The sequence below is a fragment of the Homo sapiens genome, chromosome 3 (assembly GCF_000001405.40).
Source record: "Homo sapiens chromosome 3, GRCh38.p14 Primary Assembly".
NCBI classification, from domain to species: domain Eukaryota; kingdom Metazoa; phylum Chordata; class Mammalia; order Primates; family Hominidae; genus Homo; species Homo sapiens.
Genome location: NC_000003.12, coordinates 150,514,381 through 150,636,971, shown reverse-complemented (window position 1 = coordinate 150,636,971; position 122,591 = coordinate 150,514,381). Strand labels below are relative to the sequence as shown.

The 122,591-nt window shown below is 38.8% G+C and overlaps 3 protein-coding genes, 1 long non-coding RNA gene and 1 pseudogene across 11 annotated transcripts, besides 17 other annotated features; 3 read left to right on the top strand and 2 right to left on the bottom strand.

Annotated features, from left to right (window-relative positions):
• Nucleotides 1,556-1,850: a silencer, noted in NCBI's record as "tiled region #4372; K562 Repressive DNase matched - State 5:Enh". NCBI's record gives its function as "represses a minimal TATA promoter and a strong SV40 promoter by Sharpr-MPRA in K562 cells {active_cell/tissue: K562}" and the evidence as "EXISTENCE:reporter gene assay evidence [ECO:0000049][PMID:27701403]".
• Nucleotides 6,536-33,651, bottom strand: SELENOT (selenoprotein T). Its single transcript, NM_016275.5, has 6 exons — nucleotides 33,473-33,651; nucleotides 14,477-14,587; nucleotides 13,803-13,929; nucleotides 12,073-12,160; nucleotides 9,809-9,962; nucleotides 6,536-9,313 (listed from the first exon to the last, which is right to left on the bottom strand). Exons 1-5 carry the CDS (start codon nucleotides 33,607-33,609, stop codon nucleotides 9,838-9,840), a joined length of 588 nt encoding a protein of 195 aa, NP_057359.2. The 5' UTR covers nucleotides 33,610-33,651; the 3' UTR covers nucleotides 6,536-9,313; nucleotides 9,809-9,837.
• SAP30P1 (SAP30 pseudogene 1) lies at nucleotides 24,893-25,914 on the top strand (annotated as a pseudogene).
• Nucleotides 32,767-33,540: an enhancer, noted in NCBI's record as "H3K27ac hESC enhancer chr3:150321219-150321992 (GRCh37/hg19 assembly coordinates)". NCBI's record gives its function as "activates a minimal SCP1, AML or CMV promoter by ChIP-STARR-seq in primed H9 embryonic stem cells {active_cell/tissue: H9 hESC(primed)}" and the evidence as "EXISTENCE:reporter gene assay evidence [ECO:0000049][PMID:30033119]".
• Nucleotides 32,767-33,662: a biological region, named in NCBI's record as "H3K27ac hESC enhancer GRCh37_chr3:150321219-150321992".
• Nucleotides 33,193-33,492: an enhancer, noted in NCBI's record as "active region_20693". NCBI's record gives its function as "activates an Ori minimal core promoter by ATAC-STARR-seq in GM12878 lymphoblastoid cells {active_cell/tissue: GM12878}" and the evidence as "EXISTENCE:reporter gene assay evidence [ECO:0000049][PMID:35858748]".
• Nucleotides 33,513-33,662: an enhancer, noted in NCBI's record as "active region_20692". NCBI's record gives its function as "activates an Ori minimal core promoter by ATAC-STARR-seq in GM12878 lymphoblastoid cells {active_cell/tissue: GM12878}" and the evidence as "EXISTENCE:reporter gene assay evidence [ECO:0000049][PMID:35858748]".
• Nucleotides 33,783-33,862: an enhancer, noted in NCBI's record as "active region_20691". NCBI's record gives its function as "activates an Ori minimal core promoter by ATAC-STARR-seq in GM12878 lymphoblastoid cells {active_cell/tissue: GM12878}" and the evidence as "EXISTENCE:reporter gene assay evidence [ECO:0000049][PMID:35858748]".
• On the top strand, nucleotides 33,789-72,595 carry LOC124900547 (uncharacterized). The gene is made up of 2 exons (XR_007096128.1): nucleotides 33,789-34,028; nucleotides 69,866-72,595. It is a non-coding gene; the product is annotated as an uncharacterized LOC124900547 (long non-coding RNA).
• Nucleotides 36,871-37,080: an enhancer, noted in NCBI's record as "active region_20690". NCBI's record gives its function as "activates an Ori minimal core promoter by ATAC-STARR-seq in GM12878 lymphoblastoid cells {active_cell/tissue: GM12878}" and the evidence as "EXISTENCE:reporter gene assay evidence [ECO:0000049][PMID:35858748]".
• Nucleotides 37,241-37,440: an enhancer, noted in NCBI's record as "active region_20689". NCBI's record gives its function as "activates an Ori minimal core promoter by ATAC-STARR-seq in GM12878 lymphoblastoid cells {active_cell/tissue: GM12878}" and the evidence as "EXISTENCE:reporter gene assay evidence [ECO:0000049][PMID:35858748]".
• Nucleotides 37,631-37,720: an enhancer, noted in NCBI's record as "active region_20688". NCBI's record gives its function as "activates an Ori minimal core promoter by ATAC-STARR-seq in GM12878 lymphoblastoid cells {active_cell/tissue: GM12878}" and the evidence as "EXISTENCE:reporter gene assay evidence [ECO:0000049][PMID:35858748]".
• EIF2A (eukaryotic translation initiation factor 2A) lies at nucleotides 50,956-90,185 on the bottom strand. 8 transcript variants are annotated; one of them, NM_032025.5, is made up of 14 exons: nucleotides 90,142-90,185; nucleotides 84,547-84,616; nucleotides 78,510-78,584; nucleotides 74,312-74,430; nucleotides 73,358-73,457; nucleotides 72,591-72,673; nucleotides 69,206-69,279; nucleotides 68,926-69,070; nucleotides 68,680-68,796; nucleotides 64,443-65,014; nucleotides 61,210-61,323; nucleotides 55,226-55,354; nucleotides 53,707-53,772; nucleotides 50,956-53,126 (listed from the first exon to the last, which is right to left on the bottom strand). In NM_032025.5, the coding sequence occupies exons 1-14, from the start codon at nucleotides 90,167-90,169 to the stop codon at nucleotides 53,061-53,063; spliced, it is 1,758 nt and encodes a 585-aa protein (NP_114414.2). In that variant the 5' UTR covers nucleotides 90,170-90,185; the 3' UTR covers nucleotides 50,956-53,060. The 8 variants fall into 8 exon arrangements, with proteins under 8 accessions (NP_114414.2, NP_001305975.1, NP_001305974.1 ...); NM_001319046.2 differs by lacking the exon at nucleotides 69,206-69,279 and having other exon boundaries at nucleotides 68,926-68,959; nucleotides 69,043-69,070; NM_001319045.2 differs by having other exon boundaries at nucleotides 74,312-74,415.
• Nucleotides 89,690-90,889: an enhancer, noted in NCBI's record as "CDK7 strongly-dependent group 2 enhancer chr3:150263870-150265069 (GRCh37/hg19 assembly coordinates)". NCBI's record gives its function as "activates an origin of replication core promoter dependent on BRD2, BRD4, P300/CBP, MED14 and CDK7 cofactors, with strong dependence on CDK7, by STARR-seq in HCT116 cells {active_cell/tissue: HCT116}" and the evidence as "EXISTENCE:reporter gene assay evidence [ECO:0000049][PMID:35650434]".
• Nucleotides 89,690-90,965: a biological region, named in NCBI's record as "CDK7 strongly-dependent group 2 enhancer GRCh37_chr3:150263870-150265069".
• Nucleotides 89,878-90,417: an enhancer, noted in NCBI's record as "active region_20687". NCBI's record gives its function as "activates an Ori minimal core promoter by ATAC-STARR-seq in GM12878 lymphoblastoid cells {active_cell/tissue: GM12878}" and the evidence as "EXISTENCE:reporter gene assay evidence [ECO:0000049][PMID:35858748]".
• Nucleotides 90,335-90,965: an enhancer, noted in NCBI's record as "NANOG-H3K27ac-H3K4me1 hESC enhancer chr3:150263794-150264424 (GRCh37/hg19 assembly coordinates)". NCBI's record gives its function as "activates a minimal SCP1, AML or CMV promoter by ChIP-STARR-seq in naive H9 embryonic stem cells {active_cell/tissue: H9 hESC(naive)}" and the evidence as "EXISTENCE:reporter gene assay evidence [ECO:0000049][PMID:30033119]".
• SERP1 (stress associated endoplasmic reticulum protein 1) lies at nucleotides 90,476-94,974 on the top strand. Its single transcript, NM_014445.4, has 3 exons — nucleotides 90,476-90,920; nucleotides 91,194-91,269; nucleotides 92,474-94,974. The coding sequence occupies exons 1-3, from the start codon at nucleotides 90,837-90,839 to the stop codon at nucleotides 92,512-92,514; spliced, it is 201 nt and encodes a 66-aa protein (NP_055260.1). The 5' UTR covers nucleotides 90,476-90,836; the 3' UTR covers nucleotides 92,515-94,974.
• Nucleotides 102,284-102,403: a silencer, noted in NCBI's record as "fragment chr3:150252356-150252475 (GRCh37/hg19 assembly coordinates)". NCBI's record gives its function as "represses an EF-1alpha promoter that drives an FKBP-Casp9 reporter gene in an ReSE screen in K562 erythroleukemia cells {active_cell/tissue: K562}" and the evidence as "EXISTENCE:reporter gene assay evidence [ECO:0000049][PMID:32094911]".
• Nucleotides 115,874-116,374: an enhancer, noted in NCBI's record as "H3K4me1 hESC enhancer chr3:150238385-150238885 (GRCh37/hg19 assembly coordinates)". NCBI's record gives its function as "activates a minimal SCP1, AML or CMV promoter by ChIP-STARR-seq in primed H9 embryonic stem cells {active_cell/tissue: H9 hESC(primed)}" and the evidence as "EXISTENCE:reporter gene assay evidence [ECO:0000049][PMID:30033119]".
• Nucleotides 116,375-116,875: an enhancer, noted in NCBI's record as "H3K4me1 hESC enhancer chr3:150237884-150238384 (GRCh37/hg19 assembly coordinates)". NCBI's record gives its function as "activates a minimal SCP1, AML or CMV promoter by ChIP-STARR-seq in primed H9 embryonic stem cells {active_cell/tissue: H9 hESC(primed)}" and the evidence as "EXISTENCE:reporter gene assay evidence [ECO:0000049][PMID:30033119]".
• Nucleotides 121,851-122,007: a silencer, noted in NCBI's record as "fragment chr3:150232752-150232908 (GRCh37/hg19 assembly coordinates)". NCBI's record gives its function as "represses an EF-1alpha promoter that drives an FKBP-Casp9 reporter gene in an ReSE screen in K562 erythroleukemia cells {active_cell/tissue: K562}" and the evidence as "EXISTENCE:reporter gene assay evidence [ECO:0000049][PMID:32094911]".

Below are 122,591 nucleotides of genomic sequence, written 5' to 3'. Positions count from 1 at the left end.
CCTAGAGATCAAAGTCAGGATTGACTGGTCCACAAAACACAAGGATACTTCTCAGAAAAACAAGAAAGAATAATCACATTAAACCACTAGGCTCTTTAATTGCAATGAATCTTATATTCTCAGGGCAGGAAAAAGGCTCCTTAGCCAATGAGCAGAAAATAGACGACAAAAAAATGTAAATGTTACCCAAAGTTTAAAAGCTAAATTGGGAAGATGAGACTAGATTTAAGAAGGATAATTCTAATGGAGTATAGGTTTCAGCATGACAAAAGAAAACTCAGAGGATAGAAGGGGAATGTAACCACAAAAGTTGACATTAATTTTTAAATTGAATATATTACTTATAAATTATTAATCCAAGGCCAAAGATGTCTGGAGTGCGATGCTGAAAGTGCCCACAATGCTTTTGTTAGAACCTCTACCTCTTCATCCTCCTCTCCGCCCACCATAGCCTCAGTGCAGACAGATTCACCCCTAAAAGCCAGATCTGATCTGATGGCTCATCAACTCAGAAACTCTCCTTGGCTATCATCTATAGAAAGTAGTCCAATTCCTCACCTCAGCTGTCAATGCCCGCAGGCTGTTTCCCAGCACATCTCCCTCCACCCGCACCAATATATACTACGGTCCAGCCCCCTTCCCTATAGGAATTATCACAGAAACCCTGTGCTTCTGCTTTCTCATCCCTGAAGTGCTGCTCCTCCTGTGCACTGTCCCCATTTATGGAAAATTATATACTCAAGCATCTAGAACCAATGCTCCCTTCTGCTCCTATAGGCCTCATGAGGCTTCTTATCGTTTTGCTGTAAGATTTTTATGATTCTCTCCTCTGCTATACCATATGCACTTTGAATGCAGGAATTGTGCCACACATCTTCACAACTGTTACCCCCCACGGTACCTAGCACATAGCAATCCCTCCAGAAATGCTCTCAAGAAGCTAAATGGAAACAATATTCTGGAGAAGTTGGAAAATTAAATAGGATTGACTTTCAAACTGTAAATTTGCTTGGTCCTCAGTAAAGATTCCAAAGCTGTTTCCCACCCCTCAGTCAGCCTAAGTGAAGGTGAAAGCTCGGAGGATTAACACAAGTTATTTTCACTGTTGGAAGACATTTCTGAAATCTACTGATCTGGAATGTTAATCACCTCTTACCATCCAACTCATTAACACAAATGCTTTGAAAGAAAATAAATAAACTACACTAAAACCAGTCTTTTTTTTTTTTTTTTTGGTCACATTTCAAAGCTGCCTCTCACCACAGTTCACATTCTCACACAAGTTCAAAGAAAACAGGAAGTGCCCTAGAAACACTGAGAACCCTCTTTCTTTGTGTCCTCTGGGGTAGTCCACTAGCCACTTAAAGCCCCAAAAGTAGTTCTTTGGCTTTTTTCTCTAATCAAAAGAAGAAAAGAGCTAATAAGAGATATTTCCCTTTGTTGGTTTGTTATCCTTGACAATCTTTCCCACTAAAACGTTTGTTACCTTGAATTTAGCCTTTTATTTCATTATTGGAATGAAAAGCTTCCTCTGTTTGTTTTAAGCATAAATATGGAAAAACTACTCACAGAGGCAAGGAAGACTGCTTGAAATGACACTAAGCCTCCTTAACAGCTTTCAGCCTTTCAGAGTGGCTAGGAAACAAGCACTGCCCTCTCCCCGTCTGGGGACCGATTAGGATAAGACTCTTCCACCCCAGGCCCCAGCTAGCGGTGGTGGTTAAGAACAGGACCATTACAGGACCCAAAGAGGCCACTCTGCATGAGCCTGGAGAGTAAAACCCCGGTTGAGAACAACTGCCTTAACCATATTCATTCAGTCAGTCAACGTATGGAACCACAATTTTAGCCTTCCTCAAGACTGTTTTCAGCATGTTTCTCATTACTTTGTACGGTATTTAACTGCTTTTCTGGTACCGTAACTTTGTGTATTATTTTAAAACTCATTATCTTCATTTTCCATATAATCTTCCCACATGCATTTTCTGGATACAAAGCTCCGGAAACACATCTTCTTCTGTTACTGCAATAATCCTTTTTTTTTTTTTTTTGAGACGGAGTCTTGCCCTGTCGCCCAGGCTGGAGTGCAATGGCACGATCTCGGCTCACTGCAAGCTCTGCCTCCTGGGTTCATGCCATTCTCCTGCCTCAGCCTCCTGAGTAGCTGGGACTACAGGCGCCTGCCACCACGTCCGGCTAATTTTTTGTATTTTTGGTAGAGACGGGGTTTCACCGTGTTAGCCAGGATGGTCTCGATCTCCTGACCTCATGATCCGCCTGCCTCGGCCTCCCAAAGTGCTGGGATTACAGGCGTGAGCCACTGTGCCTGGCTTATGTTACTGCAATAATCCTTAAGCAGAAGGCTGTACTACACATTATCTAGAAAACTTATACAAATTTGAAGAAGATGACTCTATAATGATCACCTTATTTCTTAAGATGCTGTCCACACATACACACACACATTCCTCCACGCATTCCTCCAAACCCATGGGGAATAAGATGCCGGGGTTACACGCAGCCTCAGGAGAAACAAATTTCCCGAGCATCCATTTTGCTTAAAGATTTAGGGAGTTAAGAACAATAAAACAACATTTTTATATTAAACCCAGCAATGAACAATTTGAAATAAAATGATTTTTGGCATGAATTTTAAAATGAGACATCAACAAAATTGTGTTTTGCAATGGGCCACATTAGGCCATGGTCCCAGGCAGGCCAGTGCTTCAGCAAAGTTGAGATCTAGTTGAACACAGCATTTCACCAAATTAAAATGGCAAGAGCGTTGAGAGAACATGTGATCCAAACTGCACCTGAGAAGCAGGTGTGCTGTTTTTTTTTTTTTTTTTTTTGAGATGGAGTCTTGCTCTGTCGCCCAGGCTGGAGTGCAGTGGCACGATCTTGGCTCACTGCAACCTCTGCCTCCTGGTTCAAGCGATTCTCCTGCCTCAGCCTCAGCTGGGACTACAAGGCATGCGCTCCCACGCCTGGCTAATTTTTGTATTTTTAGTAGAGATGGGGTTTCACCTTGTTGGCCAGGCTGGTCTCGAACTCCTGACCTCAGGTGATCCACCCACCTCAGCCTCCCAAAGTGCTGGGATTACAGACGTGAGCCACTGAGCCCGGCCAGGTGTGCTGTTTTTAAACTTACCTTACACGTGAGGTAGCCATCTTGCCTGGGACACATAGCTAGTAATCTCTGTGTGTTTTCAATTCTCATCATGTAATCAGTGAATAGGATGAGTCGTCTGAAGAACTGCAATTTATAAACCTGCTTTCGGGGAAGGATCTTTCCAAGTGGGGAAATAGATCCAGTCAATCTGAAACCTGAATTTCATTATATTAGGATAAGAAATTATTATGTAAACTTGCCTTCCTCTGATGTATCTTGCACACACATACACCTGCCTTTTTTAGTTTATTTGAAAAATTTCAGCCCATCTTAGCTAAAGCGTAAATGTGAAGTGAAATTGAGATTAAATTTGTAAAATTGCCTTGTTACTGTCTTCTCTCTTCCCACCTAATTTCTGACAAAGTCCTCTGCTGTTATTCTGCTTTCCCCAAGCCCCGCCAAGGGTGTAGGGTTTGTTTGGTTTTGTTTCGTTGCCATAAGCTATATAACCAGGGCAAGACATTTAACCTCTCTTGGCCTTTTTTTTAATTTGAAAATTCAAGTACTGAAGTAGATCTCAACACCAAATTTCTATACATCTGTATAAAACACAATTTTACTGGAAGAATCACATTTATGAGTCACCTGTTGCTTATATACACTATGTATTTTAATATATTAAAAAATAATTTTATTCCTAGATTTTATGAGCTGTTAAAAGACAAAATTCAGCAGCATTTTCTAATACTATTTTTTAAAACGTTTAGGGAAAAATGTCAATGGCACACTTTCTTTCAAACAGATCTGCTCTTAGCAACTCCAGAGTAACAAAGGAGCTGTAATGGTTTTTTTCCTCTTGTAAGAGTTGTTAGTACACAAAACAGATGAGTATGGCCAGTGGCCCAAGGGAGTGTTGGTAGCAACCTCCCGAGGCCTTAATATTTTTGTTTCTTAACCAAGCAATCAAGTGCTGGCTCCATCCATTCTAGACAACTCTCAAACAGGTTAAATAGCTACCTGATCTGAGCAGTACTTGATCTGAGCAGCCTATAACCACAAAGCAATAGGCTTGTCTTAAACAATTATAACCCTGAATGAGGAGGAGGTTGGGTGGAAGGGGTCAATAAAGGAAAAAGGGATTAACAGATGACAAAATGATCAGGGAGTAGATATCAAGTGAGAAAGTTCCAAGATAGGAAATGTGACACACAAGTTGGACCAGAGTACTTTTCTGGGACTTTAATCCATGCTCTCCTTCTTCCTTTCCCCTCCTCATCATCCCCCCTTCTCACCCCCTACCCCAACTCTCTTCCCTAATTATAATTTCTCTCAAGGAGAAAATGAGGCCGATTTAGAGGAGAGTTCTGATTCTCTCATTTGAATCCCTGAAGCCAATTCTACATTGGACTTTCTCAGTTACATGAACTAATTAATCCTTCTGGGGGGGTTGGTGGGGATAAAATAGTAGATTGGGTTTCCCTGGCAATTTAAACAGTTCTATTATGGTTAATTACTCTAATAAAGCTAAATATGTAAATTTTTCTCTACTCAGAATTACAAGAATTTACATAGATTTTTGCTTAATGTGAAAATCAAAATCAGTTGTCACTGTAAATTAAGGATAATGTAGGTATGCTATTGCCTGGTTTGCTCTGAGAAAATCTGGCAATTCAAACCAGTTATTTTATATTATACTCAAAGATTTAATACTTCCTTCTAAAAGAAATTCATGCAAAAGGTTGTAAAGTGATAACAAGAAAGGATGTGTTGCATTGATAAGACTGGGACAATTAAGTCAGTGTTTTCTTAGAAACATAATCTCCCTCTCATATCATTCTTTTTATCTCCTGAGCTCCCATTTTGCTGAATTTGTGTTAAGTCATTCTACACGTGACGCATCTAGGATGCATCTAGGATGAATCTTCTGCATTCTGCTCTGTGGTATGGTGCTACTCAGTGTAGACCAGCGGTCCCCAACCTTTTCTGGCACCAGGGACTGCTTTTGTGGAAGACAAATTTTCCATAAACGGACAGGGGGTTGGGGGGATGGTTTTGGGATGAAACTCAGATCATCAGGTATTAGGTTCCACCTCAGATCATCAGGTATTAGGATTCTCATAAGGAGCGCACAACCTAGATCCCTCGCAGGCACTGTTCACAATAGGATTCTGGCTCCTATGAGAATCTAATGCACTGGTCTGACAGGAGGCAAAGCTCAGGAGGTAATGCTTGCTTGCCTGACACTCACCTGCTGGTGTGCGGCTGGTTTTCTAAGAGGCCACAGACCACCACCAGTCCATGGCCCAAGGACTGGGGACTCCTGGTATACACCACAGACTAACAGTATTAGAATTATTTTGAAGCTTGTTTGAAATGCAAATTACCTGGTACCATTTCAGATCAACTAAATCAGAACCATTAGGAGTGGGATCCAGAAATTTGTCCCAGTGATTTTTAAGCACATTAAAATTTTAAAACCACTACTGTTTGTCTGCATGCTTTTTTATTTTGCTCATGCTTAACATTGGCAAAAGAAAACATTCTGTTAGTCTTATAGAATGGATGACTTTACAGCTTTCTACTGTATCTGAAACCAGTTTATATTTTTCTTCAAGATACAGTTTGGAGCTGGGTTTTTTTTTTTTTTTTTTTTTTTTGAGGCAGGGTCTTGCCCTGTCACCTGCAGTGGTGCAATCTTGACTCACTGCAGCCTCAACCTCCTGGGCTCAAGCGATCCTGCTGTCTCAGCATCCCAAGTAGCTGGGCCTACAGGTGCATGCTACCATGCCTGGCTAATTTTTTTTTTGTAGAGATGGAGTTTCACCTTGTTGCCTAGGCTGGTCTTGAATTCCTCGGCTCAAGCAATCCACCCATCTTGGTCTCCCAGCCATGAGCCACTGCACCTGGGCTGTGGATCTATTTGTTTCTATTTGCTTTTCTGAAGCCTAGGGGAAAAGGAGCCAGCTGAATTAAAAAAAAAAAATCTGATATTTGCTCTTTCTTCTGAGATTGTTAAATTGTCTATACCAGTCAATAGAGGAAAAACATTCATTTTGTTTCTCTCCAGATTTAAGGATGTTAGTGTGAATGTTTCAGGAATTCTGCAGGTTGGGGGTAAAGACAGACAGTGATGTAAACTGTTCCACTTTGCTCCACTCCAGCACAGAATACATCACAGAGCTATTGACAGTTCAGCAGCACTGAAGCACAAGTAGACCGTAAGGCTTGAGAAGTAGCATAAGGTCCAAGAGTATGGTAAGACTTGAGTGCCAGACTGATAGTGAGTCATAAACACTGGTCGGGTTAAGAAGCCATTAAAAAGTAATGATAATAACTTTTATAATGCAAAATTTTGTGAGTATAGTTACCATATAAAGTGCTCTAATGTAGATTTAATTCCACAAAGTAGGAGTTCCTTTCAAATCAGCTTAATCAAAGTTTATTTTCACAATGCTACAGAGGTAAGTCCCCAAACTTTACAATCCTCATTTGTTTCTCTCAAAAAGATCTCTTTTTTTAAAAAAAAGGCTTTAGAATACCACACCATGTTTAAAATCCTGTAAGCTATTTTTGAAATCTAAATTAAATTCTGACAATGATAAAATGTTTGCCAGCCAATCAAAGTCCCAAACTAATTAACATTCAAAGTAAAAAAGAATCATCATTGGGATCTCATTATATTTTGATAGCTGTAAAGGCTGATTGACTCCTGTCATTAATAGTGTTAGTGTCATAAGCAAATAATATCACTTATATTCTAGAAAAGGAAATAAGCATATTTGTCTTGCACATCTTATACACTGAGGTATAAAACCATGTTTTACCAACTTTTTTTATTAATGTACCAAATAATTTCTTCCACAATGGCAACTGTGGTAAAAACCCCCATAGCATTAGCCAACCTGCTGGCATGTTCTATGGTCTTCTAATTAATATAGTGCACAGACATTTATAAACTACACAGCCACAGTAATTTACAAGTAACTAATAAATATTGAAATGCTGGGAATATAACAAAACTACATTCTAAATAGTTTACTTTCCCTTTTTCCTTATATTATTACTTTTATATTCATTCTTCCCACTCATTTTTTTCACTAGACTCTATTAAATTCAAGATTTAAATATGGCTAAGCGTAAGACAAAAGAGATGAGCGTCAACAACACAGCTGAATTTTATCAGTGTCTAAGCCACTTAAAGCTATTCTCCAAAAGATAAGTTATTCAACCCAAGGCAAACAGAGAAAGTTGGAATTGAATCCTAGGTTCTTTATATTTTTAACTGTCAGGTCCACAGGAACATCCAAGGCTCAAGTTTTGAATGTCTACATGTCATGAAGTTAACTATGGCACTAGTGGAATGTCGATTACTGAAGATGAACCCCTAGACACATTCAGCAAGACATTCAACTTGCAGAAGGCAGGGAATTTGGAGTGGTACACAATCAGATAACAAGGTTTCAAGCTCTAGTCAAAGACAAGATGATATTATACCTAAATAACAATTTCTAAGGAACTTGAATAACAATCTCTAAGGACTCTTGTCACTATATGAAGAACTTAAGTTTATGACTCCACACTCTTAATTAAAAGGACAGCCACTTAATCAATTTTCTGCAGTGAATTATTAGACTAACTTCCTAGCATCTGGAGATTACAGTATGTTCCACCTTGAAGCTATCACAATCAAGACCATTACCTGACATGCATTCAACAAATATTCGATGACAAACAAAGTATAAGGTTAATTGTTACAGAAAGTTAGGTCTTCTAACACCTAAGTGTTAAGTGGACTCAATGTTGAACCTTTTTGAGTGCCAACATGACACTCAAAGGAAATGCTCATGGAACATTTCAGATTTCAGATTTGGGATGCCCAACTGGTAAGTATAATGCAAATATTCCAAACTTTGAAAAAAATTATGAAATCTGAAATACTTCTTGTCCCAAGCATTTTTGGAAAAGGGATACTCAACCTGTACCTTATAACTTTTCCTAAATCACTTTTGGCTCTACCACTTCTATTCCTATATGGAAGCTGAAGTATGTTATTACTGCTGTTACATGACTACTCTTCTACATTCTGGTTCTATTTCTGCTAAATTATTCTTACAGTTTTTATCAACTTAAGTTTTTTAAAAAACTGCCTTTTTAGAACTCTGAAACAGTATTTAAAAATTAAATTTAAAAAATTTTAAGTTTTGTTCATCATATACAATAAAATTCTGATATATGATGTTAGACAAATTATTAGTCAGGTAATTTCTGTTCACCTAGTATCAATGCTATAAAGAGGTTCAAGTGAACTTTCTTTAGTGAGATGAGTTTCAATGATCCTAAAGATGGTAAATGAACGATTATTTGTGTATCTAAAGTGTGTACTCTTAAGAAATTATCCATAAATCAAAAACAAAAATTTAAGCAATTGTTAAATATAATGTTAACAGGTACACTGAGCAATAAATTGAAACTTTTAAATTTAACTCATATCTGCTTAGTTTTTTATTTAGTTAAGTATAAAGGCCCAGTTAATTAATCAATTCATTAGATTGGTCAAGGCATGACACTTTAACTACACAATAGGATTTAAAAAGCAGTTGGTTTTTTTAGTAGTTCTCTGGTAATCACACGCACATACACACATACACAAAAATTTATAGAGTACTCTGAATATAGGATTTCCCCCATAATCTTGCATCTGCTATATTTTGTAAACTGTATAAACTGGACATGGCCAAATTAGAGATGTCTGATAAACTCTTATAAAGTATTTGGGAACTTCAACTGGATTCCCAAAGGATCAATTTTAAACTATAAAAAACAAATATTCATATAAAAGCACAACAGATTTAACAGACATCTTTGGAAAAAAAATCAAATTGTAACTCAATTTTCTACTTTTTCAAATATGACTAAGAAAAAAAGTTACAAGTAGTAATGTTTACCTTAAAAAAAAAACACACACACACATTAACTGGGTGATTTTGTGGGAGGTGGGGAAAGCTATACAGTATTATTGCACTCCATGAATGTGCAGAATTCCAAAATATGCCAGCACTGAAACACTATCTTGCATTGAGGTTTTCCAAGAGGTACAACGAGCCTGCCAAGAAAGCATCTGGTCTGTACTAACAGCTTGCTGTCTTCAGTACAGGCCTTCATAATGTCAGTCACGCTGCTCTTGCAATGATCCCTTAATGCCTGAAAGATATACAGAAAAAAGAATATTTTATTGCAAAAATCACTCATAAAAACTCTTTAGAAAGTGAATTCATTGATCACAAAGAAAAAGTTAACTAATACCTCTCTGTGTTCACACATTTGCCTATAAATTTTTTATCTTGAGTATGTTCAAAGAATTTGCATACTCCCAGGAACTAATTACTTGAAGGTAAGGACAGGAAGTATACACACCTCTAGCATAATATATCAACTCTGGCCATTAGGAATTTAGAGTAAAGAAAATAAGGTTACAGACCCAATCATTAAGCCTTGAAGATAAAATTACTAACAACCTGACTTTATTTTGGCAGGGCCGAACTCTCTTCATACACTTCAACATTTTAATGAAGAATACATCCCTCTGTTTAATCTTAAATTGGAAACTCAAGTGATAATATATGTAATATTTACTAACTTGCTGAGTCATAAGAATCAACAGAAACCTATACATTAGCTATATTTTAAACAACTTACAAAAGAGTTTTCAGTGCTGATAGGTGGTGCTATGATCGATGGTGTGGGATTGAATCCATATGCACATTGAGCTTCATTTCATTGTCAAGAATTTGAACAAGTTGTTGCATGGATGGAAGGTGACCAGATTCCAGCTTAGACCACACAGGTACATCTATAAAAATAAATGGCACCGCCCCCCAAAAAATTAAAGATGATTTTATAATATGCATTCATCCCACTAATATTTATCATCTATGTACACAACTGGGATACAAAAGTAGGCAAAAAAGTACACTGCTTGCTCTCAGGGACTTTACATTCCAGTAGGGGAAATGTCAAAAGAACTACACAAATGGCTACAAAATTACAATTGTGTACTTAGAACTAAAACTAAAAGGCACTACTGTACTAGGAGGGACATATACACAAGGCTCTCCCTGTCTAGTCAGAGAAATAGTATCATTTAAATTGAGATCTAAAAGATAAAGAAAAATTACCAAGACAGAGTGGGGATTCATGAGAGTAGAAAACCTTTGAGGGAGAGAACAGAAATGTAAAGACCAGAAAGTAGCTTGGCACTGAAAATAAGAGAAAATCAGCATAGCTGAGGGAAATATAGAAGAGGAGTGATATAAGGGAGGATGGGAAGGTGGAAAGGATTAGACTGGGGTCAATAAACTGTAAAGGGACAGAAAGTAAACATTTTGGGCTAGGGAAGATACATAGTCTCTGCCACAGCTATTCAACTCTTGTAGCCTAAATGCAGCTGTAACAATACACAAGCAAATGGACATGGTTGTGTTCTAATAAAGCTTTACTTACAAAACAAGCAGCAGAGGATATGGTCCATAGGACCACAGCTTGCTAACCACTGAAATAGATCATGCAGAGCCTTTTGGCCAGATTAAATGTTCTGGTCTTTATCTTGAGAACAAAGTCAAGTCATTTAATGAATTGGGAACACTCAAGCAGCAAGATAAAATTTGCATTAAAAAAGTTATTGTTTAGGCTGGGCGAGGTGGCTCACGCCTGTAATTCCAGCACTTTGGGAGGCGGAGGTGGAGGCGGGCGGATCACAGGGTCAGGAGATCAAGACCATCCTGGCTAACAGGGTGAAACTCTGTCTCTACTAAAAATACAAAAAATTAGCCAGGCGTGGTGGCAGGCGCCTGTAGTCCCAGCTACGCAGGAGGCTGAGGCAGGAGAATGGCGTGAACCTGGGAGGCAGAGCTTGCAGTGAATCGAGATCGCGCCACGGCACTCCAGCCTGGGCGACACAGCGAGACTCCGTCTCAAAAAAAAAAAAAAAAAGTTATTGTTTAGAACAGATATTGGTCAATTTTTCTGTAAGAAGGCAGATGGTAAATATTTTACACTTTATGGACCAAGAGATAAAAATCAAGAACATTATGTAGGTACTTATATAATATAAAGATAAATTTCTACAAATTTTTCACTGATGCAAAGCAAAACTTTAGTTATAAGCACAGAAGTTGGAATTTCATATAGTTTCCATGTGTCATAAAACATTAGTTTTTTTTTTAACCAAAAAGTGTAAAAAACATTATTAGCTCATAGGCCGTATTTGCCAACCCTTGGTTTAGAGAATGCAGAAGAGGGTAACAAGTTAATTGTGTCCTGGACTAGGGTGGTGGCAGTTAAGATGAACAGAAGGTAGATTTTTGAAATTTAGGAGGTGGAACTGAGAAGACTTGGTAATCCATAAAATAGGGGGACTAGGGAAGACGGTGATATTATCATAGGTTTCTGGCATGGGCAACTGAGTAGACAAATGATGGTATCACTAAATAAATGAGAAATGTCAAAGGAGGAGCAAAAGAGTTTACAGACATTATAGGAAGGAGAAGTAAGCAAGAGTTTATTTTAGAGTAGGTTATGTTTAAGATTCTTCAGCATAGCATTTTAGGAGAGAGATCGAGAGATATACATTCAGGGATCATCATACAGATGTTATTTTAAAGCCATGGGAGTAGATAAAGTTCACAGAGACAATCTGATAAAAGAATAGGGCCAACTCCTCAAGGAATTCGAAGGTGTGAAGTTCAAGCAGAGATAAAGAGATTAAGTTGAGGGAGCAAATTAAAAAAAAAAAAGTTAAAATTTTCTAAATTCTTCTATCTCCTGAATTTTCAATTTCTTTCAAATAAACTTACTTTTATACAAACACTAAAGAAGTTTATCTTATTATAAAAGATAAAAGCTTGATACTCATTATAAATCATTTAAAATCAATCACAAAATGCAAACTATTCAGAACCTACCATTTAAAGTTATCTCAAATGCACCTGTTGACATACACTGGTTCTCAATCATGTTGCTCAAGAAGAAAACCATCATACATGCATAAACCTAAAAGAAAATATAATTAAGCACAACAGGCAAAGTCATGTTTGGTAAATGCTCTTTTTAATCTACTTTAAAAGTTCCCATAAAAACTATTACTGCTATTCCATATGTTCAGATAACATACATAGAGCAAAAGTAAACCAATATTAATTTGCAGCTCCATACATGCTGAAGCACTTATAGATGATATTCATAATGTACACAGAATTTGAGAGATTTCATAATAGCCTTAATAAGTTAAACAAAAGAATACAAGCATAAGAGTTCACTTTACCATTTTTATAATATATGAATTCATAAGAGACTTGTGATGCAAAATTAGTAACTCCATATAATATTCAATACAACCTGTATATGTTTCAAACAAATCATTTTAAGTCAAACTAAGAAAGAAGTAGGTTAGAAAGCATAGGCATATTAAAGTACATTCATTCACCTTTCAAAGGCAAATCTATACTCTCTCCCAAAAGCGGCTAAGTGTTTCTTGTTGGACAGAAAATTTTACTTTAACAAAATCACAGGACTAAAAGTAGGATGCAGTGAGAATGCCAATTCACAGCAAGCTGTTTCAGAAAAATAAATCAAATGTTCACAGCAGATGAGAAAGAGCTTTCCCTACTGCCCCACAGGAGCTAGGTGGGGTTTGTTTTTATAGGAATTACTCTACCATTTGGGAATGTTAAGTCTATTTTCATGGGAACAATATACAAGGAAATGTCATAAAACCTACAGGGTAGAGATATATTTCAATTAGAGATACCACTTGAAGATATTTATATTAAGAAGTCCTGCCTGTTACTGGAAAGAAATGGTTCCCAAAGAAAAAGAAGCACAGCTATGCAGGAGTCTGCTAAAGGTATTCAGCCTAGAATTAAAGGACAAGATCAGATAGAAGACTCCAAAAAGGAAGACTTCATAAAAGGAAGCCTAGAAAAATCTAATCCATGAGAAAAATAAAAATTAGACCCATTTTAGACAGGACAGTAAGCCCTCCAGAAACAATGATTAAAATCATTTTTAATATTAAAATATTTTACTTAAAAGTAAAATAAATTAAAATCAGAGTAATCTAGAAAGAATGTATGTGGCAATAAGACCCTACAAAAGGAAAAGAGAAACAGCACAAAGTTCTTAAGTATATTTACATTGTTTCTTTCAGGCAATTAGTCAAACAGATCCATAAACAGAAGAGGCAAAGGACAAATAATTTAAAAAGAGAGAGGAGTTTTGATAAGAACAAGTTAATGGGAATCCCCTTTTTAATGTGAATCAACCCACTAATATGACATTAATTGGTTTAAAAGGCCTGCATTATGTATATATTATGTTTTGCTGGATATGATTTGACCTAAGTAATATAATCAAAATCAGATAACAAATTATTTTGTGCCCAGGTTATACTAAATTAACACCTCCCTATCCCCCCAAAATAAAAAGATTAAGACCTAATCATTCTTAATATATCAATATGGAAATGAAGGTGAAGGGAGGCTAAGTGACTTCCCCAGAGATAAAACTGGTATAAATTAAAATAATACATGTTAACAGGTGAATCAATAACAAGTATTCAAAATAAGAAAATCTATTAGAATATTTCACTGACAACATAAAAACCTACAGTTACCAAAGCTATTAAGTTACATACCTTATTTTCTTGGCCCCACTGCCAGATGCTAGGAGCTTGCATGCCAAAGAAAGCAAAAGGATCCTTGCCAACAATTATTAAGCCTATTAATACTAGTTTGAAGACTGACAGGAAAGATGCTATGTGTCTATCAAAAGAAAAGAAAGAAAATCATCAGAAGCCACAATTTCCAATCTACTTTAAAATTTAGTAATTCAAGTGTATGTAAAGATTTTCTAGACACCAAATCTAAAAGTTACTTATAGAAAAAGCAATTAAAGTTTATTGTGCAGTGTTAAAACAAAAATGTTTAATATATTTAAAATCACCTGAAAAATTAACCTACAAATTTATACAGAATTGGTCTTTAAAAATACTATTATTTTATGAAATACAGAATTTAATACCACTTTCTATAAAAATTTAGGATTGTTATTCTATTTCCACAATTAAAAATACATATGAAAACACATCTTTAGAAGGGTTGCCATCTCTGAAACGACCCTCTTCCTTCTTACAGAAAAAGCCTTCTATATTGGGTCAAATAAACTTGTTATATATAAAACAGCATTCTCTGTATATTATTATAACCAACTAAGTAATTACAATAACTAAGGACAGCTAATTAAACCAATTCACAAACACTTATAAAGTCAAATACATTGTTTTCCTTTTAAGTTATTAAAATTTCTTACCTATATATTGGTTGAGGGAGGTAATTCTCTCCTTCAATGCGGATGTCTGGGTACCGCTGGCTAATAACCCGCATGTACTCCTCAAACACCCGCCTATAACCTCAGGAAACACTGCAGAAAAATAAGTGTTTCCATTAAGTCATTTAGCATACATCTAGATTTATTTTGTAGTTAGTTAAAGCCTAAAAATTATCAAGATTACAAATTTTTCTCAAAATCAGTCACAAATTCATAATAATTGAACCAGGATGACAAATACATTGAGTTTTTTAAATACATTTCACATATTTCAGTTACCACCCCCTCAAATCCTTCCATTAAGACATTAAACTTTATATATGCCAGTAATGCGGCCTGATTTTTTTGTTTAAAAAAAAAAAAGAACATTAAACTTTATAGATTTGGGTTACTGTTGGACAACAGCAAATACCTATTCACATTCAGCATACTTTGAGCTCTCACACAGATTTGGCCTTTTTGGGGGAGTATCAATTACTTGTATAAACAGTGAAATGAAAACAATTCTTATTCATCTGAACTACAGACTTTCAAATTTGGGACACAAGACTTCAAAAACAAAAAACAAACAAACAAAAAAAATCAAGGCATGAGAGAATGAAACTCTGGTTCTTATTCCCATTCTGCCCTTAACCAGGCAAACTTGTTTGCCCAAGCACAAGAAAAGGAACTTAGACTTAGAACCCTTCTAACTCTAAAATTTGATTCTACTTTGCCAAGGAAAACGAAGATTGGGAACATAATTTTCAATAATATGGACAGAAAATCCTTATAATTACTCTGGAGATTAAAGTCTCTAAAGTCTCTAAGCAACTCACTTTCAGATAGATGCTGCCCCAGCAAAAAAAAAAAAAAAAAAAAAAGGAAATATGCCACCAGAGTGCATATGAGATAAAAAAGAAGATGGTACATTTATATCAACAGAAGAACTTACAAATTCAGGTAATATTGTTAAACACTAAAGTTCACTAAATTCTAAGTTAAGGAACAGATAATATCATAAGGTACCACTTGGTACAGAGGAAGCAGGGTCAGTAATTAAGTTACAGTAAAATCTGAGGTGCCAGCTTTGTCAATCAAGGAAAAAAAAAATGATAACCACTACTACCAAGCCAAAGGAACAGCATGGAGTTTCTATCTGACACGGTAAAATGGTAAAAAATGTTAGTAGATCTCAATTTAAGAAAACCTGTGTTTTTTGGGGGGGGTGTGAGGGAACGGTAAGTGAGAAATTCACCAGTCTTTCTTTACAGTGAATATTTCCTTTACATTTAGAATGAATGTCCCTTACAAGTCTAAATATTTCGCAAAGAGATACAAATCTCTATACTTAAGTGAACTTATGAATCTCCAAATACTATCCTTAACATCCACCTAATGTTTTATTATTACCATTGTTGTACTTTTTATTCTTTCTCACTACATGCTGGGCTTTTCTGAGTTCAAATTACTAATTTAATATAATTTCAAATTTACAGAAAAGTTGTAATATTAGTATAAAGATCTTACATAAACACTTCATCTAGATTCATCACATATTAATATTCTGCCACAATTGCTTTCTCTGCAAAAAAATGTATTAATCTTTTCTTTATACCAAAAAAGCAAAGGCAAATATAAAAAAATGTTTAATATTGCTTTTGTTTTACAAAAATAATCTAGATAACCTATAAGCCTAACTACCTTAAAACCAAGAAATGCCACCTGATATCAATGCCCAAGTTTGCACTGGTGTTTACAATGGAGTTGATTATCTAAAATAATTGTATCTTTCTAACTTTTAATGCAGTAATTTGAGAACTAGAGACTTGGTTAGTCAAAACTTGTATTTTATAGATGAACGGGGGAAAAATGAAACCCAGAGAGATAACGTGACTTTTCCGAAGTTATGCATCCAATGTATTATTTCACTCACTCAAATATTTACTGAACGCCTATTTATTACATGGTAAGCACTGTAGCAGGCAGTGAGTATTTAGTGGTGAGTAACACAGATACGGTCCTGTCCTCACTGAGTGCCAGGGATGGGACCAGAACACAGTCTTTGTGATTTGGGGTCCTAGGCCCTTTCCACTAGACCCCAAATTTAACAATTAGATGATTCAAGAGCTATCCTTCATATGTCCAGGAAGTAAGTTCCCTTTGTCCACAATGCCACCATCGGGTACCTATACAATTGGCCTCCTGGGTTTTTCCATGATGAAGATATAGAGATTCTTCTGAGAAGACCAAGCTTATGAGCCCCAAGAAGTCCCTTAAGGGAAACCCTAAGAGACTCAACTAGAGATGTGCATATGCGCAGGCTGAACTAACAGTCAGATTCCCCCTATAGTTACCCACTTTTCTGGCTAATGTGTTTAGAAGCATAAATCTACTTGGTTCATCAGGCCCTAAATCTTCAGTTAAGTCTTAGACCTTTGTGTGAAACTCCAAATAGAATTTAGCTAATAATCTGATTCCAAAAAGGACTTTAAAACTGAACTTTCCTTACTTCTGAAAAATAAAGCAGTTTATAAGATAGCCACATCATACTTTTAGACAAGTTTACTTATGCATATTCCTCCTTATATTTGCTTCCAGACTTGTGAAAACCAAGGAACCCTTTTTCCTATATAATTGCTTTCCCTAAAATAATTTTTCTGTTGTGAAGCAGCAATCACTACTGCTAACAGATGTCTTCCAAAATGTAACATACCAAGGTGGACAAATGTTAAAGGTATACATGGTAAAGAGCTAGTAACCATCACCTCTACCATCTCACCCATTTCTTTCAAATTATTCCACTCTTTTTGGGTCAATGAGTTAAAACTGCCTCTCTCAGTACACCTCCAAATAAGTATATGAACACACTAAAAATGCTGCATCAGCTGCCTATCCTTCTGCTCCGGACTAAATGTCCTCAGGAATTAAACCTAACTCCTGAAAAGAAATCTTTCTTTTTTTTGAGACAGTCTCACTCTGTTGCCCAGGCTAGCGTGCAGTGGCGCGATCTCGGCTCACTGCAAACTCCGCCTCCCGCATTCAAGCGATTCACCTGCCTCAGTCTCCTGAATAGCTGGGATTACAGGCGCCCGCCGCCGTGCCCAGCTAATTTTTTTTTTTGTATTTTTAGTAGAGATGGGGTTTCACCATGTTGGCGAGGCTGGTCTCGAATTCCTGACCTCATGATCCACCCGCCTCGGCTTCCCAAAGTGCTGGGATTACAGGCGTGAGCCACCATGCCTAGCCAAAAAGAAATCTTTTTTTTTTTTTTTTTTGAGACGGAGTCTCGCTCTGTCGCCCAGGCTGGAGTGCAGTGGCGCGATCTCGGCTCACTGCAAGCTCCGCCTCCCGGGTTCACGCCATTCTCCTGCCTCAGCTTCCCCAGTAGCTGAGACTACAGGCGCCCACCACCACACCCGGCTAAGAAATCTTAAGTTTAAGTGCTATCACTTTGCAAATCCCTTTCTAGTAACACAGATATACCTTACTATACGGAATCAACTGTTGCAATTGCTTGATTTAAAATATTTTGGAAACAGTACTTTTCTAAAAGAAGATCTTGCTTACATATTAGATGATCTATGCAGAACAGAAAGGAAATTTCGAAAATACAGCAAAATCTCTTGTCCATGCTATTTCAAATTGGTTTTGTGCTTTTTAAAGTCTATCATAGGCTGGGCATCGTGGCTCACATCTGTAATCCCAGCACTTTGGGAGGCTGAGGCAGGAGGTTCACTTGATCCCAGGAGTTCAAGACCAGCCTAGGCAATACAGTGAGACTCCATCTCTACAAAAAAAAAGAAAAAATTAGCCAGGTATGGTACCACGTATCTGAAGTACCAGCTACTGGGGAGGCTGAGGTGGGAGGATCATTTGAGTCTAAGAAGTCAAGGCTACAGAGAGCCGAGATCACACTACTGCATTCCAGCCTGGATGACAGAGCAGTATGTGTTCAGTGTCCTAATTCATAGTGCCAACCATTCCACTTTCACCTTCTCTATTACATTTGCTGCTAATTGGAGTCAAATGCCTACTTATATCAAACCTAGGCCCATCATAAACCCCAATCTCTCGCATCCTCATTAAAAGACAACATGAACAAGATCTCAGATATTTATTGTTACAAAATAAATACTTGTTTGTGGTTTTCTATTTTCACAATCTCTCCAATTCACTCTCTCGTTTGATTCACAATAGCCATCCACGCATAGCATTGGGTCCCATTTACACAACGAGGCCTAATTCCTTGTCATAGCTGATGTTCCAGAAATACAAACCTGTAACAAGAAGATCCAAACAGAGTTCCTTCTCTAGAAATGAAGAACTGGGATTTTAAAAAGTGACTATCGGCCAGTGCAGTGCTGTAATCCTAGCACTTTGGGAGGCTGAGGCGGGTGGATCACCTGAGGTCAGGAGTTTGAGACCAGCCTGGCCAACATGGTGAAACTCTGTCTCTACTAAAAATATAAAAATTAGCAGGGCATGGTGGCGCGTGCCTGTAGTCCCAGCTACTTGGGAGGCTGAGGCATGAGAATCACTTCAACCCAGGAGGCGGGGGTTGCAGTGAGCCAATACCGCACCACTGCACTCCTGCACTCCAGCACTCCAGCCTGGGAGACAGTGAGACTGTCAAAAACCAAACCAAACCAAACCAAACAAAAACAGTTGCAAACACTTTGAATGAAGATAAAAAGCGTGCTCAGTTTTTTTTTGTTTTTTTTTAAGTTGCATAAACAACACTACACAAGTAGTAGCTTATCAGGTTAAGGAACTATATTATATGAGACCAGGTGATTTCTCTTACAGCTGCAGCACTCTTAGAGCATTACAGTGTCTACCAGTGTAGAAATACACACAAAATGAGCCTAACGTGGCTTCTAAGACGTGGAGGGTCCTGGCTTCTTTATTGGGTTTATTCAAATGTCACCTGAAATCAATCTACAACCAACAGGTAAAAGTACAAGATAAACAGGAAATAAGCAATCCTTCTGCCTCAGTCTCCTCAATAACTGGTACTATAGGCATGTGCCACCATGCCCAGCTATTTTTAAATTTTTTGTTGAGATGAGATCTCACTATGTTGCCCAGGGTGGTTTCAAACTCCTGGCCTCAAGTGATCCTCCCGCTTCGGCCTCCCAAAGTGCTAGGATTATAGGCATGAGTTACCATGCCTTTCCTCAATTTGTTAAAACAAAAATTTTTTTTTAGCATTTCCATCATTACTAAATAAGAGAAAAGATTTAAGACTAGTTATAAGAAACACAGGTTGGCAAGAGATGAGAAAAAAAGGAACACAGACTGAGAGAAACAAATGCACTCTGAATATAATTTTCCTTACATATCCAGCCTGCTTCTCTTAAAACAGTCCTCCAACTCAGCTGTTATTTGCTTTTTCTATTACAACTGGGCTTACCACCACATGCCCATAGCTGCCTTTCAACTATTATAATAATTGGTATGCTGCTTTCTACCTATCCTTCCTCCAATCAGTTCAGCTGCCTGAGTGTAGATTCCATCATAGTATTCACCTGTGTAAAACCATTTCTCACTTTGGCTGGGTGCAGTGGCTTACGCCTGTAATCCCAGCACTTTGGGAGGCCAAGGCAGGAGGTGTATTGCTTGAGCTCAGGAGTTTGAAACCAGCCTGAGTAACACGGTAAAACCTCGTCTCTACAAGAAATACAAAAATTAGCTGGGCATGGTGGCATGCACCTGTAGTCCCAGCTACTTGAAAGTAGACATTCAAATAGCACTTGATTAATATTGACACAGGCCCACTTTATTTAAATGACAATGAATTTCTGACTTTTTAATGACTGCCATTCTAACTGGTGTGAGATGGTATCTCATTGTGGTTTTGATTTGCATTTCTCTGATGGCCAGTGATGGTAAGCATTTTTTCATGTGTTTTTTGGCTACATAAATGTCTTCTTTTGAGAAGTGTCTGTTCATGTCCTTTGCCCACTTTTTGATGGGGTTGTTTGTTTTTTTCTTGTAAATTTGTTTGAGTTCATTGTAGATTCTGGATATTAGCCCTTTGTCAGATGAGTAGGTTGTGAAAATTTTCTCCCATTTTGTAGGTTGCCTGTTCACTCTGATGGTAGTTTCTTTTGCTGTGCAGAAGCTCTTTAGTTTAATTAGATCCCATTTGTCAATTTTGGCTTTTGTTGCCATTGCTTTTGGTGTTTTAGACATGAAGTCCTTGCCCATGCCTATGTCCTGAATGGTAATGCCTAGGTTTTCTTCTAGGGTTTTTATGGTTTTAGGTCTAATGTTTAAGTCTTTAATCCATCTTGAATTGATTTTTGTATAAGGTGTAAGGAAGGGATCCAGTTTCAGCTTTCTACATATGGCTAGCCAATTTTCCCAGCACCATTTATTAAATAGGGAATCCTTTCCCCATTGCTTGTTTTTCTCAGGTTTGTCAAAGATCAGATAGTTGTAGATATGCGGCATCATTTCTGAGGGCTCTGTTCTGTTCCATTGATCTATATCTCTGTTTTGGTACCAGTACCATGCTGTTTTGGTTACTGTAGCCTTGTAGTATAGTTTGAAGTCAGGCAGTGTGATGCCTCCAGCTTTGTTCTTTTGGCTTAGGATTGACTTGGTGATGCGGGCTCTTTTTTGGTTCCATATGAACTTTAAAGTAGTTTTTTCCAATTCTGTGAAGAAAGGCATTGGTAGCTTGATGGGGATGGCATTGAATCTGTAAATTACCTTGGGCAGTATGGCCATTTTCACGATATTTATTCTTCCTACCCATGAGCATGGAATGTTCTTCCATTTGTTTGTATCCTCTTTTATTTCCTTGAGCAGTGGTTTGTAGTTCTCCTTGAAGAGGTTCTTCACATCCCTTGTAAGTTGGATTCCTAGGTATTTTATTCTCTTTGAAGCAATTGTGAATGGGAGTTCACTCATGATTTGGCTCTCTGTTTGTCTGTTGTTGGTGTATAGGAAATCTGAAACAACAGGTGCTGGAGAGGATGTGGAGAAATAAGAACACTTTTACACTGTTGGTGGGACTGTAAACTAGTTCAACCATTGTGGAAGTCAGTGTGGCGATTCCTCAGGGATCTAGAACTAGAAATACCATTTGACCCAGCCATCCCATTACTGGGTATATACCCAAAGGACTATAAATCATGCTGCTATAAAGACACATGCACACGTATGTTTATTGCGGCATTATTCACAATAGCAAAGACTTGGAACCAACCCAAATGTCCAACAATGATAGACTGGAGTAAGAAAATGTGGCACATATACACCTTGGAATACTATGCAGCCATAAAAAATGATGCATTCATGTCCTTTGTAGGGACATGGATGAAATTGGAAACCATCATTCTCAGTAAACTATTGCAAGAACAAAAAACCAAACACCGCATATTCTCACTCATAGGTGGGAATTGAACAATGAGATCACATGGACACAGGAAGGGGAACATCACACTCTGGGGACCATTGTGGGGTGGGGGGAGGGGGGAGGGATAGCATTGGGAGATATACCTAATGCTAGATGACGAGTTAGTGGGTGCAGCACACCAGCATGGCACATGTATACGTATGTAACTAACCTGCACAATGTGCACATGTACCCTAAAACTTAAAGTATAATAATAATAAAAAATAATAATAAATAAATAAATAAAATGACAATGAATTATAGAATCAATTTTAACAAATGTTTTATAGAAGTATTTATATGGTCTATATAATTTCAATTATTTTCCCACTTCAAGCCCTCTGTGAAACATCTCATAAATTCTAAATAAATAATATCTATTTCTTATAAAAATGATTTTAAAGTTCTTCCATCTTCTTACCTACTGGATTTTTGTTCTCTTACCTCTTTCCTATACCTATCAAGGTTCATCTTAATTACCCTGGCTTCTTTAAATATTCTTCCTAGCTGAACTAACCATGAAAGAGAAACCCTGGATCCTAGTTCTAGCTCTGTCACTAAATAAAAATCTTAGATAAACCTACAAAGTCTACTTTTCGTATTTTCATGTGTAAGATCCTTTCTAGCTCTAAATTCTACACTATTGCCTTCTAAAATCCTCCATTAAAAAAAAAAAAAACCCACCTCCATTTCTAGTCACATCTGACCTGCTTTTCCAATCAAGAAACCTCAGGTATATTTATTTTGACTAACATTTTAAATCTGACAAGCTAATCTGTAGCTTCTAAGAATTACTAATAGGAAGGATGTGCCTCACTTGAGCTTCCTCTCACTAGTCATCCCCTACCTGCCTCCATTCACAGCTCCTAAGAATCTCCAACAGAATAGCCAGCTAACTTGAATAAAAGTTTTATGTATCCATTTTCTTTGTACTTGTTAGCATTTTCATTTTATAATGTTTATTATAACAGCGTCTATAAGCCCAGTTTATCTTTTTCTGGCACTGTGGTGCCACTACTCAAAACTGTTCAATAGCACCTTACCTTCTCTTGATCCCAAAGCCTTGGATTAAAAAAAAAAATAAACCTAAAATGTACTGTCTCTTGATGAATGTGCTTTCTCCTGCATGTGCTTTCTCCTGTGGCCAGGGTGGCTTCACTACCACTTATCTTTTGCATCTTGTACAAAACCAGTAACATATCTATCTCTACCTGTAACTACTGCCAGTCTTCAAGAGCAGAAGAGCTATCTTGCAAAGATCCTCTCTCCAAAAAACCTGTGAATCAATCAAGTGGCCAACACACCATGTGTTGAGAATCTTAGGGAACCTAATGAGATGAATGCACCGTCATGTTAATTAACCTGAACCTCTCAATCATCTCTGGGTCTTTTTCTCTAAAAAAAAAAAAAAAAAAAAAAAAAAAAGTTCCCATCTTCTGCATAATTTAGTGAAGAGAATGTCCCTAAAGTATTTAACCTTTGCTGCATCAGATTTTACAATTATCTTCCTTTATTCACTTTTGTGCAACTGCAATTTATATCACATAACACTCCACGAAACAAATCAAAAAATGTATTAAGATGTTTGTACTACGTCCACTCATATTTTTTTTCAGAAAACTACCTTAAGACTAGTAAGTTATTACTAGGCAATGCTTTCCACATATAACAAAGAAACATGCTTTAACAGTGATTTAAAATTTTAACAAGTATGTTGTGCTATGTATGGTTTGAATATGTCCTACAAAAAGCATAGGATGAAAATAATCCTAATGCAACACTGTTGGGAGGCAGGGTCTAATGGGAGGTGAGGCTGCAAGTTCAATCACCTGCTTTCGCTTGCCCTCTCTTTGACCTTCCACCATGAGCTGACTCAGCAAGAAGGCCCTCACCAAATGCCAGCACCTTGACAGTGGACTTCCCAGCCTCCAGAACTATGAGAAAGAAATTTTTCTTTATAAATTACCTTGTCTGTGATATTCTATTATAGCAACACCAAACTATGACAGTTTTTTATGTCTAATTCTGCTCAAAAATCTTTAAATCTTTCGGACTCTTTCATCTTCAAGAAGGTACAGTAAAAATGTGAATAGTGCCAAGAACTCTAACTTAGATATTGAAAAATAGATAAGCTGGAGTTTGTGTGTGGGGAAGGATTCTGTCTAGTCACAATCTTAATGAGAAATATAAAGTATCTTTTAAAAACTCTGCTTCAGAAACATGACTTTTTGGTTTTAGACAATATGTCTAATTAAAAGAATAAAAGCTAAAACAAAATGAACTTTGGAAGTTAGTGCAGAATATAACAAAAGTGGCTTTTTAACTATGGGCAAAATAAGAAGATGGATAAAATAGGCTTACCAGCAGTTTCAACTCTTATTTCTGTTCTGACTCACCAACAGGGGAAACATTAAGATTTATCAGATACTTATGTCCTTGAACAAACTAGCTAGCTAGCTATATTCTTATTAAACCCTCAAGACAATCCTGTGAAGTTCTATCATGCCCACTTTATAATTGAGCAAATAGACTCAGATAGGTTAACTTGTTTTAGTCATATAACTAATAGGTGGCAGATCCAGAATATGAACGAAATTATGTGATACCACCCAAATTACATGACACCAAAATCTAATTATCCTCAAAGGATATGTCTTAACATTAGAAAGAATGACCAACATTAAAAATATATATATATAGCCGGGCATGGTGGCTCACACCTGTAATCCCAGCACTTTGGGAGGCCGAGGAGGGCCAATCACTTAGGGTCAGGAGTTTGAGACCAGCCTGATAAACATGCCGAAACCCTGTCTCTACTAAAAATACAAAAATTAGCTGGGTGCGGTGGCGGGCGCCTGTAATCCCAGCTACTCAGGAGACTGAGGCAGGAGAATAGCTTGAGCCGGGAGGCGGAGGTTACGGTGAGCCAAGATTGCGCCACCGCACTCCAGCCTGGGCGACAGAGCGAGATTCTGTCTCAAAAAAAAAAAAAGCTGAAGACCCCATGTAACAGTGAGCTGGGTCTCCATTCCAGGAGACGCTCGACTCTGAGTCCCGGCCCTCGGCACTGTCCACTGTTTCGGCGCCAGCAGCAGCAGGCCCAGTTGGTGTTCTGCCATGCAGCTAACTTGGTGTGCAGAGTGAACTGCCGCCGACGGAGCGGCCAGGAGAGTGGGGATTTCTGTCAGCGCCGGTACCCCGGAGCTCGGAGACATGAACGGCTTCACGCCTGGGCAGTGGGGAGGCGGCAGCCGCAGTGGCCGCTGTGGTCGCCAGTGCCTCGTCCGGGAAATCGGGGCTGAGGGGCCGGGCGCAGGGGCGGTCTCAGCGGCTGGGCCCCTGGGGGCGGCCAGGCCGGGCTCCTGGCAACTGTGCTGCCTGCGGAGGATGGTGAGCGGTGCGGTCGGGCAGCAGGCAACGCCAGCTTCAGCAAGAGGATCCAGAAGAGCATATCCCAGAAGGTGAAGATCGAGCTGGATAAGAGCGCAGGCATCTTTACATATGTGATTATCATAAAAACTTAATTCAGAGTATTCGAAACAGAAGAAAGAGAAAAGGGAGTGATGATGATGGAGGTGATTCACCTGTTCAAGATTTCGATACCCCAGAGGTTGATTTATACCAATTACAAGTAAATACACTTAGGAGATACAAAAGACACTTAAAGCCACCAACCAGACCAGGACTTAATAAAGCACAACTTGTTGAGATAGTTGGTTGCCACTTTAGGTCTATTCCAGTGAGTGAAAAAGACACCTTAACATATTTCATCTAATCAGTGAAGAATGACAAGAACAAATCAGATCTCAAGGTTGATAGTGGTGTTCACTAGATGTGGAATTGAGACTAAAAACTTGGATGTTAACACTGTTTACCGCTTTTTCACATGTAGAAATGTTCTTTGTGTATTTTTTCTGCAAAAGATTTTCTGATTTTATTTTCTTTGTTTCTGACTCTAATAATTAGTTGGAAACTCATGTAAAATGAGCTTTCCTAAATTAAAAACTATTTTAAATAAAGGTTATTACTATTAAAAAAGAAAACAAAAACAAATACACACACACACACACACACACACACACACACGACTCATGATGCAATAGTACTGTGGCAAGACCATTAAATACAGAGTCAGGAAATCAGCTCTCTCACTGACCAACAAGACAATGGTCAAGTCCATTAACCTGCTTTTGTCACAGTATCCACACCTGTACAATGAGTAGGATGACACCTGCAATACACAGGTAGTTCTCAGAGTACTCAAGAGATAAGGCATGTAAAAGTGACACATGTATGTAGGTAGGTTATCACCATTATTAGAAAAATGTTAACAGCATTTGGATACTTTAAATGTTAGTAAAACATTTTTTAGTCTCTTTTCCTGAAAGAGTTCACAATCTAATTTCAGAGAGACAAATACACAGCAAACCCTGGGGAACAATTATAAGGTAATGCAGAAGCAAGCCCAGAAAGCAGTGCACAAATTACAAACACAAATTAAAGAGCAAGGAGAGAAAGAACAATAATTTCACTGGTGTATCTTTCTATCACACTTCTCTTAGGTCATCAATTATGTATATTCTATCCTTTCCTTCTCTCTACCAGCAAAATTGAAAATAATGAAACATGAACCCAGTCTAATAGACTGATTGAAATGTTAAGACTGTTTTTGGTTACTAAGATGCAAACTTGAAGAAAAACCAAACACAGTGCCATCCTGAATTTGAAGTGCTGAGATAACCAAATCAAATCAACCATAAGTAGTTCTGCTTAATGACACAACTACTTATCAAATGAACACCTTTGTCAAAATGAAAAGAAAAGGGTACCTTTATACCTAATGAAAAGACTGTCTTGCTTGTGGTACAAATGCTAGGTTTCGTAATGCCAAACTATAACAAAATTAGTTAAGCTACCTTCAAAAGTAAGCACTGTAATGTGACAATAGAGACCAATCATAAGTAAAACAGTTGGGTTTCATTTTCATTCACATAACTACTAGGAATCTTTGATATCATTCACTCTGTTCCTCATTTTTTTCTACCAGCCAAAATTACCTTTTAAAACATTAAACTAATGAAATTCTCTAATGTAATGTAATTTTGGTACATAGCCCCTATCAAATTCTTACTCAAATTCTGAAATCACAAAAATTCACAAAAATAAATCATACCAAACACTGACACTTTAACCAACAACCTAATGACAAAATCTAGGAGAAAATTATATTAATTATAAGGTAGACAGAAAGGTCAAGATTAAGAAAAATTACCTAAACTCTGCTTCAGGAAAATTCCTATCTGAAAGCTCACAGATCTAAGGCTCATCCCAAAGGGAGAACCAAATAGCTGGTCAACTTCAGTGAAGTAAGATACTATCCATGCTCCCATTCCCAACTTTCTATATCCTGACAGAGGATGTGTTAAAAAGAAAGAAAACACCAAGGCTGGGCAAGGGGGCTCCTGCCTGTAATCTCGACACTTTGGAAGGCTGAGGCAGGACTGCTTGAGCCCAGGAGTTCAAGACCAGCTTTGCCAACATGGTGAAACCTCCTCTCTACAAAAAAATACAAAAATTGGCCAGGCATGTAGTGCGCGCCTGTAATCTCAGCTACTTGGGAGGCTGAGGTGGGAGAATGACTTGAGCCTCGGCAGTCGAGGCTACAATGAGCAATGACTGCACCACTGCACTCCAGCCTGGGTGACAGAGTGAGACCCAGTCTCAAAAAAAGAAAAAGAAAACATCAACAGAATAAGTAGCAAGGGTGTGTCAGTTTCAGGGCAGCAGGAAAAGGACTAGCAGTAGCACAGAGAATTCTGGAAGTTTATAGTCCCACCTGTAGAGGCACGGAGGCCAGGCCGAAAAGTTACTGATGGCGCAGTGTATTCAAAACTTAAGTTTTACCCTCAACAACTTAAACAAAGGAACATACCTCAAAATAGTAAGAGCCATCTCTGACAAACCCATAACCAATATCATACTGAATGGGCAAAAGTTGAAAGCATTCCCCCTAAGAACTGGAACAAAACAAGGATGTCTACTCTCACCACTCCTATTCAACATAATACTAGAAGTCCTAGGCAGAACAATCAGGCGAGAGAAAGAAACTGTACTAATCAAAATTTAGGGGTTATCTTGGTATTTCTAAATAATATATTCAACTCAATTGTCCAGCACTTGCCTTAATGGCAAACTGTTAGGAAATTATGTTTCAATTTTTTGTAAAAGGTTATAAAACCTTTAAGATCATTCAGTCATGTTTACCTATATCTAAAAGCTTTGAACTAAGTACTTAATTCATTATTAAGTGGAAACAACTATTATGTGCAAGGAGTTCAATTACATGCTGCAGCTATTTTTTTAATGGTAACACTCTACTACTACTAACCTGCTATCTACACCAACTTCTTACTACTCCTTTATTTCATTGATACCAATAAGCATACTTTTCCATATTTAGCATCTCTACTTTTCCTTTTTTTAAAATTAGAGACAAAGTCTCGCTATGTTGCCCAGGCTGGTCTTGAACTCCTGGCCGCAAGCAATCCTCCCACCTCAGCCTCCTGAGTAGCTGGAATTTACAGGTGTAAGCCACTAAACGTGGCTACATGTAGCATCTCTATAAATTAAAAAAACAATAACAAACAAAAAAAGCCACAGGATTTATCTTATAATCATTAGTGTGTCCGTTTAAATGGCAGTATTTTTTTCTTCTAAATGGCATATAAAATCATGGTACATCTTACAATCCATTATGTATTTTAGGTTTGATGTAATAAAGTAACTGTTAATTTAAGTTTCTTAGTTTCAGTTATCATGGCTATTTTGGAGATAAAAATTTCTTTGTGGGGGTTTTCCCCTGGCTACTATGTCCTTAGTCTTCAAAAATCAGGATTCCTTCCCTCCCACCAAAAACATTCATAATACTTGTTTATTTTAATTATCATTCCAGTGAATGGTATAGCATCACCACAGAACTCAGGAATCATCTTTGACATCTCTCACTTCATGCCACCTCTCTTTCCCCACAAACATACAATTCATCATTAAGAGCTGTTAAATTTACCACATAAAGATCTCTCAAATACATCTCTTTCTATTTCTACCACCTCCTTACTTTTCCAAGTTCCATTATCTCTTGCCTGGACAACTCCAAAAGCCGCCCTAAATGGTTTCCCATCAATTCTTTGTCTCCTGGAATGTCTTTTCCACAAGAAAACCAAACGGTCTTTGTTAAGCATGGCCTGCCAGACCCTCAAGCTCTTAACGGCACCTTCTTTTAGGTCTCTGAGGTCAGTAGGCTTAGGCTTCTCTGGTAAAACTGTGGTCTTTCCTACTATAAGTACACTGAACATGTTATTCCCATTGCCTGGAAAGTTCTCGCCAAATAAATCTTATCCTTCGAATCTCAGTTCAAAGTTCATTTCCTCATGGAAACCTTCCCTGATCCCGACTAGGCATCTCTCATACCACCACATAATCTTTCTTCACAGCACTTAACACCAATTGAATTTTATCTGTGTGGTCAGTCCATGGATTAATGTCTGCATCTGCTCTTGCCTGTGAAGTCCACGAGAGCACTGAATTGAATTCTCCGCAGGAAGCAAAGTGCCTGCACAGAGTAAGTGCTCCAATATCTGTTGAATATGCAAATATCAAGTCTACAGTAACCAACATGATCTCTGTAACTCACAATTTCTCCAATTCAGCATTTTACTACTAATCTTGATGAGTATCAACATCCAAATCAACCTTAGGTCTTTATTTTCTTGCTGTCACACTATGAAAGCCAAGGCTGAATAGTTGTAAATTTAAATAAAAATCTGTTTTGGTACAGTTGTTTCATTTACCTCTTAAAACTACATTTAGAAGTTGGCTGTCCTAAAATTACAGCAGTAGATTCTCAAACTAACAAAACTTTGAAAATCCCGCCATATTCTACTTATGTTTTGAAATCTCAATTTCATTTAATCTACTATTCTCAGCAATTCAGTTGTCAAATGTTCAAGTAAATATTAACTGTAAAGGGTTGTAGCCAATAATCTCTTTAAACTGCAACTAATTAAATGCTGTAGATCTGATTACATGTTAAATCGCATATACGGAGAAAGTATGTATGACAAACATCATGCCTAAGAGTAACTATCAATACAAATTTATAAAAATCAATAAAAGGAAAACACAAAAAGGGAATTTCAGCCGGGGGCAGTGGCTCAAACCTGTAATCCTAGCACTTTGGGACGCCAAGGTGGGTAGGTCACTTTGAGGTCAGGAGTTCAAAATCAGCCTGGCCAACATGGTGAAACCCCGTCTCTACTAAAAATACAAAAATTAGCCAGGCGTGGTGGTGCACACCTGCAGTCCCAGCTACTCAGGAGGCTGAGGCATGAGAATCTCTTGAGCCCAGGAGGCAGAGGTTGCAGTGAGCTGAGATCACACCACTGCACTCTAGCTTGGGCAACAAAGCAACACTGTCTCAAAAACAATGGAATTTTAAGCTCTGATTAGAGAACTTCCTTTTTCTATGTTAAGTGTTAAACGTCCAAATAAGCAGAATAAATTTTTTTCCAAGTATGAAGCCAATATAATCAAAAGTATCTAATTATATTGCTCAATCAACATAATAAACCACAGACTCAGATACACAAGTAATACTGTGCCAGTCTGGTAGACTTCTTGAGATGGTCACATCTTTAGCATGCTTAATTCCTGGCATACAGCAGGTATTACACACAGCCTGGGCAACAAGGCAAGACCAGGTCTCTACAAAAAATATGAAAATTAGCCAGGCGTGGTGGTGCGCGTCTGCAGTCCCAGCTACTTGGGAGGCTGTGGTGGGAGGATTATCGGAACTCAGGAAGTCAAGGCTCCGTGATCATGCCATTGCACTCCAAACTGGGTGACACAGCGGGACTCTGTCTCAGCAAAAAAAAAAAAAAAGGAAGAAAGAAAGGAAAAAAAAAAACGAGAATAGGAAACTCTGTCGTAAGCTACTCTACAAGCTTGATCTCTCAGCACTATGTTGCTATTGTGTTGACTAACAATTGCAAAAGTGGTACAATTACCAGGTGATATATTGAGGTATAGTTATTTTTGATAAAATACTCATGATCACTATAAGGGGAAAAAGTCAGTGGAAATGAAGGTAAAATAGTTCTCTTTTGATTGTTAGCAGTGGTAATTAATGAAAAGCTGCATTTTATAATACTGACTTCAAATGGAATTTTAAAATTCTCATGTTTATCCTCAAACGTATTAGCTTCCTGTCCTTTCTCAAACAAACTTGCAAATTAATGTCCACAAGATTCTAGCAAAACCAGAAACCCAATATTCACTTTACCATAAACAGATTAATCTCTGGGGGGAAAAGCAACAAACAACAAGCTAAGTTGATCTGTATTTGGTGGGTCTTATTAATAACGTTATTTCCCATCTACAGATTAAACAAAAAATGATCTCCGGTGGATAGTGTCAGAAAAATAAAAATAAAAATAATTTTTTAAATGGAAGCATTTTTGTTATATAACATGCTCAGAGTGACTGTAAAAGAAAATTATTAGACTTTTGGGACAGGTCTGTACTTAAAAACAAAGAAAAACAAAGTATCAAAAGTTTAACTGAAGTACTTACTACTTTTTTTTTAAGTTTAATTTGAAGGACTGAATGCCCTTCCCTACGTTTGTTTACACATTTTGAAAACCTTGCTATGAATAGCCTTGGTGGAAGATACACCTGGTAAATTATTGTGACAAGTGTTCCAAAAAAAGCAAACGTAAAAGGGGTATTTTGGAAAAGCAAAAATACAACCAAGAGATAAAAGTAGGATACAGAAAAATTAAATAATTTGAAAACTGCAATTTTTTAACACTTAAATCCGTAAGTATCACAACCCTTAACAATCTTTAGGTTAGTAAGATGATTACCACCTTCTAATTTAAAAATTAAGGAAAAAAGTTAATGGATAAACCATTCTCCCATTTGCAGTATTACATGAAAGATGATATATTCCAGAAACATAGTACATTGTACAGGGAGGTTTTTTTTTTTTTTTTTGAGACGGAGTTTCGCTCTTGTTGCCCAGGCTGGAGTGCAATGGCGCGTTCTCGGCTCACCGCAACCTCCGCTTCCCGGGTTCAAGCGATTCTCCTGCCTCAGCCTCCCAAGTAGTTGGGATTACAGGCATGCGCCACCACGCCAGGCTAATTTTTGTATTTTTAGTAGAGATGGGGGTTTCTCCATGTTGGTCAGGCTGGTCTCGAACTCCCGACCTCAGGTGATCCGCTAGCCTCGGCCTCCAAAGTGCTGGGATTACAGGCGTGAGCCAGCGAGCCCGGCCTTGTTTGTTTTTAATCAGGAGAAATTGCAATGTTTTAGTTTTCACTCAAAAAAATAAAGTCTCACCATCTTATTTTCTAACTCAAACATCACCTTAAGCCGATTTTTAAAAATTATTTTAAAGGTTTGCTTGGTCTTCAGTGAGTAAGTAAAAAGCTAGTTGGAGAAGTAGAAAATCAAAACTTTAATATACTAATACATGAAGTTCTTAAAAGAAGGTTTTAAATGAATGATGTCCAACACCAACATTCCAATGTATCCGGACTCTGATGATTTACTAATCTGGCTATTCTGGGATGGTCGGTTTATCCTGAGAAAATGTCATCTTTGGAGGTGTAAGATTCTCATTTCTATAATTTTACAATTTTGGTGTTTTTTCCCCCATCTTCAGAGCCTTTCAATCCCCACCCGCAACCCCACTTACCGTATAAAATGCATCATTGCCCTGCTTCTAACGATTAGGTTAAAAACAAAATCATTTAAAGAACACTGTCGAAAACTGCCGAGATCTGCTGGATACACAAGACAACTGAAAGGTAGAAAGAGATGCCAGAGCAGGCAACTCCTGGGAGGCAGGTGAGGAGGGAATGCGAGCGAACTGTCAATGTTTAGAAGAACAACGTGCTCCTTTTCTGACACTTTGGAAATGGCAAACAGAACCAGCATCCCCAGACCTTCCTTCCACCCCCTCCAGCTGTCAGACGCCCCATTCGCAAACTCAACAGTCCCCCCAGCAAGTTCAGGAGAAAAACGGCGTCTGTCACTCCCGGATCCTCTCCAATGACCCGAATTAACCTTCATCTAGCCAGGCAGCGAAGCCGCCCGGCATTACCCCGGAAAAGAGGGCAGAAAAAGTGAACTGACAAACGGTTGGCGCTCCTCCGCCGACGCGGCGCCTACTCATCCCCATCTCCGCAGGCAGCCGGGGTGGCTATGGCGTGACGCCGCCAACCAGTCCTCCGTACTAACAGGTGTCCCCCAGTCTTCGCCTTTCAGCGTTTAACCTTCTCGCGCCCTCCTTCCCCATTCCCACTGTTCTAGGAGGCAAAAAACAAGTGAGCAGTTATACCTGGAAAAGGAGGGCGGCCTGACCGCGCTAAGGGGCCGCGAGAAGGCTGGCTGTGGAAGGGCGCCGGCACAGTTCTACGAGGCCAGCGAAGATGCGGCCATTTAGGCCGCGAAGCCGGGGCCTCGCGTAGCCAATGGCGCCGAGCAGAGGCGCGGCGGGGTGGCCGGGGCCCAGTGCACATACTCACCAAATCTGGAACTTGAGCAGCGGCCCCGTGGCGTACTGCATCTTTAATCTCTTGCTGGGCACGCCGCCCAGATTGGCCGAGGCCTCGCTCCGGACCATCGCAGACGCCGCCACTAGGAGAAGCAGCAGAAGCCTCATCTTAAATGAGCCAGCCACTTCGGCCGCCCTCAGACAGACTGCAGCCAGCCCAAAGCCCAGGAGCGAGCTGCTCCCCACTGCGCAGGCGCGATCAGCCAAGGTCGGGGGAGGGGAGCAGTAATGCGCCTGCGCGGCCCGGCGCCCGCGCACACTCCTGGAGTGAAGAGCCGACCTGTTTCACTGTCCTGACTCACCACCATCTTGGTAGTGTGCAAGACTCTGGGACGGCATGAGAAAGGCAGAAAGGGAGCAAAGGAGCTGGTGGGGTGTCACAGGGCCTATGTATGAGGCAGATGTGAGTTCTGCATCCAGTTTTGCAATTTATCCATTTACCTGCCTGAGACTTGGAAACACCTACTTTATAGTCCTGATTCAAGTGTTGGCGGATGGAAGGGAGGAGACTCCTGACCCTCAGAATGGTAATGCTGAAATTTTTTGGGTGCGCTGTTATGGCCTTTTCTTTGATCTTACAATATTGCTTTCTCCTGAAAGAATATTAAACATAAGTTTTAGGAAACCTTTGGACAATTCCAAACATATCCAAAAATAGAATAACTACCTTAGCAAGCTTTAACAGTTACTATACATTTTGACAATCTTGATTTGTCTATATCTCTAAACACTTCTTCCCTTCCTAGGCATATTTGGAAGCAAATCTCAGACATCATATCATTTCATCTGTATATATATATTTTTAAACACGGTCTCACTGTCACCCAGGCTGGAGTTCAGTGGCGTGATCATAGCTTACTGCAGCCTCACACCCCTGGGCTCAAGCAGTCCTGCCTCAGCTTCCCAAGTGGTTAGGAATACAGGCACAGGCAACTATGCCTGGCTTACAATTATTTAAGCACATATTTCTAAAAAAGAATTATTATTAAAAAGAAAAAAAATTGACCACAGTGTTTCACATGTCCGTGTGAAGAGACTACCAAACAGGCTTTGTGTGAGCAACACAGCTGTTTATTTCACCTGGGTGCAAGCGGGCCGAGTCCGAAAAGGGAGTCAGCAAAGGGTGGTGGGATTATCATTGGTTCTTATAGGTTTTGGGATAGGCGGTGGAGTTAAGAGCAATATTTTGGGGGCAGGGGTTGGATCTCACAAAGTACATTCTCAAGGGTGGGGAGAATTACAAAGAACCTTCTTAAGGGTGGGGGAGATTACTGATCAACAAAGTACATTGATCAGTTAGGGTGGGGCAGAAACAAATCACAATGGTGGAATGTTATCAGTTAAGGCTATTTTCACTTCTGTGGATCTTCAGTTGCTTCAGGCCATCTGGATGTATATGTGCAGGTCACTGGGGATATGATGGCTTAGCTTAGGCTCAGAGGCCTGACATTCCTGTCTTCTTATATTAATAAGAAAAATAAAACAAAATAGTGGTAAAGTGTTGGGGCAGCGAAAATTTTTGGGGGTGGTATGGAGAGATAATAGGCGATGTTTCTCAGGGCTGCTTCGAGCGAGATTAGGGGCGGCGTGGGAACCCACAGTGGGAGAGATTCAACTGAAGAAAGATTTGGGGGTAAGGGGTGATATTGTGGGGTTGTTAGAAGGAGCATTTGTCGTATAGAATTATTGGAGATGGCCTGGATGCAGTTTTGTATGAATTGAGAAACTAAATGAAAGACACAAGGTCCGAATAAAAGAAGGAGAAAAATAGGTATTAAAGGACTAAGAATTGGGAGTACCCAGGACATCCAATTAGAGAGTGTCCAAGGGGGTTCAACGTTGTTGTCTGCTTGGTTGGAGAGTTTTTGGGCTCTATCTCTATCCTTAAGTTTTTTTATGTTGTCATATACCAGGCCAGATTGATTTAGGTAAAAACAACACTCTTCATTTAAAAATATACAAAGTCCTCCTTTTTCAGCAGTGAGTAAGTCGAGGCTTCAGTGATTTTCAAGGAAAGAGAGGAGGTGGGAAGGCCAAACTGAGGAATTATGTCTGACAGAAGGGAAGAAATGACCGCGGTGGCCTTCTTAGACCCTGTGGGAAAGGCCTCTACCCACCCAGTGAAATGTCTACCCAAACCAAGAGGTATTTTAGTTTCCTGACTTGAAGCATGTGAGTAAAGTCAATTTGCCAGTCCTCGGCGGGGCAAATCCCCGAGCTTGATGTGTAGGGAAGGGAGGGGGCCTGAACAATCCCTGCAGGGTAGTAGAATAGCAGATGGAACATTGAGAAGTGATTTCCTTGAGGATAGATTTCCACGATGGAAAGGAAATGAGAGGTTCTAAGAGACGGGTTAGCAGCTTGTAACCTACATGGAAGTGGTTATGAAATGACGACAGAATAGAATGGGCCTGTGAGGCTGGAAGGAGATATTTTCCTTGGTCCAAGAACCATTTGCCTTGTGTGGGAAGAGATTGATAGGCGGAAGTTTCAGTGGGGGAGTAGGTGGGAGTGACCAGATGAGAAGGAGAAAAACTGCCATGAAGGATAGAAGTTAGAATGCTAGCTGCTTTTTAGCTACCTTATCAGCATAAGCGTTGCCTTGAGCAGTGAGATCTGATGCCTTGTGATGGCTGTTGCAGTGAGACTCCACTTCCTTTGGAAGTACGGCCTTGCTCAGAGGCCTGACACACAGTATCATTGTCTCACCTTTAAAAAATAGTAATTGCGTAATATTAGTCAGTGTTCAAATATCCTGTGGTCTCAATAACTACTTATTTTCCTACTGTTCATTTGTTAAAATCAGAATCAAAATGAAATTTATACATTGTCATTGGTTGATGTGTCTTTTAGGACAAGTCAAAGACTTTTAAGACCAGGAACACACCAGTAATTGAAAAATTTTGTTTATCATTAATTGCAGCAAGAGGGATGCTATGGTTTGAATATGTCCCCCAAAAAGCATATGTTGGAAACTTAATGCCCAATGTAACAGTGTTGGGAGATGGGGCCTAATGGGAGGGCTCCACCCTCATGAATGGATTAATGCCAATTATGAAAGGGCTTAAGGCTTCGATTTCTATCTGTTGCTCTTTCACTCTTGCACTCTCCTGCACATTTACCTTCCTCCATTGGATAACAACACAAAGCCCCCATAAGATGTGGAGCCCTTGATCTTGGAATTTTCAGCTTCCAGAACTATAAGAAATAAATCTCTGTCTTTATTAATTACCCAATCTCAGTTATTCTGTTATAGCAGCCCAAGATGGACTAAGACGGGGGAACGCACACCATGGGAAACCATGAGAAGACTCAATTAGGAGGTGTTAGGATCTGGGGCTTGATTGGATGATTTGGAAAATGGAGCTGGGGTGCTGAGCGGTTCTATTATCAGAGATGTTCAAACCAGAGTGACTTCATCTTGAGTAGGGACTGAGTAAAATGAGTTGGAGACCTGCTGGGCTGCATTCCCAGGAGGTTAGGCATTCTTAGTCACAGGATGAGATAGGAGGTCAGCACAAGATTCAAGTCACAAAGACCCAGCTGATAAAACAGGATACGGTAAAGAAGCCAAAACCAAGATAGAGACAAAAGTGACTTCTTGCTAATTATAATATATTCACATGCTATCTCCTTTACTGCTTATTGTATGCTAATTTAACACACTAGCATGCTAAAGGACACCCCCACCAGTGCAGTGAAAGTTTACAAATGCCATGGCAACACCTGGAAACTACCCTATATGGTTGAAAAGAAAGAGGAACTCTTTATTCTGGGGAATTCTTGCCCTTTTCCCCAGAAAACTCATGAATAATTCACCCCTTGTTTGGCATATAATCAAGAAATAACCATAAAAATAGCCAACCAGCAGCCCTCAGGGCTGCTCTGTATATGCAGTAGCCATTCTTTTATTCCTTTACTTTCTTAATAAACTTGCTTTCACTTTACTCCATGGACTTGCCCCCAGTCCTTTCTTGAGTGAGATCCAAAAATTGACTCTTGGGGTCTGGATCAGAACCCCTTTCCAGTAAAATTAGATTTTTTTTTTTGAGACATAGTCTCACTCTGCCTAGGAGACCAGCCTGGGCAACATGATGAAACCCTGCCTCTACAAAAAATTTTAAAATTAGCTAGGCATGGTGGCACACACCTATCGCCCCAGTTACTCAGGAGACTGCGGTGGGAGGATCACCTGAGCCAGGAAGGTCGAGTCTGCAGTGAGCCCTGATGGTGCCACTGCACTCCAGCCTGAGTGACAGAGTGAGACCTCGTCTCAAAAAAAATAAGATAATGGGTGATACAGCTAGCCATAAAATGTCTTTAAACAATGGGGTTGGTGCGACTGAAGTTCCATACTCCTGTTTCCCTGGACCTGATAAATTTTACATACATTGCCAGGCACAGTGGCTCAGGCCTGTAATCCCAGTACTTGGGAGGCCGAGGCGCACGCATCACAAGGTCAGGAAATCGAGACCATCCAGGCTAACATGCTGAAACCCCATCTCTACTAAAAATACAAAAAATTAGCTGGGTGTGGTGGCGGGCGCCTATAGTCCCAGGAGGCTGAGGCAGGAGAATGGTGTGAACCCGGGAGGCGGAGCTTGCAGTGAGCCGAGATTGTGCCACTGCACTCCAGCCTGGGTGACAGAGTGAGACTCTGTCTCTAAAAAAAAAAGAAAAAAAAAAAATTTGCATACCTGATATAGCTCAGGCTACTCAGCTATTTTCCTTTCCTCAGGTCTAATTGTTAAAGCAGCAGCAGTCCCTCTTCGTGGCCAAGGAAAGGAATGTTTGGTGTTTTGTGGGTAGCTCAGTGACCTTTTTTTGGTCTGTGCTTAAACAAAATTAAATATCTTTTTTTCTTTTGCAATTTATTTTATTTATGTATCTCCCAACCTGCCCTGCCTCTTTGTCTCTTTTTCCCTTGTGACTTACTTGCCGAAGAAACCATGTGTTTATGGGTTTTGCTGCTGATTACAAACCCATACACTGCCCTTTTTTTTTTTTTTTTTTTTTTTGAGACAGGGTCTTGCCCTGTTGCCCAGGCTAGAGTGCAGTGGCACCATCTTGGCTCACTGCAACCTCTACCACCTGGGCTCAAGCGATTCTCCCACCTTAGCCACCCAAGTAGCTGGGACCACCATGGCCTGCCTTTTTTTTTTTAAATAGAGATGGAGTCTCACTATGTTGCTCAGGCTGTTCTCAAATTTTTGGTCTCAAGTGATCCTCCCACCTTGGCCTCCCAAAGTTCTAGGAATACAGGCATGAGCCACTGTGCCCTGCCAGGGTGTACTTTAATATATATCTGTGTCCTGTGTGTTCTCTGTAAATTAGTAGTTACAGCTAGAGGACTGGACACTTTTAAGTTTAAATTCTTCCAGCAAGACTATAAAAAAGGTGTTTTATCTTCATAATTTATTTTAAAAATTAGATATGGGTAAAAGAACAGACATAGAAAGATTATTGCCATTTAACATAACCCTTGCAAATAACAGATGGTAAATTGGTACCAACATAATTATAAACAAAAAGCAAAACTCTGGCACTAAGATGGCATGGTAGTATTGATACTGGTGAGCTAGGGAAGATCTCCAAACGCTGGTGGGACCCTGACCCTGGCTGGTGTCCAGGCCCTTGATACCATCTCGGGAAGGAATTCAACAAGTCAGAAAATAGTGAAAGTGGCTGGGAGCGGTGGCTCAGGCCTGTAAACCCAGCACTTTGGGAGGCCGAGTGTATCCATTTCAATATCAAAAGTAAGAAATAAAATACCCCATACAAAAATTGATTAGCAAGCTCAATTATCTTGTGGTGGCTTCCTTATAATAAAAATAAAATAATAATAATAATAAAAAAGTGGATACATGTTTTTCTCAGCATCTATTCCTTCTTCTGGTAATGGTACCTCAGTTTCTCTTCAGGGGACCAGAAAGACCCCATTGCACACAGTCTTGGGACTACTACTTGAGGTACTCAAAACATTCCCACCAGAGGTGTGCCTGTGTCCAAAGCCAAAGGTATTCAAAACATTCCCACCAGAGGTGTGCCTGTGTCCAAAGCCAAAAGGTATTGAAGCTGATTAATTCTAATAGAAGAACCCTAAGGAAAGTTCTAGACCCCAAACTACTCTGGGTATTGTCTTCTCCAGGGCCTCATTCTTCATCTTTTCCTTTGACTCTATGAGTTACCACACATTTTGTTTGCAAACCAAGAACCCTAACTTAGAGCCCTGTATTATCTTTATCTTTCCTTCTTTGAGTCTTGCTTAGTTTTTTTTTTTTGTTTTGTTTTTTTGTTTTTTTGTTTTTTTTGGAGACAGAGTATCACTCTGTTGCCCAGGCTGGAGTACAGTGGCATGATCTCAGCTCACTGCAACTTCTGCCTCCTGGGATCAAGCAATTCTCCTGCCTCAGCCTCCCGAGTACCTGGGACCACAGGCATGTGCCACCATGACCAGCTAATTTTTGTATTTTTAGTAGAGACTGGGTTTCACCATGTTGCCCAGGGTGGTCTTGAACTCCTGATCTCAAGTGATCCACCCACCTCAGCCTCCCAAAGTGCTGAAATTATAGGCATGAGCCACTGTGCCCAGCCTTGCTTAGGTTTTCTAACTGTTGCCATTCCCACCTCCAACTCCTAAAGAGAATTATAGACAAGGCAATACTTGCAAGTTCAGATAGTAGACTGTCCATGTCTGGGAGGCCATTACACAGAGGCAAGAACCATAGCCAGCAAGTTGTTTAGGCCAGCAAGCTTAAAAAGCAAGGGCCAGACCTCTGTATGAGGAAAGGGCTAGAGTAAGAGGCCTATGATAAAATTCTGAAACAAGGACTTTTGAAGTCTAGTTATCTAAAAAACACAGGGCTCAAATGTAAGAACAAACAGAATCATAACTATCATCAGGTTGCTTTGCACAAGCATAAAAACTAATGATGTATGATATTATTTTCGACTTACTAAAAATCAAAATAAAAAAGACTAATGATGTATATACCTGGTTTTATTTTTGGAGTTTTAAGTTTTGGTTACTGTGCTGGAGGGATAGTAGGATATGCTTAAGTCACCAGCCCCTCCATAAAAGTCTCAGATCCTAAAACTCAAAGGGGCTTCCCTGGGCAGAGACATATCCCAAATTCACTGCCAGAGAGAGAAAGTGAGAGCGAGGGAACTCCTATGTAGTACCCAATGGGAAATGCTTAGGAAGCCTGTGCCTGGCCTCTCTGAACTCCCTTGATGCATATCTTTTTCCCACTGCTTTTGCTCTGTAACCTTTGCTGTAATAAGCCTTACCACGAATATTACTTGCTATTCCATCTTGTGAGTCTTTCTACCTAATCACTGAACTTGGGTCATGGGACCGCCGAAACAGAAGGCATGGGAGGAGTTCAGGGAGTACAGGATAGAGGAGGACCTGGTGAGCCTAGGGCCTTGGAAGAAGCTGATCAGGAAAACAAAATATATTGATTACAACAAAATCAAGTTGTAATAATTGTGGGACAGGAAAAAAAAACTATACTCAGTTTTTGTGATTTTGTAGGAAAATGGGCACTCCATTATACTAACTTGGGAAAATAAGTAAGTCCAGTTTTTTGGAACTACAATCTGTCAACATAAACCCAAAGCCTTAAAATGTACATGAACCTTGACCCAGCAATTCCACTTCTAAATCTAACCTAGAGAAATAATAATGTATAGCTCAAGATTTTAATTACAAAAATATTCATCACAATGTTATTTTATAAATTTATAAATCAGAAACAATTTCAGTGTCCAACACTGCATTAAATAAATCATGGTATATTAATTTAGTGGCATTTTAACAACCATTAAAAATGACTTATAAATTTTTATATGTGTATAAGTTACATGCAGAATACCAGCCTGGCCAATATGGTGAAACCCTGTCTCTACTGAAAATACAAAAAATTAGCTGGGCGTGGTGGCAGGCACCTGTAGTCCCAGCTACTCGGGAGGCTGAGGCAGGAGAATCCCTTGAACCTGGGAGGCAGAGGTTGCAGTGAGCTGAGATTGCACCACTGCACTCCAGCCTGGATGATAGAGTGAGACTCTGTTTCAGAAAAAAAGAATAATATACAAGGAACCAAAAAGTGGTTGATTCCTGAGAGGAGAACAGGGAACAGAGTGACTAGGGAACAAAGATGGGAGAGAAGTTATTCTTATTGCATAAGTAACTTTTGTATTTTAAAGTTGTGTGCTGTTGTCTTGTAATACTTATTCAAAAAGTAAATATATGTTTTAGAATTCAATGAAAAATAAAGTGCTCAACATAGAATGTTAAAATTGGATTACGAAACAGTAAAGTGTTATCACATTATTATTTATGTATTTTTTAAAGTACATAAATAGGAAGATATGGATCAAAATGTTTTGCTTGGCTATATTTCCTGTTAAACATATGTTATTTTGGTAATAAGAAAAAAAGATAGCTGAGCATGGCGGCACGCACCTGTGGTCCCAGCTACTCGGGAGGCTGAGGTGGGAGGATTGCTTGAGCCCAGGTGGTTGAGGCCACAGTGAGCCATGACTGTACCACTGCACTCAAGCCTGGGTGACAGAGCAAGACCCCATCTTTAAAAAAAGTACCAAATAGGCCAGGAGCGGTAGCTCATGCCTGTAATCCCAGCGCTTTGGGATACCGAGGAGGGGAGGATCACTTGAGTCTAGGAGTTCAAGACCAGCTTGGGCAACATGATGAAACCCTGTCTCTACAAAAAATACAAAAAGTATTCAGTCATGGTGGTGCACACCTGTAATCCTAGCTACTGAGGAGGTTGAGGCAGGAGGATCATTTGAGTCAGGGAGTTCGAAGCTGCAGTGAGCCATGATCACACCACTGCACTCCAGCCTGGGTGACAGCGCAAGACCCTGTCTCAAAAACAACAACAACAACAACAACAAAACCCACGAATTTTAAAAAATAATAAATAAAAATTTACAAAGAAAAAATAGAGAAGTAGAAAACGAAAATCTCCTCAGTTCTTAGCAGCTACCAATCCAGAGCCAGCAGTCTTGGTGTGATTGGCCACTACCTCTTCCTCTTCTAGGGAACAGGGGGATGTCCAGAAACAAACTAAAGAACTTCTTATAGGTCAGAGGGAGGTGGAGTTTCAGTAGCTTCTATGCAGGGTTGGCTTTATGGGTATGTGACCTATGCAGTCACACAGGACCCTGTAGTTGGTTTAATGCTCTGTTGTCACAGCTTTGAAATTCTTAATAATTTTGAATAAAGAACTTCACATTTTCATTTTGCATTGGGCGCTGCAAATTATGAAGCCGGTCCTACTTCTATGTCCAAGGCTGATCGCTTCTCTACCACTGTTAGTATTACCAAACTGTCCATTTGAAATTCCATGAAAAAGTTTTTCACTGCCAGTGTTTAAAATCCAAATGTCTGCTTGAACTTTGTGATCTAAATGTATTATTTCAATCAATAAACTATAAGCTAGGCATGGTGGCTCACACCTGTAATCCCAGCACTTTGGGAGCCAGAGAAGGGAGGATCACTTGAGCCAAGGAGTTTAAGAGCAGCCTGGGCAACATGATGAGACCCTGTGTCTACAGACAACAACAACAACAACACAAAGTTATTTTTTGAGACAGTCTTGCCCGTTGCCCAGGGCGGAGTGCAGTGGCACGATCTCAGCTCACTGCAACCTCTGCTTCCTAGGTTGAAGTGATTTTCCTGCCTCAGCCTCCCAAATAGCTGGGATTACAGATCCGCACCACCATGCCTAGCTATTTTTTTTGTGTTTTGTAGGAGAGAGAGAGTTTCGTCATGTTGGCCAAGCTGGTCTCCAACTGCTGGCCTCAAGTGATCCACCTCCCCTGGCCTCACAAAATGCTGGGATTACAGGCATGAACCACCACACCTGGTGTACAATTTTTTTTTTTTGTTAATTTAGCCAGGCATGGTGGCATGTACTTGTAGTCCAGCTACTCAGGACGCTGAGGTGGGAGAATCGCTTGAACTCAGGAGGTTGAGGCTGTAGTGAGCCATGATCATGTCACTGTACTCTAGCCTAGATGACAAACTAAGACCCTGTTTCAAAAAAAAAAGTATGAGTGTATTGTCTCAGATATGACTAGGGGAGTGAGAGAAGCGCCACAAGCTAGGGACTTCAGTTTCCCTAAATGGGGACTAGATGTCCCTGCTGGGAAGAGGGAAGAAGATGCAAAAACAAAACAGAGTAGGCACAAAGATTCTCTCCAGTGAAATCACAATTCTAGGATTTGCTCTTTAGCTTCAATGAACATAGTCAAACAAAACTGTGCCTGGAAGTAATTTTGCCCAATAGTGTAAAGGCAAAAACCTCTGCTTTGCCAGGCCTGAGACTCTAAAAAAATACAGCTGACTTTACTTTAAAAAGGAATTTAAGTCCTAGAAGGTTTGTGGATGTATTCCCAATCGTATAGTGCCTGATTTGCAACTACTTCTGGGGTAAATCCCTGGGTTATCCATTCCTGGTTACCAGTTCCTCTCAGTTCCAAGAGTACTCATTCCCAGCTCTCCCATTAAATCCTCAGACAAGAAACTGAGGTGGTGTCCTGGGTGATGGCTCCCACTTAATTGCAGTATCTCTCCCTCACTGCCCCCTTTCCTTCTCTCTTTCTTTGTCCCTCTTATGTATATCTCTTTCTCCATAATGCCTTTCTCTCTTTCTCTCCTCATTTCCAATTTTTGCTTAATGATCTTAGAAAAATATGTTTTCTTTCCCTTCCGTCATTTTGTTTGTAAATGCTGGATTACCTCAATGATGGTTAAGCTCGAGAATGGTGAAATTTATACCAGGGAAAAGAGAAGATAAGCTTATATGTTTGTCCTAAAGAATCAGTATCTAAAGCACAAAAAGCATCCTTGGGAATCTCCTACAAATTATTTTCCCATACTTTTTCCTTCATTTTAATGTTTCTTCTAAAATAAAAAAGTATTCAAACTTTCAACAAGAATTTTCATTCTATTTTCTTATTTCTTATTGTGGCATTAATTTTTAAATATTAAATAATTTTTTAAAGACAATTTTTTGGGAGTTGTAGGTTCACAGCAAAACTGAGCAGAAAGTACACATTTCACACATACCCCCTGCATGCATAGCCTCCCTTACTATCAATATCCCCCACCAGAATGTGTCATTTGTTATAAAGGATGAACCGGCCTTGACACATCATAATCGAAGTCCATAGGTTACATTAGGGTTCACTCTTGGTGTTGTATAGTCTGTGGATTTGGAAACATGTTTAATGACATGTATCCATCATTACAGCATCATACAGAATATTTTCCCTGTCCTAAATATTTACCCTCCCCACTAATACCTGGCAGCTACTGATCTTTTCATTGTCTCCATAGTTTTGTCTTTTTGAGAATATTATGTAGTTGAAATCATACAGTATGAAGCCTTTTCAGATTGGCTTCTTTCAGTTAGTAATATGTATTTAAGTTTCTTCTGTCTTTTCATGGCTTGTTAGCGCATTTCTTTTTAGTCCTAAATATATTCCATTGTCTGGATGTATCTCAGTTTATTCACTCATTGAAGGACATCTTGGTTGCTTCCAAGTTTTGGCAATTATAAATACGTTTGCTATCGATGTATGCAGGTTTTTGTGTAGACTTAAGTTTTCCACTCCGTTAGGTAAATACCAAGGAGTGACATGCTGTATTGTATGTTAAAAGTATAGTAATAAACTATACTTAGTTTAGTAAGAAACTGCCAAACTGTCTTCCAAAGTGGCTGTACCATTTTGCATTCCCACCAGCAATAAATTAGAGTTCCTGCTGCTCCCCATCCTCATTAGCATTTGATGTTGTCAGTGTTTTTGGTTTTGGTCATTCTAATAGGTGTAAAGAGGTATTTGACTATCGTTTTAATTTGCATTTCTCTGATGATGTATGATGTGGAGCATCTTTTCATGTGGTTATTTTCCATCTGTATATCATCTTTGATGAGATGTCTGTTAAGGTCTTTGGCCCATTTTTAATCAAACTTTTATATATTAAACAACTTTTATATATTTTTAAATGAATTTTCAACTTTAATATACAAAGTTGTTTGCTTACTGTGGAGTTTTAAGATTTCTTTGTATATTTTGGATAATACCTCTTTATCAGATACATCTTTTGCAAATATTTTCTGTGGCTTCTCATTCTCTTGAAAATTTAAGTGATTTTCAACTTTTTTTTTTTTTTAATGAGCCTATACCCAGTTTTTGCATTTAAGGTTTTCACCAATGCTCACCTCAACACCAATGACAATTTATAATATTCTTTCAATGGGAAAACATAGTCCTCTCTGCAAATGGTTGACTTCTAAACAAACTGTTGGAATATGATTCATTTGCACCAATAAGAGACCACTATTACAGAACAAGTTTAGCAGGAGGGTGGGAATAAGTCTGATGGCAAAAGTCTAAAGAGGGTTAAGTTTGACAATGAGAAAAGACAGACTAGACAGCAGAGTAAGACCCTGTCTCCAAATAAATAAATAAATAGCAGTAATCCAGGCTACTAAAATGGCAAGTTTTAAGTGAGTGAACATATTTTCCAGTTATGTTCTAAAATTTTGAATTCCTCATTAATTTCCCCATACTCCAGATCCTTAGAACCCTCTAGTGTCCGTATGAGGAATTGGTTTAGGTGAACCAAGTAAAATGCTTTTAATTTTTACATTCATGTTTTTAATATATATATATATATATATATATATATATACACACACACATATACATACACATATATATACACATATATATACATATACATATATATACACACATATACGTGTGTATATATATATGCTGGATGTAGTGACTCATGCCTGTACTCCTAGCACTTCAGGAGGCTGAGATCGGTGGATTGCTTGAGCCCAGGAGTTTGACACCAGCTTGGGCAACATGGCGAAATCCTGTCTCTACAAAAAATACAAAAATTAGCTGGGCATGGTGGTGCATGCCTGTAGTCCCAGCTACTGGGGAGGCTGAGGTGGGGGATCACTTGAGCAGTGAGCCGTGATCATGTCACTGCACTCCAGCCTAGGCAACAAGGCAAGACCCAGTCTCAAAATGTATACATATATTATCAAATACAAAAAACCTTTAGAAGTGTGCTTGTCTGACTTCCAATTTAAGACAACAGACTAAGCACATGCATCTGCCTCCCCCTTCTTAGGATCTGAGTGACATGACAGGAAAGTGGTACAAGCAATAATTTTGTGGCAACACTGAAAAGAAAGAAGGACCAGTGGTCCAGAAACTGCAATACCTCCAGGAAAGAAGGACCAGTGGTTCAGAAACTGTATTAAAAACTCTAGAAAACAGAAAGTAGATGGATTCATACTAATTGGTTTACCTATAATTTCCACAATATACCCGCGGTGAAATGAAGTTTGGAGATGTGAAGTACTCGAGAGATTCCAAGAACAAAACAGAGCATTACAGAGGGAGGGAGTGGCCTATGAAGCAGCAGCTCAAGAACAGCCGTGTGTCACTTAACAGGGATAGGTTCTGAGAAATGTGTCACTAGGCGATTTCCTCACTGTGTGAACATACAGTGTACTTACATAAACTTAGATGGTATAGCCTATTGCTCCTAAGCAATACAATATGTTACTGTATTGATACTGTAAGCAGTGGTAAATATTTGTCTATCTAAACATATGTAAACGTAGAAAAGGTACAGTAAAAATATGGCATAAAAGATAAAAAATGGTACACCCATATAGGGTACTTAACTTGAATGGAGTTTGTGGGACTGGAAGTTGCTCTGGGCAAGTCAGTGAGTGAGTGGTCAGTGAACATGAAGGCCAGGGGCATTAGTGTACACTACTATGGACTTTATAAACACTGTACACTTAGGCTATGCTAAAAATATTTTTCTTGTTTTAATAATCAATTAACCTTAGCTTACTGTAACTTTTTAAATTTATAAACTTTTAATTTTATATAACTTTTTGACTCACAATATCACTTAGCTTAAAACATACGTTGGCCAGAACAAGCCTATAATCCCAACATTTTGGGGGGCTGAGGTGGGATGATCCCTTGAGCCCAGGAGTTCAAGACCAGCCTGAGCAACATAGTGAGACCTCGTCTCTACAAAAAGTAAAAAAATTAGCTGAGTGCGGTGGTGCATGCCTGTAGTCCCAGGTACTTGGGAGCCTGAGTTGGGAGGATCCCTTGAGCTTGGGAGGCAGAGGTTGCAGTGAGCCAAGATTGTGCCACTGCCCTCCAGTCTGGGTGACAGAATGAGACCCTGTTTCAAAACAAAAACCAAAAAACACATTCACACACATTATACAGCTGTACGAAAATATTTTTTCTTTATATCCTTGCTCTAAAAGCTTTCCTCTAATTTTTTTTTTTTTAACTTTTAAAGACACAAACCCATACATTAGCCCCAGCCATGTAGGGGCTATTGATCAGGATCATCAATATCACTGTCTTCACTTCCACATCTTGTCTCACTGGAAGGTGTTCAGGGGCAATAACACACATGGAGCTGTCATATCCTACAGTAACAGTGCCTTCTGGAACTCCTCCTGAAGGGCATGCCTGAGGCTGTTTTACAGTTAACTTTCTAAAGTAGGGGTACACTCTAAAATAACAAGTATAGTATAGTAAATACATAAACCAGGAACAGTCATTTATAATTATCCAGTATTATGTACTGTACATAATTGTAAGTGCTAGACTTTTATAGGACTGGCAGCACAGGTTTGTTTACAAACAGCATCACTACAAACAAGTGAGTAATATGTTGTGCTAGGGCATTACAAGGCTATCATGCCACTGGGAGATAGGAATTTTTCGGCTCCATTATAAGCTTATGGGACCACTATCATATTTGCAGTTTGTCAGTGACAAAAACGTCTTTATGTGGCACATAACTGTAGCTGATTAGATCACTGGCTATCACACTTCAGGGCAAAGACTTTCTTCCCCCAGGTGCAGAGAACAAATGGTTGAAGCATTTCCTCTGGTTGCAGTCCTGCAAACTGCTTTCCAAAGACAGTACTGAGCCTCAGATGATGTAGACCTCCTCAAAGTCCTGAAGAGTAGAAAAATGCTCCTCCCCTACAGAATAATTTTTTTTGGAAATTGTGAGGCCCCTGTCATCCTACAACGACACTAACAGGACACTTGTCAGTCACAAGACCAACTGTGAGCAGGCAATCAGCCCTGCATTCCGGGCAAGGCTTTGGTGTAAGCAGCTCTTCACAACTGCCGCCGTGTCCACGCCTGCCACTTAACCTCATCGACTCTACAGGGCTAAGCTGTCCCTGAAGAGGTGTAATGTTATGGCTGGGCCTATGACTTACCACTGATCTGACGCAGGGGTTACAGACAGTCAGCAGGTCTATGACTATTAATGGATTGTATCTTTCCATAGAGAGCTGAAAAGCCAAGGATAAAATGCTCACCTTATAATTTACTTTTGGAAAACTCAACATCTTACCTTTTCACCTTTTTGGATTGCAACATAAACATCACAGAATTTCTGATATTAAATTTATTTTGGAATGTATGTGTATTATTTTTTACTTGGCAAGGGGTATAAATTCAGAAAATGTTCAATTTAGTTTTTTAAAAACTGGTTTAACAGTTTGTCTGAAGCAGATTAGTGGCCCATGATCTTCATTAATCTTTTGAGCAATAAATGTTTAAATTGTTCAATCTGTGTCAAAACCAATCTGGCCCATTGCTTTATTTCTTTTTTTAAACAAAGTTTAAGGCCAGGAGCAGTGGCTCATGCCTGTAATCCCAAAGCTTGGGAGGCCGAGGCAGGCGGATCACTTGAGGCCAGAAGTTGGAGACCAGCCTGGCCAACATGGTGAAATCCCGTCTCTACTACTAAAAATACAAAAATTAGCCAGGCGTGGTGGTGCATGCCCGTAATCTCAGCTACTCGGAGGCTGAGGCGCGAGAATTGCTTGAGCCCAGGAGGCAGAGGTTGCAGTGAGCTGAGATCGAGCCACTGCACTCCAGCCTGGGTAACAGAGCAAGACTCTGTCCCAAATTTAGATGTTAAAATGCCAATTGCGGAGTCACATCTGATTCACTTAACTTGATTATGCTTCCACTAAATAAAAACAACAGTCTCAGAGTAATAACAGTACCAAATGTGAAAATAAATTGAGTAAAAAAACCCCAAACATAGTGAAGGAGAAAATCAGCAAGTAAAATAAAGATGATGATGATAATAGTAACAACAAAAAGTATTTACATTTTGTTGTTGTTTTGGAGGCAGGGTCTTTCTCTGTCACCCAGGCTGGAGTGTAGTGGCATGATCATGGCTCTCTGCAGCCTCAATCTTCTGGGCTCAAGTGATCCTCCAGCCTCAGTCTTATAAAGTGCTGGGATTACAGGCATGAGCCTAAATTAGTGCCTGGCCTAAATTTTCTAATGTGACATGACTCAAGAATTCCACTTCTAGGAGTTTATATAGTGGAGAATACAAGAAGCAACATAATTATGTGGTTATTTCCATGTTATTTTGTATTCTTCTACAGAATACAAAGGAATTAGCAATATTTTTCTGTAAAATGCCAGAGAGTATATGTTTTAGGCATTGCAAAAACATGACCTGTTGGAAATACTCAACTCTGCAGTTGCAGCATGAAAGCAGCCATGGAAAATAAGTTAACGAGTGAGCATGGATGTGTTCAAAGAAAACTTTACTTATGGACAATAGATTTCACAGTTTTATACCATTTTCACATGTCATCAAATAATCTTTTGATTTTCCAACCATTTAAAAATGTAGGCTGGCTGCAGTGGCTCATGACTGTAATCCCAGCATCTTGGGAGGACGAGGTGGGCAGATTGTTTGAGCTGAGGAGTTTGAGACCAGTCTGGGCAACGTGGCAAAACGCCACTGTTTAAATGAGGGGAAGTCCAAATGTTAGATTCTGGACTTGGCTCTTCCTCTACTTAGCTGCCAACCATGATAAACACGTTAAACCTTAAAAAAAAAAAGCAAACCATTTTTCTATTTAGAGCATGTTAAATCTTACTTTTTCCCATAAAGTCTTCCTTGATTCATTAGTTGTCCTTTACTTTTTTTTTTTTTTTTTTTTTTTCTTGAGACGGAGTCTCGCTCTGTTGCCCAGGCTGGAGTGCAGTGGCACGATCTCGGCTCACTGCAAGCTCCGCCTCCCGGGTTCAGGCCATTCTCCTGCCTCAGCCTCCCGAGTAGCTGGGACTACAGGCACCCGCCACCACGCCCGGCTAATTTTTTGTATTTTTAGTAGAGACGGGGTTTCACTGTGTTAGCCAGGATGGTCTCGATCTCCTGACCTTGTGATCCGCCCGCCTCTGCCTCCCAAAGTGCTGGGATTATAGGCGTGAGCCACCACACCCGGCCTGTCCTTTTAAACAAACTGAAATTTATACAATCTATATTGGTCTGCTCAGGCTGCCGTAACAAAATACCAGACTAGGTGGTTTAAACAAAGAAGTTTATTTTCTCACAGTTCTGGAGGTTAGAAGTCTGAGATGAGGATATCACCAGCATGGTTAGGTTCTGGTGAGGACTCTCTGGCTTACAGCTGGCTGCTTTCTCACCATGTCTTCACATGGCCCAAAGAGACAGAACAAGCTCTCTGGTGTCTTTTCTTGTAAGGACAATAATCCCATCACGAAGTCCCCAACCTCTTCACCTCATTCAAACACACTTACCTTCCAAAAGGCCCATCTCCCAATACCACCACGTTGGAGGTTAGGGCTTCAACATACGAGTTTTAAGGTGGCACAGTCAGTCTATTAACTTCCTGTCCATATATTAGTTATGTATTAGGCATTATGTATTACCTAATACATAGCTAATCTGTATTAGTCAGGGTTTTCCAGAGAAACAAACACATACACACATCCTGAGAGAGATAAGAGAGAGAGACTCATATAGAAGGAGCTCCAAAATATTTTTTTTTGTGTGTGTGTGAGACGGTTTCACTCTTGTTGCCCAGGCTTGGAGTGCAATGGCACGATGTCGGCTCACTGCAACCTCTGTCTGCCGGGTTCAAACAATTTTCCTACCTCAGCCTCCCAAGTAGCTGGGATTACAGGTATGTGCTACCACGCCTGGATACTTTTGTATTTTTAGTAGAGATGGGGTTTCACCATGTTGATCAGGCTGGTCTTGAACTCCTGACCTCAGGTGATCCACCCACCTTGGCCTCCCAAGGTGCTGGGATTACAGGTGTGAGCCAGCATGCCTGGCCTCCAGAATATTTTAAGGGAGTACAGAACCACTATGGTGAGTATAAGCTGGGCATAGTGATGCAAGCCTGTAGTGTCAGATACTTGGAAGGAGGAGGTGAAGGATCACTTGAGTCCAGGAGTTCAAGGTGCACTCCAACCTGGGAGGCAGAGTGAGACCCTGTCAAACAAACACCACCACCAAAAAGCCCCAAACAGAACAGTTAGTATATGCCATCTTTTTTTTTTAAGTGTATGTGTATGTATATTTGAATACTCATATGGTATCTATCATTAGAAAGATACACAAAAAACTGGAAAATGTGGTAGTGGAACAGACTTAATTTTCATTGCATGCCTTTGTATTTTTTGAATTAGAAAAAAAAAAGTCCTGTGTGTATACTTTTTCTTTAAAAATTTTTAAAAAAGGATTTTGTTACTACATAGGATACTCTTACAAATTAAGAAGAAAGTCAAACATCCAAACAGAAAAATGGGCAAAGGAAAAGAAAAATCAATTCACTAAAGAAATACAACCAACTATCAAACGTGGAAAAGTACATAACCCATCTCTGATAAAAATACATGTATATAACAGTAACAAACAATCATTTCCTCTTTATCAAAGTGGCGAACATTTCAAAGCCTTATCACTTCTGATATTGCCAACAGTGTGGAAAACTTTAAATGGTGCAAGTATAAAGCTTGAGATAGGGCAATTTGGCAGTATCCATGAAAACTAAGCAGGGTGCTTAGTGTTACTAAATGATACATTACTTGAGGATACAGGAGTAGTATATATCATAGTGACCTAAAGCATAGGCTCTGGGATTAGATGGCCATTTCCTAGCTTTGAGACACTGACAAATTTCTTAAATTTATGGCCTTAGTTTTTTCATTTATAAAATAGAGATTAAAAGAATTACTTCATAGAGTCTTGTGAGAATTAAGTAGTTTTACACATCTTATAAATTAATAAAGGATATCTGAACTAAGGAACTTATAATAAAAACAGTGATTAAATTTAAAATGTCTTTGTTCATTTACATGGTATATATCACCCTCTACAAAAAAAAATGACACTTGTCTTTCAATCTGTCAAGCTTAGCTAAAAAATTCACGTATCTCTTTTCTATATCACATATTGACATGATATAGGATGCAAGATATAAATATCAATTTAATAGACATTATTAAATAATTTTACACTTAGTAGAATCTTGGATAAATGGTTAAAATTATAGATTGACATTAAGTGTGGGCACAGGAATATTCTGTGTATACCAATGGGTTTAACAGAAGATGTGTTTGCACTGATTTCTGGTCATCAACTTGCTTTCCGTGAATCTTTAAATACCCAATTCCAAATCTTCCAGCTCCTGGAGAAGGGCTGTTTCTTTCTGAATTTTCTCCAACTAGAAAAGTTTGAAACAATGAAGTTATTATGAAATAATTACTGGATATGTAACCAAAATAATACAGAAAAAATGGTATTTCTGACAATTTATTATGTTCACTAGTAAACACAGATTTTAAAATACAGGTTAGAAACAAATTCTAATTTGTTATCTGGTATGAATCGAGGGTGAAAAGAACAGACACTGTCTTACTGCATCCCTTTGGGCCCCAAAAATTTTCAATTCTATATTCGGGCTTAAACATGTTGACAGGAGGAGGGAAAAGGCAAACAGGGCAGTACAACTTGAGAGAATCTTATATTTGTCTAATATAACAAATTGCTATTATTTTCAGCAGTAATAACATAGTATGCCTCTTAGGAATATTGACTTTTTCATTCACATGATCAATACCATATCTCTTCTATTTAAGAGTAAAGCTATTTAAAAGTAAAAACATTAAAAAGAATATGGCATATGGTTTTCAAAATAAGTTTTTAAACTCCATGTGCTCTTTTACCTGACTAAATACTTGTTTATAATAAAAGGGGGAAGGCTGGTGGTCACCACAAGCCTAAATGAAAAATGCAGAAAGTACCTGATTTTTTTCTAGCTGTTTTCCAGTTGCTGCTTGTTCTTTCAGTTGTTCGATTGCTTTCAGTTTCTGCAAACATCAAATATGAGTCAAGAGCATGGAAGAAAAGTCACTTCAAATGCAAATTTCCTTATTAAGAATGTGAAACTCAAGTAAGGAGATTAATTATCTTAGATTTGTATCAACAATGGTCTGTTAAAATGCTAGGATAAATTGTTTTTTAAAGTTAAATGCAAAATTGTAAATGTTAAAAACATGAGATTTGGCAAAATATTATTCTCAGGCTTTTAATTAATGTTATCGTGTATGCATGTGTATATATAAATGTATCAGTAATGGCACATTTCAATGCCCCATTGGACCTGGGTGATGTTTCTGGCTTTGAGAGAAATCTCAATGAGAGCATTCTGAAAGATTGTTGGTCCAAAGTCCTGCCCGATAAAAAGTGAATGAAAGAGAAACCTCATAATGCAGCTGTGAAGGGCTCTAGAGACCTTTTTTTATCCCCAGGGCCACCCCAGCACACTGGCTGCAATATCACAAATCAATACACTTCTTTTTTGTCTCTGTCTCTTCATCTTCAAAACTAGGATAAATATCTGCCCCTAATTATCACAAGGTATCTAATGAAATACTGAGTATAAAAGTATTGAGTGACCAGGTGCAGTGGCTCACACCTGTAATCCCAGCACTTTGGGAGGCTGAGACAGGCAGATCATGAGGTCAGGAGATTGAAACCATCCTGGCTAACACGGTGAAACCCCGTCTCTACTAAAAATACAAAAAATTAGCCAGGTGTGGTGGCAGGCGCCTGTAGTCCCAGCTACTCGGGAGGCTGAGGCAGGAGAATGGCCTGAACCCGGGAGGCGGAGCTTGCAGTGAGCCGAGATCGCGCCACTGCATTCCAACCTGGTCGACAGAGCAAGACTCTGTCTCAAAAAAAAAAATTAAATTAAATTAAAAAGTGTTCAGTGGCCAGGCGAGGAGGCTCACAAATCCCAGCATTTTGGGAGGTCGAGGCGGGTGGATTACCTGAGGGCAGGAGTTTGAGACCAGCCTGGCCAACATGGTGAAACCCTGTCTCTACTAAAAATATAAAAATTAGCCAGGCGTGGTGGCGCACACCTGTAGTCCCAGCTACTCGGGAGGCTGAGGCAGGAGAATCGCTTGAACCTGGGAGGCGGAGGTTGCAGTGAGCCAAGGTTGTGGCACTGTACTCCGGCCTGGGCAACAGGGCAAGACTCCGTCTCAAAAAAAAAAAGTGTTCAGTATATTTCTATGCTGATGCACACTGAATTTTATTACTCCAAAAATCAAAGTACTAAGAGTCTTCAGACATTTATGAATAGAACTAAAATCAATACCATTCCTAAGTGAACAGTGCTTCATAGTGAGAAAACAACAATGAGAACTGCTGATACCAACTTCTTAGATACCTGTCTTTAGGCATCTAAGTACTCTCTTACTTATATAATTTTCATGTATACCTTTCAATATGCACATCTGTTTTTAAGTCTCTCACCTTCTTTAGGTTCTTGATTTTTTTGTCTATCTCAGGGTCCCCAGAAATTGACTGAGAGACAGTGTTTCGTGGTGTGCTCTGTGGGGCAGGAGTAGGTGCCAAATCTGGACTCTTGTCACTTCTTGCTTCCTGCAGGAAATATTTTTTTAAATTCAATTTTAAAAGCCAAAAACATTACAGTATTTAAATCAACATAGCTTTGGCATATGAAATACAGAAACTAAATATGTGATTTTATCTACATTTTATATAAAGAATCTGAATTAAAGGTCTCATGAAGTATGCTACATACTCCCATGTTAGAAATAAAATGACCTTATCAGAGTAAACCAGGAAGTTTCTGTACCAGCCAACAAGCATTCCAAACTTTTGCATATTCTGAGATGTGCCAGTAGATAGATGGTTTGAACATATGAGAGGGCTTTTCTATTTAAGGTGTTTAAAGTTTCACTCTTACAAGGCTCTCTCCAAAACTATAAAGAATATGTATGATCAAGTACCTGTAATGGATTATGCTACAAGAATAAGAATCCTACAGATATTAATTTATAATCAGATCAATTCAGCTCTGCAACAAAGTACCACAAAACTTTTTTCCCCTTAAAGGGATGCCATAATGCTTCCAATATGATCAGACCTCTGATAACTTTTCTTGTCCCTCCTCACTGATTCTGAATCACTTTTATTTCCGCTAAGGTGCTGTATACTCTTGCCCCTGGCCTTTGTGTACAGCAGTCTCCCTTAACCATGGTTTCAGTAACCAAGCGTCAACTGCAGCCCAAAAATATTACATGGAAAATCCCAGAAATAAACAATTCATAAGTTTTAAGCTGTGTGATGAAATCTCTCAGCATCCTGCCTAGAACGAGAATCATTCTTTTATCCAGTGTATCCACAGTGTATTCGCTCCCCACCTATTTTTCACTAGTAGCTGTGTTGGTTATCAGATCGACTGTCACAGTATCAACAGTAGTTGTGTTTAAGTAACCCTTATTTTACTTAATAATGGTCCCAAAGTGCAGAGTAGTGATGCTGGCAATTCGGATATGCCAAAGAGAAGCCGTAAAGTGCTCCCTTTAAGTGAAAAGGTGAAAGTTCTTAATAAGGAATAAAAAATATTGTATGCTGATTTGCTATGATTTACAGTAAGATTAAACCTATCCATGAACTTGGGAAGAAGAAAAAAGAGATTAGTGCTAGTTTTGCAGTTGCGCCTTGAACTGCAAGTTATAGCCGTGGTCATTCAACTTACCACACAAGCATTGTACCATCTCACATTGTCGCAAAAAGGGTGAATACAACACCATTAGATATTTTGAGAGACCATATTCACATATCTTTTATTACAGTATATTATTATAATTGCTCTATTTTCTTATGAGTTACTGTTAATCTCTTACTGTGTATCACAGTCTCTATAGGGTTCGGTACTATCTGTGGTTTCAGGCATAGCTCTGCCCCTCCAGGATAAAGGGAGACTACTATATATTGTTCCTTGTGCCTAGAACACCTTCCCCCACAAGTCACCTGGCTGAACCCTACTTATCCTTTAAGTCTTCTGGAAAATCTCCCCACCTTAAGACTGGATAGTCGCACCTTTCCCAGGCTCTCATAATGCCCAGTATTTTTCCCTACGGTAACACCATATTCTACCATTCCCCATTAGAACTGAGCCTCTAGCATAATACTTGCTTCGTTGCACAGGCTAAATAAATAAAAAATAAAGGAATGACTCTTCCTTTATAATTATGACAAGATATATATTTTGGTAAGAGGGGAAAAAATTATGTAAGTATTTATTGGCTCCAACGTAGGGTTTCTACTTCTTATAGAATTTCCAGTGGAATATATATATAATGCTCCAGGTCTCCATAACCTTTTACTCAGAGTTCTGGGTAGGATACTCTGAACTTTTAAAGCATCCTCAGATCCTCAGGGAACATAGAATAGGGTATCACTTCTAGATATTCAACTCTAAAAGTCTGCCTAAGAGTTTTTAGAAAATACAGAATTGAAGTCAATTTTTCTCTTTTTTTTTTTTTTTGGAGACAGAGTCTAGGCTGGAGTGCAGTGGCACGATTCCAGCTCATTGCAACCTCCACCTCCCGGGTTCAAGCGATTTTCCTGCCTCAGCCTCCCAAGTAGATGGGATTACAGTTACAGGCACCTGCTACCACACCCAGCTAATTTTGTATTTTTAGTAGAGATGGGGTTTCACCATGTTAGACAGGCTGATCTCGAACTCCAGACCTCAGGTGATCCACCCACCTCGGCCTCCCAAAGTGCTGGGATTACAGGTGTGAGCCACTGCATCCAGCCAATTTTTCTTTTTAAAGTCATGTTGGTTTCACTTTTTGGTACTATTTAATAAACAATTATTTACCTTCTACATGAAAACAAATTACTGGGCACTTTGAGAATTCGAAAGAAAATATTAAGTTTCTCCTCTTAAGGAGCCTGTAAGTTCTGGTAATAGGCAGTTTTATATTTTTCACAATATAAAATTAAAGTAGAAGAGTAAATAAAAGAAGAGGGGATATTCTGCCTATCAAAATTCACTTTTGATATCAGATTTTAAAAATATAAAATTTTAGTTGTTTGTAATGAGCTAAGAATATAGCTCTCTAGGAAGAAAGGTTAATCTTATCATGTGAAAAACCATTAAAATTAAGTGATATATAAAATTTATTTTTCCCCACAAACTAACCAAGAACAAGTTGAAATGTCTGCATTATTATACTTAAATTCTAGCCATTCTCTAGAAAGGACGTATATATGGTAAGATTAAATTCTTATGTTTCAACTCTTTTTTGGTAAAGTCAACAAACTTATAAAATTATCACCAGTTTACAAAAATACTAGTTAGATTACATATATCTGACTGCTCTATCTTTGACTATTTACTTCAGAGTCAGGACTAAGAAGGTCTGGATAAGGTGAGATTCTGTCAAGGGCCATTTAGCTTTGTTCCATCACACAGCCACAACTTTTACTAACTTCAGCCAGTCGTCCCCAAAATACATACTGAATAGTTTATCTTGCAAGTTGAAAACCTTTGCTATTACTGGAAAAACAACTCAAAAAGCAATTCCACAATGAGGGATTACTGGTATCACCTTTGGTATCATCTTTAGTAAAAAACGTGTGTAGGTGCTTGATGACTGTATTGGCTCTTTTAAAAAAAACTGACAGGTATAAACATATAACTGAGAGTTGTAAATTTATAACTGATCAGCCCAGCTGATCACACTATTACCATGAGCTATAAAGAGTTACACATTTATAACAGAGTTACAAATAACTATTATTTATAATAATAATTTCATTATATTAATTAAATGTGAAATTATCACATAATTTATATTATAAAATGTATAAACTAATAGAATTTGTATATTATTTATATAATTAATACAATTATAATTTAGTATATTAATTAATGGTTATAATTATTAATAATTATAATCATATGTAATTATGTAAGTAATTATTTATATAATAAGTATAAAGGAATCTTAGTCCAGTATCACCAATGGTCATATTAAAAATATCTTTTGATAAAGTGGAAGAAACTTTGCTTATAAAAATAGAATTCTAAGTTGAGTGCGTTTCAGAGAGGCCCTAAAACTCAAAGGGCATCTTAGTTATCAAGTTGTTAAGGATACTACTAATGAGTTGTAATATCCAGGGCCAGTAGAGGTCCCTACTTGTACTGATGAAGGGACAAGACTTGCTTTTATACAAATCTAATATCAAATGCATGGAATAGATCATTTTTACTTGGAATAACCTAAAGCTGACCAATTAAGATACTTCTGGGGATGAAACATATTAACTACAAATGAACAGAATGGTTTTTCTAAAAGTCCAGATTTTAGCAGAATATGGTTGCATAATACAATTCTATACCTTAAAATAGTAACTGCCTCCCAAAACACATAACCAGCCTAGACCTGTCAAAATTCAAGAATTATCAGCAAGACTATACTGATATAGCAACCAGCTGTTAAAAATCTGCCCTTTCTAGGATGGGCACAGTGGCTCACGCCTGTAATCCAAGCACTTTGGGAGGCTGAGGTGGAAAGACTGCTTGAGCTCAGGAGTTTGCGACTAGCCTGGGCAACATGGCAAAACTCGGTCTCAAAAAAAAAAACCAAGCCAAAACCAAACCAAAAAAACCTACTCCCATTTCCTGCTTGAAAAACATAGCGATAACCTATCTTTACAAAAATAAAAAAATTAGTTGGGAATGGTGGTGTACATGTACAGTCCTAGTTACTTGGGAAGCTGAGGCAGGATTAGTTGAGCTCAGGGTCTGGGGTTGCAGTGAGCCGTGATCATGCCTCTGCACTCCAGCCTAGATAACAGAGTGAGACAGAGTGTCTCAAAAGAAACAAAAACAAAACATCCAAAAACCCTACCCCACTGCTACAGTCTGACATATTGGTGTTTCCCTCAAATTCATAGTTTGGGACCTAATACCCAATGTAATAGTATTAAAAGGTGGGGCATTTGGAAAATGATTAAGTCATGAGGATTCCACACTCAAGAATGAGATTAGTAGCTTTATAAAAGAGACCAAAGAGAGCTCCACTGCCCCTTCCACCATGGGAGGACACACAGAAAGAAGGTGCCATCTATGATGAACGGGTTCTCACCAGATACCAAATCTGCCAGCGCCCCAGCTTCTAGAACTGTGAGCAATAAATTTGTTTATGAATTACCTAGTATAAGGTAGCAGCCTGAATGGATTGAGACATGTACTCTACCTGAATTGCAAAAATGTGATCACCATAACTTCACTAACCAGACATCCCCAGCCCAGCCAATCACATTATCACCATGAGCTATACAATATCACAATTTGTCAATTATTTACACTGGTGTGGCTTTTCAACTACGTAATCAAGTAAGAAACTATTTTGGAAATATCCCATTATTTGGGTACTTCTGGTATTTCGATTCCCAGTTAAATAATTTCATATAGTACTATAATACTGAGTGCCCAAATGGCTTTCTAGTCATGTAATTTCCAGCTTCTCTTAGTAAATACATGCTTCAAGGAAAGCAAACTACACCACTTCACACAAGTGCCACCAAAAGGGTCTACAGCAAGTAACATGCTTACATAATACCATTAGTGTCTCAGGTTATGATGTCAAGTCCAGTTTCTTTTGTCACCCATCATATAGACAGGATTACTTAGAAATTCATAGGCAAAGACAAAAGAAAGATATTCTGCCTATTTAAGTCTAACTCCAACTACATTTTATAACGTAAGAGCCAAGGTTTTTTGTGCTTTTTTTCTTTTTTTTTCGAGTCATGGTCTTGCTCTGTTACTCAGGCTGAAGTGGTACAATCACAGCTCACTGCAGCCTCAACCTCCCAAGCTCAAGTGATCCTACCATCTCAGCTTCCCAAGCAGCTGGGACTACGGGGTACACGCCATTGTGCCCAGCAAAAAATTTTTCATAGAGATGGGGGTCTCACTATGTTGCCCAGGCTGGTCTCGAACTGGGCTCAAGCAATTCTCCCACGTTGGCCTCCCAAAGTGCTGGGTTACAGGCATGAGCCACCACACCTGGTCACAGTCAAGTATTTAGGACCACAATTCTTTAAACTTTAAGGCTTAAAGCTAACTTAACTGCCTTTTTTTTTGGAGATGGAGTCTCTCTCTGTCGCACAGGCTGGAAGGCTAGAGTGCAGTGATGCGATCATGGCTCACTGCAACCTCCACCTCCCAGGTTCAAGTAATTCTCCTGCCTCAGCCTCCTGAGTAGCTGAGATTATAAGCCATGGCCAACTAATTTTTGAATTTTTAGTAGAGACAGGGTTTCACCACGTTGGCCAGTCTGGTCTTGAACTTCTAACCTCAAGTGATCCACTCGCCTCAGCCTCCCAAAGTGCTGGGATTACGGGCGTGAGCCACTGCGCCCGGCCATAACTGACTATTTGTTTTGTTATGAGATTAGTGCCCCAAATACCTGCTTTGCAGCTTTCTTAGCTTCATGCTTCCTTTGATTTTTAAGAGCTGTTTTTGATAATGGCTTATCGTTTCCTGATTGTGGTTTCATATTCTGAGGTGGTTCCTCTTCATGCTATGGAAAATGTAAAATAATTTTGAAATGGAGTCCATGTTGTAAACACCTACAACAACAAATTATACACTTCTGCTAATATAGGATAAACTTATTTTATCAAATTTAAGATCATTAGCAAAGATTATTTTGAAACTCATTGGTAGTGGCACACTCCAACTGTCAGGATGGATTTAATTAGGGTCTTCCTATTAGTTCCTATATCTTTCAATCATATCAGAGCTGGCAAAATTCACTTTAGTTTTGTTCAAACAGAATTTTTCTTAGCACTACTACAGACACATGATTCTTATGAAAACTAGATACCAACAACAGCTTCTTCTGAGGCCTTTTTGGTTCTAACTATTGTCAACAGAAACCCAGTTGCCTCGCTTGTTTTCTTCACACAAAGAATTACTTGCTAGATCTTTACTTGTAAAATCAGAAATTAGAAGATTAAAAATAAAAGCAAATGAAAAAACAAGAATAGATTATAAGAAAATAAATGAAATAGAAAGGAGTAATTAACTAGATAATTACAAATCTGGGATTGACATATGAAGAGACCAAAAAAAAATTACATGGCTTGTCAGATTACACAATGAAGACAATCATTTCCAACATCAGATATTCATGTAACCATGTAACAACTATATTCCACAATAGAAAAGATGGTGAATTATAGATTCAATGTATCTCCAGAACAGTTTTAGACAACATACAGTATAAGTGATGGCACTACAACTCTCTATCAGATTCAGGTACTTACTGATTTCTATCTATATTGCTATTATTTTAATGTTAACTGTCTCTTAGACTGTACCATAACTCAGCACATCAAAAGTACCAGCTCTCCATGAAGTTTCTTGAGTACTAGGTCTCAGATCCGCATTTTACTTATAAGTTCTATATGGAAATGAGCAGAGCTCAAACACTTAAGATGCAGAGTAATAAATAAGAAACCATAAAGTGACCTTATCTTAGCAAATGCATTAACTATTTCAGGTCATCAAAGTTCTGGGTATGTTCATATTCTACTTGAAACAAACTGAATATTATGAGAACCCACATTTGTAGAACAGCAGACAAATTTGGAGTGCAAGGCTCTTTCATTTCATTTTTATCCATGTTGCATAAAATGCTACTTAAGTTATACAATATTTGCTGAACATTTGTTTTATACATAATATGAAAATTCTTTCAATAGTGGGCTCTTCTGTAGTAGTTTACTTTGGCCGAAAAGTTTCTGCTCAGAACTTTGATGAAAAATGATACAAGAAGAAAAGATAAGTTACAAGTCTCTTCCACGCTTATGAGCATCATGTAGCCACTGAGAGCCTTTCACTTGAGACGAAAAAAATCCACACAACTACTATAAATCATGAGTTTTTTCTGGTTTTGGTACTATGTGCTCATTACGCATAATTTCATTCTCATTAATAAACTTTGTTTATTCAGTTATATCAATTATTATGGGACTGTTTTTGATGAACACATTTTAATTTCTCAGCTCACTGCAACCTCCTCCTTCTGGGCTCAAGTGAATTTCCCACCTCAACACTCCCGAGTTGCTGGGATCACAGGCAGACACCACCATGCCCAACTATTTGTTTTGCATTTTTAGTAGTGATGGGGTCTCACCATGTTGCCCTGGCTGGTCTCAAACTCCTGAGCTCAGGCGATCCACCCGCCTCGGTCTCCCAAAGTGCTGAGATTACAGATCGAAACCCCCACACCGGACCAACGAACGCATTTTAAAAGGTGAAGGTTTTTTTGGAAAGCTAATAAATATTCTTTAAGTATAATTTATATATAAATTTTTACTTATAAAAAACTTTTTTCTGTGAGGGACGAACCCCAACACCTTTTTTCCCCTACTGCTGTGTAACTCTCCTCCTTTGTGAAGTTATCTACTACACTGTCTTTGTTTCTAGTAATTTCTTGACAGTATTTTCTTTGTAATTTAGCTCATTTCTGGAATTAGATACACGTAAACATTTCTAATTACTGGGCATATAGCTACTTCAACTAAAATGATTTGACAGGACCACACAATCATCACGCCACATAAAAAAGCAACAATTTAGTAGAAATCTTAAATGTTAACAAAAAAATCCTGGCCGGGTACAGTGGCTCATGCCTGTAATTCCAGCACTTTGGGAGGCCAAGGCGGGTGGATCACCTAAGGTCGGGAGTTCCAGACCAGCCTGGCCAACAGGGCAAAACCCCATCTCTACTAAAAATAAAAAAATTAGCTGGACGTGGTGGCAGGCACTGTAATCCCAGCTACTCAAAAGGCTGAGGCAGGAGAATTGCTTGAACCCGGGAGGTGGAGGTTGCAGTGAGCAGAGATCGCGCCACTGCACTCCAGCCTCGATGACAGAGTGAGACTCTGTCTCAAAAAAATCCTGATTTTAAGTTCTTACCTAATTTCATCACCATTTTCAAAGTATTATTTTCTGTATCAATTTCTCCCCCTCACCAAAATAAACCTACTACTTTTATGGATCAAAGAATTGTGCCATCATGCACAGATTCAGAAAGCAGGATGGGTTGGAGTTACTTTTGTTTTTATCTGAGGTAAGGAAAATTCCAATACAGAAATAGGAAAAATCTGAAGTCTACTATATACTTTCTTTTTAAATCTAAATAAATATGATAAATACAAATAAATATCATGTTATGTCTTTATATAATTTTACATAAATAAAACAATACTGGTTAAATAGAACATTTCGATGGAAATTAAGAAGTTTCAGACCAGTCATACGTTTTGTTTAGTCCAAGAGAAAGGTTGTTTTTTTTTTTTTTTTTGAGACGGAGTCTCACTCTGTTGCTCAGGCTGGAGTGCAGTGGTGCGATCTCGGCTCACTGCAACCTCCACCTCCCGGGTTCAAGTGAGTCTCCTGCCTCAGCTTCCCGAGTAGCCGGGACTACGGGCATGCGCCACCATGCCCAGCTAATTTTTGTTATTTTTAGTAGGGACGGGGTTTCAGCATGTTAGCCAGTCTGGTCTCAAACTCCTGACCTCAAGTGATCCTCCCGCCTCGGCCTCCCGAAGTGCTGGGATTACGGATGTGAACCACCACTCCTGGCCCAAAATAAACTTTTTTCTATAAAAGTAGTAAAACTTTACTTACCAATTTGGAATTGGTGATTGGTTTATTTCTTAAAGCTGGGGGTCTATAAGCTGTTGCAACTTTAGGTTCCTCATTGGGTACTTCACTTGGAACTGCTTGGTAAGTTATTGTTTTTGCTGGAAATATTCCATCCAAAAATGGCTGCCAAGAAACCTGCCATAATTCTGCATTTGATGGCACATCATACTTGTGCAAGATAGAGCCAGTATAATGCCAAATTTTGTATCCATTATTAACCCGTAACCTGGGAGCACATGTAGCTGTTAAAATATGCTCACCATCCGGGCACCAAGCAAAATATGTAGAATCAGAAGCCACCGGTTTAGAAATAAGTTTGTAGTTTTTCACATCCCACACTTCCATTTGTCCCCTCAGATTTCCAAATCCAGCTAATACTAATATATGTCCATGAGGGCTATAGTAGGCTGCATTACGAGGACCAGTTCCAAAGTCAAATACAGGATCACATTTCAAGTTGAAAATTGTCGCTTTGGCAGGCATAAAACCATATACAGCACAAAACTCAGTAGAACTAGAATTCCAAACTACATCATAAATGGGGCCATTTTTTGCTAGAAAAAGAATATAAAGCCCAAATTAGCAATAAAGAACTATATAAATATTTGTTAGCAAAAGTTACCATCATATAGTACTCACAAACACATCAAACAGATAAAAAAATTTCAAGGAATGTTAACATTAAAATACTCTTACATTATATACTAGGGGGATTAATGTATAATCATAAATTTATTTAAGAACCCCTATTGAATCTTAATTTCTTTTAAACATTTTGGTAATATGGCCTTATAGTAATAGTTTGTTACTATTAATAAATTTGTTTTTGGAAGGGGTAATACGTGCAGATGGTAATCAAAATACAAACTAATTTATTTATTTATTTGTTTATTTATTTATTTATAGAAATGGGATCTTACTTTGTGGCCCAGGCTGGAGTGCAGTGGCATGATCACAGCTTACTGCTGCCTCGACTTCCTGGGCTAAAGGGATCCTCCTGCCTTGGCATTCCAAAGTGCTAGGATTATAGGCATGAGCCACTGGGCCCTATATTTTTAAAAATGCCACATAAGACCAGGTGCGATGGCTCACGCCTGTAATCCCAGGACTTTGGGAGGCCAAGGTGGGCAGATCACCTGAGGTCAGGAGTTTGAGACCAGCCTGGCCAACATGATGAAACCCCACCTCTACTAAAACTAGAAAAATTAGTTGGGCACAGTGGCATGCACCTGTAATCCCAGCTACTCAGGAGGCTGAGGCAGGAGAAGCGCTTGAACCTGGGAGGCAGAGGTTGCAGTGAGCCAAGATCGTGCCACTGCACTCCAGCCTCGGTGACAAAGCGAGACTCCATCTCAAAAAAAAAGCCACAAACACAGGTCATTTTACACAAAGGCAACCCTCTGTTATATTTCTTGGATATCCTTTCAGAATTTTTTTTTGTTTTTGAGATGGAGTTTCACTCTTGTTGCCCGGTCTGGAGTTTAGTGGCACGGTCTCGGCTCAATGCAACCTCTGCCTCCCAGGTTCAAACAAGTCTCCTGCCTCAGCCTCCTGAGTAGCTGGGATTACAGGCATGAGCCACCACGCCGGGCTAATTTTGTATTTTTAGTAGAGATGGGGTTTCGCCATGTTGGTCAGGCTGGTTTTGAACTCCTAACGTCAGGTGATCCACCTGCCTCAGCCTCCCAAAGTGCTGGGATTGATTACAGGCATGAGCCACCGTGCCCAGCCTCTGTCAGCAGTTTTTGATGATGCAGGCTTCCCCCTCACTATCCTTCAACTATACTGTGTAGTTTCATATTTTTATCTTCATCAGCCTACTAAGTGAAAATGTCTATCTTGTTTTCATTTGTATTTTTTAAATTATAAGTTAAGCATCTTTTACTGTAAGTAATTTTATTTCTTTTTCTATGGGCTGATTTTTTTTCTTCTTCTTTTTTTTTTTAAAGAGATGGTCTCATTTTGTCACCAAGACTGCAGTACAGCCGTAGGATCTTAGCTTGCTGCAGCCTCAAATTTCTCGGCTCATACAATCCTCCCACCTCAGCCTCCTAGATAGTTGGGATTATATGCATGAGCCACTGCACCGGCTCTGAGGACTAATTTTTACTATCCTATGCCTATTTTATTTTTCTCCAATTATTGGTCTTTTACTTGGCTTACTTGATATATTAAGAAAATTTGACCTTCCTCATACTTATCACTTGACTATTTAAAAAACATATTTTCCCCAACTTTTTGTTCATTTTGCTTAATTTATGGACTCTTTTCTTCTCTCATTGTAATAATCCATTATTCTTCTCTAGTCAAATTCATTATTTTTTCCCCTTAGTACTTCTATCTTGTTTAAAAAGTCTTTTTCTACTCTTAAGATTAGAAAAAAAATTCTCCCATATATTCTTCTAATTCCTCTGCAGTCTTATGTATAAGTTTTTGACCCAACCAGAATTTATTTTGTGAAGAAGATAATAACCTTTTGTTTCGAATGGCTAGCCAGTTATCCCAAACCACATATTAAATGATCAATATTTTCTCCTCCATTGATTCAAATGCTGACTTTATTATATATTAATGTCTACAAAAGTATGGATCTACTTCTGGACTCTGTTCTCTTCCACTGATTTATCAGTTTTACCAGTATATCCATATACCACAACCAAACTGTCTTAATTACAATTGGCTTACTTTTTTTTTTTTTGTGACAGAGTCTCACCCTGTCAGCGGGCTGGAGTGCGGTGGCACGATCTTGGCTCATTGCAACCTCCCACTCCTGGGTTCAAGCAATTCTCATGCCTCAGCCTCCCGAGTAGCTAGGATTACAGGCATGTACCACCACACCCAACTAATTTTTGTATTTTTAGTAAAGATGGGGTTTCACCATGTTAGCCAGGATGGTCTTGATCTCCTGACCTCATGATCTGCCCGCCTCAACCTCCCAAAGTGCTGGGTACATTTTAATATCTGGTAGTGTCAGAACTCCAGATAACTTCCCCTGCCCTGCTCTTCTTTTACACAAGTTTCCAAAATATTCTTGTGTGTTCATTTTTCAACACCAACCTTACAGCCAGTTTATTTAGTTAAAAAAAAAAAATCAGTTAGCATTTAAATTTAGTTTTAGACTGACAAGAGAGAAATGACATCTTTATAAAAATAATTCTTCTTAGTAAAGGTCATAGTTTGTCTCTCTGAAGAGTTTTAAAGTTTTCTTCTCATTGGCCCTATATATTTGTTCTTATTATTTTTGCTATATATGGAATCTTTCATTTTTTTAAAGTAGCTGTTATAGTGTGACTTCATCTACATGAGCAGAGATGATTTTGTTTTCTTTCAAAACTGTATATATTTTACTTCTGCTGATTATAGTGACTAGGTATTTCAGAATGTTATTAAAATAAAGTGAAAAGGGGAGCCATCCTTGTTTTTTCTCTGACTTCAATGGAAATAGTTTTTTTAAAACATAGATTACCCTACTTACACATGTTCAATTCAAAATGAGAAAATTAGGACGCTATCAGTATTTTAAAACTATTATTTTAAAGTTTTAGTTCATTAAAACAACAGATGAAGTGGTAACATTCTTGGATATTATTATTTTGAGACAGGGTCTCGCTCTTTCACCCAGGCTGAAGTACAGTGACATGATCATAGCTCACTGCAGCCTTGAACTTCTGGGCTCAAGTGATCCTCCTGCCTCAGTCTCCTGAGGAGCTGGGACTACAGGCATACGCCACCATGCCTGGCTAACTTTTTCTATTTTTTGTAGAGGTAGGGTCTCACTATGTTGATCAGGCTGGTCTTGAACTCCTGAGTTCAAATGATCCTCCCATCTCAGACTCCCAAAATGTGTTGGAATTACTGGCACGAGCCACCATGCCTGGCCTCTTGCATATTACTAACAATTCTAAAGACAGTATTAAGCAATTTGCCGTCATAATTAGCTAAGTAAGTTCCAAAAGAGCTACTACAATGGAATTACCTTACTCAGGAAGTTCACTTCTAAAACGATGGCGTAACTCAAATAACTAATTGTATTCTGCCAAAATAAGGTATGTTGGAGGATGATTTTTAAGTTTCTTAATTAAGAAAAATTTTATCTTAAAGGTTATTAAGGCATATGAATTCTATCTTTTGATCAAGAATTTAGATTATATCATCTTTATGGCATAGTATTTTTTACTATCATTGTTTCTAATCAAAGGAAGACTGCTGGAATACTCACGTAATTGCACTACAGCACTTTCTCCATTTGTTGCAATGTAGTGTAGAGTTTGTTCTCCATAGTAGGAAGCTCCTGTCTTGTCAACATCTGTGCTAGCTATTACCAACACAGCAGTAGCTATAACAGTAAAAACTTTAATTAGATTTAAAACACAAATGGGCATTGATTCTTCTGTTATACACATAGGAATATAGCCTAAATTAACAACTGATAAACAAAGGGAGGGATAAAATATACTTAACATACCTTTTTTATTCCACAGCATTGTAACTTTATCTGCCTTAAAGAAACTTTTATTAGCTAAAGCTGCATGAGGTCCAGCAAAGTTGGGGTACTGATATAATCTAACAAATGAAGGTGCACCTTTACTTCCTGGAACATAGACAGCCACCTAAGATACATAGACATAAATCATTACTTAATTTTTTGAAGAATAAAAACTGAGATGGACATGTTTTTACAATCACAAAAAACTAGGAAAAGGTTTAAACACATAATATTACACATAAACAAAAACAGCAATTACCTTGTATGGTTGGGGTCCAGGTGATAATACAAAATCATTAATTTTTTGCAAATGCAATTTATTTGCAATTGTGTCTAAAAAAAAGAGTAAATTAAATCAGATTGATGAGAGAACCTAAAAGGAACATGTTAAACTCTGAATACATTATCAAAGATCACTATAACTACACACCAATACTACTCACTGTAGTCTCCTCCTGGTGAGATACAGTAACACAGTGGAAAAAGCATGGGGTAGGAGCAAGACAAATGTAGGCTTCAATTTCTACTCAGTCATTTACTTGCAGTGTGAGCTTAGGCAAGTAATGGGATTATACCACCCAACTCTCAGTAATTGGTTTTAAGAGAAGAGTGCCAGGCACATGGTAGGTATTTGATAAATGTCAGTTATCCTCTCTTCAATCGCTGAAATAAAGTGGTCTTAGAGCCTATTAGAAGGAAAAGATCAACCTTGGCCTGCTACTGCAGAATGTGGATATGGAAATTCTGTAACTTAATGTGATAAACAGATGCATGATAATGATGATCACAACCACAGTAACAATGGCTGATATTAAGAGCTTACTCTATTCCAGGCAGTCTGAGCCATGCTATTATTAATAAAACTGCCACTCTAGTTAATTAGATCAAGAGCTAATATACTTTCTTTGTTCAATTTCAGAGATCAATGGCTTTTCAAAAGCAGCACACCAAACTGTCAAAGTGGTGATCCCTCTTCATTTGACATGCTCACAAAGAGGAGAATAAGACAAGAAAGCAAGCTAACCCAGAAACAGTGAGGTGACAGTGCGCCTCAAACACAGGAAAATAAAATGCATAACTATACTGATTGGATGCTGCTCAAAATCAGCCTACATGCCATCTTTGGTACGTGTGAACAAAGTTACCAATTCCTATTCTAACTATGATATACTCAAAACTGTACAATCAGTAATGGGATGCTCTAAAGACAAAAGAACTGCAAACCCTTTTTAAAAAATTATTTTCAGTAACAGTGTTACTTTTTGGTATTAAGATTGTAAGAATACCTTGTGGATAATGTGGAACAAACCAAATGAATACTTATGTGAATGTGATATTCTCAAATTATCATCCCTGGTATTCCAGAGTAACAAGATTCTTGGTGGTGACAGAAGGCAATACAAATAAGATAGAAGTTAAATAAAAACCTTGTAGTCTTCAATTTAAATAAAACTATACGTATAAAACTTTAATTTAAATAAAATTATGATTGTTACATCTTTTAAATAGAAAAAAAAGGCCTAGAAACAATGATCAATGCAACAGCAAATAAGAATCTCTAGAACCTAAATACCTTTTTTTTTGCTAGACTCAGCCAATTTTTCAAGAAACCCTATTACCTTTTAATGTTTCCTTCAATGAGATCAAGAGCTAATACTTTTTCTTTGTTCAATTTCAGAGATCAATAGCTATTCAAAAGTAGCACACCAAAAAGGCGACAGGGTTTCCTGAAAAATTAGCCAGTTCTAGGTGTAATGGTTAGAAATGTACAAATTAATCCTAGAATGACTTGTCTTACCATATAGCAAAGAAGTCACTAAGGATTAATTGATCAAAGATGAGACAATTTGAGCATCAATAAGAAAAATAACTACAATGGACTGAAACACATACCTTTTAAATCCACAGCTCATTAAGAATGGGACTAAAAAGGCCAGGCGTGGTGGCTCACGCCTGTAATGCCAGCACTTTGGGAGGGTGAGGCAGGTGGATCACCTGAGGTCGGGAGCTCGAGACCAGCCTGACCAACATGGCGAAACCCCATCTCTACTAAAAATACAAAATTGGCCGGGCATGTTGGCACATGCCTGTAATCTCAGCTACTCAGGAGGCTGAGGCAGGAGAATCGCTTGAACCTGGGAGGCAGAGGTTGCGGTAAGCCGAGATCGCACCATTGCACTCCAGCCCGGGCAACAACAGCGAAACTCCATCTCAAAAAAAAAAAAAAAAAAAAAAAAGAATGGAACTAAAAAACAGCCTGGGCAACATAATGAGATCCTGTCTCTACAAATAATCAAAAATTAGCCGGGCATGGTGGTGCAAGCCTGTAGTCCCAGCTACTTGGGAGGCTGAGGCAGGAGAATTGCTTGAGCCCAGGAAGTCGAGATTGCAGTGAGCCATGATTGCACTCAGCTTGGACAAAAGAATGAGGCCCACTCTCGAAAAACAAGAATGGGGAAAAAGCTAATTGGTTACAATGAAGGTTGCTAGAGGTGGAATACATTATATTAAAACTGATAAGAGCAAGAATATTTATCCCGCCTTTTCTATATAAATGCAGCACTAGGTAACCAAATAGTAGAAGGGGAAATTTTTCTTTATAGAAGCAGTACAGCTGAAAAATAAGTGAGGGAGAAAAAACCAGAGTATCAACAATTTGCAACCACTGATGAAATAATGCATCCAGGCATGAAACATTAATGTCAGCTAAGCCTACAAAATTAAAGACAACCAGACATTATGTGCTTCTTGATAAAAGAAGTGAACATCACCTTATAATGTAGTCTTACCCTTACTCACCTAAAAAAGAACCTGAAGCTGAAACTCTAGAGCCAACTTGCAATTTATAGGGGACAGATGAACATGTTAAATTATACCATGGGATACAAAAGCAAAATTCAAACTATGGGAAAACGTGAAAGACAAATAACCTTGTTTCTTAAACAATAAATTATGAAGAATAAAATAACAGATAGAGTGGGAACTTATAGGACCAAAAGAAACATAAAAGATATATCAATCAACCACAATGTGCAGTACCTTATTTGGATCCCGAGTTTTAAAAAAAATTGTAACATTTGCAATTAGTAGAAATTTGAACACATATTTAATAATTTGTGATAATGGTTTTGTGGCTAAGTTTAAAAAATGAAAGGCCCCAATCTTCAGAAATCTACTCTGAAATATTTACAATTACATATTTAACAAGTATATAAAAGTATAACCATATCTGGGATTTGCTTTCACTTAGTAAGAGATGGTAGCTGGAGAGATGTATGGATGAGATAAGATTGGCCACAAGCTGATGGTTACTAGAACTAGGTGTCTGAAGTTTAAAATTCTACACGATAAAATATCTAAAAAATTTGTGTCACAGAATTTCAATAGCAATTAAATTCAGGAAAAGATATTCAAATGTCTTAATAGCAATTACCAGATAATAAAAAGTTATTGTAAAAGAAAACCTTTGTGTTACAGATTTTCACTGAATTCAGACTTATAAAGAATTATGCAAATGTATGTAAGAGTAATTATTGATTAATAGATTAACAGTATTTAGGAAAACCCTATGATGTCATAAAAGTTAATGGAAACTGTATACGATTACAGTAAGTAATAAAATTATGTCATAAATCTTTCCATACTAAAATTGTTGTTTTCAAAGAAGTGAACTTCATTGTTAACATTGCGGGCACAAAGAGTTTCATCTTCTGACCAGGATGGACACCTATGTCAATGAAAAAAAAAAAAAGTATAAAAAATATTCAGACAGAATGTAACATCACATTAACATGTTAAAGTAATTTATGATATTGGTTACCATTTAAGGAAAAACACTTATAAACACTTATAAATATGATATTAAGTCAGTTACTAATAGTTTTAGTCAATATATGTTAATAGAAAAGGCCAGGTGCGGTGGCTCACACCTGCAATCCCAGCACTTTGGGAGGCCAAGGCAGGTGGATCACCTGAGGTCAGGAGTTCAAGACCAGCCTGGCCAACATGGTGAAACCCCATCTCTACTAAAAATACAAAAATTAGCCAGGCATGGTGGCACGTGCCTGTAGTCCCAGCTACTTGGGAGGCTGAGGCAGGTGAAATTGCTTGAACCTAGAAGGCAGAGGTTGCCGTGAGCCAAGATCAGGCCATTGCACTCCAGCCTGGGTGACAGAGCGAGACTCCCTCTCAAACAAACAAAAAAAAGAAAACATTGTTCCTTTCCACTTAATACTAAAGGAAAGAAGGATCAAGTTTTTGCTCTATTACATTCCTACATACAAAATCCTTAAAAATGTAGATTTTTGTCTGATAAGTTATTTTTTAAATCAATATCAGGAAAACAAATATTATACAGTGATGACATTAAAAATACTATGTAAAAAATTAGTATTTTAAGCCATTTATTTACCAATTTTGCATTTTTTTCTGGATGAAAGATTTCAAACATGTCCCAGTTTTCACATCATAAAGTTGTAGGTTGGGTATCCCAGCTGTGCCATCTTTAGAAGCTGCAATAAAATTTCTTTTTTTCAGTAATTGCCTTGTAACATTTGTAAAGGGATTATTTTTCTTATTTATTAAGTTTGATATGGATTACTATCAAATGGGTTAAATCATGAAAGCTTGCCTCTGTGTTACCAAAATAAATAAATAAATAAATGAAAGGTTACATAACCCACTCATGATTCTCAACTGATTCTCAGTATCTCTTTCATTTACTTGGAAAAATTAGATTCATGAGAGTTCATACCTCTTGAAAGAACAAAAACTCAGGAGGTTTGTAAGCCAATAATGACCTATTATCATTTACTTATTCAAAAATATCAACATTATTAGAAAATGTTTCTTAAAATAAGCCCCTATAACTATTTTATTACATGAAACACAGTTATATGAAATGTTCATATAATGTATTATCATTAAGTATCTCTTTAAATATTTTGGAAAATGGCACAACATTTTCGACTCTACCATACACATCCCTTAGATGTTTTGTCTACTGTACTTCCTTTCACATAATAATTATTTAAAAGTCTTGATTTTAAAAGTCATTATTATTCTTAATCTTCAGAAATCTCTATCCAGCAGTTATTTACTTCCTGAATTTTCCCTTGAGCTTTTTCTTTTCCTTTAGCTCATAATGGCTCTTTACATTAACTTACCATATACCTTGAAATTACTTTCAATACATTGTTTATTTGGAGAGTACAAGATTCACTGTAGATCATAAATATTCACAAACACTATTTACTATCATAAAGACTAATTACTTTCTTATGAGGTTATAAACTTTATAACTTTTTCCCCCCCACTAAACGTAATTGATCGTGTCAGAGTATTTTTACACTGAGAAAATACTTACTAGTGTAAGGCTGCCACGTTGCCAGGACAGTATTTTTGGGTGAGAATTCAAGGCAAACTGCCTTCAGGAGGTCGAAGGAGTGCAGTAGTCCCTTGTTAGTGACACTGATAATATTTACTCTGGTTTCAAAAGAAATTATTTCAGCAATGAAATACTGTTTTATAGTAGTCAACACTAACCAAAACATTCATACCTCTTTTCAAATACAGATCACTCCAAAATGTTGACTTTTTTTTTTTTTGAGATGGAGTCTCGCTGTCTCCCAGGTTGGAGTGCAGTGGCGCAATCTCGGCTCACTGCAAGCTCCACCTCCCCGGTTCATGCCATTCTCCTGCCTCAGCCTCCCAAGTAGCTGGGACTACAGGTGCCCGCCACCACGCCCGGCTAATTTTTTGTATTTTTAGTAGAGATGGGGTTTCACCGTGTTAGCCAGGATGGTCTTGATCTCCTGACCTCGTGATCCGCCCGCCTTGGCCTCCCAAAGTGCTGGGATTACAGGCGTGAGCCACCATGCCCAGCCCAAAATGTTCATTTTTCATAAAAATCAACTTTAAGTTGGTTCTAGAAAATATGCGGGAAATACCTTAACTTCAAAAAAAAAGGGCCAGGTGCAGTCGCTCACACCTGTAATCCCAGCACTTTGGGAGGTCGAGGTGGGTGGATCACCTGAGGTCGGGAGTTCGAGACCAGCCTGGCCAACATGGAGAACCTCTGTCTCTACTAACACTACAAAAATTAGCCGGGCGTGGCAGTGGGCACCTGTAATCCCAGCTACTCGGGAGGCAGAGGCTGCAGTGGGCTGAGATCGTGCCACTGCACTCCAGGCTGGGTGACAGAGTGAGACTCCATCTCAAAAAAAAAAAAATGTATATTTTACCAAAAGGCTCCTATATAAGGCTAGTGCTGGGAAATGATATAAAATAGAAGACACATGGATGATTCCACCTTCAGCTGAAAAGGAAAAAAATGCCTTTAAGTGAACACAAAACTAATCTATAGAGAAGCTGAGGTCTATCAAACCAAAGGAAAGGCAGAGGTGCTAGAGAAAATGGCAAAAGTATACTTTTGTTTTATTTTTTATTTGAGATGGAGTCTCACTCTGTCACCCAGGCTGGAGTGTAGTGGCACAGTCTTGGCTCACAGCAACCTCCACCTCCTGGGTTTAAGTGATTCTCCTGCCTAAGCCTCCCGAGTAGCTGGGACTACAGGCGCATGCCACCACGCCTGGCTAATTTTTGTATTTTTGGTAGAGACGGGGTTTCACCATGTTGGCCAGGCTGGCCTTGAACTCCTGACCTCAGGTGATCCACCCACCCTGGCCTTCCAAAGTGCTGGGATTACAGGTATGAGCCACCGTGTCCGGCCCGCAAAAGTATACTTTTAAATTTGAATAAATGGGCCAGGTGCAGTGGCTCACACCTGTAATCCCAGCATGTTGGGAGGCTGAGGTGGGAGGACTGCTTGAGCCCAGGAGTTCAAAACCAGCCCGGGCAACATAGCAAGATCCCATCTCAATTAAAAAAAAAATTTTTTTTAAATAAATAGAAGCTATAGCAGCTAGGGAAATCAGTAAGGAGACATTTGATGTCTACTACAATCTCAAGAGCAATCTCTAAAAGATATGATTCTAAGAATTATTATGGTACAATGACAAAAATGACAATAATTGTATGATAAAAGCAGTTCCATTTTGGGATGTTTTCTATGTACCTAACCACTTTATGTACATTTTCTCATTTAATCCTTACAACAATCTTACAAATGTCATCATTTCTGTTTTACAAGTGCTGAAATTTAGGCTTAGAAAAATAAAATGATTTGACGATTTGCTCAAGATCATACTATTGATAAATGCCACAGCCAAGCTTTGAAATCAGTTTGGCCTGACTTACTGTTATGTACTAAACACTCTGGGGTGTTTAACAAAAAAAAAAAAAAAAAAAAGACTCTCCATCTTATTCCAGAAGTTGCTGTAAGTAACTTTGTTCTACTCAGGTTTGAGGAAGATAACTGAGGTTAAGATAAGCAGTCACTGAAAAGAATGAAAAATTACCACATAGTATTTAAACACACACACCTAACATGGAAATCTTTACAACTTGCTGCAAATAACCTATTTTAGAATTACAAGACGCTTTCTTGTTTTCTTCTTGTTGCTGTTGTTAACCTTTATTTTTTTCTTTGCTTTGCAACTGGAGCCTACTCAGAATTGATGGTCTTTAAGAGTTATTCTTAGTTTAATGAAGGATGTTTATTTTAATTAAGAAAAAACATATTTAAGGAAGAATCAGTAACGGTTTCTGACTTAGTTAACCAGAAACTGAACAAAGACCACAATCAATACATGAAATCTAGTTCTCTTGCCCCAGAACAATAAGTACCATTGTGGTCACAGCACTTTAATGAAATAAATGCTAGAACTTAATATAGAAGATATCTATTAAAATCATGGACATGACATATGGGGACATACTAAAAAGATTCAGAGTTGAATCCCATAGAAGGTTAAGTGTGGATATGAGTGAACTATTAACAATAACTGCCAAGGTAAAAACAGACTTATTCAACAAACTCTAAGCTAGAAGAACAAGGAATACTTCAAAAACAAACAAACAAAAAAAGACAATGAAAAGAAGTATAGTATAGCCCATTAGGTAGTAAATTTCTATTGATTCATTACTCAAATACTACAAACTAAAATATGGATTAAAAAATAAAATTTAAGTACCCACAATAGGTTACACAAAAAAAGAGTAAGAAATTTTGAGATCACATCCTACTTTTTGAGGCTGAGATTAAAACTGTTAACATTGTAGATAAGACTCATTATAATTATATTATTAATGATTTGAGAGTAGTAGATTCAGGCTGGGTGAGGTGGCTCATGCCTGTAATCCTAGCACTTTGGGAGGCTGAATAAAGCGGGTGGATCACTTGAGGTCAGGAGTTAGAGACCAGCCTGACCAACATGGTGAAACACCATCTCTACTAAAAATACAAAAATTAACCAGATGTGGTGTTGTCTGCCTGTAGTCTCAGCTACTGGGGAGGCTGAGGCAGGCGAATCGCTTGAACCTGGGAGGCGGAGGTTGCTGTGAGCTGAGATCACGCCACTCTGGGTGACAGAGTGAGACCCTGTCTCAAAAAAAAAAAAAAAAAAAAGGGCTGGGCATAGTGGCTAACACCTATAATCACAACACTTCGGGAGGCCGAGGCAGGAGGACTGCTTGGGGCCAGGAGTTTGAGCCTAACCTGATCAACATAACAAGACCCTGTCTCTATTAAAATTGAAAAAAGAAAAAGAATAAAAGACCAATTTTTTTTAATTATAAAAGCTAATTCTGCCAGCTACTTATAGTCATAAAAGGTGAATCAACTAATTCAACATGTTCTCTTTAGTAGTCAATTTTTAAAAAGCAAGTATTAATGGGTAGTTTAAACACTTCTGAATACATTACCATTGTAAAGAACAATGTTTAAAATTTACTTTTCAAACTAATGCATGCAGTTTCTCCCCTTTGAAAAACCTAACAGTATTATATGTGGTTTAGAACAATGTAGATAACTTTAAGCCAAGCAACAAATATTTGGGCATTTGCATGGTCTATGAAATAAAATGTTGTAGTAACTCTTGAAAAATTAAAAAGGACTGGTTTTCTTAATAAAATATAAGCATTTAATCAACATAATTTTTTGTGCAAGACCAATTTTGTAAACTGGTATTTTATGTAACATATATTATACTAAACGTTCTTTTGAATAACATACACTTTTATATACATAAGACTAATAATAATAACTGCAGGCAGTTGTTAGTAATTTAACAGCAAAGGTAAAAAAGTATCTACATCTAGGATTAAATGAGTAAAGAGAATTATTTTCTCAGTGTTACTGCAGATTTAGGAAACTCCAACCAATAACTTAGAGCACTGTTTAAAACAACTCAACTTCTTTAGCATTAAATTATATTTTTCATATATTAATTTTTAATTCTAAGTAACTAGATAAACAAGTCATGGCATATACATAGAAATGAACAACTTTGAAGGTATTTTGTGTAACGAGAGGTAATATCTCACTACATCATGACATTAAAAGACGGATTTTATTAATGACACTCAAATATCTGTTATTCAAATAATGCCAGTTGTGTTTATATTCGTGACACACAAAATATGTTATGTAAATGAACACTAACTTTTCTCCATTGCCCCAGGCAAACAAGGTCCCATCCTTACTAAAGATACAGACTTTGCAATTCTTCCCAGATTCCCTGAAAATGACAAAAAAAAAAGGTTTAAATGAATAAGCATTAATACTTTTCAAAAAAATCTGATTATAAAGTCAACCATTTCACTATCAATTTAATAACTAAGAACTTGCACAAATTTCAGAAAATTCCAAAATGCTTTCATCTGCCAAAATACTTTAAAATGCAATGCTATCACTGTAAAGTAAGCTGGAAAATGATTTCATACTAACAGATGGATTTTAAGAAAAAAATAGAGCCCTTTTGGGTGAATAAGTTTGTGTGGTAGGCCTTCCATCAATTTCTCATGTGTAGAGATAGAAAGTATAACAAAAATAAGAGGCTCTTCACCTAACTACTTGGGAATATTCTATCAAGTATTCAAAACTCTAAGTACTGTATCTCCGAAGTGAAGATGTTTACTATGAATACATCACCCAGTGATAATGAATACCCAAATAGAAACTTGTATCTGTGCACATGTAGATGTACATTAGTGTAGTCACAACATGAGATGAGAACTTCCTGGCTAAAAAATAATTTGAATTGCTAAATAACAACAAAAGCATTGAGAACTGACTGATACATCCCTTACACTATCTTTGCATTAATTCATCTGCACAAATGAAGATGACATTTGTGCTTCTGCAATCACACAATAATGACAGCTTACACTCAGTTTATAGATAATAAAACATTTTTAAAATCTCTTTCTCATGGTGCAATGGCTCACACCTGTAATCCCAGCAGTTTGGGAGGCCGAGGCAGGCGGATCACCTGAGGTTGGGAGTTCGAGACCAGCTGGGCAACATGGCGAAACCCTGTCTCTAATAAAAATTCAAAAATTAGCCAGGTGTGGTGGTGGCGCCTGTAGTCCCAGCTACTCAGGACGCTGAGACAGGAGAATTGCTTCAATCCAGGAGGCAGAGGTTGCAGTGAACCCCTGCGCCACTGTCCAGCCTGGGCGAAAGAGTGAGACTCCACCACACAAAAAAATAAAAATAAAAAAAATCTTTCCCACATAAACAGCTATGATCAAGATGTTCCCCATCCTATACTACCCTACACTTATGCAACTCATTTCTGAACCTTACGGCAGAATTTTACAATTATCTTTATTAAATTCCACCCAGGTTTTGGCCTATCATTTCAGCCTACTGAGGCCTACTTAAATCTTGATTTTCTCTTTTAAAACATTAGTCAGTCCTTACATTACATACGGAAGTATGTAATATATAAATTATAAAACTGTTACTAGGCTATCATCTAAATTATTTATAAGACTGTTCAGTGAGCTCTGAACAAGATCCTGTGGCTCACCAACAGTCCTTCCCTCAAATTAAAACTAACTCATTAATCAGCTGACTTTACTGACCTTAACCAATGACAATTCTGTCATCATCATGCAACCCAAAGACTTTCTCATTTCTCAGATATTTTGCCAAAATTATGTTTACAGTTCTATTATTCTAATGTGTATTCTATTATTCTGTCTGGAAATTCTACCCAGAAAGGAAACGAGATAAGCTTGAAACAATTTGTTCTTAGGAAGCTCATTTTGACTTAATAAACACCCCCTTATCGCAATGATTATAAACTTACTAAACTACAGAATCCAGAATTCGATTATTTTCTTGGTCTTGGCAATTGGGAAATTTTGCCTCTTTCCTTCTGGTATAATTTTTTGAATGAAAAATTTCAAACATACACAAAAAATAGAGAAAAAGTATGATAATCCACCTATGCACTCATCATCAAGCTTAAGTAACTATTAACTCAGAGCCAATTTTATCTATTCCCCACTTTTATCTTTCATGCCACAACATTCCAACGCAAAAACTAGATGTCATTATCATATTGCTCTATACTTGATTATGCATCTCTAACCAGTGAGTATATTTTTTTAAAAACATAATCACCACCATGCCACTTCATCTCACAAAATTAACTTCTTAATATCATTTAATACCCAATACTTGGATTGGATATCTGGGTTTTTTAACAGCTCCCCAGGTCATTCTATTGTGCAGCCACATTTGAGAACTACTCATGTAAAAGACTGACTAAATTCTGAGTTTGAAGTTTTTTTAACTTTCGTAGAAGATATGTACAGCACAGTTCCTACTGTATAATAACTCACCAGGAGACACATAAATATCTCTCTGTTCTACTCTTAGTGATACTGAGATTGTACTGGATTCAGTCATGTGCCTCCTTGTATCTACCTAACTCTTCCTGCTGCCACGCCTCAACTATTCAATGAAGAGACCTCATCTCCTAACGCCACTGGTTGTCTTTGAATCTGCAGAGTTAAGGGCCATACTTCCACATGGCTTCCACCATGCACTGCGGCAGCACATGGAGGAGCTCTGGCACTCAGATTCAACCCAAACAGGCTAAGAGGCTGTAGTAAACTTCTTACCCTGTCTCCACACAACAGACTGTTCTGAAGTACAAATGTTCCATACAGCCTTTCTGGAGACAAAAATTTTGCACACATGACCAAGCAAGTTGGCTATATTTTGTGGATTTGTGGTCACCTCAGTATATCCCATCATACTTGCTTTAACTCCTTCCCTGTCTCATTTCCCTTTCTCCCCTACTCCTGCAGCCTTGGGACTGCATACCCTAATGAAGTGTAGCACATAACTTTGCCATAGTTTTTTTTTTGTTTTTTGTTTTTTAAATAGATATGGGGTTTTGCCATACTGCCCAGGCTCATCCTGAACTCCTGGGCTCAAGTGATCCACCCACCTTGGCCTCCCAAAGCGCTGGGATTACAGGCATGAGCCACCGCGCCCAGCCAGACTGGGTTTTCTAGAGTAGTGCTTCTCAAACATTAATGTGCATACATGGCCGGGTGTGGTGGCTCACACCTGTAATCCCAGCACTTTGGGAGGCCAAGGAGGGTGAATCACCTGAGGTCAGAAGTTCGAGACCAGCCTGGCCAACATGGTGAAACCACGTCTCTACTAAAAATAAAAAAATTTAGCCAGGTGTGGTAGCAGGTGCCTATAATCCCAGCTACTTGGGAGGCTGAGGCAGGAGAATCGCTTGAACCCAGGAAGCAGAGGTTGCAGTGAGCCGAGATTGTACCATTGCACTCCAGCCTGGGCAACAAGAGTGAAACTCCATCTCAAAAAAAATAAATAAATAAGTAAATAAATAAATAATGTGCATACAGGCCAGGCATGGTGGCTGAGGCCTGTAATCCCAGCACTTTGGGAGGCCAAGGCGGTTGGATCTCTTGAGCCCAGGAGTTGGAGAGCAGCCTGGGCAACATAGTGAGACCCCCATCTCTACAAAACATACAAAAATTAGCCAGGCATGGTGGCATGCGCCTATAGTCCCAGCTACTTGGGATACTGAGGCAGGAGTATTGTTTGAGCCTGGGAGATTGAGGCTACAGTGGGCCATGATTACACCACTCCATTCTAGCCTGGGCAGCAGAGCAAGACTCTGGAAAAAAAAAAGTGCATATAAATCATCTGAAGATCTAGCTAAAATACAGATTCTGATTCAGTAAGTTGGGTAGGGCCTGAGATGCATTTCTGTACTGGCTCAGGAGTGATGCCAATATAGTTGGTCTTGGTTGGGCCCATGCTTCCTGTAGCAAGGTTCTAGAGAACTGGGCCTAATAAAAATTGGTCAGTAGAGTCAGATGACAACAGCCTGATTATAAAGTTCCCCATTAACAGTCATCAAACAGTTCAGCTAAAGGTTTCAGCATCTTTTGATGATCATCTGCCTAGATCAGTGGTTCTTAAAGGGGGGTCCCCAGATTTGCAGCATCAGTATCACTGGGGAATTTGTTAAAAATGCAAATTATTGGGCCCTACCGCTGATCTAATGAATCCGAACATTTGGAAAGAGAGCTGCAATCTGGATTTTAACGAGCTTTTCAGATGATTCTGATGCTTGGTAAAGTTTGAGAACCAGTGGCCTAGATCCATTTCTTGAGGATTACAAAATGGTAATTGTCTGATCCAGCATCCATTCTCCATTTATTAACTGGAATTCGTCTATAAAATTCTTTTTCTCATCAACCACTTGGTTACTCTGAGAAACAGTTTGTATAAGAAAGGCAAGATAAATGCTTGACTCCTTCCCTTTATTTATCAATTTTCAAAGTAATGAGTGAGGACTCCATCAACCACCAATGCTGACCAGTTAGGTTTAAACGGAGGGGGGATTTTTCGGGGGAGCATTTATATACTTGACATGCTTTATCTTTCTATTCATAATTCTTAATGTTCCCATCTTAGGTTGGTGTGAATCTCTTCAAGTTGCTTCCTACGACCCTTTAACAAAATCTCATTAGTCTTTTATAGCTTTGCTTTCTGGCACAAAAGTTGCTACCTCAACTTGTACATTTTCTGTCCCAGACCTAGAGTTGACCACTTCTCCAAGGAAGTGGTTCCTTTTAGTGAAGAATTGTATTTAGAGATCACAATCTGTGAGGATGGGGTATTCACTGCTACTGTGTTATCACTGCTTCCAGGCCTTTTCATTGGCCAGAACTAGGAAATGCAAATGTTTTATGAAAGGAAATCATGAGTTCATACTGATATAGGCAAGTCTATCTTTTCACTCTAATGCTGAAAAATCTTGGTGCCTAACAACATTAATACAATTAATTTACTCTATCCTATAGTAGATTCAAATGACAATATCAACTTTCAGTTAAAAAGAAAACTATTAGGCCAGGCATGGTGGCTCACGTCTGTAATCCCAGCACTTTGGGAGGATGAGACAGGTGGATCACCTGAGGTCAGGAGTTTGAGACTAGCCTGGCCAACACGGTGAAACTCTGTCACTACTACAAATACAAAAAAATTAGCCAGGCATGGTGGCAGGCACCTGTAATCCCACCTACTTGGGAGGCTGAGGCAGGAGAATCGCTTGAACCTGGGGGGCAGAGGTTGCATTAAGCCGAGATTGCACCACTGCACTCTAGCCTGGGCAACAAGGGCAAAACTCAGTCTCAAAAAAAAAGAATTTTGCAGGTCTTCACATGGTTATGCCACCAACCTGATATAAAGCTAGAATCACTTATTTTAGTTTCCCAATTTTTTTTTTTTTTTTTTTTGAGACGGAGTCTCATCTTTTTGCCCAGGCTGGAGTGCAATGCCCTGATTTTGGCTCACTGCAACCTCCACCTCCGGGTTTCAAGCGATTCTGCTGCATCAGCCTCCCGAGTAGAGTAGCTGGGATTACAGGCGCCTGCCCCCACACCCGGCTAATTTTTGTATTTTTAGCCGAGATGGGGTTTTGCCATGTTGGCCAGGCTGGTCTTGAACTCCTGACCTCAGGTGATCTGGCCTGCCTTGGCCTCCCATAGTGCTGGGATTACAGGCGTGAGCCACCGGGCCCAGCTTTTAATTTAATTTTTAAATTTAAAACAATTATATGGTCCAAAGTCAAAACTATACCAAAGCTCTTTCACAGATGTGTCCCCTGCATCCTGTAACTCTCTCCCCCGCATTCTGTAACTCTCTCCCCCTATAGATAAGCATTTTTAACTAGTTTTTGGTTTACTTGTCCATTGTTTCTTTGGGGAAAAAAAAATTAATCTAGCTAGCTATATACTATGTGCATATATATGTCCTCCCTTTTTAATATCTTTTTCATTATGATTTCACTAAGATTACTGGCCATGATTTGGCTATCAAATTTGCAAGTTTTTCTCATTCCTTAAGATACAACTCTTGTAAAATAAAGGCTTGTATTCAATTACACTAGTGTCTACACTTTTTCTTAGTATTGTTCCCCCTACCTTATAAATAGGCTTAAGTTACTATTTTCAGATCTGAAGATCATTTTCCTTGATAGAGAATATGTATTCTTTTCATCTTCGGTAAATATTATACAATAAAAATGAGTTCATCTGTTCTTTTCCTTTCTTGTTCAAAATACACCACCAACAAAACCATTTTAGATTGTACTGTATGTTCCCTATAACATTACTTAACAAAATAAATCATACCTTGGAAACACTGTGCTTTCTGTAAAATGTGGTGGTCCATTCACCATGTACAGTCCTTCTGATCCTCGGACTAAAGAAGTAAAATAAAAAGAACCACAATTACTTTGTTAATAAAGACTCAGTTAACACAAATGTGTTTTTTAAAAAAGCAGCTTTAGTCAAAATATTAATGAAATCATTAAATATTTCATTGAACTATAGAATATTAGCAACAAAAGGGCATATTTTCTTACTCTGTTACATAAAATCATATAATTGCTGAGAAATACGTAACTTTTTAAATAAAACTCGAAACTTTGTCACCACTGAAAGAAAGGCAGCTGTCTTGTGGTAAAGAGGACATGAATTCAGAGCCTGACCTAAGTTTATAACTGCCTGTGGAACCTTGGATACGTTACCACCTCTGAATCTGTGACCTAATCTGTAAAATGGAAATATCAGAACACAGGATAGCTGTATGCTTTATATAAAGTAATAAAAAAAGTATATGTTTAAAGTTTTTAGAAATATAAGGCAATATTAATATATTCACAATTTATCAAACTAAGAGAACAAGTGGAATGAGACATATTCATTTATTAAGGCCCCAATGACAGTAATAGCCTAAAAAATTAAGTGGAAACAAAGTTCAAGATTAAATAATCATCTACAGAACTAGACTATACTTCTTATTTCTATGTTTAAATTTATTTATTTTTTTGAGACAGGGTCTTGCTGTCACCCAGGCTGGAGTACAGTGGCATGATCAAGGCTCACTGCAACTTCAAACTCCTGGACTTAAGTGATGCTCCTGGCTCAGTTTCCCAAGTAGCTGGGACTACAGGCATGTGCCACCCTGCTTGGCTATTTTTTTTTTTTGTAGAGACAGAGTCTCACTGTTGCCCAGGCTGATCTCTAACTCCTGGGCTAAGGCAATCCTCCCTCCTCAGCCTCACAAAGTGCTGAGATTACAGGTGTGAGCCACCGCACCTAGCCTAGACTATACTTTTTTAAATGGTTGAATTAAATGCTTCTAAAGCTGAACCAAATAAATAGATTCATTTAGTCAACAAATGCTTAGTGGGAAAAAAACGAACAAACTACCTCCTAGGCCCTGTGTTGAACATTGGCGAAATAATAGGAAAGAAAATCAGCCTTGTCTCTGACCTCATTGAACTTTGCAAACAGTAATCAAATAATTGGCCAAATATACGGAATCATATACCTGTGTTTAGTCCTTCAAAGGAAAGGTATATGGTACCACTGAGGGTATAAAAGAGAGTTTTAACCTAAAAATGGAAGGTTAGGGAAAGCATCCTTAAGTGTTTTGTATACTGAGATGTAAAGGATCAATGGCAGTTAACAAGCAAGGAGAACAGTTAACAAGTGCAAAAACCCCATGGAAAGAAAAACGACAGAGCGTCAAGGGGATGGAAAGAAGGCCTGTGTGGCTAGAGGATGATGAAGCTGGAAAACAAAATAGGGCTCAGGCTAGGCGTGGTGGCTCACACCTGTAATCCCAGTACTTTGGGAGGCCGAGGCAGGCAGATGGCTTGAGCCCAGGAATTCAAGACCAGCCTGGGCAACATAGGGAGATGCTGTCTCTACAAAAATTAGCTGGGCACGGTGGCACATGCCTGTAGTCCCAGCTATTCGCACGGCTGAGGCAGGAGGATCACCTGGACTTGGGAAGTCAAGGCCACAGTGAACCATGATCATGTCACCCACCACCAAGCCATGTTAAGTTTTATATTTCTTGTAGAGACGAGGTTTCACTACATTGCCTAGGCTGGTCTTAAACTCCTCAGCTCAAGCAATCCAATCTGCTTCCCTCAGCCTTCCAAAGTGCTGGGATTACAGCTGTAAGCCACCTGGCCCAAACTGACATTTTGTACTTCTAAGATGCCTTGCTAGATTTAATTAGTTTTTCTATTAAATAAATTTAATAAAAGCATATACAGTTTAATTTACTCCTGATAAGCTGTGATACAAAGTTTATTAGAAAAAAACACAAAATCAGGTCCATAACAGAACATAAACTGTTTTAAACTAATAAAAGCAAAAATAAATAGGGACTAAAAAACTTCTCAATACTGAAACAATTTTTTTCTACATGTAACTTTCTAACAAGGAATCCTTTTTAGTTACAAGTATCTGTGAAACTAAATACAATGCGTAGTTAGCTTAATATAGTGTATTCTGAGTTTGTGTGATTCCCTGTTTTTAGTGATTTCCCTCTTCAATCAAATGGGATTGGCAATATGTTCTAGCAGAAAGAAAAATCTAGAATGCAAGCAGTTCTTTTAAGACAACAAATAAACGCCAGTTTCACACAGTAGCTGTGTGAAATACATTAAACATCTACATAATCTTTTCCAAGCTTACTAGCCTTTTTAGACATTCATATACTATTTATTGCTCTAGGCCTGAGTTAGAGAGAGAAAAACACAGGGCTTCAATAAACAAGGATCCCATGGCAGGGGTGTAGTCATCTTTAAAATACGATACTTTTCCCAACTCTTACATTCACTGAACTATGTATTAGTTTAGGAAAATCACTCAATTTTGAATAAATTATCTCTGTGACTTCAACTGGTCAAGCAGATTAGACAATGTGAATTTCACGTAATGGACATTGCTGTTTTATGTGCCTAGCAACCAGCTCCTCTTCTTTAGGAGGCGCTCATTTTCTTTTGAGGAGTATCGAGGAGTGGGAAGATAATTTAGTCCTGACTACATGATTAAAAGTTGACTGATACAAAGGTGAGCCAAGCAAAGTCAAAGGCAGCTAGCCTTGAGATTTTTGCTGAGACTACTGGCAAAAATGTGTTCTTTCCTTTGGAGCTGGGCATTTGGTTGAATGTCAGTTTAAAGATGAATTTAATCTGGAGGAAAGCAAGAACCTACAGATGAAGAAAAACAGATTTCTGGCCAGGCATGGTGGCTCACACCTGTAATCCCAGCACTTTGGGAGGCAGAGGCGTGTGGCTCACCCGAGGACAGGCGTTCAAGACCAACCTGACCAACTTGGTGAAACCCCAACTCTACTAAAAATACAAAATTAGCTGGGCGTGGTGGTGCACGCCTGTAATCCCAGCTACTCAGGAGGCTGAGGCAGAAGAATTGCTTGCACTTGGGAGGTGGAGGTTGCAGCGAGCCAAGATCGCGCCATTGCACTCCAGCCTGGGCAACAAGAGCGAAACTATCTCAAAAAAAAAAAAAAAGAAAGAAAGAAAGAAAGAAAAACAGATTTCTGAAGCCATGTGAGTATCTGGATCTAGCAGTACTGAGGCTTTTAGGTTATACGAGTTTAAAAAAAAAAATCCCTTTTTCACCTGCTTTGGCTTGTCACTCCCAATTAAGAGTTGGGGTTAACAAAATTTACTGGCTAATCTGCAAATTATTCACAGCTCTAAAATCCCACGAGTCTAAATTTAACAAAAGATTTTGGAAGTAAAATAATCTATTGTTGAATGAAATATGTACACTGAGAATGTTTAAAAGATTAAACAGTTTGTTCTAGTGAAAGAAAAATGGACCACAGAGTTGAACAATCTGAATAAGTATAATCCTAATCCTGCCAATTTGCAGTGTGAATCGGACCACTTAATCTCTCTGGGCCTCTAAGAATATGAGAATATGAAGAGTAGACTGAACAGACAACATTTAAGCTCTTACAAAGTCCCTGATTTTAAGCACTGTAAGACAATTGTCATCCTTGGTTAATTTACTATAAAGTGGCTATCCTTCATTAATTTAAAAGGATAGTCTAAACAGACAAATCTAATCTAGATCTCTTGTATGCACAGTTCAAAATAGGGTTTGCGCTCTTATGAGGCTCTAATGCCCCCACTGATCTGACAGGAGGGGAAGCTCAAGTGGTAATGCTTGCCCAGTACCAGTCCGGCCCAGGGGGTTGGGGACCCCTGATTTAGAGTATCTATTGTCTACCAGGCACTGCACTAGTACTGAGAAGACAGATATGAATAAGACCCTGTCGCTGACATTGAAGGACTCACAGTCTAGCAGGGGAGAAAGGCAAGTGAATGTCTAATTATCCTACTTAGTAAGTGAAATAAAATTTCAAATATATTTCAGGTACAAAAATAGCCCAGGAAGTGACTGACTCTATCTGGGTAGAGTGACGAAAGGCTTCACAGAGCAATGATATCTAAAATGAATTTTAATTTCAACAGATGAAAAAGAGTTTGCCAAATCAACAAGAGGCATAGGATAGTACTAGACTGAAGAAACAGGTTGTTCAAAGGGACTCAGAAGCAGTTCAGTATTGATGGAGCACCAAATAAGATGGGATGGCAAGGAAATAAATGAGTCTCAAGAGCAATTCAAAGATTATAAATGGTTACATAACTATGCTACATAGGATGGAATCTACCCTGTAAGCAGAGAGGAACTACCTACTGTAGGCATTTTTAAAGGAGGGGTTATTTATCAGATTTTAGAATGTAATTTTTTCATTAGAGTTCAAATAAGCATTTAGTATTAAAAATTGTGAATAACAAGCTACCTTTACAAACCTAAAAAAAAATTTATTATGTAACTTTGCCTTTTAAACAGTCTTTGCCTGGTATATTATCTAGAAGATTATACTCGGCGTTTGATAAATGATGACTAAACTGCAGAAGACAGACTGAGCATCAGTGGGCATGGCGCTTAATAACAAAGATTTTAAAATGTAAAAATAGAAATGTAGACTGGCAAAAAGTGCAAAAATGTTTTAAGGTTCCTTTCGCGGGGGGGAAGGGAGGGAATAGCCTCCCTCCTTAAATGCAGACAACCTTTCTCTTAATGACTTTTTCCTTCTATATAGTTATCAGAACTTAACCAAAACCTTCTTTTCCTTCCCGACTCTCTTTTCCTTACGTAATACTCATATGCAGACTCTTAGCCACACCCTAGTAAAGCAACTTCCCCAGCATTTTCCAATCTAAGTTTATTATCTCCTCCAACACTACAGTCTTTAGCTTCAAAATTTCAAGAGTCCTCTAATGTTCTATTTCTAATATGCTCATAACCATTTCAAAATCAAATGTTGCTAGAATATCTCTATCATGCTCACTGCTACACCCTCTCCCAACCACACCTTCATCATTTGAAACCTGCATTACAGCTCCACTCTCCCTATTCAGTCCTACAAACCTCATTAAGGCAGGAAGGCCAGAATCTGGAATTACTTAAGTCCAGGTGTATTTAAAGTGCGTGATCATTCTAGAGGACTAACTCATGTTTGTCTTTGTTCTTATTGTAGACCTAAATGACTTCACAAGGGCCCGTGTAACACCAGTATTGCAGACCCATGTGTCACAAATTCAACTAGCACATTGTTTTTCTCCCCCTTCTTCTATTTCTGTAGAAGATGAATCCGCAGGCAAGAATGATGGATGGGTGAAAGGGAGGGGGAATACGAAAGCCCAGAGGCGGAGACTTCACTTCCGATTGCCACGCTATATCAAGAAAGCCAACAGTCTGGCCTTTCCGCAAGCCACAAGAAAAGGCAGATCAGACTCCCCGGCTCCTCGGGTAGTTCTCAAAGGCAAAGACAAAAATAAGAAACTAGTCTGAAGAAAGAGAGTCCCTCGCTTCTTCAGAACTCACCTGTCAAGAGCGGCGTGGACGGCGCCATGTTGTCCCGGAAAGAGAAACCGCTCGGGTGAGAGTTCACCAGGGCCGAACCCGGCCCCTACACGTCTCCTCATGCGTGGAGACAGCGAATTGGTGTTTCCGGAGCCATCAGCCTCGGGGCCAATTCACTTCCGGTTACGGAGTGACGCGGAAAAGGCGCCCAAACGCGCACGCGCAAATCTAGGGCGACGCTTGACAGAGCTTGGGAGGGTGCGCCTGCTTTCGCCCTCCTTCTCCAGCGGGAGGGGCGCGCACTTCCGCGGGGCGGAGTCCGTCTAGTGCTGACGTTGGCAGCCGAACCCAAAGTAGATCGAGGCGGCGGGCTGCACATTCCCGTTGTTGCGTTGCGTTTCCTTCCTCTTTCACTCCGCGCTCACGGCGGCGGCCAAAGCGGCGGCGACGGCGGCGCGAGAACGACCCGGCGGCCAGTTCTCTTCCTCCTGCGCACCTGCCCCGCTCGGTCAGTCAGTCGGCGGCCGGCGCCCGGCTTGTGCTCAGACCTCGCGCTTGCGGCGCCCAGGCCCAGCGGCCGTAGCTAGCGTCTGGCCTGAGAACCTCGGCGCTCCGGCGGCGCGGGCACCACGAGCCGAGCCTCGCAGCGGCTCCAGAGGAGGCAGGCGAGTGAGCGAGTCCGAGGGGTGGCCGGGGCAGGTGGTGGCGCCGCGAAGATGGTCGCCAAGCAAAGGATCCGTATGGCCAACGAGAAGCACAGCAAGAACATCACCCAGCGCGGCAACGTCGCCAAGACCTCGGTAAGGAAAGAGCGGGCGCCCCTCTGCGTTCCGCAGCCGGAGCTGAGTCCGGGTCCCTGGGGCCGCGTCGCGTTTTCTCCCGGATCCGGCCGACCGTGGGCTGGTGCCGTGGAGGGGTAGGGGCCCGAGTCTGCGAACCGCCAGACTGTGGGGGCTCGGGAACGGAAGGGGAGACCTGTGAGGTGAGGGGGCCGGCGACCGGCGTGCAGGCGTGGGAGCCTGGGGTCCGAGTGGTTTCTCTGCATCTGAAATGGTGGATTTTCGCTTTTGCAGAGAAATGCCCCCGAAGAGAAGGCGTCTGTAGGACCCTGGTTATTGGCTCTCTTCATTTTTGTTGTCTGTGGTTCTGGTAAGTGGCTTGGGGGCTCCCATCAGGTAGAGTCTTGGGTTGAAAGGATTTGGGATGACGTGGTGACCGGTCAGTAGTGAGTCCTACCTGCGTAGTTCTCAACCCACCTGCCGAGGACTCCACATAATTCTGTTTCGTCTGAACCAAATTACTTGTTCCACATATGCACAGAGGGTGGTGCTCCAGAAACTTCTCCCAGCTTAATTTGTACTCACAGGAGATCAAAAAGGAGGTCAGGTCTTGGTAATGATCCAGTTGGAATAAATGTTAAGACCGGACAAAACCTAACGAAATGAGAATTTAGAATGTTTTGTAACTCCATTATCAGTCTTTGCAAAGAAAATTATAAATATGTACTATAGATGTTAGAACTTGATTTAACATATACCAGAATCTAATGTCTTAATGTCAAAATTGAGTATATTTTATAAAATAAAGCTTGTGCAAAGAATTGATTCACTATAGAGGAAATTACCTGATTGGCATTTTAATGTGTGAGTCAAATGTTTTTAGGTTAATAAAAGAAACGTTTGATACATGGTTTAAAAAAAAAGTGTCGGGGTAGCCTGCTGTCCCCTAAGAGTAACAGACACTTGCCTTTGCAAATAGATTACAAAAAAAAGGTCTTTCCTCTCTTCATTTATCATTTTAATATGCAAGCTGTTAATATTGAAGTAGATGTTTGTTTTCCACATTCTAAAATTACTGAGATTTCTGTTTAACGTTTCACTTTGCCTTTCTTCTTCACTTACCAATTGGAAGCTTTCCTGATAAATGGATGAGAGCCAAGCAGTTTATATAACCTGAAGATGATTGAATTTCAGCTTTGTGAGAATGAGGAAACATGCATGTGTTACAGGCCAGGCCTTAAAAGGATGCTTATAAACCAAAATAATTCTATGCTGGAAAAACCTGTTGGCTTTGGTGCTTTAAGTTCTTTGTAAAATGATTACTTATCTGCAAGTTCTCTTGGATACTTAGACATAAAGTTCAGCGAAGCTAAGATAAAAAAATAACTCAGGGATATTTCATTGTTTTATTTATTCAGACAGGCCTGTCTTCACTTCTTATTATACTGAAGTTATGTACCATTTGCAAATGTAAGAGTACCTTTGGATTCTTCAGCTACCTTAATAAATATTTGTTAGACACCAGACCTATTTTATTCAAAGCTTATTTTAATATTTGCTCTTTCTTTTTACAGCAATTTTCCAGATTATTCAAAGTATCAGGATGGGCATGTGAAGTGACTGACCTTAAGATGTTTCCATTCTCCTGTGAATTTTAACTTGAACTCATTCCTGATGTTTGATACCCTGGTTGAAAACAATTCAGTAAAGCATCCTGCCTCAGAATGACTTTCCTATCATGCTTCATGTGTCATTCCAAGGTTTCTTCATGAGTCATTCCAAGTTTTCTAGTCCATACCACAGTGCCTTGCAAAAAACACCACATGAATAAAGCAATAAAATTTGATTGTTAAGATACAGTAGTGGACCCTACTTATTCAGTCAATTAAGAGTAAGTTTTTTTATGTGGTTATTAAAACAGTATGAACAATTAGTCTAACTCTGCATAGACAGGGTCTAGATTTTGTTAACCCAAATGTATAACTGCAGTTAGCTTAAATTACAATTTGAAGTCTTGTGGTTTTTATATAGCTAGGCACTTTATTACTCTTTTGAACTGAAAGCACACTCCCTTATAGGTTCATGTAACTGTCCTGTAATAAGGTGCTTATAAATGGAACAACTACACAGCCTAGTTTTGCCACAACCTTTAGCATCTAAAAAGTTTTAAAAGCTTCTAAATGTCTAATATAAAGGGAGATGCTTATAGCCACAACATCTATTTTACCAATATTGTTTCCATTACACTACCTTGGATTTTGCATGAGTGAGTATAGTAACCCAAGATGCCATAAAAAAAAAACTTGATCGTTTTCTGACTTAATCAGTTACTGTGGTTTCACTAAAAGCTACCGTGGTGGAGTGAAGTCAGTCAGGGAAGGTTTGTTTATGTTACATTTATTTCACCAGAACTATTTTAATATATCAAAGGGGTTTACTATGCCAAACAAAATTCTAGGGAAAAATACTGCTAAAAATGGATGCCTCATCAGAACATGCTGTTGAGTCCAATGTGCCATAAGACATTTTAGCATGTTAAATAGCACTTTTAATAGCAAAAAAAGGCACATCAACTGCGAAGTTATCCTTAGTTTGCAAATGCTTTTTCTAGATTAATGATTTTTCAATCATTAGGGTACTAGACACATCAGCCTAAAGTGGCATCTGGAATTGAATGGATTTACTGATAATGATCAGTCTTTAGTCTTCCCTTTGTTATATGACTTTATAGGTTATGATTGATCAAATTTACGTTTTACTAATGGTAAGGGTGAGGGTCATAGGGCAGGTTTTGGGTTTTCTAGTACTGTTGAAAACTGCAAGTATTGGCTATTTGTATACTTAGCCATAACTTGGTGAAAAAAAACCTGAGCAGTGTCTATGTATTAATGCGTTGGAAAGAAAGCTGCTTGTGTTTGCTTTGTTAATTGCCTCAGGATATTTCTTTTAAAATAAGCTGTTTTAAGAGGAACAGAAGGGAAATCTGCTACCTAGTCTATACACAGCGTGAACCTCACAGGGGGCTTCTGATACCCTCAAACATGGAGAACAGTAAGGGAGCAGAGTGGTTAAGGACTTTCAGGAACTTAACTATTCTGGAATAAGGAATGAATCAACTGACCTTGGGCCAGCAGGTTTTTAACTAAATTGTTACTTGCCTTTCTCACCCAGTTAATCAGTCTCTGTACTTGTTTCCCTTTTTGAAACAAGTGTCTTGGTTAACTAATTCTGTTTTATGGTTGTGCTAAATTCATAGCAGGTGCCTTATTCTTTGCTTTTAGTCAAACCATTCCATATCAGAATTTTCCTTGGTTTACTATAGATATTTGGCTTTAAGTTGTTGTTTGTGTTTTTTAATGTACAATGTTCTGATAAATTTGACTGTTAAATTGCTATAGCTAGCAATCATTTTACATATGTAAAATTGCATTCCCTTTGTATTTCATGTGTAATTCACCAATTAAGTGCAGTTTATATTCAGGTTGGATTATGCATGTTTAGGTAAACGAAAGCTGTGTCTTACTTGATTTATTCTTTAAAAATAAAGTTCCCTGAATATTTGATGCTTTTCTTCTAAACGGAAATGATTTTACAGTTATCTGAGTGTACCTTTTATAGTTAGTAGAAAATGATTTTAAAGAATGTTTAGTATTGTACTTAAATGGTATGCAGAGGCACAGATGTAAGGTTTATAACTGGAAATAGGTGGTAAGAAAAATATATAGAAAGCACAATGATTTGAATATTTTTCCACTTAGGATTTCCTAATCTCCTTGTCATCCAATTCAAGCTCAAGATGAAGCACAATTCTTTGATCTCCCTTTGCCAGTTGAATTTTATAGATCATCTAATGTTGAGCACAGTATGAGAATAAATATTGGGGTTGTCAACATTACTCAGTTACTCTTTGTGGTTTAACTCTAACATTTCAACAAGTTGTCAATTAATTGTATCTGTTGGGTTGTATATAATGTTGCTCAAAATAATTAAGTGGACTTCCAAAAATAAGATTTCCATTGTAACAGGATGCATTGTGATGGGCTTTGACTTACATTAAAGAAATGTGGATAGTCAACTGCAGGGCCATGACTCTTCTCACTGAGGTTACTGGAGTTCTGTTGGTACAAAGGACAACCATGGAGAGCTGGATTATGTTCCTGGGCTTAGTAGGTTCACCAGCAAAACTTTATTATGCTTCATTTGTGAAACTTAGAGCATCAGATTCTCCATTTAGAAATTGTTCTTAAGTTTGATTTGCCTTTACTTGCCTTTGTAGTTTTTAAATTTATTTTTTAGATGCAAACCGTAACTTCAAGAGGTAGGAGTTGATTGGCTTCAACAGCAAACTCTATGGCACTCCCTCAGAGAAGCATTTCCTGTCTAAACTTACTTAGTACCACAGTAGCTACTTGTACTACTTTATTTTCAAATTGAATTAGGACACATGTCCTTATTTAGAAAGAGGATTAATGAGCAATAAAAGGCTAGAAATTAAGGGAAAAATTAACTGCCTAGGCTTAGGTAATTCAAAGTAAATATATATCACAGAAACAAAGAAGGGACATGGAAAATTTAATCCAACTGCTTCAATTCGCAGATTAACAAAAACATGCATTTTAGTCAGTGAACAACTTATATGCCAGGTATGGAACTGTGAATACATAGTCCTGACACTGAAATATCTCAGACCAGTAGAGAAGGAACAGACAAAATGAAAGCATAACTACAATTGTAATAAGTATGTCAAAGGACAAGTAAAGCCAGATAAATTTTTTTTGTTGTTTTTTGTTTTTTTCAATCACAGAGCTAATTGGGGGAGAGCAGAAACGAACCAAAGTTTCTTGTACTTTATGGTAATAGGAATGATTGCAAAACTTACACTTAGAACACTTCTGTTTTCACGAGCTCTTTGCTTCTGCTTTTACAGAAATTCTTTAATTTTTTTTTAATTGCCAATTCGAAGGAAAAAGGAATCTGTCCTTTTATGGGTGCATTTAAAAAAAACTAGTGACAAATTTACTAGTGGTGCTCCCTGTACAGCACAAAAATGCAAGGGCTAGTAATGTTACCACTGTGATACATTTAAGGTTACATTTTTAAAAATTATTTTGCTAGAGTTTTTAATAATTTTTCATCTGGGCCAGGCGCGGTGCCTCACACTTGTAATCCCAGCACTTTGGGAGGCCGAGGCGGGTGGATCACCTCAAATCAGGAGTTCGAGACCAGCTTGGCCAACATGGTGAAACCCAGTCTCTACTAAAAATACAATATTAGCCGGGTGTGCTGGCGCATGCCTGTGATCCCAGCTACTTGGGAGGCTGAGGCAGGAGAATATCTTGAACCTGGGAGGCGGAGGTTGCAGTGTGCCAGGATTGCAGCATTGCTCTCCAGCCTGGGCAACAAGAGTAGAAACTCCATCTCAAAAAAAAAAAAATTAAAAAATTTTTAATCTGTGTTGTTGAAAAGTGTAAAATAAATAATTTTATTTTGTTTTTAATTTTTTAAAAAATAGAGGTGGGGTCTTGCTATGTTGCCCAGGCTACTCTTAAACTCCTAGGCTCAAGTGATCCTCCTGTCTCAGCCTCCCAACGTGCTGAGATGACAGGCAAGAGGCACCATGCCTGGCCAAAATAAAAATTTTTAATAGGCAGTCCAGTAGTCCGAAAAATGAAGCAATGTGCTCCCCAGAGATACTTTTTATAACAAAGGGTTTAATGAAGATTTTCCAGTGTGCAGATTTCTACTTTGCAGTGCAGATAGAATACATCTGTGTATTTAAATTATTAAAACATTACAGTATCATTACATGGACTAACAACAAATTTTTATTTTCTAACAGTGTGTTATGGAGAAAGCCTGCCAAACGGAGAATGAGAATAGTTTACTTTGAACTGAAATAATTGATTTAGGAGCTTTAGAAATGATCTTGATTGGGCCTTTTATTTTACATTTGAGGACATATGGCCTAGAGATACTGTCCTTCCTAACACCAATAAAGCAATGGCAGAGCAAGGATTAGAAAACTGGTTTTGTAATGATGAAATTGGCACTTAGTATGTTGAATGTCAAGGAATTATGATGCTTTAAGCATGTCTCCTCTATTTTTTTTAGCAATTTAAAACTTTTATATTAAGAATGTAATGTTTTCCTTTTACCTTTGAAGATTATGTATTAATCTAACGAAACTCAATGAGTTCTCCATGGTGGTAAAATCTGAACATTTATTAACCTCAAATGGCTTTCCACCGCCATTGGGAAGAAATAATTCTTTTTGCCTTGGTTTTCAGGAGGCTTCACAACCTACCTATCAGCCTTGTCCCCCACAGCTTCCCTCCATAGAACTGTTCTAGCCCTGATTTTTCAGATACCTTGAACTTAAGGTTGTTTTGCCCACTTTTCCTGCGTTACAATACTACCTACCCTTTCCAGCTTTAATTTCACCTCTCCTGTAAAGCTTTCTCTTGATGTGGGATTCAGGAAGACTCTCTTTGGGACTTACAGCTCTGGACCAGTTAGCTTTATTACATTCACATGTTTATTATTTTTGTTTCTTAGTTTCTCAGACATGGAATCCTTAAGGACAAAGGCCATATCTTTTCTTTATTTCTTCATCTACCGTCATCACTCCCTTGGCTAGTACAGAGCTTTACACATATAGTGGGAGTTCAACATATTAGTTGAGTGATAAAGTGAAAAAGATCGATGAATGCCTTATATCAGAATAATCTTTAAGAAGCAGGTCTTTTTGTAAAATCCCCTAACCCTGGTATAACAGTCGTCCCAACTACTTCCAAGCTTGGTGACCTCTGGTTGATGACTGGGCTCAGCACCAGAATTCAGTTTCTTTACCCTTTAAACAAACTCCTCCAGGATAGGCTTGATATTTGGAAGTACTTCAACAGTGTGATATTTGTCTTTCAGTTGTATTTGAGAACGGTTCATAATGTGGCATTGAGAAAACAAAAAAGCACTTTATCAAAGAAAGCTGACACTTTACCACACTGGTCAGTCCGGTTATAAGGAAAGAGTCAAACAGCCATACTTGCTGTTAGAGCAGGTGCTTGTGGGCTGTCAGCTGCCCTCTGTCTCAGCCCCATCCTAGGGTATAGGACGGTACAAGGACACCACACCAGTGCACCCTTCTCTGTGCCAGACCCATGCAAACCAGGCGAGTATACTCCAAACCAAATCCAGTCCCTGAGTAGAGGTAGCTTGTTCTCACAGAGGAATTCCCCACTGCAAGTCCACACCATTTTGACTATCATTTAGGATGTGGTGTGGCTGCCAAACCAAGTCTCACATTGGGCAAAGGAGACTCCAGCACCCTTTTGGGAAAGTGTCATCCATGGAGCCACACAGAGCACCCTACTCAGCACATTTAGCTTCTGGCACCCAGAAGTGCCATGAGACCAGGGTAAACCACCAAGACGCTGCAACTTTGTTTTCTGTTTGACATGTGAGCACCAATAAACGCACAACTGCAGATCCTAAAGCACAAATACATTCGGGATTGAGATAGATTGTAATTGCAGATAAAGCCTAAATCATAAAGGTGATTTTACAGTGGGAGTATCCAAGCATGTTTCTGCCTAGCTCCAGCCCTAGTTACTGGTGCACAATCTGCCTGTTAATTACTCGTGGATTAAGTGGAGAAGAAAGGTACCACAGACAATGAACGTCATCCGGAAAGTCATTTGTTCTTTCTTGAGAATAGTATAAAGATGTTTTTCAAGGCCAGATTCTTTTCTTTTTGTAAACATCCCACTAAAATTCATCTGTGTTGCCAAATACACACAGGGAAAGCTGACCCAGCAGAGTTTAATACTCAGCCTGGTTTTGTTCAGGCGCGGTGGCTCAATCCTATATACTCCCAGCACTTGGGGAGGCCAAGGCAGGTGGGTTGCTTGAGCTCAGGAGTTCGAGACCAGCCTGGGCAATATGATGAAACCCTGTCTCCACAAAAAATACAAAAATTAGCTGGGCTTGGTAGTGTGTGCCTGTGGTCCCAGCTACTCGGGAGGCTGAGATGGGAGGATTGCTTGAGCCCCGGAGGCAGAGATTGCAATGAGCTGAGATCACACCACTTCACTCCAGCCTGGGCAATGGAGCCAGAACCTGTCAAAAACAAAACAACAACAACAACAAAACTCAAACAAAAACAAAAACTCAGCCTGATCTAATCTGCTACTCAGAGTGTAGGTTGAGGACCAGCAATAACCTGGAAGCTTGATAGAAATGCAGTGTCTCAGACACCCCACCAAAGGCCCACTGAATCAGAATCTGCATTTTCACAGGATCCTCAGGTGATCTATCTGCAAACAAAACTTTGAGAAGTATTGAAAAGGGCCCTGAGTTCTGGTTCCAGCTCTGGCACTAACTAGTTCCATAGTCTTGCATCCCAAAACCTCCTTGAGCTTCATTCATTTCACTTGAGGAAGACGAAACACCCACCTGCCTCATACAGTGAAGTCTAATGATGGTAAAATCACTTTGAAAAATTAGAAATATTCTATGCAAATAAGATACCACTGACTTTGTGAGCTGCAAAACCAATAGAGCTTTGATAGGGTGAAGGACCTTCCTGACTAAAAACAGAAAGAAATCATAGCCTTCATATTGATATTTGGCTTGGCTGAAAGTCACCTACCATTCTAGGATCACTAGTTATTTGTAGATCTCAAATTATACTTTTACCTTTCCAAAGTTTGGCCTTCCAAATGGCTTCTCAAACTGTATAGGACTATGCATCATATTCTGCTATGTAGCTTCCGCTAAAAAATGTTTTGCATGTAGCAGGTTGAGAGCATATTGGTCTCAAAGATTACTCTTCCACACTAGTTAGCCCTGCTTTAGATGCTCCTATGACACCCCTTTTGTTACCTTACATCAAAATTGCCATCAGTGGGAAGTGCGGTGATTGTACCTACAGGTAATGCCATCCTGGACATGAAAAAGGCACTCGGCAAATATATAGGCTCTTAAAACTTGTCCTTGAAAAGTTGAATTCCCATTAAAAGAAAACAGAAAAATGTTTAGAGAAAATATATGGAATTTGGCCTGGATGTGGTGGCTTATGTCTTTAATCCCAGCACTTTGGGAGCCAAGGTGAGAGGATTGCTCAAGCCCAGGAGTTTGAGACCAGTCTGGGCAATGTAGTGAGACCCCATCTCTATAAAAAATAAAAAACTTAGCCAAATGTGGTGGCTCATGCTTGTAGTGCCAGCTACCTGGGAGGCTGAAGTGGAAAGATCGCTTGGGAGGTCAAGGCTGCAGTGAGCTGAGATCACACTACTGCACTCCAGCCTGGGTCACAAAGTGAGATTCTGTCTCAAAATAAGTAAACAAAATGGAATTTGATTTTATACCTTCCTCATTTTCAAATAAACTTAGATTTACAGAAAGGTTGCAAAGATAGCATAGAAAGTTCCTGTATATCCTTTACTCCAATTCCCCTAATATTAACATCTTATTATATCCATGGTATATTTTTCAAAACCAAGAAATTAACAGTACAGCAATAATAGTTTAACTAACTTAGGACTGTATTTGGATTTCACCAATATTCCACTAATGACCCTTTTCTGTTTCTGGATTCCCTCAAAGTTACCACACTTCAATGTAGCCTTCAGTCTTTTTGTTTGTTTGTTTGTTTGTTTTTGTTTTTTGGGGTTTTTTTTAGAGTGTCTCTTTCTGTCACCCAGGCTGGAGTACGGTGGTGCGATCATTGCTCACTGCAGCCTAAAACTCCTGGCCTCAAGTGATCCTCCTGCCTCGGTGTCCCAAAGTGCTGGGATTACAGGCATGAGCCACTGCACCTGGCCCTCTTTTTTGTTTGTTTGTTTTTTAGTAATGAGCAAATTGTGCCTCATATCAGATATCAGATAAAAATTCAGTATGCTAGATTTTTAAATATTTTAATTATAAAAAGTTCAAATATACATGAAATAACATGAGATGTCTACATGTCATTATCAATATGCCACAGTTGTTAAAATTTTGCCATATTTGCTTCAAATCTCTTTTTAAAAATATAAACAAAATGTTACAGGTAGGATGAAAATACCCCTTATTTGCCCCCTAAAGTCAATGTAGGCTATTTACATATTTTTCTGATACTTTTAGAATACATGTATACATTTATAAATAAAACATACCCTTGTACACTTTTAAGATTTAAAGAGGTGGTATCAAACTGTACATTGTCGTATGAAACTTTACACTCAACATCATTTTGAGGTTTCTTCAGTGGATCTGTTTCATTCATTTGAATTGCTTTATAGAGTATACTTTTTATAGATAAGCCACATTTGTTTATCTAACTTCCTTATGAGGGATACTGAAGTTGTTTCCACTTGTTCCCACTTGTTTGCAATGTGGGTTGTAATGAATATGGGTGTTTATATTAATATATTTTCTCCTTGTTTAACTGTATACAGAATTTCTCTAGTCTGGAATTTGGAATGTCTGGGCATGAGGTACATACATCTTCAAATGTATGAGGTATGGTGAAATAGGTTTTCATTTATGTCTTTAATTTTATGTTTGTATCCCTTTAAAAAAAAGCTTTTTTAAAGAGACAGAGTCTTGCTTTGTCACCCAGGCATGTTTAGTGGAGTAGCTCACTGAAGCCTCAAACTGCTGGGCTCAAGTGGTCCTCCTGCGTAAGCCTCCTGAATAGCTAGGACTACAGGTACTCGTCACCATGGCTGGCTAATTGTTTGTACTTCGTTGTAGAGACAGGGTGTCACTATGTTGACCAGGCTGGTCTCAAACTCCTGGGCTCAAGTGATCTTCCCACCTCGGCCTCCCAAAGTGCTGGGATTACAAACAGCCCCTTTGCCCAGCCTTCCTTCCTGTCTTTCAACAATGTTTTGTAGTTTTCAGAATATAAGTTTTGTTCTTGTTAAATTTATTTCTAAGTACATTATTCTTTTTGATTCCATTGTAAGTGGAATTTTTTCCTTAATTTTATTTTCTTTTTGCTCACTGCTACTGTATAGACATTCAGTTGTTTTTGTATATTGATCTTGTACCCTGCAACCTTGTAGAGCTCATTTACTAGTGCTAATAGTTGTTTAGTGAATTAGGATTTTCCACACACAAGATTGATCTGCAAATAGAGATAGTTTTACTTCTTTCCTTTCCAGTCTGAATGCCTTTTCTTTCATTTACTTGTCTAATTACCCTGGTCAGAATTAGCCTCCAGTACAATATTGAATAGACGTGGCAACAGTGGGCTGGGTGCGGTAGCTCACGCCGGTAATCCCAGCACTTTGGGAAGTCAAGGTAGGTGGATCACCTGAGGTCCGGAGCTCAAGACCAGCCTGGCCAACATGGTGAAACCCCGTCTCTACAAAACATACAAAAATTAGCCGGGCATGGTGGTGCACACCTGTAATCCCAGCTACTTGGGAGGCTGAGAGGAGAATTGATTGTACCTGGGAGGCAGAGGTTGCAGTGACCGGAGATCTTGCCACTGCACTCCAGCCTGGGCAAAAAAAAAAAAAAAAAAAAAAAAGCAGCAACAGTAGACATCTTTGTTTTCTTCTGGATCTTAACAAGAACAAGAAAACATTCAGTTGTTTACCATGAAGTATGATGTTAGTTGTGAGTTTTTTGAAGATGCCCTTTTTCAGGTAGAGATTTTGGTTTGCTAGTATCTCTGTAGAATTTTTACATTTATGTTCGTAAGAGATCTTGGTGTAGTTTTCATTTCTTGTTGTGTAGGTTTTGTTATCAGGGTAATACTGGCTTCGTAGAATAAGTCGGGAGTTGTTCTCTTCGGTTTCCTGGAAAAGCTTGTGAAGAATTGGCATGAATTCTTTGTATGTTTTGTAGAATTCACCAATAAAGCCATCTGGGCCTAGGCTTTTCTTTGTGGATAGTTGTTTTGTTACAAATTCAATTTCTTTTTTTCCCCACCTTTAGACAGGGTCTTCCTCTGTAACCTAGGCTGGAGTGCAGTGGCACGATCATGACTCACTGCAGCCTTGACCTCCTGGGCTCAAGCAATCCTCCTATCTCAGCCTCCCAAGTACCTGGGACTACAAGTGTATGTCACCACGCCCAGCTAATTATTTACTTTTTGTTTTGTAGAGATGGGGCCTCGCTATATTGCCCACACTGGTCTCAAACTCTTGGGCTCAAGTGATCCTCCCACCTCAGACTCCCAAAGTGCTGGAGTTACAGGTGTGAGCCACTGTGCCCACCCACAAATTCAATTTCTTTACTTGTTAGAGGTCTGTTCAGATTTTTTGTTTCTTCTTGATTCAGTGTTAGTAGTTTGTGTCTTTTTAGAAATTTGTTCATTTTGTCTGTTATCTGCTTGGCATACAGTTGTTCACAATATTCCTTTATAATCATTATTATTTTGTAACATTAATGGTAACATTTCCTCTTTCATTTGAGCCTTCTCTCTTTTTCTCGGTTAATCTAGCTAAAGGTTTGTCAACTTTGTTGCTCTTTTAAAAGAACCAACTTTCAGGTTTATTAATTCTCTCTATTGTTTTTCTGTACTCAATTTCTTCAATTTCTGCTCTATAGCCCTTGGTATTCTTGACTTGCCTGTGCTGGCATGGAACCTTTGCTATATGAATGGGCTGGAGTGATGGGGATTGGACCCAGTATTCTCAGTAGATTCTGTATCCCACGAGTGGGGGCTGGGTAGAAGAAGGGGGCTCCCACCTTTCGGCTACACCACCCAGAACTTAGCCTTTGCAACAGGTAGCTGGGAAAGGAGGAGAAATGGAGACATGCTGCCCTGATGGGAAGATACTGCAGCCCTCTAGATGGGAGGTGAGGGCAGAGGGAGCCCTGTGTTCTTGGCTGTGTCTACCTGGAGTAGGGTTCCCATCACTCTGAATATGGAAGGGGAAGGAAATTGGTCATGACTCAAATGCCATAGACTCTTACCATTCCTAACTAGTTTTAGTAGGTTTTCTTTTCTTTTCTTTTCTTTTCTTTTTGAGATGGAGTCTCACTCAGTCACCCAGGCTGGAGTGCAAGTGGCATCATCTTGGTTCACTGCAACCTCCTCCTCCTGGGTTCAAGTGATTCTCCTGCCTCAGCCTCCCGAGTAGCTGGGACTATAGGAATGCACCACCTCGCCCAGCTAATTTTTGTATTTTTTAGTAGAGATGGGGTTCCCCCATGTTGGCCAAGCTGGTCTTGAACTCCTGACTTCTCAGGTGATCTGCCTGCCTCGGCCTTCCAAAGTGCTGGGATTACAGGCATGAGTCACAATGCCCGGCCAGTTTTAGTAGGTTTTCTCGAATAAATGTTTCTTCATTTGCTGTATGGCCTTAAGACCATTTCTAGAGAATTTAAATTTTGTTTTTTAATGATTTTCACCAGTTTCATTGTGGAGTGGGTCCATGGAGGTCCTCAGGTTGCCATGCCAGAAAGAGAATCTTAGTGGTTGCTTTTATATTTTTAATTCAGTTTAGTAACTATATATTATATTTTCTTGGTTTTAATATCAAATCTATTAAACTAGGTATATTCAGAGAAATCTAGTTCTTATTTCTTGTTTTCTTTCTTTGAGACAGGGTCTTACTCTGTTGCCCTGGGTGGAGTGCAGTGGCATGATCACAGCTCACTACAGGCAGCTTCTACCTCTTGGGCTCATGTGATCCTCCCACCTCAGCCTCTTGGGTAGCTGGGATTATAGATGTGTGCCACCATGCCGGGCTAATTTTTTGTAATTTTTTTGTGTGTGCTGAGATGGGGTTTCACCATGTTGCCAGGTTGGTCTCCAACTCCTGGGCTCAAGCGAACTGTCCACCTCAGCCTCCCAAATTGCTGGGATTACAGGTGTGAACCACTGTGCCTGCCTTCAGTTCCTATTCTTGTTCTTTCTACTTTCTTGTCTCTTCCTATTGATAAGGTTACAATATTTTGTGAGATTAATATGGCATAACATTCACCCTTTTAAAGTGTACATTTCAGTGGTTTTTAGTATATTTTACAAAGCTATGCAACATCATTACTACCAAATTTCAGAATACTTCATTTCCCCAGAAATAAACTTTGTATCTATCACTCCCTTCCCCATACCTATTGATGTTCATTGCTCCTCCCCCTTCCCCTAACCTCTAGCAACCACAGAATCTACTTTCTCTCTAGATTTGCCTACTCTGGACTTTTCATATAAATGGAATAATACAGTATGTGACCTTTTGTGATTGACTTCTTTTACTTAACATAATGTTTTCAAGGCTCATTCATTTTAGAGCATGAATCAGTACTTCATTCTTTTTGATATGTTTCCCCATTCATCAGTTGATGGACATGTGGATTGTTTCCATTTGGGGGCTATTATGAATAATGTTGCCATGAACATTCATGTACAAGTTTTTGTGTTGGACATATGTGATTTCTTTTTTCTCTTGGGTATGTACCTAGGGGAACAATTCTTGGGTTTTAGATAACCTTTTTAAAAAAGGCTTTCTTTTACGCTTTTATTAAGAGATGGATAATAGAGATATGGATATATAAATATTCACTTTCTTAGATAAATGGTAGGATTGCACAGATACCCTTTTCTTTATCTTGCTTTCTCCACTTAAAATATATCCTGGAAACCAAAAGCAAAAAATATATATCCTAGGCATCAGCCCATGTAAGTGTATAGAGATATTCCTCACTTCTTTTTATAGCTCCATGATCAGGATGTGCCATGATTTATTCAACCAGTCACTATTCATAGACATTAGTTTTACAGTCTCTTGCCATTACAAATAGAACTGAAATAAATTACCTTATGTATTATATCTTTTCATATTTGTGCAAGTGTGTTTTTAGGATAAATTCTTGGAAGTAAGATTTCTGAGCCAAAGGATAAATGCAGTTCAGTATTATCAAATTCCCTTCCATTGAGGTTATTCTGTTCTATATTCCCTTCAGCAATGTATCAGAGTGACGGTATCCCTATGTGGTTACTTTTTATAATGTACTATATATGATTAAAAATAATAGGCCGGGAGTGGTGGCTCATGCCTGTCATCCCAGCACTTTGGGAGGCCGAGATGGGTGGATCACGAGATCAGGAGATCGAGACCATACTGGCCAAAATGATGAAACCCCGTCTCTACCAAAAATACAAAAATTAGGTGGGCGTGGTGGTGCGTGCCTGTAATCCCAGCTACTCGGGAGGCTGAGGCAGGAGAATCGCTTGAATCCAGGAGGCAGAGGTTGTAGTGAGCTGAGATCGCACCACTGCACTCCAGCCTGGCGACAGAGCAAGACTCCATCTCAAAATAATAATAATAATAATAATAATAATAATAATTTAAAAAGTGTATTCTCTAGTTTTTGGTGCCAGTTCTGTGTTTGTTTCTTTGTTCAAGTTGTTAATTATGTTGTTTACATCTAGATTCTTATCAGTTTTTTACTTTTTGATAGAGGTTTATGGACTTGTAAATTTCTTCCAATATTTCTGTATATTTTTCTTTAAATATTTTGAGGCTCTGTTAAGTATATTCAAATTTAGAGATATCTGTCTGATAGATTGTTTCTTTTTCATTATGTAACATCCATCCGAATCTCTAATAGTGCTTTTTCACTTACAGTCTATTATATTTGATATTACGGTTACATATAATCTTTAGTATATATATATATATATAGATATATGCACACACACAGATATGTATATACTCAAATACATAGTTGGCCCTCCATATCTGTGTGCATCTGTGAATTCAACCCTCCAAAGATTGAAAATATTCAGAACAAAATTCCATAAAGTTTCAAAAGGCAAAACTTGAACTTGCCATGCCTAGTACTGTGTTGAATTTACATGAATGAAATGATATGTAGGCATTGTGTTAGATGTTGTAAGTTATCTAAAGATGATTTAAAGTATATGGGAGAATGCCATATACTTTATTATATATTCAATATATATATATTGAATATATATCAGGTTATATTCAAATATTGTGCCATTTTATATAAGGGACTTGAGCATCCACAGATTTTTGTATTTGCCAGGGTCCTGGAACCAATCTATGGATACCTAGGGCAACTGTATACATTCAAACATACTGAACAATACATATTCAAATATATATTTATATATTCAAATAATATGTGTAATAAATATATGTATTCACCTTTCTTTTGGATGCAGTTTGCATCCAAAAGTATTTTTTTCTGCTCGTTTATGTTCAATCTCTCTATGTCCTTGCGTTTTAAGTATCTAGTATAAACATGTGGATTATAATTATGTTTTTATGTAGTTTGAAAATACTGTTTAATTCATCTGCATATATTAAAATTAGTAATGTTTTGGATTTATTTTTACTCTCATATTTATTGCCTTTCTGATTACTGTACGTTTTAGTTTTTATTATTTTGCTTACTTTTAACTTCTTTCTGTTGGATTGATTGGGATTTGGGATTTCCAGCATGGCATATTCTTTTTTCTTTCTTTCTTTTTTTCTTTTGAGACAGAGTCTTGCTCTGTCGCCCAGGCTGGAGTGCAGTGGCACAATCTCGGCTCACAGAAACCTCTGCCTCCTGGGTTCAAGCAATTCTTGTGCCTCAGCCTCTCAAGTAGCTGGGATTACAGGCATGCGCCACCATGCCAGGCTAATTTTTGTATTTTTGTAGAGACAGGGTTTCGCCATGTTGGCCAGGCTGGTCTCGAACTCATGACCTCAAGTGATCCACCCACCTCAGCCTCCTGAAGTGCTGGGATTACAGGTGTGAGCCACCATGCCCGGCAACATTTTATTTACTGTAGTGTTTACCTGTGGCTCTTCTATTTCAGAAACTGGTGGTGATTAAGTTGTATTTCTTTCCTCTCTCCCACTTTAGGGATAATTTGAGAAAGGCTTAATTTGTAGAAATTAATATGAAATTGTTTTTTCATTTAGAAATCATAATTTATACTTACATAAAGTACAGAAAACTGTAGCTTACCATGTAGCTTTTGGGGGGAAAACGACATTTTTATCATAATCTTTTGTACTGTAAAAATAATATATGTAATGCTTACTATCAAAAGATAGACTCTTTTGAATAACCCCATTATTGGGAAATACACGCCAAAATATTTAGGGGTAAAGACCCATGAGGTATATAACTTACCCGCAAATAGTTCAGGAAAATAATTATATCCAGAGAGAAAGAGAGAGAAAATAATGAAGTGAATGGTATAAAATGTTGAATAGGTAAATCTGGTAAAGGGTAAATATGGCTGTTTTTGGTAGTTTAAAAAATTTTTTTGCAACATTTTATAACTTTGAAATTATTTCCAAATAAAAAGTTTTAAACTCCATATTTAGCAAAGGATTACAAAAACCTCTTCTTTGTGAAATTTTTCAATCACATTATATTTTAAAAAGTGAATAAATGTTAGTATTTTTATAATGATTGGGTGCCCCCCAGTGTTCAATTTCCACAACTACTAATCTTACAAATTCAAACCCAACTTCCTACAGCTGTATTTAGAAATGCCTTTTTGTTGATTTTTTTTTTGTGGTGACAACGTAAGATTGTTGTTTTTTCTTGAGACACAGTCTTGCTCTGTAACATAAGGTTACGAGAAGAATGTGTATAATGTCAACATTTGTAAAAAAGAAAAATAGCCACAAGCTACTAAAATATGAAACCAGACCCATGCATTATGATATGAAATGCAGATTTCTGCCTCCCCTAGGACCTTAATCAGTACACAAACTAGTTAAAACTGGGGGTTTATACATAGTCCATGATAATTATAGGGCATAGAATTATTCAAAACATCCATTTACTGGAGGTGGAAGTGGTCACAGCAGGAAAACTAGCAACGCATTTTCTCCTTTTTTCTCTAAACAACAGATGTTATTGTCTTTCATCCAAATAAATTCCTTACGACAAAAGAACAAGTAGGTTTAACATTTGTCTTAAGGTAAATCAGTATCATAAGTTGTGAAAGAAACATACAATTTTAAAACAAACATCAAAAATCAGTCTGCTTTAACAAACTTCACTCATTCTGATGATCTAGTCTTCTTCCTGGATTGTGGCTATCATCCAAATTGTGCAGCAATTCTCTGAAAAACTGGAATGTAAAATGTTGAGTTCAGTTTAAATATCCCCGGTGTCTTCATCATTTCCAGTGTCATTGACTGGATTTAGGCATGCTCTCCTGGAACAGACGTAACCTGCTTTTGACAGTGGTTTGACCTGGAAGCTCAACTTGGACCTTTAGATGTCCAGCTTTATTTGTAATGTAATGTAAAATTATGTAACTTTGTTGTCTAGTAGTCTTGCAAGCCCAGCCATATAATGTCCGAAGTCTTTATCCAAACTTTTTCTTTCAATTTCTTTTGACCAACAAAACATGTTGTTTCGGTCGGGTGCGGTGGCTCATGCCTGTAATCCCAGCACTCTGGGAGGCAGAGGCAGGCAGACCACCTGAGGTCAGGAGCTCGAGACCAGCCTGGCCGAGACAGGAGACTCGCTTGAACCTGGGAGGTGGAGGTTGCAGTGAGCTGAGATTGTGCCATTGCACTCCAGCCTGGGTGACAAGAGTGAAACTCCATCTCAAACAAACAAACAAACAAACAAACAAAACAATGTTGTTTCTAACTGTCCATTTGCCAACATGTAGATTATCTGAGCTTACTGGTCCATTCTCCTTCTCAGATTCATTCTCATTTCAGATTCATTCTTGTTCTTACCACCATACCTATTTTTACCTTTGTTCTTGGGCAGAGCTGGGTGGAGGGCTGGGTCTCTATCTCCCTCTGTGGTGTGTGGGCACAGCAGTTACAGGAGGCCTGATACTGCGTATGGGAGAACGCTGGCGCATTTGGGAGAGCGTCCATTTGAGATTTCCTTATGATATTCTCCCCTCTGTGTTTTTCATAGTTACACGCTCTATCTCTATTCTCTCAAAAACACCTTTTAAACATAATCAGGTATATTTGATGAAGTCTAAAATGAATCTTTATTTCTACTTTCTTCTTGAACAAAGACTGTAAAATACTTTGATTTCAATTATCTCTTCCATATTTTACATTAATGTCATCTAGTATTTTTGCCCAAATTAGCTATTATTATTGTTTTTTATAAGCATGTGCTTTTTTTGTTTTTAAGTTGCTTATCATTCCTTCTTGCATCTCATTCTTTCTGGATTCCATTTTCTTTTTCCTGAAGTACATTCCTTAGTGTTCTTTCAGCAACTATCAATGACAAGTTCTTTCATCTCTTCGCATGAAAATGTTTTAATTTGCCTTCTCTCTTGAATGAGTTGGGTATTCACTTCTAGGTTGACAATAATTTTCCCTCAGCCATGAGATGTTATTCTATTTATTTATCTATAGACAGGGTCTCACTCTGCCGCCCAGGCTGGAGTGCGGTGGCGTGATTGTGGCTCACTGCAGCCTCAACCTCCCTGGACTCAGTGATCCTCCCACCTCAGCCTTCCTAATAGCTGGGACTACAGGTGCATGCCACCACATTCGGCTAATTTTTGTATTTTTTGTAGAGATGGGATTTCATCCTGTTGCCCAGGCTGGTCTCAAGTCACCATGGTCGCTGATCAGATTATTTCCTGGCGTCTCTATTATTGCTGTTACAAAGTCAGTTATCAGTTTTATTGTCCTTTTTTTTTTTTTTTTTTTTTTTTTTTTGAGACAGAGTCTTGCTCTGTTTCCAAGGCTGGAGTGTAGTGGCACAATCACAGCTCACTGCAGCCTCAACCCCCCTGGACTCAGTGATCCTCCCACCTTAGCCTCCTGAGTAGCTGGGACTACAAGTGTGTGCCACCACACCCTGCTCATTTTTGTGTTTTTAGAAGAGATGGGGTTTCACCATGTTGGCCAGGCTGGTCTTGAACTTGTGACCTCAAGTGATCTGCCCATCTCAGCCTCCCAAAGTGCTGGGATTACAGGTGTGAGCCACTGTGCCTAGCCAGTTTATTGTCCTTCTTTGTAATATATATTTTTTCTCAGCATCTTTAAAATGTATTAAAAGACTTTATCTTTGACTTTGGTGTTTTGAAGTTTCACTAAGTTACGTGGGACAGTAGGTCTATTTTACTTTTCTAACTTTGTGAACATAGTGATCTTTGAATCTGGGGTTTATGTCTTTCACCAAGGCTAGAAACTTTTCTGCCCTTTATCTCTTCAAATTTCTTCGTTTTTATTTCTTTGTTTTATTTTATTTTTCAGAGACAAAGTCTTTCTCTGTTGCTCTGGCTGGAGTGTATTGGCACCATCAGGGCTAACTGTAGCCTTGACCTCCCAGGCTCAGGCCATCCTCCCACCTTAGCCTCTCAAATAGCTAGGACTACAGGCTTGTGCCACCACTCCCGGTTAATTTTTAAATTTTTTTTTTGTCGAATTGGGAGTCTCATTATGTTGTCCAGGCTGGTCTTGAAGTCCTGGCCTCAAGTGATCCACAGATGCAAGCCACTGTGTGCCTAGCTCATCTCTTCAAATTTCTCTCTCTTTCCTTCCAGAATTCTCTTCTTTCCCTCCAGAATTCCTATTAAAATATGTTTAAACTTCTCGTGTTGTCTTTATGTTTCCTAATCTCTTCATTGCAATCCCTTCTTTTTATCTCTCAGCAATATTTTGGGTCATTTTCTCATCTGCCTCCTAGCTTGATAATGATCTCTTTAGTTTGGTCTAATGGGTTGTTTTGCTCGTCTTTTGTGGCTTTGAAGTTCCGATAATTCCTTTTCACTTCTAAAATTTCTTTCTTTTTTTTTTTTTTTTGAGACAGGATCTTGCTTTGTTGCCCAGGCTGGAGTGCAGTGGCACAGTCTCGGCTTACTGCAACCTCCTCCTCTCAGGTTCAAGCAATTCTCCTCCATCAGCTTCCCGAATAGCTGGGATTACAGGTGCCCGCCACCACGCCTGGCTAATTTTTGTATTTTTAGTAGAGACGGAGTTTTTCCATGTTGGCCAGGCTGGTCTCAAACTCCTGACCTCAAGTGATCCACCCACCTTGGCCTCCCAAAGTGCTGGTATTACAGGTGTGAACCATCATGCCCGGCTAACTTCTAAAATTTCTATTTGATTCCTTTTAAGATTTTTTCTGCAATCTTCCTTGTTTTTTAAATAAGGTCTTATTTTCTTTGGGTTTTCTTTTTCTTTTTTAATTATTTTTTTTAATTTGGCTTTCTTCATACCAGAGGTTGTGATTTTTTTAAAAACATGTTTTTAATAATTTTAAACATAATTATTTTATTTTCTTCCAGTTTTTTTTTATTGTCTCAAGTTTTGGTACTTGTGTTTACTGACTCTCACTTATGGTGGAATAATTCATTGCTTTAACAATTTTCTACAGTAGCCCATCTTTAGTGGGGGCTGTGTTTTCCTTGAAAATTGTCAGTGGCTTGAGTTGTAGAAATATTCTTTCATAAACGGGCATTGGCTTTGCAAAGAGCCATGGGACCCAAGGATATTGCTAATCTCACATTATTTTATGTTAATTTTTCAGCCGAGGTTTGGGGGTTAAAGTTCTTGGATTCTAAAATTTTTACACCGGACTGGGTGCGGTGGCTCACGCCTGTAATCCCAACACTTTGGAAGGCTTAGGTGGGTGGATCACCTGAGGTCAGGAGTTTGAGACCAGCTGGGCCAAAATGGAGAAACCCCGTCTCTACTAAAAATACAAAAATTAGCCGGGTGTGGTGGCCGGCACCTGTAATCCCAGCTACTCGGGGGGCTGAGTCAGGAGAATCACTTGAACCCGGGAGGAAGAGGTTGCAGTGAGCTGAGATTGTGCCACTGCACTCCAGCCTGGGCAACAGAGCAAGACTCTGTCTCAAATAATAATAATAATAACAATAATTTTACACCAGATCTGAGTTGAGGTAATTAGGCCCAAAGTTTTAAAATTCAAATAAATAAATACGTTTTATTTTCTGGACTCCAAAGTCCAGAAAAGAGGAAGATAAGCTTCCTAAGCATCTTTCTGACTTGGTAGTAGATACATTTCATGCTGGTCCACTTTTTAACTCAAAGATCTCAATTTATTCACCTTCACCTCCCTAACCTTTGTGGATTCAAGAGTTTATCTCTAGTCCCTTTGTAGCTTCTAGGACAGCCACAGGATTATCTGCTGTGCTCAGTTTTCCATTCCTTCTTCACTCTGGCACTTGGAGATTCTCCTTTATAACTTGTGAGTTTAGCTACTCAAGAGAATTATTGTTGTATTTTATTTAGCAATTCTTTGAACGTAGGGGTAGATTTTCCCAGTCCTCTTATTGAAATTGGAAGGCTTGACCTTGTTAAAGGATGATTTTCACTTTTTTTTTTTTTTGAGACAGGCAGGAATGCAGTGGCACACTCTGTCACAGTGGCACTGCTCTGTCACTCAGGCAGGAATGCAGTGGCACAATCACGGCTCACTGCAGCCCTGACCTCCAAGCAATTCTCCCCCTTCAGCCTCTTGAGTAGCTGGGACTACAGGCATGTGCCATCACATCTGGCTAATTTTTTATTTTTATTTCTATTTTTATTTTTTGTAGAGATGAAATTACCCCCAAAGGATGAAATTACCCCCAAAGGGAAAGTGGACCACCTACTTTGAGTCCCTGCCCCCTTATCCTTCCTCGCTGGCTCCCAACTTGGCTTCCTATGCAGGACTTATTTGTTCTGGCTGTTAGATCTGTTCTCAGACAACAAATTCTACCTCAATCCTTCACTTTTCACCTGAGTCTTTCAGAACATCATTGGTGATGTTCAGTCACAGGGAGACTGAGAGTTTGTACGAGGGGAAAAATTTTTTTTTTAAAAAGTGAAATTAACACAGAGAATTCACTATGTTGTCCAGGCTGGTCTCAAACTCCTGGGCTCAAGTGATCCTCCCGCCTTGGCCTCCCAAAGTGCTGGAATTATAGGCACGAGTCACTGTGCCTGGCTAAGGATGATTTTCACAGAGGGGTAAAATTATGACTCTATACAGATATAAAATGAACATGTGTTAAAGATTTTATTTAAGTCATTATAAATGAAGAAATAGTAAGATGTTAAACAATGAGTTCAAAGGAGAAGTCAAAGAAGCACAAATTTATGTGGAGCAAAGCAATACTGAAATGAATTTACAAATGGATGGAGAAACTGACTTTTTCAACAGGGGGCAGAAAATTGGATCTCTAACAAAATGTCTTTGTAAACAACACTAACTTTGCATTGTTATCACTTATTGACAATTTACAGAGTTGTAAAATAATTCAAAAGCAATGGAAAGGTACAATCAGATAACCTGAAAGGTGGGTTCTAAATAGTGCTTAGTTTTCCATTTGAGATACCCAATAATCTTTTTTGCTATTTCCAAATGTTCTAACCTTGGATTTTATAGGAATTTTTCCGAGAAGACTTTGTTATATTTTTTACCTTCATAGTGAAAGAAAACAGTATTTTTTCCTCTATCTTTTGCTCAGTTGATAGAGCCAAACTTTGGAGTAGGAGTCAGGGATAAAGCAAAGGAACTATAGTCAGGTACTGTATAGTAATGTTTTGGTCAACATTTGACCACATATATGACGGTGCTCCTATAAAATTATAATGAAATTGAAAAATTCCTATTTCCTAGTGACATCATAGCTGTCATAAGCCATCGTAATGTCATAATGCAATGCTTTAACTTTTCTATGTTTATATATATTTAGATAAACAAATACTTACCATTGTGTTACAATTGCCTGCCACATTCAGTACAGCAACATGCTGTATGGGTTTATAGCCTAGAAGCAATAGGCTATACCATGTAGCCTAAGTGTGTAGTAAGCTATGTTATCTAGGTTTAGTACAGCATAAGATGTTTACATAATGGTGAAATTGTGACGTATTTCTCAGATGTTCCTGTTAAGTGACACCTGACTGCACTTTAACATCATTCTTCCCATTTTCTCCAGAAACTTCTGAGAAACTCTAAGGGGCCATTAAATGAACACTTGATTCTAGCCACTGTCAGGGAGTTACCTATTAGGTGCTTTATCTATTTATGGAAGAATTGGTGATGGGCAGTAGGGGGCTATTGTTGATTTCTGGAATATGCACAGAGTATAAATATTTTAAGGTTCTGGGAACAGAAAATCCATTCTTCATTGACCTATGCCAAACAGCTCCCTGTGAAATGCATTTTGGAAACCACTGCAGAAACTTGAAAGATGAAGTTACATTCAGGATTTTCATCTAGATTTCAAGGTTGGGCCTTATCACTTTTGTTTCTAGGAAGGAAGATTCAGCAGATTTTGCTCCTATATTATCAGAGTTCTGAAAACACTTTGAGGACACCTCTGTATGCCCAGTCCAGGGAACTCTAAAGGCATTAGAGGGATAACATGTTTTGAGATGGGATAAAAGGCAAGAGAGATGACCTCTTCCTCTAGCAGTGGGCGAGCAGCTGGCTCTGCTTTTCACTGATTTTATGGCTTTGTCTGTGAAGGAACAGCAGTGTTCCACAGAGAGGCGCTTGACTGAGACAGTTGCTGTTACTGAGCAGAAGAGAGCCAGGGGGTGCAGTAAGATGTGGAAAGCATTGTTTCCTCTAAATGTGGGAAGAAATGAAAAACTTACAGGGGAGAAAAGACTGTAGTATACTTAAAAAAGAATACTTAAGTAGAATCTGAGGAGTGGATAATAGGTTGAAGGATATGTGCATATTATAATCAGTGTCATGTAGTTCCTGTAAATTAATTTCATAAAGCTTATATGGAAACAAGGTGACTTGGTAACATGGAAATCAATAATAAGTGAGAAGGGCAGGACATAAAATATGTGTACTGATATATACATACTAAAATGGGAAAAGAATATGAAAATATTAGCTTGGTGGATTTTTTTGTGATAGGGTTATGTGGGTGTTTTTTAAAAATGTAAAATATATTTGTTTGTTTGCTTGTTTTGAGACAAGGTCTCTGTTGCCCAGGCTGTAATGCAGTGGTGTGATCAGCTCACTGTAGCCTCTACCTCCCCAGCTCAAGCAATTTTCCCACTTCAGCCTTCGGAGTAGCTGGGACTACAGGTACCAGCCACCACACCTAAGTAATTGTTTAACTTTTTGTAGAGATGGAGTCTTGCTAAATTTCCTAGGCTAAATTGTTTCTATTTTGATTACTGTGTCCATAAAAATAATTTGATAATTTTAAAAAGCGAAACTAAAGAGGAAAAACATGTGTTTGCTTATTGCTGTAATTATTAGTTGCAAGCTTTCACATTTTACCTTTATGTATAACCCTGAAGTGTATTAAATAATATATGGTGTCAAATTACTTAGGTAATGGTAGGAAGCACCTACTATCCTGTGGCAAGATAATTTTTAGACTTGTTATTTGTGTTCTCTCCAAATTTCGGTTCCGTAGGGCTTTCAGGAATGTTGCAAGATTCAAAGAAGAAGCAACCACAATTCAAACGTTCTCCCGACCTCTTGTAAAAGCCGGAGAAGCGAGGAAACCCGGCATTGTTGAGGGTGGGAGAGCGGAGCTGCCAGCTGCTGGTCCCCTGGAGCTGGGGGTGGCGCGGCCGGGGTTTGGGGCGACCCTTTGGAGGAGATCGCCGGTCCCCCAGCGAGGTGTGGAGGATGAGAGCGCCTTAGGACCACCGCGAGCGACCACCCTGAAGAAGTCAGTGGAGGTCGTGACAGACTGCAAGCGAGACCCATTCCATTTCCATCTGTGCTGCAACAGCGGAGAAGGAGAGACGACACACGACCTAGATCACTCCGGGAGGGAGGGTCTGAATTAAGGTGATAGTCCGAGTTTGTGACCTGAGATTCATACTACAAACCCCGCGGAGAACAAGGAAGAGGACCGAGAGCTTTTGTCCCGTGCTTGTGAGCTGAAGCCAGGTGTTTGAAGTGTTTGATCTTCTAGAAAGCCCTTGCCCACCTAAAGTAATTGGGTACAGCTGAGGTTCTCAAACTTGAGCGTGCACCACAATCACCCGAGAGGTAATTAAAACCTGGAGTGCACTTTGGGATGCCGAGGCGGGCGGATCACGAGGTCAGGAGATAAAGACCATCCTTGGCTAACACGGTGAAACCCTGTCTCTACTAAAAATACAAAAAATTAGCCGGGCGTGGGGGCGGGCGCCTGTAGTCCCGGCTACTCGGGAGGCTGAGGTAGGAGAACGGCGTCAACCCGGGAGGCGGAGCTTGCAGTGAGCCGAGATCGCGCCACTGCACTCCAGCCTGGGCAACAGAGCGAGACTCCGTCTCAAAAAAACCCCAAAAACAACAACAACAAAAACACCTGGAGTGCTGGGGACCCCATTCCCAGAGTTTCTGATTCAGTGGGCCTGAGTTGGGGCCCGAGAATGTGCATCTCTAACAGGTTCTCAAGTGAAGCTGATGCTGCAAGTCCCGGAACGGTGCTTCGACAACTGGTGAATGCTATGCTTTTCAGATACTTTGATATCAAACTTTTGCATGGCTGCAGCTACCTAAAGTGGCGTGTCAGTTTTACCAGAGGTTACTTTTCACTTAATATTGGCTTGGTTTATTTTCAGATTTAAGAGTGGAGTGTGTTATTAGTAGATCCATTTACAAGGCTCATTTGGAGGAAGCTGTTCCGGTGCTTTCACTTACTTTATAGATGAACATAATTTTTGGAGATTTCCATGATATAGTTAAAACTATGTCTTGGTCATTTGTGTGACCTCTTTCAGTTTATGAAGTTTTCATCTATGTTACCTGGTTATGGTATTGCTCTTAACGTAAATATTTTAAAATATGTCTTTGTGTCTTTTTAGCAGCACTCCTATGAGGTAGAGCGATTGTTTTGCTTTTATGGTGTTAGTCACAGATCTAGGCTTAACTTCACATTGTTTCCCAGTGAGTATATGTGCAGGTAACATCATAAATGTTATAAAAAGGGTGTGGTTACTGCATAATGAGAGGAAAACCCAGGCAATACAAAGGAGTTTTAATTATATGACTCTCTGAGACTTCAAGTACGTAGGCCTGCCCAGCTTGCTTCCTGGGAACCCTCCTTCCTGATAAGCCTTCAATTGGAAAGAGAAAGAGGCCTCAGCCATAAAGGAAAACCTTTTTAGAGGGGTTCTGAGACCTAAAGGTCCAAGTTCTGGCATTCCCTGAAGCCACAAGGTTTCTCTGCCTCAAGGTTTCTCTGAAATCAGTTAGTGACAATCGAAGGCAGCCATGAAGAGGAAAAGTTAAAAATATGCAGACTATGTGGCCCTGGAGAAGAGGAGAGAAGCATTTTGATCCAGTTTGCTTCAGTTATAGGGAAGCTCCCAAGCTAACTAGATTGGTGGGATAGTACTTTTTATTTTATCTATACAATTTTTGTTATTGTGCTTGAACTTACATAGTAAAGTGAACAAATATTCAGTGTACAACTAAATGAATTCTTTAACATAGATGTATTCACAAACATACATACTCACACTCACTCTTGTACCCACCTTCCAGATTAAGATAATAGAGCATTCCCAAAACCACAAAAGGCTGCCTTATTCCTACTCCCAGCCAATACCCCAAAAGGTAACAGCTGCTGACTCTCTTGCCGTTGAATGGTTTTACCTGTTCCTGAACTTTGTATAAATGGAATCATACAGTATGTACTATTTTGTGTCTGGCTTCTTTCACTCAACACTATGTCTGTTAAATTCATCTACACTGTTGCCTGTAGCAAGAGTTTGTTCTTTTTCACCTCCAACCTGATCACCCCATTTCCCCAGCCCCAGGAAACCATTAATCCACTTTCTCTCTATAGATCTGTCTATTCTGAAAATTTCATATAAATGGAATCACAATATTTTGTCCTTGTGACTGGCTTCTTGGCATGTTTTCAAGGTTCATTCATGTTGTAGACTACATTAGTACCTCATTTCCTTTTATTGCTGAAAAATATTGAGTATACCACATTTTATTTATCCATTCATCAGCTGATGGGCATTTGGGTTGTTTCCACCTTTTGGCAATTGTGAATAATGCCGCAATGGACATTTGTATACAAGTTTTTGTGTGGACAGTGGAAATATGTTTTCATTTCTCTTGGGTATATATGTAAGAGTGAAACTGCTAGATCATGTGGTAACTATATTTAACTGGTTCAGGAGTTGTCAAACCATTTTCCAAAGCATCTGCACCGTTTTACATTCCCACCTGCCAAAGCCAGTCATTAGCATTGTTTCTATAGATATTAAATTAACTAAAAGTATCCCTTATGGGAAACGAAGGGATGGGCTGAATTAAAGGAATAGGTTGGGCTAGTTAACTGCAGCAGGAGCATGTCCTTAAGGCACAGATTGCTCATGCTATTGTTTGTGGCTTAAGAATGCCTTTAAGTGGTTTTCTGCCCTGGGCAGGCCAGGTGTTCCTTGCCCTCATTCCGGTAAACCCACAACCTTCCAGCATGGGCGTTATGGCCATCATGAACATGTCATAGTGCTGCAGAGATTTTGTTTATGGCCAGTTTTGGGGCCAGTTTACAGCCAGATTTTGAGGGGCTTGTTCCCAACACCCACCAGGAGTGTATGAGGATTCCAATTTACCCACATCTTCACCAAAGCTTGTTATCTGTCTTTTTTATTTTAGCCATCCTAGAAGGTGTGAGTGGTATCTTACTGTGGTTTTGGTGTACATTTTCCTGATGGCTAATGCTGTTGAGCATCTTTTTGTTTGCTCATTGGTTATTTGCATATCTTCTTTGGAGAATGTCTCTTTAGATCATTTGCCTGTTTTTAAAAAAATGGGTAGTTTGCCTTTTTATTATTGAATTGTAATAGTTTCTTATATATTCTAGATATAAGTCCCTTATCAAATATACAATTTGTCAAATTTTTATCTCATTCTGTGAATTTTCTCTTCACTTTATTTTTTAACTTTGATTAAATTAATTAATTCATTTAGAGACAGGGTCTTGCTCTGTTGCCCAGGCTGTAGTGCAGTGGCGCAATCATAGCTCATTGCAACCCCAAACTCCTGGGCTCAAGTGATCCTCCTGCCTTAGCCTCCCAAGTAGCTGGAACTACAGGTGTGTACCACCATACCTGGCTAACTAATCTTTTCACTTTTTTGATAGTGTCCTTTGATGCCCCAAATTTAAAAATTTTGATAATGTTTACCTTCTCTAATTTTTCTTTTGTTGTTTGTACTTTTGGCATCGTATGTAACAAACCCAAAGTCATAAGATTTATGCCTATGTTTTTTTTCTAAGAGTTTTATAGTTTTAGCTCTTACATTTAGGTCTTTGTTCCATTTTTGAGTTAATTTTTGTATGTATTGTAAGGTAGAGGTCAAATTTCATTCTTCATGTGACTATCCAGTTGTCTCATCATCATTTGTTGAAGACTATTCTTTTCCCATTGAATTGTCTTGGCCCCCTGTCAAAATCAGTTGAACATCATTGTGAGAGTTTGTTTCTGGACTCTCACTTCAATTCATCTGTAGGTCTAGCTTTATGCCAGTATCACTATCTTGATTACTGTAGCTTTGTTGCTTTGTTGAAAGTTTTGAAATCAGGAAGTTTGAGTTGTCCAACTTTATTCCTTTTTTTTTTTTTTTTTTTTGAGACAGAGCCTCGCTGTCACCCAGGCTAGAGTGCAGTGGCACAATCTTGGCTCACTGCAACCTCCACCTCCTGGGTTCAGTGATTCTCCTGCCTCAGCCTCCTGAGTAGCTGGGATTACAGCGCATGCCACCACACCCGGCTAATTTTTGTATTTTTAGGAGAGATGGGGTTTCACCATGTTAGCCATGCTGGTCTCGAACTTCTGAACTCAAGTGATCTGTCTGCCTCAGCCTCCCAAAGTGCTGGCCCAACTTTACTTTTTATCAAGATCATTTTGGCTATTCTGGGTCCCTTGTAATTCCATATGAATTTTTCGATTTCTACAAAAAAGCCATCTTGTATTTTGACAGTGATTGCATTGAATCCATAGATCAGTTTGTGGAAACATTGCTATTTTAAATTAAATATTAAATCTTCCAATCCAAGAAAATAGGATACTTTCCATCTAACTAGGTCTTCTTTAATTTCTTTCAACAATGTTTGTGTTGAGTGTACATTTTTGTTAAATTTACTCCCGAGTATTTTATTCTTTTTGATGTATTTGTAAATGGAATTGTTTTCTCAATTTCATTTTCTGTTGGCTCAGTGCTACTCTGTAGAAATACAATTGATTTTGTATATTGATTTTGTGTCCTGCTACTTTACTGAACTTTTTAATTAGTTCCAGTAGTTTTTTAGTGGAATCTGTAGCATGTTCTACCTACAGGATCGTACTGTCTACAAATAGAGAGAGGTTTACTTCTTTCCAATCTGTATGCCTTTTACTTCCTTTTACTTCTTGCCTCACTGCTTGGAGGCTAGAACTTTCTGTGTAGTGTTGAATAGAAGTGTTGAAAGTGGACATCTTTGTCTTGTTCCTGATCTTAGGAAAATAGCATTTGTCATTCACCATTAAGAATGATATTAGCTGTGGGTATTTTGTAGATGTCCTTTATCAGGTTGATGAAATTCGTGTTTGTTGTTGTTGTTTTTGTTTATAATCAGTTTTAGCTTGCTGAAGAAAGTCCACTTCTATTCCTAGTCTGTTGAGTGATTTTACCATGAAGAGCTGTTGAAGTTGTAAATATTCTTGTACATTACTTTTTGGGTACATATTAAGTACTCATTTCTGTTGTGGCTATAACCAGGACTGGAAATGCTGAGTCATAGGGTATGAATAAGTTTAGCTTTGGTGGACATTGTCAAACAGGTTTTTGTTTGTTTGTTTGTTTATTTCGAGACAGGGATCTGGCTCTGTCACCCAGGCTGTAGAGCAGTGGCTCGATCATGGCTCACTTCAATCTCTGCCTCTGGAGCTTGAGCCGACCTCCCACCTCAGCCTCCCAAGTAGCTATAACTACAGGCACGTGCCACCACACCCAGCTAATTTTTTTTTTTTTTTTTTTTTTTGAGACGGAGTCTTGCTGTCTCCCAGGCTGGAGTGCAGTGGCGCGATCTCTGCTCACTGCAAGCTCCACCTCCTGGGTTCACGCCATTCTCCTGCCTCAGCCTCCCAAGTAGCTGGGATTACAGGCGCCCACCACCGCGCCCGGCTAATTTTTGTATTTTTATGTAGAGACGGGGTTTCACCATGTTGGCCAGGCTGGTCTCAAACTCCTGACCTTGTGATCCACCCACCTCGGCCTCCCAAAGTGCTGGGATTACAGGCGTGAGCCACCATGCCCGGCTAATTTTTGTATTGTTTTGTAGAGGTGTGGTTTCACCATGTTGCCCAAGCTGGTCTCAAACTCCTGAGCTAAGGTGATCTGCCCGCCTCAGCCTCCCAAAGTGCTTGGGATTACAGGCGTGAGCCTCTGCATCTGTCAGTTTTCTAAAGTGCTTGTACTAATGAACACTCCTACCAGCATCTTATGAGATCCCCAGTTGTTTCTGCAGGATGCTGCTTTATTAAACCACTCACTAAGGGTACCATCTCCTCACCTTTGCCATAAAAATTAGGGGACAACTGCATGCCCAGCCAGCACTATGGCTACGGGCAGTGGTTCCCATACTTTCACAAATGCAGGAGTAGCAGAGTCAGCACTTCCATGGGCGCTTTGGTGGGAGTGGTTAGTAGAGTGGGGAAAATGAAGGGTTTTAATCTTTGCCAACATAAGATGTGAAAAATAACACATTTTTGTTTTCAATTTTTTAAAACTATTAATGATATTGAAACAAATTTTCATAGCTTTCTTGGTCCTTTGTATTCTGTAGTTTTTTTGTTCATG

What these genes read in the sequence shown, in the direction of transcription:
- SERP1 (NM_014445.4), top strand. Translation starts at nt 90,837, where the DNA reads ATGGTCGCCAAGCAAAGGATCCGTATGGCCAACGAGAAGCACAGCAAG. An exon ending in GCAACGTCGCCAAGACCTCG is followed by an intron (nt 90,921 to 91,193) that starts GTAAGGAAAGAG and finishes TCGCTTTTGCAG; the next exon opens with AGAAATGCCCCCGAAGAGAA. An exon ending in TTTTGTTGTCTGTGGTTCTG is followed by an intron (nt 91,270 to 92,473) that starts GTAAGTGGCTTG and finishes TTCTTTTTACAG; the next exon opens with CAATTTTCCAGATTATTCAA.
- EIF2A (NM_032025.5), bottom strand. Translation starts at nt 90,169, where the DNA reads ATGGCGCCGTCCACGCCGCTCTTGACAG. An exon ending in CAATCACCAATTCCAAATTG is followed by an intron (nt 61,324 to 64,442) that starts GTAAGTAAAGTT and finishes CATTTTCCATAG; the next exon opens with CATGAAGAGGAACCACCTCA. An exon ending in CTAAGAAAGCTGCAAAGCAG is followed by an intron (nt 55,355 to 61,209) that starts GTATTTGGGGCA and finishes TATTTCCTGCAG; the next exon opens with GAAGCAAGAAGTGACAAGAG.